This window comes from Aristolochia californica, unplaced genomic scaffold (genome assembly GCF_029961685.1).
Source record: "Aristolochia californica isolate CCGP_79_NKW_82.1479 unplaced genomic scaffold, dmAriCali1.0.hap1 SCAF_16, whole genome shotgun sequence".
Classification (NCBI taxonomy): domain Eukaryota; kingdom Viridiplantae; phylum Streptophyta; class Magnoliopsida; order Piperales; family Aristolochiaceae; genus Aristolochia; species Aristolochia californica.
The window spans coordinates 17,441,589-17,582,064 of NW_027181837.1; the positions used below are offsets into that span (position 1 = coordinate 17,441,589).

The 140,476-nt window shown below is 36.9% G+C and overlaps 15 protein-coding genes and 1 pseudogene across 22 annotated transcripts in view; 5 read left to right on the forward strand and 11 right to left on the reverse strand.

Moving 5' to 3' along the window:
* Positions 1-6,180: 6,180 nt before the first annotated feature.
* LOC137953397 (protein TOC75-3, chloroplastic-like) lies at positions 6,181-12,102 on the reverse strand. The gene is made up of 7 exons (XM_068800783.1): positions 10,916-12,102; positions 8,653-8,874; positions 8,441-8,548; positions 7,565-7,756; positions 7,186-7,434; positions 6,804-7,058; positions 6,181-6,626 (listed from the first exon to the last, which is right to left on the reverse strand). Exons 1-7 carry the CDS (start codon positions 12,059-12,061, stop codon positions 6,387-6,389), a joined length of 2,412 nt encoding a protein of 803 aa, XP_068656884.1. The 5' UTR covers positions 12,062-12,102; the 3' UTR covers positions 6,181-6,386.
* Positions 12,103-12,539: 437 nt separating this feature from the next.
* LOC137952986 (probable WRKY transcription factor 4) lies at positions 12,540-21,887 on the reverse strand. Its single transcript, XM_068800146.1, has 4 exons — positions 21,237-21,887; positions 15,182-15,906; positions 14,935-15,108; positions 12,540-13,140 (listed from the first exon to the last, which is right to left on the reverse strand). Exons 1-4 carry the CDS (start codon positions 21,642-21,644, stop codon positions 12,858-12,860), a joined length of 1,590 nt encoding a protein of 529 aa, XP_068656247.1. The 5' UTR covers positions 21,645-21,887; the 3' UTR covers positions 12,540-12,857.
* Positions 21,888-28,189: 6,302 nt separating this feature from the next.
* LOC137953828 (uncharacterized) lies at positions 28,190-31,028 on the forward strand. Of its 2 annotated transcripts, none has more exons than XM_068801341.1 (2): positions 28,190-28,320; positions 30,217-31,028. In XM_068801341.1, the coding sequence occupies exon 2, from the start codon at positions 30,288-30,290 to the stop codon at positions 30,753-30,755; it is 468 nt and encodes a 155-aa protein (XP_068657442.1). In that variant the 5' UTR covers positions 28,190-28,320; positions 30,217-30,287; the 3' UTR covers positions 30,756-31,028. The 2 variants fall into 2 exon arrangements, with proteins under 2 accessions (XP_068657442.1, XP_068657441.1); XM_068801340.1 differs by having other exon boundaries at positions 28,190-28,303.
* A 179-nt stretch (positions 31,029-31,207) lies between these two features.
* LOC137953837 (uncharacterized) lies at positions 31,208-35,870 on the reverse strand. 3 transcript variants are annotated; one of them, XM_068801353.1, is made up of 6 exons: positions 35,751-35,781; positions 35,486-35,664; positions 35,274-35,347; positions 34,975-35,092; positions 32,037-32,180; positions 31,208-31,888 (listed from the first exon to the last, which is right to left on the reverse strand). In XM_068801353.1, the coding sequence occupies exons 4-6, from the start codon at positions 34,999-35,001 to the stop codon at positions 31,709-31,711; spliced, it is 351 nt and encodes a 116-aa protein (XP_068657454.1). In that variant the 5' UTR covers positions 35,002-35,092; positions 35,274-35,347; positions 35,486-35,664; positions 35,751-35,781; the 3' UTR covers positions 31,208-31,708. The 3 variants fall into 3 exon arrangements, 2 of the variants coding, with proteins under 2 accessions (XP_068657454.1, XP_068657453.1); XR_011112435.1 differs by having other exon boundaries at positions 34,759-35,092; positions 35,486-35,870; XM_068801352.1 differs by having other exon boundaries at positions 35,486-35,870.
* Positions 35,871-36,286: 416 nt separating this feature from the next.
* Positions 36,287-50,000, forward strand: LOC137953183 (uncharacterized). The gene is made up of 6 exons (XM_068800442.1): positions 36,287-36,713; positions 37,446-37,522; positions 48,565-48,630; positions 48,835-48,909; positions 48,994-49,068; positions 49,341-50,000. Exons 1-6 carry the CDS (start codon positions 36,392-36,394, stop codon positions 49,797-49,799), a joined length of 1,074 nt encoding a protein of 357 aa, XP_068656543.1. The 5' UTR covers positions 36,287-36,391; the 3' UTR covers positions 49,800-50,000.
* A 5,797-nt stretch (positions 50,001-55,797) lies between these two features.
* Positions 55,798-57,401, forward strand: LOC137953972 (transcription termination factor MTERF9, chloroplastic-like). The gene has a single exon (XM_068801549.1). It carries the CDS (start codon positions 56,110-56,112, stop codon positions 57,232-57,234), a length of 1,125 nt encoding a protein of 374 aa, XP_068657650.1. The 5' UTR covers positions 55,798-56,109; the 3' UTR covers positions 57,235-57,401.
* Positions 57,402-58,652: 1,251 nt separating this feature from the next.
* On the reverse strand, positions 58,653-69,447 carry LOC137952502 (cell division topological specificity factor homolog, chloroplastic-like). Its single transcript, XM_068799569.1, has 2 exons — positions 69,188-69,447; positions 58,653-59,491 (listed from the first exon to the last, which is right to left on the reverse strand). The coding sequence occupies exons 1-2, from the start codon at positions 69,269-69,271 to the stop codon at positions 58,901-58,903; spliced, it is 675 nt and encodes a 224-aa protein (XP_068655670.1). The 5' UTR covers positions 69,272-69,447; the 3' UTR covers positions 58,653-58,900.
* A 1,424-nt stretch (positions 69,448-70,871) lies between these two features.
* On the reverse strand, positions 70,872-74,017 carry LOC137952500 (fasciclin-like arabinogalactan protein 19). Its single transcript, XM_068799568.1, has one exon. It carries the CDS (start codon positions 71,908-71,910, stop codon positions 71,071-71,073), a length of 840 nt encoding a protein of 279 aa, XP_068655669.1. The 5' UTR covers positions 71,911-74,017; the 3' UTR covers positions 70,872-71,070.
* A 94-nt stretch (positions 74,018-74,111) lies between these two features.
* LOC137952499 (chorismate mutase 1, chloroplastic-like) lies at positions 74,112-77,735 on the reverse strand. Its single transcript, XM_068799567.1, has 6 exons — positions 77,443-77,735; positions 76,468-76,687; positions 76,272-76,358; positions 75,604-75,747; positions 75,395-75,487; positions 74,112-74,531 (listed from the first exon to the last, which is right to left on the reverse strand). The coding sequence occupies exons 1-6, from the start codon at positions 77,628-77,630 to the stop codon at positions 74,295-74,297; spliced, it is 969 nt and encodes a 322-aa protein (XP_068655668.1). The 5' UTR covers positions 77,631-77,735; the 3' UTR covers positions 74,112-74,294.
* A 2,269-nt stretch (positions 77,736-80,004) lies between these two features.
* LOC137952498 (pentatricopeptide repeat-containing protein At3g29230) lies at positions 80,005-81,998 on the forward strand. The gene has a single exon (XM_068799566.1). It carries the CDS (start codon positions 80,012-80,014, stop codon positions 81,845-81,847), a length of 1,836 nt encoding a protein of 611 aa, XP_068655667.1. The 5' UTR covers positions 80,005-80,011; the 3' UTR covers positions 81,848-81,998.
* A 5,051-nt stretch (positions 81,999-87,049) lies between these two features.
* On the reverse strand, positions 87,050-96,671 carry LOC137952814 (probable serine/threonine protein kinase IRE4). Of its 2 annotated transcripts, XM_068799886.1 has the most exons (19): positions 96,299-96,671; positions 95,511-95,605; positions 95,182-95,400; positions 93,777-95,027; positions 93,242-93,414; positions 92,908-93,145; positions 92,494-92,586; positions 92,182-92,322; positions 92,008-92,100; positions 91,364-91,547; positions 91,193-91,278; positions 90,269-90,357; positions 89,590-89,641; positions 89,435-89,491; positions 88,843-88,995; positions 88,577-88,657; positions 88,274-88,495; positions 87,836-88,151; positions 87,050-87,486 (listed from the first exon to the last, which is right to left on the reverse strand). In XM_068799886.1, the coding sequence occupies exons 1-17, from the start codon at positions 96,525-96,527 to the stop codon at positions 88,397-88,399; spliced, it is 3,333 nt and encodes a 1,110-aa protein (XP_068655987.1). In that variant the 5' UTR covers positions 96,528-96,671; the 3' UTR covers positions 87,050-87,486; positions 87,836-88,151; positions 88,274-88,396. The 2 variants fall into 2 exon arrangements, with proteins under 2 accessions (XP_068655987.1, XP_068655985.1); XM_068799884.1 differs by having other exon boundaries at positions 87,836-88,495.
* Positions 96,672-105,257: 8,586 nt separating this feature from the next.
* On the reverse strand, positions 105,258-110,029 carry LOC137953360 (uncharacterized). Its single transcript, XM_068800725.1, has 12 exons — positions 109,359-110,029; positions 109,200-109,254; positions 108,840-108,939; positions 108,584-108,707; positions 108,389-108,460; positions 108,203-108,262; positions 107,906-108,096; positions 106,685-107,234; positions 106,358-106,472; positions 106,231-106,280; positions 105,949-106,092; positions 105,258-105,752 (listed from the first exon to the last, which is right to left on the reverse strand). The coding sequence occupies exons 1-12, from the start codon at positions 109,992-109,994 to the stop codon at positions 105,486-105,488; spliced, it is 2,364 nt and encodes a 787-aa protein (XP_068656826.1). The 5' UTR covers positions 109,995-110,029; the 3' UTR covers positions 105,258-105,485.
* A 9,902-nt stretch (positions 110,030-119,931) lies between these two features.
* LOC137953304 (indole-3-pyruvate monooxygenase YUCCA2-like) lies at positions 119,932-122,469 on the forward strand. The gene is made up of 4 exons (XM_068800638.1): positions 119,932-120,921; positions 121,540-121,788; positions 121,937-122,059; positions 122,230-122,469. Exons 1-4 carry the CDS (start codon positions 120,307-120,309, stop codon positions 122,416-122,418), a joined length of 1,176 nt encoding a protein of 391 aa, XP_068656739.1. The 5' UTR covers positions 119,932-120,306; the 3' UTR covers positions 122,419-122,469.
* A 226-nt stretch (positions 122,470-122,695) lies between these two features.
* LOC137953876 (outer envelope pore protein 24A, chloroplastic-like) lies at positions 122,696-126,206 on the reverse strand (annotated as a pseudogene).
* Positions 126,207-129,389: 3,183 nt separating this feature from the next.
* Positions 129,390-134,573, reverse strand: LOC137953333 (uncharacterized). Of its 4 annotated transcripts, none has more exons than XM_068800691.1 (7): positions 134,480-134,573; positions 132,925-132,977; positions 131,065-132,830; positions 130,907-130,985; positions 130,474-130,826; positions 129,949-130,047; positions 129,390-129,855 (listed from the first exon to the last, which is right to left on the reverse strand). In XM_068800691.1, the coding sequence occupies exons 3-7, from the start codon at positions 132,805-132,807 to the stop codon at positions 129,715-129,717; spliced, it is 2,415 nt and encodes an 804-aa protein (XP_068656792.1). In that variant the 5' UTR covers positions 132,808-132,830; positions 132,925-132,977; positions 134,480-134,573; the 3' UTR covers positions 129,390-129,714. The 4 variants fall into 4 exon arrangements, with proteins under 4 accessions (XP_068656792.1, XP_068656790.1, XP_068656791.1 ...); XM_068800689.1 differs by having other exon boundaries at positions 132,925-133,076; XM_068800690.1 differs by lacking the exon at positions 134,480-134,573 and adding an exon at positions 134,044-134,053.
* Positions 134,574-139,762: 5,189 nt separating this feature from the next.
* Positions 139,763-140,476, reverse strand: part of LOC137953831 (transcription repressor OFP7-like) — a 1,316-nt gene continuing 602 nt past the window's right edge. The window contains exon 1 of the mRNA XM_068801344.1: positions 139,763-140,476. This exon is cut by the window's right edge and continues 602 nt beyond it. Coding sequence (XP_068657445.1) covers positions 139,830-140,476 — 647 coding nt within the window. The 3' untranslated portion in view covers positions 139,763-139,829.

Here is a 140,476-nt window from a genome sequence, read left to right on the forward strand (position 1 = left end):
CCCACCCGTGCTTGTTGGGTAGGACCCATTATTGTCGTGCATCTCCCTCTCTCTCCGTTTTTTCTTGAGATAAATCCTTAACGTTGCATTTGTGGAATCTCAGCTTTAAAAAAGGTTCATGATTGACCTACACTTCTTTAATTGTTCATAATTGATTAGTGCGATTCAAGAATATGGTGTCTTGCAAATTACAGGAGTAACATTGCCTACTGGTTATCTCTAGTTTCTGATACATAAATGAGTAGTCCAGTTTTAATGGAGGGTAGCAGGACTGTGGGTTCCATTGGAGAAGAAATACAAGTTTCCTCCAGATCGTCTGTAGTAAACGGCAGGAAAAAGACGCAAATTGGGTCAGTTAACATAGCAGCCGCTACCCCCCACTTCTCTGTAATTTTAATTAATGCCCTGCCTCACTTCAAACCTGTCCTCTCCAAATTTCCTAACTACTTCTGTAGCTTCTGAAAAAGGACTAACGAAACGGAAGAAGGCAATTTTGAATGGAACTGTATCAAGCAGCAGACCTTTAATTGGAGGAGAAAAATCAAACCACAACGACACTACACTAATAAAGTTGATAAAGATAAATTAAAAAGGAAAAGTGATAAAGAATCCTCATTAGATAAATCAAATTCTCCATTTGACCTTGCCTGACAGCTTCCAGCTCTGCTATCGACCTTTTCTTTCTAGTTCACCAACGCTGCCTCAGATTTGGTGCATTAATTCTGCCATTGACGTCTCTTAATTCTCCCAAGTCTTTCAACCTGTTATACCCTTTTCTCTTCTCTTACAAATCTATCATTTTAACTCCCATATCTATCTCCTATCTTCCATCTTCCACCCACTTTATATCATCCATTTGTCTGCGTGATTGTGGAGGTAAGGCCAGAAAGCCGAGAGATAATTCTAGGTTTGTTATATATTCTGACCCTTGAGTGATCATTTTTCGGTCAATAATCTTTACATAACTCCACTTGCTTTTTTTTTGTTCAATTTTTTTACTAAATTTGAAGACTTTAGATGCTCAACAGTCAATGGCACTTTTGTATCATTCAAAGAAGAAGCTTCCTAAAATTTATGGAAGATCCTATTGCAAGTATTTGAAATATGGTCCAAAGATACAATTAAAGATGCTTAATACTTGGACAAAGTGGTTGGAGGGGTCAAAGGTTGCTTAGAGGATTTGGTGTACCTAATCCTTCAAAATCAAATTTCCTATGGACATGTCTCTAGCAAAACATAAGCCAAAGTGGGTATTTATGCCATTTCAGCTAGTTTCAGCCTATATAGTTCCAGTTTGTTGCCTTCTTTGCAGATGCTAGCCATGAAGAAATGTTGTTGGAAGATATGATGTAATTAGATCAATGACACTCTAGTTACATCGTATCTTCCAACACCAATAAATCGAAACTCAAATTGGCCCTCAAGTATGGTCACTGTGTCATTATAATTTTGCCTAATTAACTATCTACTTGAGGTGGAAACATCACAAAAATCTATAGTTAAGAATTCAAGTAATTTTATAAATTATTTTTCTTTAGAAATCTTCTCTTCAAGGCACTTACTGCCCCAAGCACAAACTCATTTGCATCTATAGTCCCCCCTATTTCAAAAAGTTCAAAATCATGCTTACTTTTTCAAAATGAAGAACTCCCCACAAATCTTTACTAGATGGATTGAAGTTCACATTTTGACATCAACATAGATACAATGCATGTTTTCATATAATACTTCTAAATCAAATTAACAACGAATAAATTTCACCCTCGGTTCACCTACATTATATGAAATCTCATACTTCCAACATCCATTAAAGTTGGCAAATTTCACAATTTAAGCACAATTAGACATGTATATTAATCTTAAGTACCTAACCAATATAATAACAGCTCAAAAGATCTACAAATGACTAAATTTCGAAAACATAAGTTCAATAAAATCAAATTAGTTTTCCAAAAAGCAAAAAATCATACAAGCAGCTCCATATAAGGAGTAATTTATGTTAGTTTATAGGGTTACATGTCTAAAAGAGGCTAGGGTAAGAGAGAAAGAACGAAGGAGACACTTAGTTTTTTTGCCTCTTACCCTTATATATATATATATTTGTGTGTGTATGTGTGTGTGTGTGTGTGTGTGGGTGGGTGGGTGGGTGGGTGTGAGGGTTAGCCACTAATGCTTCTTAACACTCGTCCTCAAACAGGTGCAAACACATTGAATATTCCAAACTTGGAGCAAATGGTAGAGAGAGGTCTTTGTGTAATAGACTTTGTGAAAATATCTACTAGTTGATTTTTTGAAGGAATGTACTACAACTCAGAATCACAAAAGGTTTCTTTCTAAAGAAACTAGACTCAAAGAACTTTAAATTGATACCAAATTTGACATAAAAATCTTTGTTGTTGAACTTTTATGACCTCTTGATTTGCTTCATTCTGTAGCATGACCCTTGCAGACTCTAATGCAAATATGTCCTTAAATATAGATCAGATTGACATGAATTTTCTCCTTATATAATTAGACTTCAGTACTTTTCATCCAAATTATTTTGAGAGAAATAATCTGATAGATTTTGACTCTTTAATCTAGCTGAACTGAATACTCTTTATTCTTTGGCCAACATGACCATTAACCCTTGCAAAATTGATATCTCCCTCTAGAATACTTGGATTGAGAATTGTTTGACAAGGTAGAAAATAGACTTATAGATATTTCTTCTAACATATATATATGTATGTATATATATATACACACACACACACACACACACACACACACACATATATATATATATATAAAGTCTCTTTCTAGATGACTTAAACAGTTAAAAAATTGAAGCTTTTTGTTATTGCTCGAACTTCTCATGCAGGCCGACCTTTGATGTTTCAAATAACGATTTCTCTTTGTAGAAAACTTTGATTTCAAAAAAAAAAATTGCATTGGAAAGTAGACTCGAAGATATTTTTGTAAATATATAAGTTAAAATATTAAAAGTTCAGCATGGAGGTGCGAACACCAAAAAAACCAACAGGTACTAGGACAAAAATGAAAAAAAAAATAGAATACGAACCTAAACTTCTAGAGATGATAGATTAGAAAAGGATCACATCGTGAATTCCCACAGAAAAAAGAATCCCTTGCTGATGTGATGTGTTTTACATCGCACCAACGCCATTGTGTTTGTGTGAAGCTCGAGAGTAAACAAATGCAGGAATAGCTCCTCGGATGACTCAAGCAGAGTGGTGTGGTGCAGTAAGGCGCGTTAGCGCAGCCATTTGATTGCTTTAAGCTTAAAAAAAAGCATTTGAAATAAAACAAAACATCATAATAAAAATTTATGAAAGAATTTCTTCTCTATGGGTTGACTGAGTCAACTCTTAGAACCCGTTTTGATACCATGTTGATTTTTTGAAAAAGAGAAAGACTTCACTAACTTAATGTAATTTGAGTACATGAACCTATATTTATAATAGTAGAAATAAGTAGAATCCAGTTATAAATAAACTACCCTTATCCCAGTTACACCCAAAGTTAAACACTAAAAAATAAGTCCTAAAACAATTGAACAACTAAACATAAATAGAATACTAACATAACTAAAACTCTTTGAATTGAAACTCTTCTATGAGACCTTCTCCTGTGAAACTCTTCTATGAGACCTTCTCTTGTGAAACTCCTTTAACACTCCACTATATTAATTTTAGCTATGTGAGACATTTTTAATGTAAGAGTCATGTAAAACTCTTCCATATCTGCTCTTCAAGAAAATATAACCATGTAACTCTCGTGTAATCATTCGCAAATATAAAAAAACACTTGGATTTTGAAATATTTGGGACATTAACAATTTTCCAAGCTCACAAAATACACATGGCAACTATGAAACCAAATGAAGGGAGGAAACTAAACTTTTTAAATTTGCTAATGAGGGATGGATGAGCCTTTTATGCCATTTTGAGGTTTGTTTTGCAGTGGTTGTTGCTATTGTTGTCAATGTGGTCGGATCGATATAGTAAAGCCCCCCTCCCCCCTCTCTCATGGCCGCCACCAATCATTTGTTTCGTCTTGATGTCCTAAAACAAACAATGAGAAGGGAAAAAAGGTAACATAACAATTTAGTTTTTTGGTTAATTGACTCACTAGCATAAAACTCAAAGGAAACTGAGGGAGAAATAAAATGTTAGAAAGTGAAAAGGATGATGAAATGGTGGATGTACCAATACCTTGAATCCTTCTTAGGACCCATCTACAATAGATACAAATTAGTCTGAAGTGCATGGTGTTGCATAAGACAAATTTTTAATTTTATGCATAAGGTGCTCGAAGTCTCGAGAGTCAATAATCCAAGGTAGAACATGAGAGAAAGGAATACGTACCACTAGTAGCAACTATGGTTGTAGTATTACTTTGAGGGGTGTTATCATACTCTTAAATTTATGAAACAATTCATGATCCTCTTCAAATAGGGTCAATCTTCGTTTTGAGGGATCTAAAGATGATTCATTAGTAATAGAAGTTGATGCTTGATTAACTTTGAAGTATAGTGGTTTACCATGTAGGTTCCGATAATTCTCAATCAAATGATTGTTGAGCCCACAAAAAGTATGCTACCTTTGTTGACCACTAATGTTATTTGAACTAGAGGTAGGAACATTCCCACCTCTACCTCTTCCTTTTCCATATATCTTTCCACCTCTTCTTTTACCTATACCATAACCATGTTCTCCCACCCACTTGGTTTGGCTGATTGTTGGACTTCTTAATCGGAATTTGTAGCATGGTAGCACATACATCATTGAAAGAGGGTTTTGTTGGAGAGATGAGTACCCAAGACTTGGCAACATCCAAGTAAGATGATAGATTTGCAAGACATATAGCTAAAACAAGGTACTCTCTTTGATTTTCCTATGTAGCAATATCAAGAGCATATGGTTGTACAACTTTTCATTCCTGTAGTAACACATTGAAATTAACAAAGTACTCATGAAGGTTGTCTTTACTCTTTGTTTTGCACATCTCCTAAAAAATTATCATAAATCCTTTGAAGAATAACTCAAAACATGTGTCCCATATTGTTTTTGTTGTTTCTAAGTGCACTACATTGTTTGCTACATGTTCTTCCATGCTATTTATCGGCCAATTGATAACTAGAGTGTCTTCCCTCAACCATTTATGAGAAAAGGGTTCATCTATATGCAATGATGGTTGAATTACGTGTCCAACAAGGTCTCTAGTAATCAAAAACCGTTTCACGCATTCGGACAAAAACAAATAATTACTCAACCCTTTTAGTGGAATTATAATAATTCTCAAAGGTCTCCTTATTGAAATCCGCATATGTAAAGGAGGAAGAAGAAGAGTTAGAAACATCAACATTTTGACTCCAAAAAAAAAAAAAAAAGGAAAAGCAACACTCTTGAATGAGTTTTAGCAAGAAGAGGACAAGAAATGAACAAATACTTGATGGAACGGAACTAAAAAACAACATTAACAACACATTAAATTCAGCAATCAAACAAGAGAATAAACTCAGCCTATAGGCATTCTGAGTATAGCTTCCATTTTTTTTTTTTCTTCTCCTTTTAAATTTTAAACCAGAATTCTAATTGGCCAACAATCACTTTTAATTAACCAAGGAAAAATAAAATAAATACTGGTATGAAAGTTGTCCTAAACACAATTGAACTATGGACTACTTTCTAAAATAACTCTTCAAACCCTAACTTAGAATTTCAATAGATTAATTGATTAATTACTTTTTCAACAAGACTAAACTCAAGGAAAACTTTTAGAGAAAATTTTGAAATATTATTGAAATTTTTTTTGCATACAAAACAAAACAAGATATGAACTACACAATCAACATATGCATGCAAGTTTCAGGTATTGAACTTTAAAAAAAAATGACTTTTGGGAAATTGATTCTCACAAACTGGGGCTTGATTTGTGGAGAAGATGTTGGCTGATCGTCCCCATTTGCACAGTCAAACTGCAGAGTTCTTCACTAGTCTCTTCCTCGATCGTTGCCTTCCTCTCCCCAACCCCACACCCCTTGGCTGATCTTTTCGATGTTAACTCAGCTCGTGGCAGTCATCGCCATAGATAAGTAATACATAAGATTACTCCATGGAATATAACTGTTGGGTCTATAATTGCACTCTGCAACAAAATTACCAGTATATATACTGAAGGGGGAAAAGGGAGGTTTCTATTACATCAAGTAGGAGTTCGGATTACACCAGAACAAGCCGAAGATTTAAGAAACAAAAAGGAAAAAACCCAATTTTGGGGCCTTCAAGGGAAAGCCAAACAGTGAATGATATCCCACTCAAGAAATAAAAGCATCCTACTAACACGACTCTGAACCATATATGCTACAAAAAAAATGCACCTTAGAATCTTTCACCAAACCTAAAGAATACAGCGCCTGTTCCTGCATTATGGTCCACAGCATACTCGGCTCTCACCAAACCTAACTTCATCCCAACCCCATAGGATGATCCATGGCCTACGCGCCGGAAAAACTCTGTAGGGTTTCCTTTAACATCTTTGGAGCTACCCAGGTCATTTCCATGCTCCGCAAATGCAAATATTTGTGTGTTTCTCACAGGTATTCTTAGCTCAGCAGCAAGCTTAGACAGAATAAAATCCACAATTAGCTCAAGTTGTATGAAGCATATAAATGCTAAAATAAATAGAACAGATTCTAAGTGAAACAAGGCAATAGCATTTTCAGATTAATGCATATAATTTGTAGCCCTTCAGATTCACATATATAATTTCTAAGACATTAAGATGATTCCTCTTACCTCGAGAATATTTCTGCACGCGCCGAGCTCTCCCATGTTATAGCCCCTGACAGAATATGGCCCACCAAGAGTGAAAGCATCGTAACTAGGAAGGTCTCCAACACAACCTCCATAATGCCCATGAAGGACTAGTACTGGGGGTGGTGGTTTAGCAGCACCTTCTTCCACACTCTTCAATTGAACAAAGTGGGTAACAGTTAACTGGTGTCGGTTGAAAAATGGAAACTTGCTTCCAATCCCTAGGCCTTGATCTAACTGCAATTGAAAAAAACATACTTCCACATGTTACTCAAATCATGAAAAAAACTTGATCATGGTTTTTAATAAAGTTTGATCATGCCAATAATTCAAAACATATAAAGATGCAGGCAAAAGTTTATGCCTGAAACACATTCCTCTCGCCAACAATTGTTCCATTAACAAACTTTGTGTTGTCACGGGTAATGTTTGCTTGCAAAAAAGCCATGCGGTCCACTCCAGTACCGCTAAGAGTTGTTGGAGGTCCATCCATGCTCAACCCACCACTAGGCAATGGCCGGGAACCATTAGTACAGATGCTGCTGGTTTCATCACGAGTTGTAATTTCTTCCATCACAAGCCCATAAGTGAACTTGCTTTGCCGTGTGAAACACTATCAAGAGATATTCAATCAGTATGAGAACGAATTCAGCAAACCGTGAGCACAAAAGTAACAGATTTTGAGTATATACAGTTCTGAGCAGTTCTAAACCAGAAAAAGATTGCAAAATCAAGTCACCTACCTCAGTAATGTTGGCCTTGAAGCCCACACGATCAATCCATATTGCTGGAACTTCATCTACTCCTGGGCCACCAGTGAATACAGGACTCAATTTACGGCTGTTGAAGCAGCTTGTACGGAAAGCGCGGTTGCGAGGATTTGTTACACCATCCAGATATGGGTGCACATATTCAAGCTTGAAAGCAAGATCATCCTGATAAAAGAATGCATAGATGCTGACGAAGATTTTCGAGAATAATACCTCACTAGAAAGAACCATATAGCTATTCAAAAAATTTTAAAAACAAATAAACCAACAAAACAAGACAAAAACCTAATAATACAACAACAACAACAACAACACTGAAAATAAACATCAACCACATTAGAACATCAAAATAATCAAGGCCATACAATTGCTTGGCTCTAGCACAAGGACATGAATTAACTATACAAAATTTGCATCCAAAAGAGATTCTATTACACACTCCAGTAAGCATGTTCTGTGCACATAGCTATTCGCCAACTTAATCCACTTGTAACTCCTGTACTTATAGTTACAACTTTTCGTATCTCATTGACAATCGGAATGACTTCAGATTTGGACATGGCAAGCAACTTGGCTCAATCAACCAGTCAGTAATACTCCCACCATTAGAAGTACCCAATGATTTCTACTAGTAGGTCCTTTCTTCAGAAAATCAGTGCAAATAACAGCTAACTAAGAAAATCTTCAGCTTTTTTTTATTTTTTTTATGATAGTTTTAAACAGTATTAACTTATCAGTTTAAGCAAGGAGCATAGGCACACATTGCATGTCATTCACTGTTCAACTGAAAACTGAGATAGGGCATCATGCAGCAAACAGGAGATAGAAGCCAATGATAGACCATAGTACCTGCGGATTTAGGAGATTGCTTGAAGTCACAGAACCTAGTATAGATCTATTCAGACCTTTGAGGTTTCTATGTTCAAATGAAACTGTTCCACCAGGCTGAATGGAGGCCTGTAAAAGAGCATTCAGAGATTAATGAGAACCAACAAGTAAATCAATGAGTATAATTAACAAAATCAATCTATAAGAGAAGTTTAAAAGAGAAACAAATCCACCAGAGTTGGCCGCCCTTGACGTCCTGGTACAATGCTCCATTCTGTGCTGACTTCTGCAGTTTTTTGTTCAAGTTCTTTTAGCTTTATTTCAACAATAATCCCTCCCTCATTCTTCTCATCAGGCCGTGGGTTGACTTCAATGTTGGAAAATAAGGCAAGTGAGTTTATATTCCTAAGTGCTTGTTTCCCAGCTTCTATATTGAAGACACGACCTTTTTGAAGCTGCAACAAGCATGAGGTGTTAAAAGCTCACACGCTATCAAAGGGATAGGGAAACTAAAAAATTTATAGACCACATTGCACTGATAGCAAGTTTTCAAAAAGGCAGTTAAAAAACACTAAAGAAAGGCAATACCATTAGATAAATATAGGTTCTTTATAGCTTCATTCAAACTGAAAACATGCCTTGCATGTCTGTTCTCTAAAATGGCAGTTAAAAAAAAAAACACTAAAGAAGAGCACTACCATTACATAAACATAGGCCTCAATTTTCTAACAGATAGGTGCAATCAAACTAAAAGACTACAGAAAAAATAAAAAACCAAAGGAAAAAAAATTATAGAAATTTGGATGGGAGGCTCAGATCCCTTCCAATTGTAGCTTTTTTTAAAGCCCAGCCCCCCCCCCCCCCCCCCAAACTGTAACTTGAGGCTTGAGGAAAAATAATTAAAAGAAAGACAAAATTTCACAGGAAAATAAACTAGAAGGAAATATAAATTCAGAACTGAAGTAAACTAGAACAAACAAAAAAAGAGGAAAAGAAAATAAAATCGAACAAATACTAACAGAAAACACACAATATTCACTGATCTACGTCAGGAACTGAGTAGACATGCTTTTGATACATTGCAGGAAAGGAGTTTAAAATCACAAAGGTACAGAACCTAAGACATTAATAAAACCCACCATAGGCATTCACCTAGTTAAATTATATGTTCTTTAACAGATAGCTTCATTCAAACTAAAACATGCCTTGCATGCCAGTTCTCTAAAGTGGCAGTTAAAAAGAAAAACACTGTACCTTTACACAGGCCTCAATTTTCTAACAGATAGCTTCAATCAAACTAAAAGACACGTTACAGCTAAAGTTAAAAAACCTGGAAAATAAAAATAAAAACAATTTGGATAGGAAGATCTGGTCCCCTTCTGATAACTTGAGGCTGGAGGAAAAATAAATAGAAAGAAGACAAAAGTTCCCAGAAAAATATACTAGAAGAAAATATAAATTCAGAAAGTGAAGTAAACTAGAACACACAAAAAAAGTGGAAAGGAAAATAAACGCGAACAAATATTAACAGAAAACACACAATATTCACTGATCTACGTACAGGAACTGAGTAGACATGCTTTTGATGCATTGCAGGAAAGGAGCTTATAACCACAAAAGGTACAGAATTCACCACAGGCAATCACCTAGTTAAATTATAGGTTCTTTAACAGACTGCTTCAGTCAACTGAAAACTTGCATCACATGCCTGTTCTCTAAAGTGGCAGTTAAAAAAAGACACTAAAGAAGAGCGCTACCATTACATAAAAACATGCCACAATTTTCAAACAGATAGCTTCAATCAAACTAAAAGACATGCTACTGAAAAAATAAAAATAAAAAACAATGGAAAAGAAAATAATAACAATTTGTGTAGGAAGTTCTGGTTCCCTTCCAATTGTAACTTTTTTAAAGGCCCCTCCAAATGGTAAATTGAGGCTTGAGGAAAAATAAATAGAACAAAGACAAAAGTTCACAGGGAAATAAACTAAAAGAAAATATAAATGCAGAAAGTGAAGTAAACTAGAAAAAACAAAAAAGTGGGGAGGAAAATAAACTCAAAAAAATACAAACAGAAAATGAACAATATTAACTGATCTATATGTATTCATGCTTTTGATACATTGCGGGAAAGGAATTTAAAACCACACAAGGTACAGAAGCTAAGACATTAATAAAACCCACCACAGGCATTCACCTAGTCAACGGGATCCTTATTAGTCAGAGGACAAAAAAGTCTGATTGATTTCACAGCATCAAGGGATCAGCAGAAAATATCATTCTGTTTCCTCCTTGGAAAGCATAAACAGCGTAGTTGGCCGTCCTTCCAAAAGAATATATCCAATAACATTTTAATTTGAATAGCATAAAACAACCAACATGACTCGACCATGATGTGTTCATGAAAAATAACAAGTATTAAACTCAACAGTTTCAAAAATAAAGAACCGGCTGACCAAATGGAGAAAACCATACATCCATGGAACTAATAAATACCTGTCTAGGTAACTCTCTCCATACTACTGGCAACTGCGTGTTTCCCTCGCAAACATTCCCAAGTTTATCTTGAAATTGCACCACCGTCTGAGTAATATCCCCCTCTACGACCTCACAGACCACTTCCCTGGTATTCAAATTCCCAAAATTGACCACTTGTGCACAAGCATACCCTTCGTCATGGTACCACTTTTGCACTCTATCTCGTATCCTCTGCAATAGCCTCGCACTTACCTTCCCTTGCTCCCTCATCATGTTCAAGACTTCCTTTTGCACCGGAATCGGAAGCAAACAGTCTCGTGCTCGCTCTATTCTCCTCCGATAGTCCTTCTCCTGACTACGGAAGTAGTCCATTTTCTCCCTGTCCGTCATGTCCGGGTCCATCTCGATTGCCTTAGATTGAGGCATCAAGCCGACATTGATGCACCGAAATGCATCAGCAGATTGCCATGTGCTCTCGGTGAAGGAAATTGTTACACCAATGGTGCCGTCAGGTTTGGTCTTACCTTCCAAGTCCACCTTTTCAAACATTCCACATGTGGCGAGGGTCTCGAGCTCTTGCTGTAGTTGAGACTTTGTGTAGACAGCTCCGGGCCTGATGGAGACCATTTCGAAGAAGGAATCTTCAGTGCCGACGGTAGTTCTACGTCGCAGGTCAAAGAAGAGAATTTCTGAGACCTTGTAGCGTTTGAAGGGCGAAAGCTTATTGAGTTGCACGATGATGTTGGCAGGAAGACCGTGGGAATCCCATTCAGGCGATTCATCCTCCTTGGCAATTGCGCGGGGAGAGAAAAACCTAGACCAGAAATTAGAGAAACCACCTCCTCCACCTCCCCTGTTGCCATTGCCACCACCGCCACCGCCACCGCCGCCTCCGCCTCCAGAAAAAAAACCACCGCGGCCAGTATCGTCACCTTGTGACAGTTGGAAAATGAGAGAGACGGCGGAAGAGGCAGCGAGGGTCTTGGAAAGAGTGGACAGGGTTTTGGAAGGGGTTTTGGTAGAATCAGATTCGGAAGAAGAAGAGGAGGAGATAAAGGAGCATTTGGGAGAAGAAGCGGTGGCGGAGACTATCCTGCGCCGGCGGGAGGAAGGGAGGGAGGGGAGGACGGGGTTGAGCAGGTAAGAGTGAGCGCACGACCCCATATCGGCGCAGCGCGAGGGCGGAGACCGAGAGAGCGAGAGAGAGAGAGGTAATACTACTACGCTCTGCAAATGATATATCGCGACACTAATATCGATTCAAAGTTGAGCATTAAAATTTTAAATTTTTCTCAAAGAAAAAATACCAGCATAAAATCAATGTCTAAATTGCAAAATTACTCTCCCCTCGATCGGTTTCAAAATAAATATTTACAAGCGGCTGCCCGTTTTAATGTCAAATTAAAATAAGCTTCTGTAGCAGAATCCACTTCTTTAAGCTACTGCAATTATGGCTAAGAATGGCGCCATTCTATGAAAGAATTTAGCCCAATCGGAGCAGCGAAGCTTTGCTTTGGTGAAAGTAAAAAAGCATTGCTGAGAGAACAAGAAACCTCCAGGGTACTTTCAACACCAAAAGGCTCATGGTCCTAAGACCTGTTGGCAGTCCTGTTGCTTAACATCAAAAGTGACCCGGGAGACCTAAATGAAGCATCTTACTTTCACATTTAGGCGGACAGGGAAGATAAATAACTTTGTTTGCACCCATTTACAGTCTGTAGGCATCAGACACTGATGGCTTTTAACAAAAAGTTGATAAAAAAAACCTTACCTAAATGATACACACGGAGGAATATACAGAAGAGGAACGAATCACTGGTACATAATTGAATCATGAATTACAACACAACATGACAAGGGTGATCTAATATACAGGTGATCTTCCTCTGAGACTCTGGATTTGGAGAAGCCATTTTGGCTCCCTACAAGCTTCTGCCAAAAGATTTAGTCAAAACTAATCCTACATTATATCATGTTCCTCCTTCGTCCAAACAAGTGATATGGCTTGTTGATGGCCATTAGTGGCATCGACTTTTGAAAGATTGATACTCTTATTTTCTGTAGAACCTTGCACTTTCGACTGCACAGAACTGTTGGCCATGTTATGGCTACTGTTTTTAGTAGCAGGAACTTCATGGTTATGTTTTCCTTCATATGTAGTTATGACAGACTTGGCATCATTGGAGGCCCTTTCTACATGTTTGCGGACATTGCACCCAGCAGTAGTACACTTGTAATAGCTCCTATAAAAATGAATCAAGATAGATCAGAAAAGGAAAAATTACAGAAAAAATCATATGTTTGAAAGTAACAAAATGTTAACTCTCATTTTTTGTCAGCATATTTTCCGTAATTGGCAGAGAAGGGGCTTAGGCTGCAGGGCAAGCCATCGGCAACAAGGAACATGCCAGAGAAAGGCAGGACACAGAAGAAATAAAAAACGTGAGGGGTTTCGGTTCATCTACTTCTTTTCACTATATAATACAAAAATTACAGTCACATGCAAAATACCTGCTTCTCAACTAATTAGGAAGTATCCTCATGTAAAGACCTACTGTTCCTACTTTTCATGCCCTAAACAAAAAAATGACAAACTTATCTGCAAGTAAATACCCCCATTGACAAATACCACCTTGACCCTTTTACACCCATAATCTTACCCCTTTCTAACTGTAAGACTCAGGCCTTCCTAACTGTAAGACTCAGGCAGAGGAAGTCATATTCGGTGCAAGGAAATGAAGCAGTATCGAATCGTGCAACAAGTATAGGACCGTTAGTTCTGGTAATTCCACTGGAAACAGAATAGCATAACAACCTTTTCTTTTTCGGGAGGGATAAGAACTAAATCTGTGAAACTCCAACTCCTAAGAGAAAACCAAGAACTTGTGCTTATCAGATGTTATAAATTGAGCTAGACATTAGGAGTTTCAAGTTTCAACAACTTTATGAGAGTATTTACTTGGAATTCTTCCATTTATTCCCTTTTGACAAAAAAATATTTTGTGAATATCAATTCATGAATTGTAAATTCACGTCATGTGTACTACAGAAACCATTTGAGATCTACAAAATACCAGGGACGATATTTTTTTCTTATCAATCAGACATTTTTTCAGTTTGATGGTTTTCCATGTCAACTAAAGGATTTTTGGACTGGTTGTTTAAGTCATAGGCATGTCTAACTACAGCCATTATCTTCTAAATCCCAATGCAAAGGGAGCATAGGCATCCGAAACCTCCTGTAAACTAAACAAATAAAACATAAAAATAGGCAAAACACTTCGACCTCCATTTGGGCCTGTGCTCTGCACCAGCAAAATCAAGTTTCGCGATAAAAAACACTTAGTTAAACTTTGTCATTTTTGGAACTCTTTTAAGAAGTGTCATATTTGGATATATAAACATATTAGTAGATCAATGATTAATGAAAAACAGTGCATTTTACAAGCAACAGCTTTTCCATCCAAAATAATCATGTATGCATACTTTTCATATGATAAAAGCAAAACATTAATGGACTGAAAATAAAGAAAACATAGTTCTTTATTTATTCAACCCAAAGACATTTTCAGATGAAAAAAAGATGGTTAGTAGTACATCCTTGAGAACCAACTCCTATTAATCTTAAATGAATGGAAGTCCCACCTGAATCCTTGCATCCAATTTCATTGATCCCAGCCTCAATCAAAACCAAAATTACATTGTGTACATAATAATGTATCATATAATGTATATATTTTGTTTCTTGAATATAAGTGTGCATATGAACATATAAACCATTAAATGTATATCGTATATTTAGATAGTTGAGTAGTAACCATAAAGGTTTGGAACCTAATAAGAACAAAATCAACATCCAACTATCAAATGCCTCCATTTCACCATACAAATTGAAAACAATTAATTGGCTTCCCAGAATATATTTGATTCTCTTCAGCTTGCAGACAGTCAGAAAGGTTTTATAGATACCCCGAAAGGTCTTAGAGGTGCAAGTTGAAGGAAAAGCCACATAGACAAGTTAAGAAGGATGTTATTACCTTGGATGTGGATTGCCTTTCACTACTTTCTGCCCATACTTGCGCCACCTGTAGCCATCATCCAAAAGATCAACTTCACTGGTAGTCTGCACTACAATCCGAGGCTCAGTGACTGTCTTGTGCAACCCAGCAGACTCAATTACTCTTGTCGCAACAACTGTTGTTTCTAACTTCCTGTTTCACAATCATCCTTTGTCAAATATCATAATTTTCAAAAAATCCCCAACACTAAGTCAAAACAATTTACCTTCTCTTGGGATCCAGTTCATCACTATTATCTCTCTCATCTGTCCTTCTTTCAATATCCCCGATTTCCCCATCACTTGAGCCGGATAACTGTTCAGTTGTTGCATGTCCAGATTCCTGGTCCCGCCTTGATATTGAACCGGTACCTGTACCTTCACTAGATAGACCCATGTTTCCAGGGTGACCAGCTGAGCCTAACTCGGGATTCACAAGTAACTCTACATTTCCATCCATTCCATTAACAACTGATGGCAAAACGGCACCTTCTTTGGCACGCATACTGGGTTGAGGTTTTTGGTGGTTGTGCTGACCCTTGTAAATGATTTGTGTCACATGGCCATCAACGGACCGCTCCACCTTTTTCTTGACAGGGCAATTTGGATGGGTACACTTATAGTAACTTCGAGGGTATTCACTTCCCTTCACTTGTTTTTGCCCATATTTTCGCCAATTGTAACCATCATCAGTTGGCTTGTCAACCGCAGGGCCAGTGGGTTGAGATCTTTGGTCTGACTGAGCCATCTGAAGTGATCCCGTTGTCAATGTTTTAGGATTCGATCCAACAGGTTGTATTTGTTGAAGTGGGATCGATTGGACAGGAAGGGCTGAAGTTATTGTTCCTGTTGGTAGAGAAGAAGCATAACCAACTTGGTTATGAGATTGGGATTGAACTGCTTGTGCAGTTACTTGAGCCAGGGCTTGCTGATGAGACATCCCAAAGTGACCCTGTAAGAAACCATTAAATCAGTTAAAAGTTGTGATTATACAGAGACAAGCAATTTCCCATATCTATTCTTTGCAGAATTTTAGAAGAATTTTGGAAAGGCAAATGGAAAAAGCTCTACACCTGCTCCAAAAATACAGGATGAAAAAGAAAAAAACACAAAGTGAGGGCGCAAAATAGTCTTAATTTTTGTCAACAATATGTTTCTATTTGACTGCCTTCAGACTACCAAATGAGAGTGATACAAACCTAAGTGACATCAACCTGAGTGGAACAGTAGTTTTTGCACGAATTTGAGAGAAAGAGAGAGCTGGGGAGTACTCTAGCAGCTAAAGAAATAACAAAAACAGAAGATAAACAAAGCTTGAAGCAACATCGCAAGCCCTAAGCATATTCTCGTTTAAGCAATAATTACAATGCATCTAGGACTTCAAAAACTAAATTAGGAAACTCTAATTCTACCAAAAGCTGAACTCTCCTTTTCAGCAACTTCCCTCACATGGGAAGTTTCCTACTTCAAAACATCTTCTAAACTTAGAGAAGCGAAATTAGAAGTCTCCTACTTCGAAACACTTTCTAAATTTGGAAAGACCAAGTTGGTGTCTCCGCTCAAATCTCTCTAATATATCCTTCTACGTATTAAAATAATTATAAAACATGCCCCTTATTACTCATGCGCTATCATTTGCCCTACCTACAGGAACTTTGTTAAAGAGGTTCAGCTACAACCAATTTGGTTTGTGTCATCCATTGTCCCATGGTCTCGGGCTTTTATAGAGGTCAGTTCCAAGGTAGGATCAACTGGTAGTCAAGCTATGGGCCACAAGGATTTGGAAGGAATTGATTGGGTGCATAAACCACCACCTTAGTTAATCATTTTCTAGTAAGAAAATCCCATCACAGCTGAAGCAGAAATGCCACAAAAAATGCTCATCCTTGGAGAATTAACTAAACATGATCGCCAGGAAAAGTAAAGAAGTCTTCGCGAGATGTTATTTTATGGTAACATCCACTAACTGAGAGCAGATTCAATCTGACAAAAAACCAATTGTATGCTTTTAGTCAACTTCCACACAAATAGTAAACAACAACAAAAAGAGAATGTAGGATTAAGTACAAAGTGCAACATTATAGCACACAGTAATAGGCACTTGTGTTCAAATAAAAAAAAAAAACAAGGTGCCTTTCATGAACTGTTACTGAATTTTATTTTATTTTTGAAATAGTGCTGAACTATTACTGAATTAGAAGAGCCAACATCTGATATGCTGGCAAAGAGGAAGCACAAAATGTATGTCACTGGCAACCTAGGACAGAAATATACTAGAAAATTTCCACTTATGACAAAGAAAACATGAATAAAGCATGCAACTTTAGACGAAAATGAAACAATGCAACTTGAGATAACCCAAAAGCGGCACATGAGATTCTTAAAGTGATGGCCATTATTACCCAACAAATTCTAAATCTGATGTATACTGCAGAGAAACAGCCAAAACACCAAATGCTAATAGACACATGTATGCTGATATGAAGTGTAGAGAATTGACATAGACTGGTATACAGCAGAGCCTAAAGTTTCCCCTAGTACTGAGAAGAGAGCACACAAAGCACCAAGTATAGTTAATCTCAAAGCTCCTTGCTCCCATTTTGCAGCTTCATCTAATCTTAAATAAAGAAAAACGAATGTAATAAAAAGATTTTCTCCCAGTTTGTTGTTACTTACTATTTCTTGCTCTACAGAAACAAGCACAAAATCACCAAGAAGTGCTAAAAGAATGGATTACAATTATCAAATTGGAATAAGAACGAGGATAAAAATAGTGTCTCACCTGAACAATGTAATCTAAGCTGAAAATGCTAGAGGGTGACACTTTAGGACCCAACACCTGAGCCTAATGACACTTTATAATAAACAATGAGAAACTACAGAAAACTATAGACAAGAATAAAAAATAAAAAATAAAAACCATTTACATAAATCAATAATAATATCATTTGTCAAGACAATTTTTTTTTAATGTTGATATCACCCCCCCCCCCCCCCCCCCTCTCTCTCTAACTGTGACCACAAAGCCAAAGGCCCCAAGTCACAAATGGAGACAAAATTGATAAAGCAATGTTGAAGATGTAAATAGAAATAGGTAAATAATTTTTTTTTAAAGCAGAAATATGCTAATGACTAAAACTAAACACAAGCCAAAACCATCCACGCAATCAAAAAACACTGAACATGCACCAATCATATAAATGTAACATCATCTGGTGCATTGAAAATCCATGAGAAATAATTATTTTCATTAGGTGATCAAACAATACCAAGATGCTAGAAATACCTGCTACAAGGACATCTAGCAAGTGATTCATCTCTTCTCAGTTTGCAATTGAAGGAAAAAATAAAGATGAACAAGATAAAGTGGAAATACGATGTTAAAGTTGGGTCCAGGTGTTTAAAAAAAAGGTCCAAGTCCATCCCAAAATGACTAGCCAAGTTAGCAGTCATTTTCTTGCTAATAACCATAGAAAATTTCTTAATACTTATTAATGCAGGGACTATTTCTATTGATACTCCCCATCACGTCCAAGTTTTCACAAATGGACAACAAGCCTAAGATGTGGACAACACAAATGAGGTACAAATTAAGTTGTGCGCAAACTGCGCCCGATAATGCAAATATCCTACTCTCATACCATGATAGAGTTGGGTCCAAGTCCACCCACACCAAAGTGACTAACCAAAGTTGGAGGTTTTTGCCAATAAACACATGAATTTTCCTAGTATTAACTCTTGAGGGTTATTCCTACTAGCAATCCTCACATCCAAACCTACTCAATTAGAGAACAAGCTTCAAACATGAATAACACAAATGGGGCCACAAACTTAGCCCAACAAGGCAGACATCTTGCTCTAATCTATACTAAAATTGGGGCCAAGTCTGCCCCAAAATGACTAGCCAAATTACTAGTTCATTCCCTAACTAATAACCATAAGATTTTTCCTGGCACTTACCTATGTGGAACTATTCCCACTAACACCCAAGTTAAGTACAAAAAAAGGGTTTATTATTCTCAGCCCCCAGGTTTTCAAAAAGCATTACTCTTACCCCTTTATCTTGATTTTTATATAAGATTAAGACTGTTAAATTGGATCAAAGCCCATCCCAAAAATGACTAGCCACCTTAGGAAGCCTTTTTCCCAACTAATAAACTCAAGATCTTTGTACTCACTAATCCATGTGGGACTATTCCTTAACACTCCCCCTCACGTGTAGACCCTCTTTTCGTGGCTCTACAAATGGATAATTTAGCAGTAGGCAATTTAGGTGTAGAGCCTCTTTTGTAGCTCTACAAGTGGATAGTTTAGGTGTAGACACTCTTATTGTGGCTCTACAAGTAGATAGTTTAGGTGCAGGCCCACATATGAGTACTTGCTCTGACTAGCCACCTTAGGAAGCCTCTTTCCCAACTAATAAACCCAAGATCTTTGTACTCACTAATCCATGTGGGACTATTCCTTAACAAAGACAAATTACCATTTTCTAAAGGTTTTATCATTTTTTAAGAGACCAACCCCTCCCCTCCTTTCCCTCCTAGTATTGAGAGAGAAGACAAGGAAGAGGCAAGACCATTAGGACAAAGGGGAAGACAATGGAAGAGGTTTCATCCTCCACAGCTAGACCATTGTGCGAGTGGAGGAGGAAGGCCCCACCTCCCTCTTGTTTCTTTCAATAAACAAGACGGCAGGCATCCCCCAACCTCCCCTCCCCCCCTCCCCCCCACTTAGTGATGAATCACCACACTGTCACCATGCAAGGCGAACTTCCTTTGATTCCGGGAGGGTGGAGACCCCTTACACATATGGAACACAAAGGTGCTGCCTGCCCTCTCCCTTCTCTCCCGAGTCGGGAAAGAAGAGAGGAGACAAGTGGACCTTCTCTTTTTAGGAAATATATTACTTAAAAAAAAAATAAAGGCAATTTAACATAGAAAAGGGGTGAGAAAAATGATCTTATAAATCAGGGTGTGAGGGTAATTAGTAATTTGTCTGAAGTGAGAGCAACTTTGTCTTTTTTTAGGGATTTAAGTATAATTAACCCAAACAAAACTAGCCTTAAAAAAAAATCCTATATTCTATAATCTTCAATGTCATGTACTTCTTCTGCTTATTATACAAACATAAGTTGCAATGTCCTCCAGGTAAAGAGCAGCATTATTTTCTACTGTTGAGGAATTTTTTAATAGAACTTTGTCATACCGGATTCTTATAGAAATCAGGCTGAACTTCTTATCCAATAAGGCAACAAGTTTTGCTAGAATTCTAGTTTTGGTAGCTCTGACACGTATACTTACTTTTCTTTATGCAAGTGGCTCATATTCTTACTCATGACAAGATATCAAGTGAGGCTAGACTTCAGCAACTAGTGTTTTTTCTGCAAAGAGAGTAAAACTGGGTGATTTAAAGATTGTATAAAATGAAACAAGGAACATCCATCATTTAAAAATTAAAGTCACTTTTATTGCAACATAAGTGACTATCTTTATAGAGAGACCAGCAACTTGTGGTATAAGGAACATAAGTCTAAATATATCAGTTAGTAATTGCAGGTGAAAAACACACCCATTTTTCTGGCATGCAGATTGCAAGCAGCATTTATCCTAGAAGGAAAGATAATGTCAGACACCTTCTGTGTCAGGCATGAAAAGACTACTGCCTTGAATAAAAATTCCATTTCAGTGACTTTCAATGATGTTCTGAGTCGTCTTGAAGGCTCAATCGATACACAATTAAGGAGCATCAAGAAACTGAGGAGCCTACAGTTAAGGTAGCATTCCTAAGAGGTTGGCCTGCAAGCATTTTCTATCATCTTTTGGCAACGTTTTCGTGCACACTGCTCTCACTATGTAAATTCACAAATTCCTGCTTTGATCAGCATCTAGCTCCTATATATTCTCTTGCTTACTAGTTAAATTTTCCCATGGTATTCAGAGAAAAATAAAGCCAAACAGACACTAGGAAGCGCGTACTACGGCATGTCCGACAAGATAACCTCTGAGCTGCTCATATCTGGACTGACGAAGTAGCTGATTAAAAAGATGCTCTCTCAACTTCCAATTACAGAACAATATAAATGAAACGAACTGCTGAAAACCAAGCCCCAAATTCCCTCTTAACATCAAAGCTTAAGAAAAGACCAAGTGCTGACCAATATACCAGAAGAAGATGAACATCTCAAATAGAAAAGAAAACTAACTTCTCCCACGGGACGGAAATGAATTGAACTAAACGAAATGCTACTCTATCATAAAAGAGAAGCTCCAGCAAAAAGAGTACCTGACCAGGCGAGAAGAAGCCAGGAGAATCCAACAAGCTAGCAGGACTCAGCCCCGAAGAAACCGTAAACATGGGCGACTGCGCAATTACCAAATTGAAAGGCCGGTTTTGCTTGAATCTCAAACCGCCGCCACCGCCGGCATCCCTCTCCCCCGCCGAATTCTCAGAAACATCGGCTCCAGAAGAAGGAACCGGCGAAGACATAGCCCCGGCGAGGAGCTGGGAAAAGGATCGGCACTCTGACTCGGGGTCGTTCTCGGAGAAGAAGCTGGAAACGAGTGTCATAGGTCCAGGGCTGGCGTCGGCATCGCGAGTAAAGATACTCTCCACGGCGGAGCGCGGCGGCAGGGAGATCGTCGGCCGAGGAGGCGACACTGTCTTGGAGACAGCACCGTCGTTCTCCGCCATGAGCCAGCAGAGAGGAGGTGTACAACTATGAAACTAAGAAGCAATCGCCATTTTTAGGGTTTGTAGAGCTCGTAAATTAAGTTCGAAAGAGCAAAAAACAGAGGAGAGAAAATCATCTTCGTTTTGCGCACTGGCTTTGTCCGTTGTTTTCATCTCCAATTCTTCCTTTTCCGCGCATCTGGAATCTGGAAATCAGCGAAGGAAAGTCCACGACGAGAAGAATATAAACAGTAGTCCCGCGAGACTACCTATTACAGTAGCGGACTGAGTCCGGAAGATGCGTGTTCAGAGAAGTGTCTATAAATATATTTTTAAAATTATAAATAAAAATTAACAAAGTATTAAATAATTTATAAATATGACTTTATTGAAATGGCATATTTTCAAATTTGACGGTTAAATACTGACCAAAAATGACAACCACGAATTTTAAGAGAAAAAGAATAGCTATCTCAGAAAAGCCTGAAAACCACTCTTTGCCTCCACTCTAGTTCCTACTTGGTTAACAATGGAAATAATGCAAATTGCACTACAATACCAATACAAAAAAGGTGTCTAGAAAATAGGACTCAAGGATGATATGCAAAGAAAATAGGGCATTTTGTCAATTCATAAAGAGATGTCAAAGAAATAAATCTTCCTTGTATAACCATTTGAATAGGAATTACCATATTACTTCCATACAATAGTTTTGTACCCGATCATGGAATTACTTTGGATATGTACAGTTGTAAATCTATATATATATGGCTTTGATATACAAGGTTGATCCAATACAAAAAGTCATTTGGTACGAAATGGCTATCTCAGCCACCCGATCATGATTGAACGGTTGAGATAGTTGTTTGATCGAATGGCCGAGGTAACATTTTACATGTTTCACACCAAATGGCTTTCATATTTGATTAGTCCTCCTCTCTCTCTCTCTCTCTCTCTCTTTATATATATATATATATATGCGAAAAGTTATTTGGTGTGAAACGGCTATCTTAGTTGTCCGATCATTGGAGGGGGGGGGGGTTTAAAATATGTAACATGTGAAAATGGTATTTGAGTCATTGGATTTGTGCATGAAAATAGATCAATAATTTGTATTTGATTGGACTACTAAGATAGTCGTTGATCATGATCAGAAGGCTGAGGGGGGAGGGGAGGAAGATTTGATTCAAAATAGCTTAAAATATGAAACATGTGAAAATGATATTTGAGTCATTGGATCTATACATGAAATAGATCAATAGTCCGTATTTCACTTTCCTTAACTTACAATTTGAAGCGATTTTTCATCTCTCTCTTCTACCTCCTACAATCCTACTTTTTAGATATGGTAAATAAGAAAAAAAATCATAAGATAATTACATCAATGACACCCCAACTTATTCATACCTTCCAACACTCCCCCTCAAGTTTGGAGGTAGTGACAATGATCCTAGCTTGAAACAAATAAAATAGATGTAGTAATAATCGTAATAATCTTCTTCATCATCGTGTCCGTAGACACATACCCTCAAAAAGTAAAAAAATGGGTGATAAAACATAAGTCCAAACTAACCTCAAAGGATTTCGAACGAAAATAGTGATAATAATCACTAAAGAGATGAATGTATGTCACTCAAAAGACTGTGATAAAAACCCAAAGGGTACCAATAAAAAAGTCTTAATGGACTTAAAATATATCAATATATATATAAAAAATACCAAACCAAAGCAACACACCAAGGGTTTGCCCTAAGAGGGTAAAGATAATCAAATAAAAGATCGTAGGAGAAAGGTTGACAAGCAAAAGGTTAATAGGGAATTAAAGGAAGATAATGTGAATAAATCAGGGCCATCATGTGTTCTATCTTATGAAATAATGCAAATTCCTCATGAGGGCAGACAACATCGTATGCTTTATCTTCCAAAGTAATTCAAACTCTTCTGTTAAAATGATTCTCTTGCCTTTGGTGTTCTTAAGAGCCATTGTAGAACTAAACTCTTTGAACCAACCAAATCCTTTAAGTTAAATCAATCTAACAATAATTAGCAAATAATGAACCCAAGGTAATGAACAAAGGATCCCTTCTTCAATAGTAATGTCTCAACCAAAGAGACAGTAGCAATTGTGGTAGTGAGCCAATGCCCAAAGAAACCATACCATATATGTTGTTATATAGCAGTGGATAACATGTAAATAATTAAAGTCATTAAGAGTAATAAAGACACATGAAATAATCATAAGTATAACTTCATAACTAAATACGTTCTGAGACCTCAAGCGGTGAAAGATCAAGTGAAGCTAGTATTTGAGGGACCATCAACGATCTTTTGGGTGGCAGTAATGGAGTGAACTACTGTCATCATCCCTCAATCACACCAAATTTATCATGGATCACCTTACCCAGGGGGATCAAGTCAATTGAAGTGTAACTAAATACTTTCAAGAAGGAAATTCCATAATCCAAAAACAGGTGTTGTAATTCTCAAGAACTCGCTTTGTTGAATAACAATAACGTGCAAGCTTCTTCCAATTAGAGAATTCAAAGGACTCCACATGTGTTGTTGTTAATGTTGTTGTTGGGAATTCAAACAACATCACTTGCTTACCAAGTGTAACCATGTACGTGACAAATGCCACCCAAAAATCCTACAAGTAGCATGAGGTGGGTGTTGTATTAAGCATCATGTATTAAGATGTATAAAGTAGCATTAAAAACACAAAAACTCAACAACACCAAAAACATGTACTGAGGTAGTAAATACTATTACACTAGGGCTTTTAGATGAAATGCACTAGTTACTACAACAACAAAAAATTGTGCCATGTATGGCTCAACTTTCAACTACCTTTTCCTTTGCATCTATGGTTTAGACTTCTACGCTTACAACCACTCTAGCAAGTTCAAATATGTTTACTCTTCATGTGCATCCGTCGTCCACCTGGGTGCTTGACTCAGGAGCTACTAATCACATGTCAAGTATGTCATTTTTATTTTTTTATTTGAAAGAATCTTCAAATATTAAACATGTTACCTTAGCTGGTGGTTTTGTCTCATATGTTCAAGGGATTGATATTGTCAATCCTTTGTCATTCCACTCTCCTTAGTCTATGTTAGTCCTTCTTAAATTCCCTCTTAGTCTGTTATCAGTTAGTCAATGTACTAAATTGATGAATTATTCATTAACCTTTTATCCTCCACATTGTGTGTTTTCATGATTTCAAGACGAAGAGGATGACCGATTCTGTGCCTGAGAGGGGCGGAATTTATTATCTGGAGAGCTACTTACTAGATAATATGTTACATGCTTTGTAGTATGTAGTCTCACCTCATCAATCTCCGAAAAAAACTAATTCAACTCTTTACTACGTTTCCTTCCAATCTTTCATTTTAGTGTGAATCATGTCAATTGGGCATGCATCATCGAAATACATTCATTGTCTCTCATGACAAGAATAGTTAGTTGTTTGAATTGTTCATTCAAATTTTTGGGGTCTTTGTCCTGTAACTAGTTTATTTGGTTTTAAGTATTTTCTTTCATTTATTGATGATTTCAATAGATGTACTTGCGTGTATCTCCTTTTGAAGTAAGCTGAAATTTTTTTATGTATTTCAATTTTTTTACAATAAAATAAAAAATCGGTTTGCCACATTTATTCAAGTTTTTCCTTGAATTCATGAACCAGAAATTTGATGTTTTTTTGTTGAAGTCAAGGGATTATTCATATAAGTCATCTTGTGTGTTTACTCCAAGGTAAAATGGAGTAGTTAAATGTAAAAAAATTGTCATATGTTGGAAGTGGCATGCATGATGTCGTTTCATATGAATGTACCCAAGTCGTATTGGGGTGATGTAGTTTTTACTTTTTGTTTTCTTATCAATAGGATGCCTTTTTTTTTTCCTAGGGGTCAAATTCCCATACAAGTTTTAATTTCTTCTGCTCCATTGTTTCATGTGTCCCCATGTGTTTTTGGTTGCATATGTATTTGTGCATGTGTTTGGTCCGTCTAGCGACATGTTGCCACCTCATGCAACCAAGTGCATTTTCTTAGGATGTTCTCACACATAGAAGAGGTACAACTATTTGTGTCCATATATGAAGAAAACATCTGTATCTACCGATGTTACTTTTTTCGAGGATACTCCTTTATTTGCGTCTTCTTTTTTAGATGTTGCTCTTTCTTCTCCTATAGGTACTGAGACTTTTATTCTTATACTTGTCGAGGATAGTCCAGGACCTTCACCAAGTGTTATTCTTGAGAAACTATTGATTTTCAGGACTCCATGAATTTAGCTCATGGAGAAAAAGGGAAAGAAACCCACTGGGAGAAAACTAGAGGAAGAAGGGTTATGGAATTTATGATCCCTTACCCTCCCCCTGAAGCTTTATTTATAGATTTATGAAACTGCTATATTACAATAATACCCCCTAAACTTAAGGTTTAGAGTTTAGGGTTTTAACCATGGAACTTTAACTTAATTACATCAACGCCATCTCTATGAGATGACCCTTTATTTACCATCCTGCCATCAATGTATATGGCCCTATGGACCTTCTCCTTGATATGTGGGCCTTGAGTTCATCTTCTATATCTCTTAGATGCATGGGTCTTCATTGGTCTTATGGGTTGGGGCCCATATTCTAATTCACTTTGATGTGTGGGCCTTCCTTGGTCTTGTGGGCTTGGGCCTTGTCTTCCAACAAAAACCACTGCAAGTATATATTGACGATGGGTGCCCTCATCTTAGTCTACAGTTCCTTCTCTCGCACCGGTTCATGATCCCAATCCATCTACATATCTTGAGTAAGCAATTTACATCTTCCCATTGATCTCTCGGAAAGGTATTGGGAAAGGGGTTCTTTAACCATTGTCCAACTTTATTTTTTTCAATTTGTTGTCTGAACAATTATAAAAAGTTTTCTTTGTCTTTCTCTACTTGCATTATTCTTTATTCAGTGCAGGCTACTCTTTCTTGTCTATAGTCGAAGCAAGCTATGGATGTTGAAATAGAGACATTATTAGATAGGGAGACGTGGTAGTTATGTTATCTTCCCCCTAGTGTTATTATTGTTGGCTGTCTATGGGTGTATCATGTGAAATATAAGGTCGATTGTTCTATTGAGAGGTTTAAGGATTGGTAGCCAAGGGCTACACACAAACTTATAGCCTTGATGTTTTTGAGACATTCTCTCTTGTTGCTATGTTGTCCTCTCTCCGGATTTTGGTTTCTATTGCAGTGAATTTGGGGTGGTCATCATACCAACTTGATATAAAAATTATTTTCTTGTATACTATTACAGAAGAAGAAGTCTATATGAAGCAACCTCCAGGGTATGTCGCTCAAGGGAAGATAAATTAAGTTTGCAGACTCAGGAAAACAATATGAGATTTAAACAGTCCACAATCGTGACTTTGAAAATTTTAGCTAAGTGGGGATGTCCATAGGTTTCTCCAATAGTCAATGTGACCACTCACTTTTTGTCCTAAAGTGGTCAACTAGAACTATGGTGGTGTTAATATACGTGGATGATATTATACTGTCTGACAACGAAGTGACTAGTATGAAAGAGGTCAAAACACACTTGGCCAAATATTTACATACTAAGGACCTTGGTTAGCTAAAATATGTTATAGGAATTGAAGTGGCAAGAAGTAATGAGGGTCTTGTATTAACACAAAGGAAATATGTAACAAATATGTTACAAGAGTATGGGTTGTTGGGAGCTAAACCGGTTGAAACACCAATGGAAGTTGGACATTATCTCCATGATGATCAAAATGTTGAAATCAATGATAAGATAGTATATTCATGGTTGGTTGGCTAACTCATATATACTACTGTTAATCGCCTAGATGTTTATATTGTTGTCAATATGGTTAGTCCATTCATGGAAATGCTCACAAAAAAATCCATTTGAAAGATGCACAAAGAATCTTGAGGTATTTGAAAGGGGCACCTGGAAAGGACTCTTCTTTTAGCTTCACGACCACCGCTAATGAATTGATGTGGGTAAGGTCCGTGATACAAGATTTGGGGCTTCATCAAGAGGAATCTATGACTATATACTGTGACAATCAAGTAGTAATATTTATTGTCAAAAATCTTGAGTTTCATGAGAGGACGAAATACATTGAAGTGGATTATTATTTTATTCGGGATATTGTAATAAAGAAAGAAGTAGTCATTCCTTATATTCATTATGGAGATTAGCTTGGAGATGTGTTCACTAAAGCTTTGAGAAAATGTGAGTTTGTGACATTCTGCAACAAGTTGGGCTTTATGGATTTATATATTCCAGCTTGCGGGAAGGTGTTAGAAAAGCTACTAAAGGGTATTTTGGTCTTTTTTCTCCAACAAGATGTTACAGTTTTTTATTTCATCTTATTCTACATGTTTCATTATGTCTCTAAACTTAATTTCATCTAACTTGGTTTTGTACAGTGGGAGATATAAGGATTTAAATGATTTAAATATTTGAGGGGCATTTTTTTAAATTACCTAATTCCATATATTAAATAGAAAGGGTGTCGAACTCAATCCCCATACAAAACTCATTTCTGATCTCTTTTCTCCCTCTTTCCTTCTCTTCTCAATTTCTAGAGCGGGGCAAAGGACTCTCTTTGCTGTCACAGAGGGCGACGGAGGTCCGCTCCTCTCTGCAAGAGAAAGGGATATGAGTAATTATACCCAACTTGTATTGATTCTTCCTAGTGTTAGATCAACTAAAATTCTACTTTATATTGCATAAAAGCTTAGTTTCGTGAATTTTTTTATCGTTTTCATTGAGTAGATTTTGGTCTTCTTCTCTCTGTTCGGTTTATCATTCCATGGTTGTATATTGCTCTCTGTGGTGGCTTTGGTTCTGTTTTGGGAAGAAAATAGAGCATGCACATCCTTGCTTAATTCTGATTATTTTTTATTCCTAAGGTGCTCTCTCGATATGCCATTGTGGTTTTCTTGTCGTACGGCGTCAGTTAAATTTTCATTTGTGTAAGAATATGACTTTTGAGACATGAAAACCTGTGTAAGCGTATATTTCTTTTACTTGTAGTTGTTGAGGGTTTAATAATAACAAGTCTATTAGATAATCCAAAGATATTGTACACTGGTCCAAGGGGTTTAGGGTTTATTTGCTGGGTCTTATTTTTATTCCATATGGGAGAGTGTCGATAGATCAATGAGGGAGCTCTTGTACCAAAGTTCAATATGTTACAAAGTTCCAGTAGTTCTTACTTTCAAGTTCATATTTTGCTAATAAGAGAAGTTCTTGAATACAGTTTAATCTCTCTAAAGATATCCTTTTAGTCCATATAGACTTTTACAGTCGAATCTGATTTAGCCCTCTTGTAAAGTTTTGAAACAAGGGGTTGCAAATGGACACTAAATGAGGAAACCCTTCCATACTACCTGGTTCTATTTTTAACTGCCTGGGACAGGGTTGTACTAATTAATCCCCACGGTCTTATTATCCCTTCACACCCTCATATTTTACAGGAAATAATGGAGTCAATTACAAGGTATTGATTGAATTCTTACATTAGTGAGGGATATCTATATAAAAACATCATGATATAAAAGCTCAATACTACCATGTGAAACCTTAAGTCTGGATTGTCTAGTCCCTTTTCCACCTTTTCCAACTTTATGCTCTTCTACCATGACAATAGTATTGAAGGTATAGATTACACTTGATCTGCATTCGTCTGGATTGAACACAGTCATTGCCCTTAGTCATTTCAGAGTTAGTTAACTAAGTTTTTTTTTTTTCTATTTGATTTCATGATTTTTTTTTTTTTTTTGTCAGTTTGTCTTGCTCCTCTCACATCCTCAGGTTCCTTCTTTGTGAAGCTTTCAAGGAGGGGTGTTCCTAATGTTTGTTTTTCCATAAATTTCTTGCTGAGTTTGGATGCACATCTTTTATTTCTTAGCTTGACTTGAAAATGTAGCCCAACTTGTTTCTGCTTTATGTCATGATTGTTCTTGCATTTGAATATTTGTGGCATCTGATTACATTGCTCTCGTTTCCTTCAGTGTCTATAGTAAACTAGTTTGTTCTTATTATCTCCATTTTCTGTGAGGCTATGAATTGACTACAGCTTCTGGAGATGTTTGCTGTTACAATCAAGACATAATTTCTTCACCGCTGCTGTTCTCTACTTTTTTTCTAAAAAAAATTTTATTTTTGAGAGCACAGGTCACTTATTTTGTCCATTAATTTATGTTTTACTTTGCTTTTCTGTTTTTTTTTTTTTTTTTTTTTTACCAATTTCTTCTTCTATCCCTAATGGGGTTGTAGATGGGATAAGCAGGATGTGGATGGCTTTGGATAATCAATTTCGTGGGATGATTTCTTAAATAAATAAATAAATAATTTAAAATTTCATTGGATGGTCTCACTTTTTCCAAAACTCTTACAATTCCTTCTTTTCAAAATGTTTAACTTGAATTTTTTTGTTGTATTTATTGGCAAATCCGAGAAAGGTGAAATAAGTTTACTTCCTCGAGAAAAAGTTGCTAGAATACTTTAGTACATGTCGGACTTTTGAGTTTTTTTCACACTGAAGAGTAGCCTTATAATCTTGTCTTGTAGATCTGAAGAAGCCCAAACTGAAAAGCTCTTGTTAGTGCAACTTGCTGGTTCTCTGCTTGGACTCTCTTGTAATGGCAACCTTGAAAGAAATTTTAACTCGCCGGCCAGTAGCCGCCACGATTCGACTCACTGTTTCTGCTGGTGGAGCGCGGCCTGCACCTCCAGTCGGACCTGCACTCGGGCAGTACCGACTAAACCTCATGGCTTTCTGCAAGGACTTCAATGCTCGGACCCAAAAGTACAAACCTGATACACCTATGGCTGTGACCATCACTGCCTTCAAAGATAACACCTTTGAATTTACCGTCAAGTCCCCCTCAGTCACCTGGTACCTCAAAAAAGCAGCTGGAATTGAGTCAGGCAGCAGCCGTCCTGGCCATGTTACTGCATCATCAGTCACTCTCAAGCACATCTATGAGATTGCTAAGATAAAGCAATCTGACCCTTACTGTCAGTACATGTCCTTGGATTCTATTAGCAAATCTATCATTGGGACTGCTAATAGTATGGGTCTCAAGGTTGTCAAGGAACTGGAGTGATCTATCAATGAAATCTCTGGTCTTTTCCTTAGCGCTTACATTTCTAAGTTTGTGTTGAAGTAGAATACATTGATGATATGGGTCCTTATATGTTTATGGATGTTTTTGTAAAGGTTTTTAGGGAATTGGTGTGTTCCACCAATAGCATCCTTGGTCTTGTTCTCTCTGCTAACATTTTTGGGTAACTAGTGGAGTGCAATGTACTGATCATTCACTAATCCATGAAGATGATACAACCAATCCGTCCTAAAAAAATGCATGATATGGAGGAAGAAAGAGTCAATCTTTTTATATATATCATCTCCAAACCATTTGATTTGCTTTCACATGTAGTTCTGTTAAAGTTTTTTTTTTTTTTTTTCAAAGTGAAATTCCGTCTTGAATGGCAGAAATGCATATTTTTTAGAGTGTTTAAGTTCATACAAAAAAATGAGAATTTCTGAGTGAGATTATGTAAGATCAGGGGAGAATAGAGCTGGTAGTCGACCCCCATCTATATGTTCTATTCAACTAATAATAATTGCATGTGAGGACTAGGATGGCCTTAACTTTAAGTCTACATTGAAATTACAAGATATAATGAAACAAATGTACTCTTCAGAACATAAACATAAGCCTCGGCTTCTTAAAAGAAATCATATACAGCACTATGACAAAAAAATATCCCAGGATTCAAAGCTCTTAGATCTCAACACCTAAGATGCTCTTCCCCATTCATTGAGTTTCATATTTTTGGTTTGCCTTGACAGGTCTTAATCCAACACCCCAATATCAGTCTCCAAACATTCTAAATCCTCAGCAAATGGTTAGATCATCAATTGATGTCATATCCAGTGTACAGAGATCCTATAGTTTTATCTCAAAAACATATGTTGAAGACACTGCCAAGCTTTCAACATCGAAAGTACATATAAGTCACTGCCTCTTCCCCCGTGACTCCATCCAACAGAACTCTAGATGAAACGACTGTGACTGAGCCACACTCTTGGCCACATTACAGGGCATCCCATGTGCATGACTCCAGGCAAAAAGGTCACCTGAAAGCCTCCATCAAAGATGAGCAAGTTGTCAGAAATGGTACCCTTCCTATGAACATTGGTAGTGATGCCTGTGCTACTCGTTGAGGTAATATCCTGGATAAGAAACCAAATCAGACAAGTACCATTTGCATCCAATTAAAGAGAATGGGATATATTAATTTGTTTTACAGAATCATTTTGAAGAACAATTTAGTGCTGTGCAAATGTTAAATGACCATTAAGAAGTTTGAACCATCCTCACCTGAATTAGCTGACCCTTTTCATTCATTTCAAGTAAGGTGACTGTATCAGCTTCAGCAATTGTAGCTCCATAAACACCAGTTCGTTTAGTAACAGAATGACCTTTCCATTTGCCAAGATGAGAGGCTATCCTGTCTTTATTATCCTGCAAATTTAGGTAGATGATAATCACATAAGCACGAGAAAGATATCGGAATAGCTCGTTTGTAAACAACGTGAGATTTGGAAAACTTGATTAACAGCTTGGTGGATAGCCATCCTAAGTGACTCAAAAACCATTTATCTAACAAGTAGAGATGTTCAAGAGAAGAAATTTGACTTCTTGTCTATCCAAGGGAGTAGGGGTGGCTTCGAACCGAGACGGCTCGTGAGCAGCTCGAGTTCGGCTCGGTTCGATTCAGTATCTCTCGAGCTCGAGATCCGAAATCGGCTCGTTTGAGTTAATGAGCCGAGCTCAATCGAATCAAGGTTTGGCTCGAAAGCTCGCGAGCTGGCTCGTTAACGGGCGAGTCGCAGGATCGGGATCGGGAGCGGGAGCAGGAGAGAGAGCGAGAGAGAGGAGGGGGGGGGGGGGGGGGGGGGGGGGGGGGGGGGCACACTGAGCCCCTCCCGTCCGCCGCTTTGGCTGCCATTGATAGCTCCTTGCCGGCGACTACATCCCCTCCGATTTCTTCGCCTCCTCTATTTCTGTCGCCGACGACAAGTGCTCGCCGGCACCGCGCCTTGCCTTCACTCCCCGTCGTCTCGGCGGAAAACCGGAGAATAGTTACCCCCTCACCGAAGTCGTTTTCGCACGTGCGAGATCATAAAACCGATTTCACGCGTGTGAAAGTCATACATGCGACATCATAAACAATGAAAAAAAAAACTTTTTGTCCCTTCCTCATGGCTCTTGAAGAAATTGAAAAGATATTTAAGTAGAAATACTTTTCTAGAGACTATTAGTGGTTTTTTCAATAAATGTTGAAAAAACATTTTTATAAATATAGGGACCATTAGTGCCTCATGTTTTTTGAAAATATTTTTCTACTTATAAGTTGTATAGAAAAATTTGGAATAAGTATTTAACAGTTGATGATATAATATTTTTAGCATGAGGCAATTTCATAGCAATTTTGTGTTTGATATTTTATTTGATTAAAAATTTATCGATAAGTATAGTAATATATTAGATTAATTATTAATTTTTATTTATTTCCTTAGAAGAGGCAAAAAGAGGTCCATTTAACTTTCCTAAGAAAAATTTAAAATATTTCTTGTAATTTTCTAGTAAGTCTCTAATAGTAATAGGATTTTATTTAAAGGATTTATAGTTTTTATTTGGGTGATTGTAAATTGATAGTGATATTTCATTTAATTTTGTTGTGTTTGATTATTTTATGGAGTATTTAGACTATTTTATGGAGTGTATAGAGTGTATAAACAATTTCATGGAGTGTTTATGGAATGTATAGACAATTTTATGGAGTGTTTATGGAGTGTTTATGCAGGTATTATGTATATAGATTATGCCTAATTTTAAGTAGAGGTCATACCGAATTTTATATAGGTATTATATACATAGATTATGCTCAATTTTAAATAAATAAAGGTCATGCCCAATTTTATGTAAAATGTATGCATAATTTTATATACAATTTATTTTATATATATATATTTTTAAAATTTTAAATGTATGTTGAAGCTCGAGCTAGGCTCGAAGCTCGGATGTAACTCGGTTAAAATTTTTGGGCTCGAGACGAGGTTCAGCTCGAAATATTTAAATCAAGCTCGGCTCGAACATAGGCAAGTTCGGGTTCGGCTCGGCTCGATGCCACCCCTACAGGGAGATCCAGTTTTTTATGCATAACCAGGTTTTACCCAAAGTGAGCTACAAGTACTAGTGTCAAGTTTTCAGTTTAAAATCATGAAAAGCGTCACCGGTTACCTGAGAACTGCCAAAAAAAGAGCTAGTAAGTGTTGATTCTCCTCTCTTCCATAAAAATGAGAAACATTTCAAGACCCCCCTCTTTGGATCCATGATATGGAAAACTCTTGCTCACATGTCTTTCTTAGGAAAGACAATTTTCACAGACTATTGAAGGCCGGAGAGATGGAAGCTTGAGGTTCCTAAGGGATGTGAAAATTGTAATAGTTAGTCAAATAAATTGTCCAAGGCCCATCCCAAAATAACAAGCCAACTTAGAAAACCTCTTTCCCAATTGATAAGCTTAAGATCTTTGTATTCATTAATCTATGTGGGACTATTCTTTAACACTCTCCCTCATGTGTGGCTCTTTTTTGTTGCTCTACATGTGGATAATTTGGGTGAAGGTCCACATATGACTACCTACTCTGATACCATGCTCAGTTCGATCCAAGACCCATCCAAAAATGACTAGCCAACTTAGAAAACCTTTTTCCTAACTAATAAACTCAAGATCTTTGTATTCACTAATTCATGTGGGACTATTCCTTAACAAATACTTGCCACTAACTACTTTTTACTTTTCAAAGCAGAAGATTCTGGAAATTATAATTCATTCCCCAAATCACTAACGTAGTGTCACCAGAAAAAGCCAATTGGTAGTGTAGAATATTCTGACATTTGTTGAAGCAAAGGAATCCTTCTAGCACTTGACAAGTTTCTAAAATTGACAATATTTAGTACTGGAACTCTGGAACTAGATTTGCAAAATTTTCTTAGAAAGTAGTGGAAATATCATTTAAAGAAAGGACCTGACTTGGGAGATTCTTCACCAGTGTCGTCTTCTCCAAGAACTCCTGTTCTGAGAACAGTTTCAATCATTCCAGCTGTTCGATACGTTAAAGCAAACGCCTTCTTGTGGGGAAAAAACCAATCTGCTAACTAACACATTGACAATAATCCAAATGGAAAAGAAGACATAAAATCAACCATTACAAGCTGTTCAATGGAATAGCAGTAAATTAAGCCATACCTGTTGATACTTGTCCACAGTGAACATGTTGGTTTCTTTAATTTTGTACTCTGCCCATTCAACCACAAGATCGTCATCTGAATATGAAGTTCTTGAAGGTGGCTGCTGTATGTATAATCTGCCCAATGTGAACAGCAAACCATGAATATCAGCAAACACGGACTCTAGAAAGAGAGAGAGAGAGAGAGAGAGAGAGAGAGAGTAAACAAACCCTGTAAACTACGTGATTCCGGCATTTCCCAGCTAAATGCACCGAAAAGATTAAATCTCATAATAAATGTTAAAAGCTAAAAGCCTACCAAATTTGCAAGAACCGGCGCATGAGCTTCAAAAGCTGCTCAGTTCATCTTCTCCATACGAGCTTACTGCCAGCCTGGTGGTGAAATTTTGCATCAAATTCCCGTGGGCGTCGAATTGTTTACAAATCGAAAACCAGATACAACTTCAACAAACCCATGAATCCAAAATAGCATAAAATGCCAAACGCGGAAAAAGATAAGCCACTACTCACAGAAAAAACAGCCATTCCAATTTCCCAAATTGAGCTGGATGAAACGGTGAAGAGCATCGATACTCGTTGATTCTTCCGGACCTTTCCCTTCCGGCAAGTGCTCCCATTTTTCTACGGCCGGAGACGACCAATTTGTTGCTAAAAGAGGTCCTCGGAGAAAAGGTGTAGGCCAAAATGAACTAGGTTTCGAGAGAAGGAGGTTAGTTTTTGGAATTCGGCATGACAGAATGGATTTAAGTATTGGGAAGGAGGTAATGGACGTAACTATAGCAGCAGCCAGCTCTGTGAAGTCTGACTCAGAACGCAATTACCCAACTTATCCTGATGGATATCAGCATGGAGGACAGGCTTTGCCTGAATCCATCCCAATAGTTTGGCGAATACAAAGAGCCAGGCTCGGGCAGTCGGCAGTCGGCAGTCGGCAGTCGAGCAAATGAGAATGGAGATTAGATTCTAGGATTTTGATGATGTCAAAAAGGACGAAATATAGTATAAAAATAATATAATGATTATATAAATTTTATTTTTTGACTTATTAAAATGTTAATAATTAGTTAATAATTTAAATAATGTTTGATTAATAATAAAGGAGGTTTTATCATAAAATAATAATTTTATTTATTTATTTATTTTAAAAAATACTATATATTTTAGAAAAAAAATATAATATGCATTTAAATAATATCCAAAATTTATATTATCTAATTCAAAAACTATTTTACAAATTGATAATATTTATTAGGTAATTTACCTGCTGGCCGCCCATCATCCCTCTTATATCTTCCCCAGTAAAACGGCAGAGGGAACGGGGCGGGAGATTACTGAGCAGAGCATTGAGTCGATTTCTGTCTCAATTAGGGCAGAGGTTCTTGCGCAGTCACAAAAGATAGTGGGAGAGAACGTACGATGGACCGAGACTGGGGTGCGAAGCCTGGGGGCGGAGGCGCAGCCTCCGCGCAGAATGAGGCGATTGACCGTAGGGAGAGGCTGCGGAGGCTCGCCTTGGAGACAATCGATCTTGCCAAAGATCCCTATTTCATGCGTAACCATCTCGGAAGCTATGAATGCAAGCTCTGTTTGACCCTCCACAACAATGAAGGTAACTACCTGGCCCACACTCAGGGCAAGCGCCATCAGACTAATTTGGCCAAGCGAGCTGCCCGTGAAGCCAAGGAAGCCCCCGCCCAGCCCCAACCCCACAAGCGAAAAGTTGCGCTCCGCAAATCAGGTAGGACATTCAAGTTATCTCTTTATCCTACTTATTGAGACAGATTAATATGGATTTTATGATTTTCCTGCATTTCAATTATTCAAGACCCGTTTACCAAGCAGGTATCCTGCTAACTTCATGTTCAATGATATTGTTGGTTTCTTGTATTATCAAGCATCATTTTTCTAGATTACTTTTGTCTGGCCAATAGGTAAAAAATAGTGAATGAGTTGAATAAAGTTAATTTATTCGTGCAATTCAAGGGAAGAAAGGCTATTCATTCATTTGGTCATACTCGCGATTTGTGTATAAGCTCTACACAGAAAATGATAAATGAGTTTACAGATTACTGAAGGTTCTTCAAATCGTAGCGTGTTTATTGTTCTTCTTCCATCTGGAAGAGGTCGGTGAGAGGTCTCCTGTAAGGAGTGCGATTCACTATATGTCAACTGTTACTAGTGGGTAATTTCAAACTGCCATTTAGCTAAACACTTCTCAAACAACAAAGAGTTTTGTGAAGTAGCTTCTAAAACTTATTGGGTATGCTGCCAACTCCCAAAGTTGTATTTCTTTCTGCCTCAAAAGGAGTATAAATGTGTGGCCTGTCTTGTTGGAATCACACTTATCTGCTTATCTGTTTATCCAAGAACAACAATGCAAGCTCTATGTGCTGCTGTCTTTAATACTTTCCTGACTAATGTACAATGATAAAAACAGCTTTTACTAAATCCATGTTTCATGTGCTGACAGTCAAGATTGGGAGGCCTGGATACAGAGTCACTAAGCAATTTGATGCTGAGACTAAACAGCGTTCTCTCCTGTTCCAGGTGCTTTTTCCATTCTTTGAAAAGCTCTCCCTTTGTTCTAGTTTCAATAGTGCTGTTTGGGCAAAGCTTGGCTGCTACATGCGTTCTTCTATGATGGAGTTTCTGACTATAGCTAATTTTCCATGTTTACCTTTTTATTTTCTTCCGTTGGATTGTATATAAGGACGATAAACCAAAGTATGGCTGTGGTATTTGGCTGCATGGACTTCGCAATGGATTTCATAATTAATAGCCTCTAAAATTTGTTCTAACTACCTCATGAACCTGGAGATTCCTTAAGGCTGTCAATGGACCACACCCAGAGCAAAAATAAAAAATAAATAAAATTTAAACTAAATACATAAAAAATTAACCTCTAAAATAAAGCACTCTCTTGAAATCAAATGCTGATGAAATGCCCCTTCACTAGCTAATGGATCAGCCATTGTGCTAGCAGATCTAGGAGCATGCCTGCATTGGACATGCATCAATCTGGTTATATCTAAATTCTCATAATGCACTCTCAATATGCTAAAAAGAAGAGAGCTTGCTAACCCAAAATTTCATATAATGAATAACAGAAGGCAGCAGTCAAGGGTGCGACTTTTTGTCAAAGGTTTTTTTGTTTCTTTGTTCTCACAAGGCACAAAGTGACTGCCAAATCAGCAATTCTCCAAAATTCTCTCCTAGGATTTGAAAGTGGCATTTTTAAATAATGCACCACAAAATCTGGGAATTGGCGAAACAACAACTATATCCAAATTTCCACTGCACAGCTCCCCCAAACACAGAAAAAGAAGGGCAGTATAAAAATTGTGGTCTTTTGACTTAGATGAAACATTACACAACCCACAACTTTATCCCTACAAATAAGCAGGTCAGTGGTTAGTTTTCCTTTTTAGATGCACACCACAGAAAATGTGAACTTTAGGCACTCCAGGAATTGACCAAACTAAAGACGTAGCTGGATGACTGACAATATTACTTTCTAAGAAATGAGAATAAAATGAAGAAATTGAGGATTCACCCGAATTATTGAACTTCTAAATTAGAGTATCCTTTTCTACATTGGAAATTTTACTTCATCTATTTTGTGATCTCAAATCCCTCCTTGAAAAAGTAAATTCCAATTCCCCTCAACAAAAAAACTTAGAAAAAGAGATTTTATTATCACCGCCAACACTCAAAATAAATGGAAATTTGGTTAATTGAAGACCATTATCTATCTATCCATCCATCTAGGGGTGGCATTGAGCTAAACTGACTCGCAAGTTGCTCGAGCTTGGCTTGAAAAAAGCTCAGCTCTACCCAGTTTTTACATGAGCTTGCCTTGAGTTCAAACTTGGAATAAAGCTCGTTAAGTATAACAAACTGAGCTCAAGATTTTCCAAGCTCGACTTGTTGGCTCATGAGCCACACGTTAGCATATATTTTCTTACAAAAATGCCCTTCACTCTAATTGCTTTCTGTAGTTTCCTTTTTAGTTGGTTGATGATTGCTCTTATTTACCACAAACCTCAAAGACAATCGTTGTTCAGCCCTTTCGGGTCCCTCAACATCCAATGTTGTTGCTTGTCAATGGAATAAATGCTATTGATGGAGAAGTTTGCTCTGTCTATTAGGTTTATTAAGTCGACTATTGCATATTAGTCTGCTTCATTACAAAGTCTTGAACTCCTCTGCAATAGTGTGCAATTCAATGGTACTAAGTTCATCACCAAATTCTCTGTATTCATTTTTTTTATTTTTTTAGTTTTAAATGTATGTTGAGTTTAAACTCGGCTCAAGCTCAAGCTTAAACTCATTTTAAATTTTTCGTGCTCAAGCTCGAGTTCAATTTAAGGCTCAATGTCTGTGCTTGAGCTCGAGCTTGAGCTTGAAGTCTTAAGGTTAAGCCAAACTCAAACCTGCACAAATTCGAGTTTGGCTTGACTCGATGCCACCCCTACATCCATCTCTCCAAAATCTAACACAAGAGTTATTGCAGATGTAAAACTTGAGACCCTGTAGAAGAAAGGTTTTAGACAATGAAAGGACTGTCTAAAGATTTGAGGCAATGCCAGGAGTTGGGTCTAGAGGGATCCAACTCTGAAGGAGTAATCGTATTTGACAGATTCCTTACTCTTGTAGGATGTATCCTTTTTTTTTTTTAAACTTTATAGCTACTTGGTTGGAAGAGCTTGGATCACGATCCTTTTGGATTAGATTCCCAACGTTCCTTTTACTTTAGGCAAGAACACTTCTTCCCACTTAACCAAATGATAATTAGATCTTTGGTCACGGGTATACAACCATGGCTGAGATGGGAGCCCTACTCCAGGGCCTGTGACTTTATATGGGAAGATCTTCAGACCCCCTTGTCATAGAAGGGGATTGAGCAGTTGTTATTCCTTGGGTAGTGGAAAGAAAGGTCCCCCTCTGGTTGTTTCTTAATGAGATTGAAGATCTTTTTAAAACTTGGATGCGTCTTGGCAGAACACCCTTGGAAGTGCAAACAACCCAGTGACTGATTAGGTAGGGAAGGGATCCACTCGGCAACACTTCGCTGTTGGTACATCTCTTCTCCATTGAACCCTCCCCCTCCCTCTCCGCTTCCATGTCCTTATTGACTCTTCCTTTTTTTATTTTTTTATTTTTTCAGTTTTGTCTTCTTTGCACTACTCACTCCCTTGGGAGCTCTTTCAATGGATACCTCCTTTCTCACTGTTGCAAAAAATACTTAAAAATCTTTCGGATGATCCTTTCTTACGATTTTTTTTTCATGATTCTTTATTTGTGAGGAGATATTAACTGAGCATGGGAGAAAGTAGTAATGTAGGATCTCTGTGAAAAGTGGCTTCAATTAATATTAATTTCCTGACAAGGTTTAAGTTGCTACCTTTCCTTGTCTTTAATCTTCTTTGAATTCTTTCCACAACTGAAATTCAAAAGTTTTTATGTGGCTAGGCCTAGATGTAAAATGAGAGGAGAAGATACTCTACACCCTAGAAGATCGTCAAATTGGCATCCTCAGGAAGGTTTACTCCCAGTATTGAAGACTTTGACCAGTTAACTTTTGGACCAGATATAGCTTTATATATACTTAGGAAAGCCTTCACACTTGAAACCTGATCTGAATGCAATTGCAAAAATATGGGGTCTCTTCAACAAACTGCAGCAAGGGAGTGCTAAACTGAATCAGAGAACCTGGATGGGGCTGAAGCCATCCAAGAGATTCAGTGGTGTTATAAATGACTGCCAGACCCTCACAAACAATGCTAAAAAGCATAGGTGGATGAGGACATCTCTATCTGAGACCAGGAGAGTTTTTGAACTAACCTTTGGGAACACCCATCAACAAGAACAGAAAAAGAAGCACTAGACAAAACCTCTTTTATCTGAGACCTCTGTTTGTGATCAAAACATATTTTCTCCAAAACTGAATCTAGGAAAGACCAACTAACCCTATCAAAGTTTTTTTTCCAAATCCAACTTAATGATGACTCCAGAACTACGAGACTTATGAGAATGGATTGAGAAAGTGGAATCAGGAATTTGGTAACCTTTGATAAAAGCACTTTGGTTAAGGCTAATTATTGAAGGGAGAACTTTCTTTAACCTTATTGGCAAGGATTTTAGTTATCAATTTGTAAGCACTGGAAATGAGATTGTCTAGAATCTGTGGAATTTTCTGTGCCTTCTTTCTTGGAAATAAGTGCTAAGAATGAAGCACTGATTGTTTTATAAAATTAATAAATAAAACCATCAGGGTCTGTGGACTAATCTATGGTCAAGGGAGGCACTACTGCTACTTCTATCACTTCTAGGCTGAAAGGATGCTCAGATGAGTCTGCCTCCACAGCTGAAAGCGTATAAATGAGAGATTGGTTGCCTTAGGCTGATTAAGAAGGGGTCATCCTTGCATGTATCTACATAAAAGTTCAAAGGAACATTAGCAGTGAGATTTCTTGAGTTTGAAAGTAAACTTGAAAGGTGTCTCTAAAACCCCAATGTCTCTCCACCAATTCTAGAGAATATCATGAAACCCTTCAGCCTCAGCCTCAAACTGGATCCTCTCAAAATGCAAAGGAGAAAAGGGCAATGGTTAGAAATCAGTCATGCTAGAATCAAATCATGCATATGAAGAAATGTATCGACCAATATAATTGTTGAAGAACAGATATGAAAGAGTCTTATGTGTCTCTCACAATAAGAAGTCTCACAGAGCTAGAATTAATATGGAGTTTTATAGGAGTCTCACGGGAGGAGGTCTCACAGAAGAGTCTAAGTTAAAGTTGTTTTAGTTATGTTAGTCTTCTATTTATGTTCAGTTGTTCAATTGTTCTAGGACATCTTTTAGTGTTTAACTCTAGTGTAATTGGGACAAAGGGTAGTTTAATTTTAATTGTGTTTTACTTGTTTCATCTATTATAAATAGAGGCTCATGTATTCAAATTACATCAAGTCAATGAAGTATTTTTTTTTCTCCAAAAATTCAACATGGTATCAGAGCGGGTTCAGTGAGTTGACTTAGTCAACCCAAAGAGATAATGTGATCATTTTTTTATCTATCATTTTTAGTAGTTTAGATCTTTGAGTCTACTTTCCAACGCAAAAAGAAGTTCAACAATCAGAGTTTTCTATAAAAAGAAATCTATATTTGAAGCAAACTGCAAGAGAGGTTCGAGCAACAGCAAAAAGCTTTGATTTTCTAGCCATTTTATACCATCAAGAATGAGACTTTATATAGAGAATTATATATCAAAAGAAAGATCTGTAAGTTTATTTTCTTACCTATCCAACCAATTTTCAATATGAGTTTTCAAAAAAGAGATAACAATCTCGGAAGAGTCAATGGTCATGCTGGCCAAAGAAGAAAGAGTACTCAGTTCAACTAGATTAAAGAGTCCGAAATCAATCAGATTCTTTATATCAAAAGAAGTATATTTTATGAAGAAAAGTTATATTTGTATGAAAGCTATCAAAGTGTAGTTTTAGAAGGAGAAAATTTCAAGTCAATCTAATCTATGTTTAAGAAGATATTCACATTGGAGTTGGCAAGGATCAAACTACAGAACGAAGCAAATCAAGAGGTCATAACAGATTCAAGAACGAAGATTTTTATGCCAAATTAAGTATCAATTTAAAGCTCTTTGAGTCTAGTTTCTTGAGCAACAAATCGTTTGTGATTTTGAGCTATATTTTTCGAGATATCGATATCAGAAGTACCAAATGTCAGTTCTGCCGAAATTTTTTTTTTTTTTCCTATTTTCTCTCCTGTTATCTCTCCATTCATTGATGTGAATTGAGTTTTCTTTTATCCTAGAATCCTAGTTTTTAGACAAATTTCTCTTCTAATCTGAGAGTTTTAGTCAGACTTAATCACTTCATGATGTGCTCATTCAAGGTATGCAATGTCTTGCTTCAATGCTGTTTTCAAGTTTTGCGCTTTTGTTACTTGCTTGTGTATCTTCCTCATAGTTAACTCCAAAAAATTGAGGTCACCCTAAAAAAAGTTATACTTGGTCAAGTTTATTAAGTTCTACTATTATAATCTCCCCTAGTTTTTTTTTTTTTTTTTTTTTTTTTTTTTTAAGGATCACTTTGGAAGTATGAGTGTTGCATAGTTGCCTCCTTCCCGTTAAAGTTGTTTTCTTCAATTATTTCTTTAGTTTATCATCTTGTGTTTTCATTATTTTAGAGCAATGCCTAGACCCACTACCTTAAAAGTATAGGAGTGTGTCCAACATCTAGTTTGAGTCAAGTCTTTTGTTCTGTACCCAAGAGGTGATTTGTGTTTGAGTTACCTTTAAAAAAAGTGAATAATCTCTTTGTTAAGCCCTAAAGTTGAGTCGTTTTTCCGCCTTTAAAATTGAGCGGAGTGTGTTTCAAACTATGACCGTTTTGAATGTGTATGGAGCTTTTTCGTATGGTTAGGAGTGATTTTCTTCTCCCACATAGTGTTTTGTTCGGGGGGGGGGGGGGGGGGGGGGGGGGGGAAGTAGAAGAATAAGTACAAGAAAAAGGTATTTTCTTCCACATGTTATGGTAATTTTTATGTGACCAAAATATTCAAGAAAAGGGGAGAATGGATGATGAAGATTCAACATCTACGAAAAAGTTTTAGGCGACAAAGATTGAAGATCAAGAATCTTTTTCATTGCAAACTGAAGTTATAAACTCCAGTTTGAGGGGGAGTGTTGAAAAGTAGATATGAACGAGTCTTACATGACTCTCACAGTAAGAAGTCTCATGAGCCAGAATTAATATGGCAGTCTTATAGGAGTCTCACAGGAGGAGGTCTCACAAAAGAGTCTCAGTTAAAGTTGTTTCAGCTATGTTAGTCTTCTATTTATGTTCAATTGTTCAATTGTTCTAGGACTTATTTTTAGTGTTTAACTTTGGGTGTAATTGGGACAAGGGTAGTTTAATTGTAATTGAATTCTACTTGTTTCCTCTATTATCAATAAAGGCTCATGTAATCAAATTACATCAAATCAATGGAGTATTTCTCTTTTTCAAAAATTTAATAATAACGAATCGAGAAACCCGTCCAACATTGAGTCTTGAGAGATTTGGAGGTATTTATCCACGTGTACTGCATTCCTAATAAATTCACCTCTATTAATACTAATATGGATGACATCTGCTTTGCCAACCCCCTCATTGCTGGGGTAATGCATGAACCTGAAGAACTTCACTCATGCCAATAAAAGGCTGTATTGAAGTCACTACCAAACACAATTGGATTACCCCGTTCATCTTGAGCATCTCCCAAGAAACAACTCTTCTACTTTTTGTCATTGGGCCATACACATTATATAGCACAAAAATTTTACCGTCCAATGTCTTTGAATTGAGTTGTTAATGTTAACTGCCCACATTGTTCCTCTAACTTTTGTTCCATAACGTGAGAAATCCCTTGGAGGTCCCAGTTGACAAAATATCTAAAAAATCTGAAGATTGAATGAGAAAGACAAGAAAAATTGACAAGAGAGAATAAAGAAGAGAGAGAGGGCCGAAGAAGAGATGTCAGAATCAGGCTCCTTTAGGGTCGTGCTCGACCCCCAATCTTTTATTAAATGAAAAATGTGATAATTACAAAAAATACCCTTTATACTTAATTTTTTTTTTTTTATGAAGATGTAATTTTATTAAAAAGAAGGAAGAGAAAAATACAAAACTACAAAAGCGGAGGGCGCAAATCCTTAACAACGAGAGATTGCAGGAAAGCTCCCTCCTTGGCAAGCACATCTGCTGCCGAATTAGCAGATCTCGGAATGTGAGACCAAATACAAGAAAAGGAAGAGACAATATCCAAAATCTCTTGGAATACATCCCAATGCCTCCATGGGGGAGAAGAATTGCGCTGGCACCAACCAATCACCACCTTGGAATCTCCTTCGATGTGAATAGGCCCACTACATTTGTCTTTGAACACCCGCAATCCATTAAGAAGGCCATGTAGTTCCGCTGACATTGAGTCGAATATGCCTAAAGGACCAGCATAGGAAAAACATTGATTCCCAGTTGAGTCTGAAATGACGCCCCCAAATCCCGCTATCCCGGGATTTCCAAGAGAAGATCCATCAAAGTTTAGTTTTAGGTAGCCAGTATCCGGAGGGGTCCATTCTTGCATAGCTGGGATTTTAGCTCCGATGTGCATCCTCGCCAAATTGCTCCAGTTGTCTCGAATGTCAGTGCCTTTGAAAGAGGAGAAGGGTTTTTTTTGTCAATAACCAGGTCTTTATACTTAAAATTCACCTAACACCTTATATCTCCTTCAATACATACTCAATCTACATGAAAATTAAACCATAGATACATTTCAATGTGTTGAACAAGTTGAAGTAAAGATGTGGTACCTGTGAGACCTCCAACAATGTGTAATTACCAAAATATCTTATGCTTGTCGTAGAAGACTCCAAATTCTCTTTTACCAAGTGCTTTAGTAAAGCCATCTCCAATTTGCTCCCCAAACCAAACATAAGGTGTACGCACTTCTTTCTTCATGTTGGCATCTGGAATGAAGTGATAGTCACTTCAATATGTTTAGTCCACTCATGGAATACATGATTCCCTACAATGAAAATGGCTACCTGATTATTGTAGTACATAGTCATGAGCTCATCCCTATGCAACCCTAGTTCTTTTACCACAAATATTACCCACATCAACTCGTTGACAGTACGAGCCATGACTCGATACTTAGCCTCAACATTAGATCTAGCTACAACATTCTGCATGTTGCTTTTCGAGCTAATCAAATTTCCTTTGTGTCAATATAAGACCCGTCTTGCTTTTAGCTACTTCAATACCCATAAAATATCTTAAAGATCCAATGTCTTTTACTTTGAAAATGTTTTCGCAAATATATCTTTACCTCCTCAATACCAGTAGCATCATTACCGGATAGGATGATGTTGTCAACATACACAAGTAGCACCACAATACCAGAAGATCTTTTCCATACAAAAAAAGAGTGATCATAGTGACTTCTAGAAAAACCAATAGACATGACTATCTGGCTAAACTTCTCAAACCATGCTGAAGGCTTTATTTGAGACCATATATAGCTTCTTGAGTATGCATACCTTGCCAGTCTCCCCCCTGAGGATTATGCTTAGGAGATTGCTCCATATACACCTCATCAAAATTGCCATATAGGAAAACATTTTTAATATTCAGTCGACACAATTTCCACCATTGATTAATTGCTATGGAAATCAAAATCCGAACAGATGACAATCAAGCTACAGGGGAGAACATTTCGAAGACATCAACACCATAAGTTTGAGTGTAGCCCTTGGCTACAAGCCTAGCTTTGTAGCATTCAACTGACCCATCTGCCTTATATTTCATCGTGTAGACCCATCTACACCCAACAACTGTAGTGCCTAGAGGTGAATCACTTAATTGTCATGTTCCTCTGTCTAACATTGTTTTCATCTCTGCATCCATAGCCTGCTTCCATAGGGGAGGCAAAAGGGCATCCTGCACAGAAGAAGGAATAGTGCACGAAGACAGTGACAAGGTAAATTTATTTTTACTTGTCAGATAGAGAATGAAAGGACACAGTTTGATAGAGGATGTCGAGTACCTTTACGAACTCCACGAAGAGCAATAGGGAGGTGAAAATCACTTTCCCCTGGATTGCAAGATGAAGAAGGGTCATGGTCTGGTGTGAGTGAAGGAGTGGATTGTGTCAGTGTTACTTGTCACCTCTGATATACCTGCAATAAAAACACCAAAAGATGGGTTGGGATATCCTCAATAGGAGTAGGAAAAACTACTATAGGACTTGTGGTAGGGGGAACATACTCAACAGAGGATGGGGTAAAGAATGGTGTATCTTCAAAAAAGGTCACAATTGCTGATATAAATGTCTTCTTAGTGGATGGACAAAAGCACTTGTACCCTTTTTGTGTACGAGAATACGTCATAAACACACATTTAATTGCCCATGGTGACAACTTGTCTCTAGAAAGACCAAATACATGGGAAAAACAGGCACAACCAAAGACACGAAGAAACAATGGAAATAGTGGAGTAGAAGCATGTACTTCGGCATTGTAATTATGCGCACTTCGGTATGGACAAATCTCATCAACAAAATTGGCTTGCACTATTGCTCATCCCAAAATCTCGTTTCTATAATCCACACGATTACAAAGGTTAATCTCCCTAAAATTGGAAAAGGTATTAATCTCCTACAGCGTCGGTCACATTATCTGGGGCTTTTGAAAAAAACGGAATAACAGAAGGTTTAATAACAAATCCCTTCCTGACTACATTCTCTGCAATCAGATTGTGGGGCAAGTCACCTCTTGGATTCGGATGAGAAAAGAATTCAAAAGTCTTGGAGGGATCATTCTTCGTGAGAATTGGGATCTTGTTGCAAAATTGTCCTATCCCCCCCCCCCCCCCCCCCCCCCCCCCCCCCCCGCCCTCCGCCTCGACTATGGAGACTTGGTCTCTTCCTCCGGCTGGATTTTTTAAACTAAGCTTTGATGGAAGTGCGTTAGGTTGTCGGGGGGTTAGATGGATAGGGGGGGGGGGGGGGGGGGGGGGGTAGTTACTCCCTCTTGCTTCCCTCTCTTCTCTTTGTAACAGAGGAGAGGTGTGCACAGAAGTCCAGCCTCCCTCCTTCCCTACCCTCTGGAATGGGGGGAGGGAGGTCAATTTCTTTCTATTTGCATCTCCCCTTGTCACAAAGAGAGTGGAAGAGAGGGAGGCGACCACTTCTCTCTCTCCATCGAGAGCAGAGGGGACAAGGCGGAGGGAGGCTAATACCCTTGACTGAGGTGTCTGTGTGCTGGGGCTCCTTTTTTCCACCCTGTGCCTTCCCATCAGATTTTGAGGGAGTGGGGTGAGGTGCACGTGAGAAAGTGAGGCTGCTCACTTTCTTGCTTGCTCTCTAGTTTATTCTATAACTCCAATTGAGCAAGATTTTGTGCTCTTTTTTTTGCCATGAACTCCTTGGGACCACATCCCAATTTGTTCTCTGTACTACACCTTAGTACCTGATCAAATACTCTGATATGAGTGATGAAATCTGTATGTTTTGATGATTTCTTTCCATGATGAAGAGGCAAATGGAGGGGCAGCTGCTGGGGTATTAAGAGTATTTTTTGGAATGTGGTATTGAGCATGGACAATCTATATAGAAACATATGCACGTTCTTCTACATAAACCCTTATGAATTGATCGACAAGCCCAAACGAATAGGTGGATAATCCATCATGGATTTTCAAGAACCTATTTTCTGTTGGGTTGCAGTTTGATAAATGTTGTTCCAGTTTAAATTCTCACGAGTCATAAGAACAGGGCATAAAAGGAATAGGAAAATAAAGAAAAAAATACATCAGGAAATGCGGCTCAGAAAAGTAACATCAGGTTACTCAGTCCTGTATCTGCCTCATGTGAACATTGACCCGCACAAGAAGATAATTATTGACTCCAAAAATTAAACAGTTTTTGTTATGCAAAATTCATTTCCATACCTTCTGTTTGTAACAGGAGGAAGTATGCACGATTTGACTAATTTTCTTTTCTAATATAGCGGTGTAATGTTTAAATGCAGATTGAGTATCCTGAAATTGAAGACAACTGCAAGCCACGACACCGGTTCATGTCTTCCTTTGAGCAGGTATAACCTGGCACTGAACTTGTCCTTTCATGATTGTCTAATCAAATGGAAAGATGGGCTCCATTTCTTGAGAACTTCTGTGTTGTTTCTCTTGCATCAACTTAACTCGGGGGATGGATTTAAAAATAAAAAAATAAAAAATAAAAAACGTTTCACCATATTGAAATAGCTATTAGCTCATTTCTCATTGGTTTTTCATTACAGAGGGTTCAACCTTTTGATAAAAGGTACCAGTTCCTTCTATTTGCAGCTGAGCCTTATGAGATCATTAGTTTCAAGGTACATTATTTTCTGATATGTCTGAAGTCTAGAGGTGTTCAAAGAAAATAAATCTGAAGTTGTGGGCTTATTGTTTCCTTATAGGTTCCCAGCACGGAGATTGACAAATCAACCCCCAAATTCTTTTCTCACTGGGACCCTGATTCAAAGATGTTCACGGTTTGTGGATGGATTCAATGCTTTTAGTAATTTTTATTTTCCTTTCAGTATACTAAGCAGTATCAGAAATTGCACCATATTTTCACTTGACAATTGAATGATTCCCCCATACTATAAATTCTTTGATTTTCTATTGGCGGGGAGTAGCATTCTTTGAACACTGAAGAATACAACTCTGCGCCCTTTTGGACTAAAGATCAGTAAATTGTTTAGGATAAATCACAATTACATTGATTTCTGACATGCATTAGCTGGGTATGATCAATATGCAGCTGCAATTATATTTCAAGACCAAACCACCAGAAGCAAATAAACCGCCAGCACCACCTGCGCCAGCAGCCAATGGTACAACAGCTCCAGGTGTGGCTCCAAGGCCATTGCCTCCAACTCAAGCACCCCCGCCACCACCTCCACCTCAGGGACCTCCACCAAGCGCAAATCCTCCAAGAGGCCCACCACCTCCAGCACCACCTGTTATGGGGGCTCAACCACCACCTCCTCCTTCAGCTGTAAATGGTCCCCCTCGACCCATGCCTCCCGGTGGAAATGTACCTGCCCCACCTCCCCCATCAGTTGGTTCCATGGCGAATTTCACTCCTGGTTCACAGATGGGTCGTCCTCCATCAATGCTGCCACCTCAAGGTTTTCCAGGCCATCAGGTTCATAACCAAGGTGTTCGCCCGCCACCCCCTCCCCCAAATATGCAGATTCCCAGGCCTTCTGCCCCTTAGGAAAAACATCATTTCGATTTTCCAGATGTCATTGGGTGCCCAACTGCGTCAATCTTTCTAAGACTTTTTTCTTCAGTTAACGAAGATAGACAGACGGGCCTTTTATCTTCAAGGTATGTAATTTTGTTAAAGTACCAAGTTTGCCTGTCAAATTTGCTATTCCATTAAAGTTTCAGACATCTCAGCATCAGATTCTGGCCACTGCTTGAAGTCATTGCACCAGAGTTACTTGTGAAATCATTACTTTGGGTCTGCATCTTTTTTTTTTTTTTTTACTGCTTAGAAGAATTAAAGTTTTGAAGAGTGTCATGTCTACAAGTTTGGGGTCAGTTCATTCGACTAGGAACAACGGCTTGTGGATTTTTGAAAATGGGAGAAAAATATATTTTTTATTGTTTTACAGCAAAGAATCATTTAAAGAAAAAAAATGAGACAAAAAATCACTTTCTTACTTAGTTAATAAATTTTTTTTCACAAAATTATGGATTATGGGGAGAAAATAAAAGAAATAGAAACTTGAGAGAAAATTTAAAATATTATTAATTTTTTTTCTATGTTTATCTAAATAAGAGAAATTATATTTCTCTTACATTTTCTTTTTTATTTTCCATGGGCATCCAAATAAGGAAAAAAACTCTTTTCTTTTATTTTCTTTTTCTTTTCTCTCCACTTTCTACTTTCTGTGTTCCAAGCACAGTATTTAAGGCTTATATATTTTTAGATTTGTTAGTAAGACTAAGTAATTAAAAAAATAAAAAAAAATTGAGTTAGTGAAATATACGAAATATAATTTTTATATGAACTTATAAAATATTTGAGAAATAAAAAGTAAAGAGAAAAGGGAGAATGAGCTCTTTCGACTCCTCTCCCTTTTTCAGCTGTTTGTACAAATGCCATTTCCTTTGCTCATGCTCATGCTCTTCCCTTTTTCAGTCATCAGTTGTGTTTTGTTTTTCTTTAAGTTGAACGTTAACTATGGGAAGTAATGGATTGAAAAAAGGTAAGTTTGGTTATTCTTATCAAAGGTCTAAATCATCGACATCAATCAACGGTCAAGAGTAGAAGAATTTGATTGTCAATTGATCGATAATCAAAGTCAAAGTTCTTGACAATCATAGTATAGAGGTTTAGTCAACTAATCAATCAATGGTCAAAATTGAAGTTTTAATCAAATTGAGATCAAGGCCACATAAGCAAAAGAGGTGACATATGAGCGACACATGACATCTTAGAAAAGTCTCACTCAAGCACATGACATCTTAGAAAAGTCTCACTCAAGCAAATATGGTGATACATGGGTGACACATGGCATCATAGGAAAACTACACATGAAGAATAAAAAGTGGAAAAAGGATGAAATGATGTGTCATATTCTCATGTAAAGAAGAAAATGTGTTGCCAATATCTTCTCCCCTTGTATGTTTACCTAACCAAGAGGAGAAGGGGTAGATAAGGGAGAGAAAAAGGTGGGGTGGTTCACCATCCTATAAATATGAACATGGTAGATGTTTATGTTTGATTGGAATCTTGAGCTTTTGATTCTTCTTTGCCCGAAACTCGATACATTGCAGTACATACATCATTAAAGGATGGCCTGGCTGTGGGATTGAGAATATGAGATTTTGTCACCTGAAGATACAGTTTTATATTTGTCAAAACAATTGCTCCAACCAACTCCTCTCATTACTTTTCTTGGCAAGCAACATCAATGGAGTATGGTTGTGCCAATTTTCAATCTTGTAAAAAACTTTTGAATTTTGTAAAAACTTCTTTGAGATTTCCTTGTTGCTTGGTATTGTATATATCCTAGAAAATATCATAAAGTCTTTGAAGACTATCAATAGTAGAGTATATTTTAGCACATGTATCACAAATAATTTTGGCCGTATCTAGATGCACAACATTATTAGCCACTTTTTTTTTCTCTGTCATTAGTCAACCAATTTATTGCCATCGTATCTTTTTTGAGTCATCTTTTATAGCCAACATCTTTCTGGTGGAAGAGATTTGACAAATCGTTAGTCAACCAGTTTATTGCCATTGTATCTTCTTTGAGTAATCTTTTATAGCTGGCATCTTCCTCATTAATAGGTAGAATAAATTCAACAAGGTGATCAACAAGATATTTTGTTAAAAATCATTTTTTAACTGATTGAGCCTAAGAGAGGTAGTTTGACACCCCTTTTAGAGAAACAATAATTATTTTAAGGAAATGTATTTTTCCAAGAAAAGAAGGAAAACAAATATCCTTAGACATATTAACAACCAATGGATCTTGACTTTAAGAGACTCAGTTAAGGATTTTAAAAAGGGATGATGAAGATCTTAAGATATCAAACTTAGAAAGTTACACAAAAAAAAAAGGTTTTCCTTGCTAATTCAAGCATAGGAATCCAAAGGTAGAATTTTTTTCTCTTTTTAAAAAAAAACTTAATGCTAAAAGAATACTTTCAATACAAGAATATCTTATAGGATTTTCTTTTATGTACAAGGAACTCAAAAAGGAAACACCTCAATTTAAGATTTCAAAGAAGAAATTCCAGCCATTTTTTGAGATAATTACCGACTGCAAAAATTCCTAATTAAAGAAAACGACTGAAAGAGAGACAAAGAAAGCTTGAATCTTTCCTAAGTTCAAAATTTTACTTAAGCATACAAAAAAGTACTTTCACATGCATGCAAAAAACAAGAATTTGAACATGAATAATGAAACAATGGAAGAACTAACGAGAGCATATCAACCTTTATAACAAAAAATTAATCAACCAAGGATTCAAAGAGAATAGAAACTTATCTTTAAGAGGAAGACGCCAACGATGTTTAATCTTCCATGATCGCCATAAATTTTCTTCTACATGCTCTTCTTTCAACGAAGAAATTGTTTTTGAACAACTTTCAAACAAGGCCCTAGAATGTCTACTCTAATACCACCTTAATTTCTAGGGCCATCTCTCATGATAACAAAAGTTTAAGAAGAAGACTAGGAAAAAGGAAAAGAGAGAAGAAGAAGAAGAAAAAGAGAGTTCTAGTTCGTGGGAGAGAAGAAAAAGGAGAGAGAGAAAACTCAAGAGAGGAATTGGAGCCAAGAAGGCTAGAGTTGGATGCTCTAACTCACGCCTTTGGGCTCTATTTGTAGTTTTAGGAAGATGTTTATAGTGATCATAATGTCCTTAGAGCTACACACTCTTAAAGAAAAAGACATATATAGATATACATGAACTTGTATAATTATAAGTACATGCCACCTCTTGTTGGAAATCTATCTATTTACTACTTATGCCATCCCCTACATGGGGGTCTCATTTTAACACTCATTATGCTTCCTTTGACTTCGTGTTTCCTACATTCAGATCATTTGCTTTGTCCATGCCTTGTACCATCAGTCCTAACAAAGTGTAGCATGCTTTGAACTCACCAAATTGGAGAAAGACAATGATGAGGAAATGGAGGTTTTGGTTACATGAGGGAGATGTACATTGTGAGACCCACTCTAAGGGGTGACTATTGTTGATTGTAGGTGGGTTTGCACAATTAAGTGTAATGTCGATGGTATAACTTTAGAGTCATAAAGATAGGTTGATAGCTAAAGGATATACCCAAACATGTAGCATTGATGTATGTGACACCAGACCGGTTGCTTGGCTTAGTTCAATTCGTATTAATCTCAATGGACATGATAGAAGATAACATTTGTATCAATTGGTATGAAAATTGTCCTCCTCTATGGTGATTTACATAAAGATATGTACATGGAGTAACCTACTAGGTATATTACTCAAGGGGAGACATGGAAAATATGCAAATTGGGAAGGCAATCTATGTGTCGAAACCTAGACCTAGAGCATGGTTCAATAAATTCAGCAGAGTGGTAGTCTTTTGGTTTTCTTGAGAAATCATTATGATCGTTGTCTATTTTTTTCTATACCGATAGTCAAGAATTATAATATCAATTGTTTATATAGAAGGCCGTAAACCACTAATATATCTTGATATAAGCCAATCAAGACACTCAACAATTTTGTTTCTTTGAACTAGATTTAAACTTTATTATCTAAATCTAATATGTGGAGCCCCTTATAGAGGGTTTGCTTGTATTTAGAAGGCAAGAACTCTTCCTTAAGGGTATTAACAAGATCAATCCATGTTATGGTAGGTGGGAAGTTCACGTTAGTTTCTCATAAATTTTAGTGACAACCACTATGCACTAGGTCGACCATTGAACTTCAAGGCAACCAAAGGTACTACTCTCTTGTTGTTAGGAACTTCTTTGTAATCAAAATATACTTCAATATGTGCCATGAAAATCAAGGAGCTTGATTTTTATACCCAAATCCCATTGATTGTCTGTGTTTCAAGCTTGGCTGTAGGGTTGTTGAGTTACTGCTTCTCTCAACATCTTCTCTTTCAATTCAAGTTGTATGATTCTAAATTTATTTCCTGCCTTTATTTTTTAACTCAAAACAAGACAATCTTTTTTCCACATCCGAGAGTGGTTTATATAGGTTTACATAGTTAAATACTTTGATTCCTATCCTAACTTGGACTTTAGAAACCTAAAAAGACTAAAGTAGGGAACCAAAATTTAATTGTAACTAAAACTACTCTTAAGGCTATAAGGGTCGGTCAAAATCTCAGATTTGTGCACATTACTAGTTGGTATTTGAGTAATTTAACAAGCAAAAAAATGTTTCAATTTATTTGAATTGTTAATGAGGGAACTATGGTCTCTAGGAAACTTCCTAGCCACTTGGGGAAATTGAAGCTTCAAATGACTTTTCTTACCAGCAAATCATGTCAAACTTCTTATGGACATCCAAGAGATACACCTTGATGTTTGAGGAAAGTAATAATACTTAAGCAATAGGGCTTTCTGCTTCATCTTAGCTCAAATAGACTTTCTTGATTTTCCAAGTCCTTGTGAGCAATTACCTTGTTTTGAAGTCTTTCATATCTTTTGAGCCTCTTTGGTGTTTGTTGAAACCAGTGCGCTAAAAGGCTCAAACCTTTTAGGAAAGCAACCCCACGGATCTTATACAAGGACTGGCCCGGTCGATACAAACACAAATTCCAACACTCCCCCGCACGGGAAAACCCGTGGACAAATTCACCGGAAAAACCCGGGACAAACTCCTGGAAAAACCCAGGACAAATTCACCAAATATACCTGGGACAAAATTCAGTGGGAGCGGGACTCGAACTCGGGACCAACCTGCTCTGATACCATGTTGAAACCAGTGCGCTAAAAGGCTCGAACCTATTAGCACACTGGTTTCAACAGTGTTCCATCTTCTTTAAATAGTTTTCTTCAATTGATTTAGTAGTGTCTAAGGAATTTTGTTCTTCCTCTTCTTCATCATATAGGAAGTCTATGATTAGCTATTGTATTTTTGTTAGAAGAAATTCTCTAAGCTGGAAGAGTAGGAAACACATTAGAGTATCACAATCTGTTGCTAAGGCAAAACACCATGCTATGGCACATGATATTTGGGGGCTCACATAGATTAAGTCAATGTTAAAGGAGCTTTGCTTGATGTCAGATGATCCTATTATTCTAAAGTGTGACAACCAAGCTATCATTTTATCGTTAGTCACCCAATTTTTCACGAGAGAACAAAACATATAAAGAAGTCAATTGTCACTTTGTTCAGGATGTTGTGATGATGAAACCATTATTGATCTTTACGAGAAAAATTGTTGACCAGATTGATGACGTTTTTACGAAAGCTCTTAAGAGGTGTGCGTTTTCAATTTTTTTTTTTTTTCACAAGCTAGGGTTTTCTCTTTGCATATATGGTCAAAGTTGAAGGGGACTATTAGAAAATATATGGAATATTTATCATTTTTTTCCAAGGTATTTATGTTATGATATGCTCTTAGTTTAACTTATGCCCTTGAAGGGTATTATTTGTAATTTGTCGTATAAGTCATGCAAAAGTCATGAGAACCAATTTTAACCATGGGACAAAACCCTAAACCCAGATAAAAAGAAGAGGGCTTTCTCAGTTGGCGCGGAGATTTTGAACCGTCCAGCAATACCCAGTTCTTCCTTTTGCAGTTCGCTAGCACGAACTATTACTGGATTTTTTAGCTAATAGCTGCATGGTTTCCTGGAGTTCGGGCTGATAAGGCAACGCTGCAGGAGTTAGTTGCCTACTGGATGAGAAATTTTGTCCAAGGCGTGAAACCCAAACGCTTCTCTAATCGGTTTCAACTTTTGATTTCTAATTTTAATCCGACATACAACTCCAGTCGAATGTTCCCGGAGGTAAGCATTCGATCATCATTCCTAGCTTTCTTTTAATACGCTTAAATGCATCGCTTTTACTGCAAAAGGTTATGGTCCTCCCATCTTTTGCAACACTCGTTCCCCAAATTCCTTGCAACATCTTCCTCGAAACCTCCATCTCCTCTTATAATCCGATATCTCATAAATGTATGTGAACTCCCTCCCAAAACTGCTCCAGCCGTTGCCCAAAAGCTCCATCTCCAAAGAGCAGACATGAAACAGTTTGATGCAGTTCTCGATTTGTTGAGCTCAGTTGGTTTCTCTAAGGACCAGATCAAGACTCTCATTACAAGACAACCTAAACTTCTCTTAATGCGAGCCGAAACCAATATCAAACCAAAAGTACAATTTTTGCGTGAAATGGGTTATTCAACTTCAGATATCTCAGATATTATCGTGTCATGTCCATCGATTATGAGCAGAAGCTTGGACAATTACTTGATGCCATTATTCGAAGTCCTTAAAGAATTTCTTGGGAACAACGCAGAGGTTAAGCTGGCAATTAGGCGTGGGGGGCGGTTCCTGCAATATGATTTGAAGCAGACGTTGCTCCCCAATGCCGCTCTTTTGTTGGATGAGGGGATACCTACTAAATGTGTTCCAAAATTGGTTGTGAACTACCCAAAAGTGATACTGCAAAAACATAGTGACTTTGTGAAACTTGTCCAGTGGGGAAAAGGGATGGGGATTCCCCCACTTTCGTCGACATTCACTTTAGCTATTGTAGCTAAGTTTGTAACCAGCAATGAGACTTGGAATAGAAAAGTGAAGATGTTTATGTGTCTGGGGTGGTCGGAAGAAGAAGTTATGACAACTTTTAGGAAAGCACCATTTTTTTTTTTACGCTCAGAGGAAAAGGTGTCAAAGGTGGCAGAGTTTGTAGTTAACAAAATGAAGTTGGATTCTAAAGAGTTATGTAAATATCCAGTGCTTTTTATGTATGGGTTGGAGAAAAGGATTATTCCGAGGTTTACCATTATAGAGGTACTGAAATCGAAAGAGCTGATAACAAGAGATAAGAAATTCCTTTCAGCTTTTTGTCTTCCTGAGAAGAATTTCCTGGATAGGTTTGTGACGAAGTATGTGGACAGAATTCCAGATTTGATGGAGTTGTATCAGCAGCAGGTCAGTCTTGGTAGTAAGAGTTGATGGTGGTGGGAGTGTGGAACTGGAGGATATTTTGAAGAGTCTCTATGTGTGTACCTGGCTGTGTATGCAGGCCTTTCTTGTCACACTCCTCATTTTTGTGTAAAGATGTTCTTGCTAGATCCATAGTAATTCTTTTTGTCTCATTATCTCTTTGAGCTCTATGCAATTATGCGAAATTTAAAATTGAATTGAAATATATCATTTTGCATCAAGCTTCTTGTTCTCTTAAAGTACTGATTCGGTGTTTTAAGCTGTTAATGTAAAATATTTGCTTTATTGATTGCTTAGTAAGTGGGTTTTTTATTGTATTCCTTGCTGTGTTCAACGTTCATTATCCACTCTAATGCTGGTTTGAGTTTCCAATTAATTGATGTCATGAAGTTACATATGGATCTTATCTTCTCCCTCACTATGACAACCTTGCAAAACGAAACACTTTGTACAAAGGCAGATTTCTTCGTGTCAATGTTTATTATCCATTCTGATGTTCATTTTGATGACCATTTTATGGTGACAAGGGTTTTCACCGGAAACTGCTTCATGTCGTAAGTCGTTTAAGCAGCCCAACATGTCCTGGTTCCTTCTCACATAAGTGCCTGCAGAGAGTGTTTTTTTGTTGCCTCCCCTGCTTCAGTAGTACTTGTGTTCCTCATGAGGCAACTTGGAACTTCTCTTCTTCTTTAGCTGGGGTAAATGTGTCTAGTATTTCTGAGTTCACTGAAAATGTAGAGAAATCAAGAGAGGCCTGAAAGGTTTTCCTTCACATTGTTGGGCAACTCTTTCCATTACTGAGGACTTCATTGTTGCTCATTACAATTTGTTAGGGTTGGGTGGACTATCGGCCAATAAGTTGTTGAAGACAGACCCTTCATGTAACATCAGTGGACTCTGGCAAAGATTGTACTTGCCGGCCTTAAAATCAACCACTGGTGGACTGTGTTCCACTCAAAGTTGTTGGACTTGCTGGCCTTAGAATCAAACACTTCGAGGATCATGAGGATGGAACGTCTTGATGTGCACGTCTAACCATTTTCCTGTCAAAATTCTTGGTTTCTGATCAGTTTTGTATGTTTGGGAGCAAAATGAAGTAGAGGCGACTGGAGATTGAAGATGATTGAGGTATAAATCATATAAGCTCAAACCAATTGAGAGAGAACTTTCTTGATTGTTATTAACCCACCAGACCACAATTAGTTTAAACTCTCAACATTTGAAACGTTAAACAAGCTCTGATGGAGCCATGATCTTTAATTTTTCTAAATGAATGGCGATCTTTAGAATTGGCCCTTTTTATTTGAGAATTTTCTCAGAAAACCATCTATTCTAAGTATTCTTGGCCACCCATTCACAGAGAGTATTCCTCATATAAAACTAAAAATGAAAGAGATAAATATGAGAAAATTCTGCTATTTGCAGACTCGAGAGGAGAAAAATAAGACTTAGGAGTGTTAGAGACGATAAAAGTGGTAAGAAGCCTAATCTCCGTCCAGGAATTTCACTGTAGAGAGGACTTCAGTCAGTTCAACAAAAATCAACTGCATGGCACCTCAAACACCTCAGTACAAATTCTAGATATGTACAGGAAAGCCCGTTTTCCACTGGCCAAGGGTCTACAAAAGCCAAACAATTAAACAGATGATCCCTCCCTGTCCCTGCCTGCACACATCTATTGTGCTTTGTCATTAGGTAGGAAGAAATCAAACCTAACATCAACAGAGCCTGAAGTCTCTCCTGTATCCTTGTACTCAATACCTGTAATACCACGAAAATCTTCATCATTATCTTGATACTCAGGTTTCACCCGCCTAACTGGTACAGTTACAGAGTATACAGTCCCAAGGTCTGGATCTGTTGAGAGACTCAGCTGAACTTTGTCCTGTGAATCGATCTCAACAAAATCGGATAAAGCACCAACGATATTGCTAACGATCTTTCGCTTGGCTTCATCACTAACTGCACATCTGTCGGAGAAGAGAATCATCTTCAGCCTCTGCTTAGCAATTTTTGCATTTGAACTTCTCCTTGCTATTGTGGATGGGAACAAAATTTTCCAAGCCAAGTTTAAACGTTCCAAGAAGCTCATATTTACTGCATCAAGGAGAAAGCCTTCAGCATCTGAGCTTGTGACCCCTGGGAAAAGCTTTTCTCTTGCAATTGCTTGACATTGATGGGACTGGCTGGGCACATTCTTATCGGCTGGGAATTTGGGTGAAAGCTCAAGAATACTTGATCCTCCCGATGATCTATTAAAGCTTACCTGTGGTATAAAGAAAGCATGAATGGTGAAAGAGAGTTAGCGAGAGCAGACAGAAACGATTGCTCTGGCTCATATAAAGCAATAGCATATACGATGACAGCCACATTCTTAAAAGACGAAGGGGAAGTATACGTGAAACTGTAGACAGATCATCTCCTAAATGTTTTACACAAACTCAAAAAATAACTCAACTTTTCAAAACCTTTTCCTTTTCTGCAATCCCCATTATCTAGCTTCATTAGATTACACAAGGAGACAAAATAAAGAAATGTGGAGGGTCAGATTTCCCACAAGAAAACCATGATTTAGCGGGTTCAGGACATCATAAAAGGGGCTGGGTACCAAGAATCCAGAATCCTAATATCAGCCTTCCGTAAAAAGAGGAGCAACCCTATGAACATCATTTTAATATGCTTAACTTGAAACAGAAGTACATATATGACAGATATCAGAGCCTACTGCTTAAGGTGTTGAACTCCTGCATGCCATCTCCAATTCATAAAACCCCATTTTAGAAATGACAGCCAAGTCGGACATATGACCACTTCCTAAAAGACATTGCACGCATTGCAGGAAGTAGGCCCAATAAACATCATCAAGAAATTAATTCTTAACCATTCGTGAAAGGAATTGATTGAGTCGAGATTCCTCATTCTCGCTGTACGTATTTGAAAGATAGATACCAGCCAAAAATACTTAGAAGATAATACTTAGCTACATTAAAAACTCATGTACTTATTTTAGAGAAATGTTACCTGTAGTTGATGATTGTGTACATGCTAACCATAAAAAAACAGACACTGACAATGTAAATCAACACAAAGCCTTCTCATAGTTCACAGAGTAGTTGTTTTATTGCCGTTCAAAAGATATAGTTGTCCTTTGAAACCAGTTGCGCTAAAACCTCGAGGCTTTAGTGAAGGCGCAACATGAATATAAGAGGGATCGGCCCGGTCGATATTAAATTCTCAACACTCCCCCACACGTTGCCATTTGTGGCTCGTGGAAACAGGTGGGAGCGAGACTCGAACTCGAGACCTACCTTGCTCTGATACCATATTGAAACCAGTTGCACTAAAACCTCGAGGCTTTAGTGAAGGCGCAACATGAATATAAGAGGGCTCGGCCCGGTCGATATTAAATTCTCAACATGTTCCATTTGAGGAAATACAAAGAGCAGGGTATTTTAGTCACTGTGCTGATCTATCATTCAAGTCAGTCATTGGATGTTTTTCATATTTATGTCCTCAAGCGTATGATAGATTTAAGTAACTTGAATATAAACAGTGGGGGTCATGCCTAGCCCCCATTCTCTATCTTTTCCTTTTTAACACAAATGTTCTTGGCTATTTCTCCTCAATTTGCTTCAATCCTTCAACCTACCTTTAATTTTACATGCAATTGGAGCAGTTTCAGCACATCCAGGCAAGATGTTTCAAACTTTTTCTCGTTTTCTTTCTCTGTCTATATCTGCGCTGGACTCTATATTTATGCAAAGATTTAACTTTAAGCATCTGTATGGTTCCTAAAAAGTCACTTCTTTCTTCTTCTTTTGTGCCATCAACCTTTGGTTGATGCAAGTGCATAGTCATAGCCTACGGGTGAAACTGTTGTGTCCCTTGTAGGGTTGATCTGGAGGTGCTGATTGTGCTCTCAATCTGAGCCTGCAAAGACCACATCGAGAGCATATTTTGTTAAACTGGTGCTGTTACGTGCTGTCCACAGTACATTATGGCGTTGTTGTTGTATCGAACAGACATCTGCGCCAGGTATAAGTGTCTGTGACTACTATTTGGTTGCTGATTTTGTGTTTTTTGTTGCTTGAATTTGAGAGATAAGGTATTTGTTGTGTGATTTGGTCATAACATGGCAGGCCCTGGTGAGATAACCACTCCCTCCATGAGGTCAGAGAAAAATGAGAAGGAAAACACCATCAATTAAATTAAGAGAACAAATTTAAATGGAAAGAATAATTTGTTGTGGGCTAGGGCAATCAGAATTTACCTTAGTGAGGAGGAAAAACTTCACTGAGAACCTCTTTCTTCACTCCAAAAGAAGTGGCATGTTTTGGTGATATCATGGCCACTAACTAATATGGGACCTCACGTAAGCAGTCAAGTTATGTTCCATGACTCTACATGGGACATCTGGACATCTTTAAGGAAAGTGATTTTCTCTTGAACACAATTGTTTAGGGTTTATTATTTGTATGCTAACCTATTTTCTATGCAAAGAGGAGATAGATAGACAATTACAAGAAGTTTTAGTGAGATGGATGGAGTGCGGCCAGTACAAGGAAACTGTCGTTTGAAACACCTTTGCTAGTGGAAAATGCGGTAATTTTGGTCTCTTATGCGTGCAGTAAAACCGACGCCTCTGCTACAAATACTAAATCTAGACAAAATGTAGAGAGAATACTAGAGATCAAGATAGTAGTCAGAAAGGCTGTGTTGGACAGCAAAGAGGAAGATTTGGTAATAGATAATAATAGAGAGATCCAATGTTAGATCAGAATATAGAGCTGCAGGTCGTATAGCTTGAGAATTTGATGCGGAACAAGTCATTACTGACTGAATTTTGATTTCCAACCAATCACCCAATGGTGAAGGATGTGACAACCTATCTCCTATTTTCATTGCGAGCAATCATTGCTACTCCAAGCCCACAAAGGTACAACCTGTTAATCTAGGTATCTCATCATCAAGAGCTCCCACCCAATCAGTATCTCCAAAACTCTCTCTAAAAGTATGACCATAAGAAATAGCAATCTTTTTTCAAATGCCTTAATTGTCTTTCTAATGTTGTCCAATGGAATCCCTTTCAAAAGAGTTCTTTCTAATGTTTCAAGAAGAATGCGCATACAGGCTAAAAACATCCATCAGAAGAAAAAAAAATTGGTTCAATTGGATTATGAAACTCTCTCTAATGTTTTGAGCCGTAACATCATAATTTCTAATAATTTAATTGGATTATCTTACATACAATAGAAAGCAATAAAGAGGAAAAGAATAAATAATTATCCACTGTTTCCTGCATGAAAAGGGAATTTGTCATAGTCATGAAACCCTCTTCTCTAACCTTCATTTCCTTGCTCCTGTCTTGTATGTTTTACTAATATTGTATGCATGAACTATGTTTGGAGCTTACCTTGTGGCAAAGAGTTTGTAGAGGTGAATGTTTTATTTAATATGCTACCACCTAGACATTGAGAGGAGTCTTAATCTGTAAGAAAATAGAGTAGTTAGTAGTTATTTATATCTCTTTTATGTACACCTCCTCCAGTGAGGGTAAAGTTGTCATTTTCATTTTTGAGAGATGTAACCCTAATTGATGATTATAACTGAGAGTTTAATCTGTGGGAGAATAACTTCTCTTGTTCTCCATCCCACGTACTTTACTTCTTTCTCTCAAACCCTCATCTTTAAACTTTTTCCTCTCCTTCCCTTTTTCTTTCTCTTGTTTATCCAAGGAAGTAATAATTAGATGATTTAAACCTCTCGGTCTTCATAATCAATGTTATCAAATCCACATCGGACCGGCCGATTGGACTTGGTTCAATAAGACCCAATCCATCCTGGCCAGAACACTACAACACATGGAAATGGGTCAAAACCCTGTTGAGCAGGACAGGTATGCATGTTAAACCAACTGACCTAGCCCAATTAGCTTGGTCATGGTTGCACAAGAAGTTCTTCCCATACAACAAAGAAACAAGGATGGGGTGATGGGGGCACTCCTACCTTATCAGTGCCAAAAAAAAGGGGAAGGAGAAGGTCTATGGCCCCCCCTCCCTCTCTTTGTATGTACAGGACGAGGGCAGATTCAATCCCTCTCCCACCTAAGATGGGAGAAGATAGCTCTCGCCGAAATTTAAAAATCAAGTTTTTTCAAATTTTATGATGTTGGACGATGTCATACCAAGTCAACTGGACTCGGTCACCTCACCAGATTGGTAATAACATTGATCTTAGCTATCTCCTTCTTGGATATTACTTCAAAACATTAAATGTTTACATGCAAGTGATATCCAAAAATAAGTCCAATAAAAAAATTTGAATGTGGACATTCCATAAACAATAGTATCCAACATATTAAAACCCACTCAGACATGAAAACAACAAGATCCGATAAATTTTTGAAGTTTCATGTGTTAAGAGTAGGGGGAGCCCAGCGGGAGAATCCTAACTGTGGAGCAGCTTGATCAGCGACATTGAGATCAAATTATCAAATCTCGTGCTTCTTGTGGGAAGACTATGAATCACATCTTCACTTCCTACCTGTTTTCTTTTAAGATCTGGGGTGCTACTCCTAAGTTTGGCTTTCACCTTTGCCTTCCGAATGTTGTTCATAACCTTTTTTCTCTTTATGTTTGGATTGGTCCACACCGAAGAGAGGTAAAATTGTGTGGTTTCCATCCACACCATCTTTTTTATGAACATGGGAACAGGAACAATCATGGTTTTGCTAATCAAATTTGGTCTATTGATGGTGTCATTAGAAAAAAGCATCAATTATAGTCTTAATTGCCAAACAAATTTCTGTGAGTCATAACTCTAGCCTGCCACTGTTATTCATGATAATTTAAGCCAAGCTCATCATCCTCAAGATCAAGGTAGGACTCCACCCCCTATTAATTGTCAAGCTTAAACTCTACAGCAGCTTTTAAGGGGAAACCTGGTCCAGCAAGAGAAAACTATGTTATTTGTGGAAATGATGGAAGGATCATACTTGTTTATTATGCTCCTGTTGCGCAATTTGATTGGATGGAGGCCAAGTTGATGGCTCTTCTTCATGGGTTGAGATTGTATAATAATCCTTTCTCTGAGCCACTAATGGTAGAGGGTGACTCCATATGTATTATCAGGTAGCCCTCTCATAGATCGCCCCCTCCTAGATGCGTCTTTCAATACTTTTGATGAGATTTTCAAGGTGCTAACAAGATCATGGAGACTTGGAAACACTTTCAAAGGGAAGCCAACTCATTGTTGGAGACTCTCTTGTTGATTGAATTTCTGTATATTTCTTTGTGTATTTTGGCTGCACTTGTACTTTGGTTGTTTAGATGTTGTTTTCTTGGTTTCCTTTTTCATGTATTCATTGTTTTCACCTTTTAATCCTATGGGACCTCTCTCTAAATAGAATTTCTGAATTTCATCCAAAAAAAGGAGGAGCCAACAAGTCTCTAGAACCTTATTTTGGGCTTTTAGCTCAATGGACACATGAGAAGGTTTCTAGTGTAAGGTCTTGAGTTCTAAGTTTCACCAAGGAGAAGGGTTTCAACATTTTAAAAAAAAAAAGGTATTTGATTTTCTAATTCATGCAGAATAGGATACCTACCCATTGAGATTCTACAGAGAGTTTTTTTTTCACCCTCTCTTTTTGAATTTGCATTTCAACTTCAAACACTTATATTATTTCTCCCCCACAAGCTTGGGAGTAGATTGGAATGATCCCATCTAGAACATAAAAAAACTGCAACAATCATCTTCCTTCATCTCCCCCATAATAACAGACCATCTCAAGATGTCCTAAGAATAAGTACTAAGCGGACACAGACTCTCACAAGCCAAACTATAGGGCAAAACCCAATACAAAAGTAAAAGTATATAGGTGACACAAATAAAAAACTTAGAAACCAACACAGAATTTCGAGCACAAATTAGTCACAACAATCAAAAAGTAAGAAAAGTCGGTCACTAAAAGATGACAATAGAAAACACACTTAAGGGCAATAATGAAAGTCATTGAGGACTAAAATTCACCCATACATACCCCAATAAAACTACCAGCCTAAGGAACTCAAACAAAGGGATTGACACAAGCAACTCCCCTGTCAAAGTTTGAACTAAAAAATTTTAAAAATCGGAACTGAATAAAGAGTCCCAAAACAAAATATGAGAAATTGTTCTAATGAAAGAGTTCATACAATATGAGACAGAATGGGAAACGAGTAGAATCAAATATTCAATAAATATAAAGAATTTATGAGGGGATATACTGACATAAATGCAAAGAAACATTATTGATTAAAAGTGCACAATAATAAGAAAAAGCAACGATATAGAACTATCAACATCAATTGACCACAAAACTCACCATAGGATAGACCCATCTGCACCTATATTGGCAAAAAGCAACTTTTAGGCACACTCCGCAACTTTAGAAACTTCTCTTAGTCAGCAACTTCTTTGACACAATAGAAACAGAGTCCTATGCTATTGTAGTGAACTTTCCAAAACAAAAATCTCATTGTTTCCCAAAACTCAAATAGAGTTGCAATTATAGCAAACTTGTTACCCATATGCACCTATATTTGGTGGAAAGCAACTTTCAGGCACACTCCACAACTTTTGAAACTTTTCTTAGTATGGAACTTCTTTGACACAATATAAATAAAATCCTATGCAATGGTAGTGAACTTTCCAAAAACAAAACTTACTTGTTTCCCCAAAAGATCAAATCTGTGGGAAAATAAGGTTTTCCTGTATAAGGAAACTGACTACAGCATGTGCAGCATGTGGGAAAATACAGTCCATGTACAGCATGTGGGAAAACACAGTACATGTACAACTGTAAATATTTGACTTTCTCTAGTGATTGTAATTCCTAACTCGTCGGGAAGCTTTTTTATTTGATTCTGATTTGTATCTCCAGGATTAGGTAGTTCCCTAATATAGTGACACTCTGCTGTACATATAAATCATTGTAATCCGTTTTTCATTTAGTTTTCAATACAATTACCAAGTTCGACATATTTTGTCAAAATTCAATATTGAGTGTGTAAAATCCAGTAGCATACATGTATAGCCCTGTTAGTTTCAGCTTAGTTTTCTGATTAGGCCAGAGCAGTCCTACCTGAAAGTATCTGGTTTTGGTGAACCATGACTCATCATGAGGAACACAGGGCAAGAAACTCTTTTGACAGAAATCATATGAACTTCTCGGGAGTCAAAAATTAGCTAAGCTACCAAATCAAATGCAAGGTACAAACTGAAGCAGGAAGACTATAAGGGTTTACTAACACTAGTTTCTAAGGCCACAGACTCCTCAACCAGTAAACAAACACCTGAGCAGGCATGCATGTTCCAGCAGAAAACACCTGGTTGCTTCATTGAAGACACCTGTCATCAATGGGTTATGCAAAACAGTAACTCAACATCTCCTTGCTCTAAGCCACTGAATTGACCTTCCAGGATGCACACACTCCGCCATGCCGGTACATCAAAATTGACATCCAAGAACTTAGTCAAACAGCAGCAATTCCATCACTCAAGTTTCCTAAGACAGAGATGGAGATGATGGAGAGAAGATAAGAGGCAATCTGTTTAGAGAAGGAACTCTAGCTACTCTGCCTGCTTACCAACTCAAGAAATGGATGAAGGGAAACAGAACAGAGCACAAATGCGGAAATCAAATCTGGGATCAATCTGGAAAGAACCATGTAATCTATCTGGAAATCAGATCTGCAGAATTGAGGTGCTGCTGCGCACGGTTTTGGCTTAGGCAAACGATGAGAGTTAATATGGATCCGGTCTTTGTGTGATTTGATGGAGAGCAAAACTCACTCTTTCATTCCTGCACAAGAAGGCATTCTTTGTGCTTCAGATGATGGCGGAATGTAATAAGCTATTAATCATGGTGGTGGATGGATCAATAGACTGCAACTGTAACTCTGTGGTGAAAACGGATTATCCATGGTGCTGCCAAATCGCAGCCTTCCGGTTCATGAATTTTTCTGATATGAGATTCTTGGAAGTGTTGAACAATCATTGCATCTCCTAAGTCAAACTCATCAATAAACCTCTATCTCGCTTTCCTCTGCTTCTATGGACCAGATCCCTCTGCTGCTAAGGACAAGATTCCTTTAATTCAACTTTCTTCCATCTCAAAATCACAAACCTAAAACAGTAGAAGGGGCCTGATTTTTCTTTCTGGCTAGAGCATAAAACCCTCTACGTGACTTCAAATTAGAGGCAATACATAGAGGCTGTCCCGACAAATCAAAAAATTAGAGGCAATACAATTCCATGCAAAGACACGAAGAAGGAACAAAGAGCGTGAGAGAGAAGTCCATACTTGACCGAAGTAGAGATGATTCAAAAGCTCAAAGACTAATTTTTTATAGACTAAATTGATAAAAGAATTAAAAGAAAGAATCGGAAACAAGAGATTGATTGTCCCCGTCAAGAAGGAAGACAGTTGAAGAAGAAAACATTGTTTATGCGGGTGGACGACTAGTCCACTCACAAACCTAGACGAACCTACTCTGATACCATGCAGATATTTGCAAGAAGGAAGCGATGAGAAAGTTAGGGTTTACAGACCCCTCTTTATAATTTAAACAATATGAAAAACTACATATTTGTATTTGCAATCCATAAACCCTAGGAATCTCCTTTCTAAAGGGAACAAGTTTCCTAAAAAATAAACTGCATATAATCTAATTATATCTTCCAACACATATTTCATGGTTACATGGTCATTAAGTCTACTAGCTCTAGCAATGGAATTAGCAAGTCTTTTATTTTTTATTTTTTGGTTTGTAAACAAGCAAATCTAGTCTTTTGTTTTCATAAGGATAATCATAGAATGAGAAGAACAGATGCTGCTTATTCCATCAGCAAAGTCACTTACTTTCCACTCTTGACTTCATCTTTGAGGTTAGTGGAAAAGACTTAGCAAGACATTTTCCACCAAAACTTTCTATGCCGAATATAAAATCACACAGTCTGAAACATCCCAACAACAATGACATGTTATGGCCTTTCAATAAAGCACAACCAGTGAACATACACAACATTGATGATTTGACACTTTGAAATTCATGATTAGTGGGAGGCTGTAAAGCATCACAACAAAGCTTACAAACATGGTTAAATTAAGTATCAACATGCCAAAATTCCCTAAAAAAGGATCAATATTTATCAAACAAAAACTAAGAAAATAATAACAGAAAAAAAACCACATTTAAGATGGCTGCAGTAAGTGGATTGGACCAGGCCACGTAAGGGGCTTCTAGAGTGAGTTTTTGAATTCAATTCTCACCAGGGGCACCGGTTGTAGTGTGCACGTGTAATCAATATTAGAAAAAAGAAAAGGATGGGTGCGGTATAGTGATATTGTGAATCCGCAACAGCCTTATGGGAAGAGATGTGGTTTCCACGAAGACATGCAAGAAATTAAAATAAGAAAACAACCGTGCAAAGTAGCTGCACAATCGAAAGCTACCAAAATAAACCCAAGTAGGACGTTATTAATCTATTTGGCGGAGGTGCAAAAACATAAAAATAAAAAAATAAAATACAACTGTCATCATTCGAACGGTGAAATAAAACTAGTAAAGGTGGCAAAGAAGCAAATACTTGGGATCAAGATTACTCTGATTCTCGAATGTTTCTAAGGGTTCATAAATGATAAACACCTCAAGAGTAACTATTACTATTTCTAAAAGTGAAAAAAAAAAAAAAAAGAGTCCGATTTATGTCATCGTCAGATAACTGCGAGAAAAAAAATACAACAATTATCAGGAAAATCAGAAGAGACCCTGAATCAAGATATGTAAGTATCAGTCTCAGATACCGTGACACTTAACGAGCTCCAAGAGTCGTCAAAGAGGACAAACAAAAAAAGTACAGAATCTCCAGCAGAAGAATACTCCACTAACTCGCTGAGCACAATGAAAAGAGAGAATTAAACCTTAGAAGAAGCAAGGCCCCGAAAGGAATGCGCAGGGGACGAAATAAATGTCGCAGAAACCCTTAAACCACCCGAAATAGCCATTAAATCAGTACTGCTGGCTCAAACGAGTATTTCCATCTCTTTCAGACACTCGTTTTGTCCCCAAACCGAATAATCTCCGTGACACCGTCGCAGGTCGGAGGCTTGGAGCTAGACTTCGAGTTACAGAAATCAAATCAGAACAATGGTTGCTTATGCCGTAGCCCTGAAAACTTGTCGAACTCGATCTAGTCATCGACCCAGAGTGGTCCGGTCGGTTCAACTAGTTTCAACTAGCTAGGTTGACAATTGAAACTTGACTTCTTTGTCATGGTCCAATTGGACTACTAATGCTTCTCGGTTCTAATTAGTCTCTTCTCTAATACCTCAAGTACCTAGTGGATGTATTACATGAAAAAAATTATGCAAGTTTTTATGTGAAATTTTATCAAAGAAGTTTAGCTCGCAATGCATGAAGCATTACGGTTCTTGTGTTCTCACGCTTATAGAATAAAGATGAAAAATGGGAGAGGAAGACACAGTTTGTTAGTTAAGAGAGTTGGGAATCAAATGGTATAGGCTTAATGGGGATTAGAGAGGCTAAAGGTAGAGAGATAAGCATTTTCCAATTAGTGCTTAGGATAGACTATGATGGATAGATTTAGGGTTTTAGCGTTTATGGAACTCAAGGACGTGGAAGAGAGGATTTACATAGACTCTTTGGACTCTAGGGTCATGGAGGGAGACTTCAACATAGGGATTGGAATTTCTCTTGGAAAAAAAAAAGAGAATTGATTGGTAAAGTAGGCTTTGCTATAGTTGGCACCAATTAGAGGAACCAAAATAGATAGTCTTAGTTGGAATGAGTGGGAATGATTTTGGGAGCAAGATTAGGATTCTTTAGAGGGAAGGACTCTCTTCTTAAGGTCCGTTTGGAACCCTATGGAAAAGAAAAGAAATTGAAAATTTTGACCATTATTATTCTAAACAATAATGAGTTAAAAGGAGCTATCTAAAGCTCCAAGATCACCAAAATTCTTGTTTTGAAATGAATAAACTTGTGATTTATAGTATTTTCTAGAACTTGAAGTTCACTTCTACCTCAAGATCTATTGGCCTTTGCAGGTTTCACAAATTACCCTATTTTTTACACTCATCTAGAGTTAAATGACAAGATGCACTCGACTAATGGTAGAACTCCTCATGACAACCCTATATTATATTGCCAACGAGTTGGAAGTTGTAATTGGGTGAAAGAAGAGGAAAAAATTGAGAGAGAAACGAGAAAGGAGAAGAAGAAATTTCTGAAAAACCTAAAAGGCTTTGTTGAGAACTGTGCACTAATTCCCAGACTTCTTAAATAGTTGTTTCATGGTTATGTTTATTTGATTATATTATTACTAATCTTTTCACTATAGATTGCACCACAAACACTTTAACTTTTTAATTTTTTTAATTTTGTACTCAATCTATTAATTATACTTGGTGAAGCATACCTGATTTTAAGTGCACTAACATTGAAATCAAGTTACCTGTTTAAATGATTGTTTGTTGATATTGTTTTAAAGAAATTCAAGTGCTTATAAGATGTTTACACTTTGAAATCATCAAAGTTATTCACATTATTACTTGTTGGACTTGAATCGTAAAATCTACATTTTTATTGAAGGAATTTCCTGATTCAATCAAACGATCTTGGATCCAGTTTCTTTGTTTACATCTTTCATATTTTGCCAAAACCAAAGAGAAATCAAGGAACCTGCAACAAGTGCAGGATGGAATCGTCACCGGGCTGCTCTTGAGTCCTGGGGAAGGAAGAGAAGACGTCAAAACAAATGCAACAGCTCAGTTCTCTCAAGGTATTATAGTCGGAGAATCGTCAGACTAGGACGATAAGGATCGCGTAATAGATCCTCGAAACAATGCCCCATTGCTTCTCCGTTGTGCCAATCATCGGAAATCACTGGGGCCTTCCCTACGGGCGCTGGCGCTGGCGCTGCTTCTCCTGCTGTGGAATGACGTATCTCTAATTCGTAACTTCCCGCAGGGAGAGGTGAGGGTGACGTATCTCTTGGGTCGTACCCGTCGATGAAATCTTCAGCTGGATCTTGAGTCGATGATTGTGAGCGTACGGGAGGAGATGTTGGCGATGGAGGGTCAGCCATGGGAGAGACGCTCCCCCACTCCACCTGATGAATCTCCGGCGAAGACGAACTCAGATTGATCATGATGTCTTGTAATCCGTGAACCTCGACGGCGTTGCCTTGAAAGATTTCAGGATCGACGATCTGGACACCGTCGACAGTCAAGAAGCTAGTAACTGGGTGGACGGAAATGAGAATGTTCCGGTCGGGGAGAAGCGTGGGGAGGAAAGATCCCGGAGGAAGAGCCTGGAGGTCGGGATAGGAGAGGATAGTCGGCACCACGTGGCTGCGGAGCGTCCGGAGGTAATCGAAGGCGGCGGAGGACATTCGGAGGGCAAAGAGGGCGGTGTCGGTGGGGACGAAGAGAGTGAAGGCGGCGCCCTGGAGGATCTGCAGCCGTAGAGCAGAGATTGCCATGATGGCATCCGGAAAGATATTGTAACCCTTCGATCGGAGCGCCCACGCCAAGGAGTCGAGGTCCTGCTCTGAAATGCCGTTGGCGACGTTGATGAGAGGGAAGAGAACGAAGAAGAAGAGAGACAGGAAGAGTTTCACCATTGGCGATCGACGTCAAGAAAATCAGAAGCGATCGGTCCTTCAAAAGTGGGTAGTGGGTTCTTGGTTCTTGGAGGGGACTGGTTTGTTTATCATACTCAATCAAAATAATGATCCTTGAAAAGATATTTAATTCATATTTTCTGAATTAGTAATTGGTTAATTAGATACAGAATAACTCTGGAAATTTTCAGGAATTTCCAGGATTTTTGAGAATTGTTTTGAATACTTCTGGAAATTTTCAAGAAACTTGGGACATTTGCTCAGAAAAGTTGGAAAGAGATTCCAAATAGAGGGAAAACAGAGAACACAGTAACATTTCTGAAAAAAAACTTAAATTTTTAGTGAAATTAAAGAGTTTCACTCTTCTAAAAAAAATTAAACAACACAGTAAGAGTAAAAGCAAGTTTTCTTCTAATTGTTCTTTCTGTTCTCCTCTTTCTCTTCTGCTTTCTTCGTCTGTCTATCCTCTTCCATTAAACTCTCTTGGTTAAGATTTTTTTGAAAACTCCAGGTGTAGCTCATGAACCAGAAATTCAATAAGGCATTTTTGTGGTGACAACAGAAATATCCCTATTTCTTCCTCATTTATTATCCTTTAGCTGAAAGTCTGTAAATCTTCATACAGTATTCGAGAGATTGATTGAAAAGCGCAACTATATAATGAAAAGAAAATGTAAAAGAATTGAAACAGATCAATTCTAGTTAAAAACAATCACTCGAAGAAAAAACCAGACGAAACCATTTAATTTGGACACGATCATCCTTCATATCCGATGAAAAATATTTCATGATCGTGCAATAAGAGTCGTCTCAAAAGAAGCGAGATCAACCAAATAAAAATGCAACATCAGAGAAGCAGAAATATGATCCAAATAGAAGGAACGATTAAATTCAGAAAGAAAAAGAAAAAAGGATACGGTCCGAAGAGAGGAAACTGTCCACTCACAGTGAGGTTTTCGCCGATGTCAGAAATCTCTTCTTTGGCTCTTCGAGATCCAGAAGCTTCCGACTTTCGTCAATGCCACCTCCATTGTCCGCCACGTGTGCGGAGAAAGAGAGAGCGGAGTCTCCCTCTGAATCTCTCCAAATGCCAGTAAGAAATAGACAAACGTCACAGAAGAAATGCGGCACTACACCCTCTGTTTGCCCCCTCTTTCCCTGTATCCTCTATTCAAAAATAGTGAGGGAAGAAGATGCACAAACAACCTCCTCGCCCTTGGTTTTTTCCCTCCAGGGGTGACATGGAACTTGGAGTCTATGCTGAGTCTCATGGGGTAAGTAGTCTTGCAAGTGAATCAAACTCAAAAAAGAAGCTAGAATGAAGAGTATGTTTACAAGTAGTTTGTAGTTGCATTTTATGTTTACAAGTCGGTTCAATTCTATTTTTACTTAAATTCGGCTTAAACTCAAGCTTGAAATAAAGCTCGTTAAGTATAACAAGTTAAACTTGAGATTTTTTAAACTCGACTTATTAATTCATGAGACGACACGTTAGTATAGATTTTTTAATAAAAATACCTTTTACTCTAATTGCTCTATTGCTCTTATTTACTTCAAACCTCAAAGCCGAATGATTATTCAACCCTTTTGAGTCCCTCAACATCTAATGTTGTTGTTTCCTAATAAAATAAACATTATTAATGGTAGGGTATGATATTTCTACCAAGTCTATTAAGTTAGCTATTGTATGTTAGTATACTCTGTTGTAAAGTCTTAAACATGCAATCCAAGGGTACTTAGCCTATTAAAAAAAAAAATTATATAATTTTTTTATTTTTTATAGTTTAGAACGAAGGTTGAATCTCAGACCCTGCTCGAATTCGAGTTCAAAGTATTCAGATCAAGCCAAACTCGAACATATATTAGCTTAAACTCGATGCCACCCCAAGTTACCCATCTTGCCAGTTGACCAAACTATGACCTTACCCTACATCTTATGACTCCAAAACCCCACCAAGGACTAGATCCTATTAAATCTAGTTTAAGGGGCAGGTCTAGTTTGAGTTTAATAACACTTGTAAAGAATACTCTATTGGCTAGGATGATGTTTTGCTCCCGTTGACTTTTGCCCCAAACAGTCGGCTGTTGCTTAGACTAAAAATTTGGGTATTCAAATAAAACGCAAGCTATGCAACATGTTCAAGATCGAATACAAATTGATAACCTACACCCCAAATTTCATACCCAAAATCCAGAGAACAAGACCCTTGAAAAATAATCCTTAAAGCCTGTAACATACAAATACAAGAAGTAACAAAAAAACCAGGTGCTTCATTTTCATTTTTCTCTTTTCCATTTTTTAATAGGCACAACTATTTGATCAATAATGAAAAGATAAAATTTTACCTTGAAACTGGGTAACTGGCTAGCACAAACACAACCTTTCAGTCCAACCTTCTCAATAAGTAGGCAATCTGAACCTCCTTTGTCAATGGCATGATCCAGTCTCCATACAGATCTGCTACCAAGCTTGGTTGGATTTTCAAAACAGGAGCACCTGCATTGGCTTGGTGACTGACATTTAGGTCCTGACCATATACTCTAGCTTTGGTTTCTACTCTCTGCTTAATTGCAGCCTCAACTGCCTCATATGTTAGCAGATTCATCAACTGGTCACTATCCTGAATAATTCAGAAACAGAAAAGAATGTGAACTCTAAGTAGCAGAGCTGTTAATTCAGTCAAAACCACACTTTATTGTAGCACTCAGATACATAATTAAGGTAAAACAGTTCATGGCAGACTGACTTTAGTCAACTAGTTACACCTATCCTCACTTTGCAAAAGCAGATTTTAAGAATTCGACAAATTTCCCATCTGTTATCAGTATTGCAATTTTTTATCAGTATCTTGATATATCTTACTTTGCAAAAGCAGGCCAACCTACCTCCTCAGGTTGAATTTGATGGATATGTTGTTTAAGTTAGTTAACCAATTAAATAACCAGATCTTAAGAATTTGACAAATATCCCATCTATTATCAGTATTTTCAGTTTTTTTATCAGTTTCTTGATATCTGGACATTCAAATTAACATGGTTTAAGAGGTATATTATTAAAGCTAATATAGTTAAATAGTTAAACATTTTTAGTTTCAAATTTCCAAGATAATATTTTAAGAAAAGTCATACAATATAACAAAACTAAGAAACTTAATAAATCACTTGCAAGAACAAGTCATGAGTAAAACTGCATTAAATTGGTGTGTGTTTGTCGTGTAGCAGAAAGGGGATGGATAAGTTCTCTGAAGTCAGACTAATAAGTTTCCTTATTGATGCTTATTTCTATCGAATCTGACTTTTTGTGTCATATTTAGCTTATCAGTTGAGGCAACTCCCATTTATGGGTCAGGATACAGATTACCAAGAGAGGTGTTTCTCAGTCTTACAGATGCAATGAGTTAAAATGTGATAAAAATAAGCCAGGCACAGCCAAAGACTTCAGAGATGAAAACAGTTAAGGTCTGACATGAGAAAAGATTCATACTTGTGCTTTGATAGCTGCTTCATAGACATCAGGAGAGGCTTGATACTTAGCCTCTGCAACAAATTTACCGTAGTGGATTCTCTTTGAAAGAGCCTGAAAGAGAAAAAAGGATTTACAATATGGAGAGAGAGAAAGAGAAAGAGAGTTTATCCTTTCACTTGGTGATTGACGGTAAAACATTGTAAATTTTCAGGCAGAGGAAGGTATACCTGTAGGCAAATTGTGTCACAAACAGCAGCTGATCCACAATTTCCATCATCACCTTCTTTAACTAGCCTTGGAAGCAGATCAGTGAAGTACATATCCCATATTTTTTTGTTCAAATTGATAGAATCAGCAATAGAATGCAAAACCTAGTTATGGGGAAAAAGAAACATCAACTCATTAGAATCAATAAGCTAGCACTAACAAAGATAACAAATTGATAAGAAGAACAAGCAGAAAAAATAAATTAAAAAACAAAAAAAAAACACCGGAGCTTAAGAGCAATAAGCAGAGGAAAGAAATAAAAAACTGGAGCTTAGGCTAACAAAAGAACCTATCATGCCCAGTGACCTAGAAATTCCAAGAGCGAGATGGAATCAACACGAAGTTACTACTGAAAAAGAAAATCTAGAAATAAAAATCAGAAGATCTTTTTAAGAAGACCGGTGAGCAGATGAAAACCAAATATACCCCATTGCCAAATGAGTTATATTCACAAATTAAAAATTTTCAACAAAAGTCGGAGATTAAATATCTGAGACAAACTTCCACCAATGCAACTGTCAAAACATGGCACTAAAAGGAAGCACCACATGCAATAGGCAATAGGCATTCACACAACAACAGGATATATCTCTGATACTGATACTTATTCCAGTAACATTTTTACTACCTGTGGGTATTGCAGAGGAGGGAGCCTGGGCTCAGGCAAATCTTCTGGAAAGAAAGGATGCTCATCTGGGCTATTGTATCTACCAACCTGACTCACAACAAAAAAACAACTGTTAGTTCTAGATAATAAACATAATTTCAAAATGGGGATTCTTCTTATCTTTTTCCCTTTTTGAATGCAGTTTTAATCAATTTACCTGTGCATGAAGCTTTTCTGTTTCCCTAAGCATAAACTCCACCAGAGAGCAGTTGAATCCATCCAGAGTAAATAAACTACGATCATATGTATTGGAATTGTAACAATATTGTGCCCTCTCTAAAATGCCAAAGATAATGCTGTCTTCTTGCCTTATTAATGAGTTCCTAATACCATCTAAGGTCAAGCTTTCACTTTCATCCACCCTTTTTTTGTCCACTCTATTTATGATTGTACAAAGAAAAAGCTATATTAGAAATCCAGTAAAAGACGTGTGTGAAATGAACAATACAAAATGTTCAAATCTCCCAAAATATTTGAAACAAATGTAGTTCCAATCAATTAATATACAAATTTAGTTCTAATCAAATAATATTAATACTGCTGAAACACAAGAACTCAACATAGGATCAAGATCAGTAGCAAATTACATGTCTCTATGTTTACGCACTACATACATGAAATTTTTTCAAATGATAACCTGTATTCCTGCGTTGGTAGACAAAGAACTCCATGCGTTCTCAATTCTTGATCTGTAAAACTACTATTCCGAATTCATATCAGCTAATTTTTAAAGTAGTTCTTCGGGATATCTTATATCAGGTGATGATGGATCTAATAAGCTCCCAGGACAAGAAGTTTTAAGAACAATCTTGCAACCTGAAGGATGCTTTACAAGGGCGCCAGCATCGAACAAGTACACAGCAAAAATACCGAAAATTACTAATAGATGCTATTTTTTTATTGTGAAGCAGGTGTTATGACCATGACCAGCAGGTCCTGGTAAATATTATTAGTATAAGGAAGAGGGGTAATGGTGGAGACTTTAAAATCTACAAATGAAACCAAATTTTCCAACAAGGAGAGGAAAAGTTTCAGCAGAGGTTAGCAAAACAAATCCAACAGCCCATGTCGGATCTCACTTTTGTAAAGCTAACACATTGAGAGAAGAAAAGGAGGAAGGAAAAATCTGTACCTGACTGGCGAAATCTTAGAGTCTCCTACTGATTTAAGGATTTTACCCGCTGAAGCAGCTAAAATACATCTAGAAGTGGAGGGTTTTTGCCTTGTCCATGCAGGAAAGGGAGTGTAGTAGGTTTTTGACAAACGAGGAGCAGACACGGGCGGAGAAGCAGACGACGCTTTTAGCATCTTTAGCTCCATGAATAAAATGAGAAACAGAGAGAAGATTCAGAACGAATGGAGAAACCAACTCACGGAAGTGAAAGCAGATTGCAGACTGAAAAAGAAAACAGGGGAGGTAGGTAGAAAAACTAACCCACGGAACGCAATACACGTTGGCTGATTTTTTCTATTTGACAAGTTACATGAGAGAGCGCGGCAGGTGGAGTCAGGGCGTGGCTACAGTAGAAAACTCGCCTCCCCTGCCCCCCTCGTGTTGCCTGTCGCATCTGAATAGGGATTGGGGAACAGACAGTGGTTGAAGCTACTAATTTTGACTTCTATACGGTTTCTGATCAGTTTTCAGGGCCTGACCATGTTGAGAACGAATTAGTTCATTTGAGAGGGAGGTGACTATTGTGTAATTAGTTTAATTATTTAATATCTATATAATTGTATAAAATATTTATTTTAAATTATTACAAATATCAAATAAAAATGAACATAAAATGCTAGAAAATTATTATATTAATTTCATAAATAAAATAATTAATTATTTAGTAACAATGTTATTAAACCAATCCAGTCTAAAATGACTCTGTTTAGGTTAAAATCGATTTAACTGCAATTAATATAGGTCGAATTAGTGATTTTTATTAAAAATTAATAGATTTATCAAATTTTATAGTTAATTTTAGATTTGTTACCTAAATGCAACCAAAATTCGGTCTAATTACAACACCCGCTTACTTCTAGGGAATTATGGCTTGCAACGACTAGGTATATATGTCTAGACCCACACACGAATTTTCAATTACCAATCAACTTATCCAAACTTAATTGATTGATTTACAAATGGAAAGAGTATCTGTTTTACAACTATAACACATCGAAACCTCTTTAGAGACAAATGTTATAATAATTAAAAGTACAAAAAGGGTCCAATTGATTCTATGTGACTTAACACAATAATAGCAGCTGAATTCAATCTAAAAAATGGATTTCATAGTATAAGTACATGTTTTTGAAAAGCTATCACATGTTTTTTGAAAAAAAAATAGCCACTTCTAGTGAATGACCCTTGTCCTTTAGCAAAAAAATTACCAAATTGACTTGTGAAAATTATGAAAAAATGAATAAAATTAACAATTTGAATTGTTAATCACAATGGAAGCTCAACTACAAAATTTGGTAACCTACAATGGCCGAATTGAAGCTTTGAAATTTCCCCCTCAACTTTGCTAGAACAAGCCCTTTATAACTTTGATCATAGTAATAAATGGGTCAGGTTCAAGTTTATCTATGTGACCCCATTAACTCAATCAGGTGTGATCAAGAACCTATGGCTTCTGGTTTTATTGCTAAAAAAAAAAGAATAATTTAATTTATTTTAAATAAAATTACACTTTTTTTCTTAATATTTTTACTATTTAAATTAATTAAATTAAGTGTATTTTTCTTCTTAAATGCAACCAAAAAAATTAGCCACTTCTAGTCATTTTCACAAAAGAATGACCCTTTTCCTTTAGCAAAAAAATTACCAAATTGACTTGTGAAAATTATGAAAAAATGAATAAAATTAACAATTTGAGTTGTTAATCACAATGGAAGCTCAAGTACAAAATTTAGTAACCTACAATGGCTGAATTGAAGCTAACTTTGCTAGAACAAGCCCTTTATAACTTTGATCATTCTAATAAATGGGTCAGGTTCAACTTTATCTATGTGACCCCATTAATTGTGATCAAGAACCCTATGGCTTCTGATTTTATTGCTAAAAAAAAAGAATTATTTGATTTATTTTTTAAAAAATTACGCATTTTTTTCTTAATATTTTTACTATTTAAAATAATTTAATTAAGTGTATTTTTCTTCTTAAATTTTTAGTTTAATTTTTAAATTTTAATATATTTTAATTATAATTAATATATTTTAAGGGTAATTTTCGAATACAACCTTCTTAAATGACACATTTTTTTCTTAATATTTTTACTATTTAAAATAATTTAATTAAGTGTATTTTTCTTCTTAAATTTTTAGTTTAATTTTTAAATTTTAATATATTTTAATTATAATTAATATATTTTAAGGGTAATTTTCGAATACAACCTTCTTAAATGACACATTTTTTTCTTAATATTTTTACTATTTAAAATAATTTAATTAAGTGTATTTTTCTTCTTAAATTTTTAGTTTAATTTTTAAATTTTAATATATTTTAATTATAATTAATATATTTTAAGGGTAATTTTCGAATACAACCTTCTTAAATGCTATATTTCCAACACCGGATGATGCTTATCTGAGGACGTGCAACACTGCCACCATTCAGTTGTCATGCTTTCTGCTATTATCCCTTTTCCGTTCCCTAATGCTTCACGAAGCTCTCTCTCAACAATGCGCGAATTTTGAAAAGATTTCTCATGTCTCAAGTCTCATCCTCAGTTCGACCGCCCACCTTCTTCTCGCATCGCAGACTCTTCGAGCAGAAAGTTGCCGAACTTAGCAAGTGTTCCGACCTCAATCAGGTTAAACAAATTCAAGCTCGACTCATTAAGGCCAATCTTCACCAGGATCCCTTCGTTGCCCCTAAACTCATTTCGGCTCTCTCACTCTGCCGTCAAACGCCTTCTTTCATTAATGTGTTTAACCAAGTCCATGAACCTAATGTCCACCTTTACAACACCCTCATCAGAGCATTCACCTATAACTCCATGCCTCTCCAAGCCTTCTCTGCTTTCTTTCATATGCAAAGGAATGGCATACTTCCCGATAATTTTACATACCCTTTTCTCCTAAAAGCCTGCGCCGACCAATTCGCTCTCCGGCGGATCCAAATGATTCACACCCATATCTTAAAATTTGGTTTCTACTATGATATTTTTGTTCCCAATGCTCTGATTGATTCGTACTCAAAATGTGGAGTTGATGGACTCCAAGAGGCGAAGAAACTGTTTGATGGAATGGAGGACCGTGACACTGTGTCTTGGAATTCTATGATTGCAGGGTTGGTAAAAGCAAGAGAATTGGGTGAAGCGCGCTTATTGTTTGATGAGATGCCTGAGAGAGATACAGTGACTTGGAACACGCTTCTAGATGGTTATGCGAAGGCTGGGGATATGAATGTGGCATTCGAATTGTTCGAGAAGATGCCTGAGAGGACTATCGTTTCTTGGTCAACCATGATCTGGGGTTACTGTAAAGTGGGCGAGATGGATATGGCCAGGTTTCTTTTTGATAAAATACCGGTGAAGAATCTGGTACCATGGACTATAATTATATCAGGATATGCTGAGAAAGGACTAGGTAAGGAAGCTTCTTCTTTATATGATGAGATGCAGGCGGCCAAGTTGAAGCCCGATGTAGCCACTGTTGTCAGTATTTTAACTGCCTGTGGAGAATCAGGACTGCTGACACTGGGAAAGAGAATTCATCTTTATATAGATGGGACTAAATTGAGATATAACACTCAAGTTTGCAACTCATTGCTTGATATGTATTCAAAATGTGGGGTTGTAAACAGGGCATTGAGGGTTTTCCATGGAATCGTTGAGAAGGATTTGGTTTCTTGGAATGCCATGCTTCAAGGACTTGCCGTGCATGGCCATTGCAAGGAGGCCCTTCAGCTATTCTCCAGGATGAAACAAGAAGGATTCAAGCCTAACGAGATCACATTTGTTGGTGTATTATGCGCTTGCACTCATGCAGGCCTGGTTAAGGAAGCTCGCCATTATTTCTCTGTTATGGAGAGGGATTACAGGGTGGTGCCTCAAATCGAGCATTATGGTTGCATGATTGATCTTCTCGGACGTGGAGGGTATTTGCAAGAGGCTTTCGATCTTATGAAGAGGATGCCTATGAAGCCAAATGCTATAATTCTGGGGACACTCCTTGGAGCTTGTCGAGTTCATAATGCTCTGGAGCTCGCAGAGGAGGTGATTGATCAGTTAATCGAGCTCGAGATCTCTGATGCAGGGAATTATGCTGTCATATCAAATATCTATGCGGCTGCTGGTCGTTGGGATGATGTAGCTAGGGTGAGAAGGCAGATGAAGGGCACAGGGACCCTGAAGCCTTCAGGTTCAAGTTTGATCGAGGTTGATAATGTTCTTCATCAGTTCACAGTGGAAGATAGATCACATCCAGACGCATATAGGATATATAAGATGATTGACAGATTGGGAGAACATCTCAGACAAGCTGGTTATGTCCCCAAAACGGATCCTTTAAGTTTACCCAAAAGAAGGGTATCTATCTGATTTTTAAGAGATCAGAGGAATATTTGCTCATTTATCTTACTCTCTGATAGGCAGCTTCGTGGTTTCACCCACAACAACCGATCCCCTCAGCAGAAGAATCAACATTTGTAGTCTTCGATCCCAGCATCCGTCAATTGTTAAGAAATTAAAAAGGATTTGATGAAAACAGCAATCCTGATGTATATCATCTGGCACAGTTGATCCAGTGCAAAAAGCCATTTGGTGAGAAATATATGAAACAGTTATCTTAGCCATCCGATCATGATCGATAGCTGAGATAGCCATTGATCGGTTGATCGGACGGCTAAGATAGTCGTTGATCATTATCGGATGGTTGAGGTAGTGTTTCACATGTTTCACGCCAAAAAGGTTTTTGTATTAGATCAGGCCTCCGGCCTAGAAGATTAAAAGGATTCTATGCCTTAGTGTTGCGGGAAGAATGCAACTTTGTAGAAAAACCTTCAAACCCAGGCTAACTTGAAACAAGTGGAGCAAGGTTAGATCTTGTTATGAGAACAATGAGAATCTAATAGGAGCATAATAGGACCACAATATGAAAATAACATATAACCTAATGTGAACATAACATAATATGAACACAATTAAACATAACAAGAGCACACTTCAAGCATAATATGAACATAACATGAAACTCATTTGAGTATAATATGAAAATAATGTTGAGTATAACATGCATGTTAATTTAATAAAAATTAATGATGATTTATGTATATGCATGAAAATTTAAACGCTCGATCAACCTTTAGCTTAAGGTCTTGATAGTGTGGGGAGGGTTGGAAAGTCTTTTTGGTTTGAAGTTACAGGGTTGATTGATCTCGACCTTAATCTCACCAAAGCAACATGGATAGGGTTAGTTGAAGTTGAAACTCCATGACATGATTCCATTAGGTTGTAACATGTACTATTTTATGAAATTGAAACTCTATGAGATGAGTTGATTTGTCATTTGAACTTCATTCCAAGTTTTACATAGATTTTAACATAACACATTGTGGTATTTACTTTTTGATTATAATAATTTATAGCATATTATGTACTTTAATATGTTAATGGTAAGTAATTATAGTCGGGTTAATGTTAATATTCTTGAACCAAATTGTAGTATTTCATGGCAGATTGTGGTATTTTAGGCCCTAGGTGGATAAAAAATTATTTTCTAATAGGATTTAGGTTAATTTTGCACAACTAAATAAGAGAACTCTATCGGGCCAAAATGGGCATAGAATTTTTAAATCCATCGAGACGCAAGGTCAAAGAAATTTGTGGTATTTAAGTTTAATTTGTCATATTTTTTGGAATATTATGGTATTTTAGACCTTTGGCGGGGTAAAATTATGGTCGAGTTATGGGGTTAGTCAACTTGATATAGTAGATGAATTTCAGCCGCATTACTCAGTTTATCTCCTGACGTCGTAAGTGGAGCACTAGCGTTCAAGTCATATAGATGAATCCAAAAATCATCTCCATAGTTTAATTTTGGGAATTTGGTGTCCGCAGTATATTGCAAATCATCGAGATGAAGCAGGCGTCGCGCTTCGAACCCTCGTCAATTTTTTTTTTTTTAGGGTCTCTCTCCTGCACCATCCCTCTCTCAGTCTCCTCCTCTCATCACTTCTCTTCGATTTTTTTCCTCTGTCTCTCTGTCTCTCTGCTCCCTCTCGTTTCTCCCTTCTCCCTCTCAGCCTCCCTGTCCCTTCTCCCTCTCGGCCTCCCTTTCCCTTCTCCCTTTCGCTATGAACGTCCTCTCGGCCTCCCTCTCTTATCACTCTCGGCCTCCCACTCTCTTCTCCCTGTCGCTACTCTCTTTTCCCCCAAAATGTCTCCCGATTTTGTTCAATTTTATTTCAATTTTTGACATTTCGGTATCGATTTCTTCTATTCTACTTTGATTCGAGTTCAATTTCACCCTTTGGCTTCGGTTTTCCCCAACTTTCAAAAGGTAAGCCTAAATCCTAAATTTTTTTCTGATTAATTTAGTGATGTATTTGATTTAATTTTAATTTTTGTGCATAATTTGTATTGATTGTATTTGATTAATTTAATGTTATATTTGATTTAATTTTAATTCTGGTTTACAGATCTATGAGGTGTTCCAAGCTTTTTGGTTTAAGAAATGGGTGCATGCTGGAGAAACTGGCTTTCAACCAACCTATTTATGACACCACAGAAATGCTGGGAAAAGTCTTGTCACAGCATCAAGAGGTATTGCTTGTTTCATCTCTTGAGCCTTTCTGAAGAAATGGTTGAGGGTTTCCTTGTGGTATGGGTAGTCGGTACAAATGGATGGTTAGTTTGATTAGATACTCTTTCCATGTTCGTAATGGTCTAGATATGTAATTAGATTGGGTATCTTAGAAGTTGAAGGTTGTATATTTCAATTTTACTATATATTTTCATACCTCAGGTGGAAACATGGTTGGAGCTAAGCATGGTCGTTTCATGGTGAACATTGGTGACGAAAATGTCTGTCATGGTGACAGTGTTTGGTTACAAAATTCCACTATTGAGGCATTGTACAAAGCTTTTCTTGGAAAAGTATGTCTATCGTTCTCCTCTCCTTATGGATGTACTATTTGATAACTTTTAAGCATCATCTTTGATGAGGAAATGAGGAAAGTCTGAGGATTTTAAGTCGTTCAACTTTGTCAATAACTTTGTAGGATTGAACTTTGGTTTGTTGCTCAATTGCAGTTAAACTAAGAATAATATTGTCGTCATTATTATTGATCAAGTGTAATCTATTTATAGAATTACAGAGAGAGATTGTAGGTGATTCGGGCTCTATAATTTGAGTTTATATCTAATTCAAATACTAATTATCTTTATATATATTATTATATTTATATCTATCATTATATTTATCTCTATCTCTATCATGCTCCTGCAAGATGGAGCTCCGAAAGGAGAGTCCAATCTTGATCTTCAAAAAGAATGTTCTTGGAAATGGTTTGGAGAGAGCAGCAGCACTCGAGGCGGCTGGTGTGGACGAAATTTCATCGTCAAGTAGCAGAGCAGCGGCACTGGAGGCGGCTCCAGTGCGACTGGGGTGGACGGAATCACATCGTCTGGTGGAAGAGCAGTTGCATTAGAGGTAGCTGGTGCAGACGGAATTTCATCGTCTGGTGGAAGAGCAGTTGCATTGGAGGTAGCTGGTGCGGACGGAATTTCATCATCAGGTTGCAGAACAGCGGCACTGGAGGCGGCTAGTGCGGACGAAATTTTATTGTCAGGTAGCAGAGGCGGACGGAATTGCATCATCCGAAGGAAGGGCAGCAGCTAGGGCGGATGGAATCACATCGTCCAGAAAGGAGAAAGGTTTTTTTAAAAAAAATAAAAAAATTCCCGCACGTATAAAACTCACACGTGTGAAAATCCCACGTGCGAGTTCGCACACTGCGCATGTACGTGCGCGGGACAACGCCTCAAGAGCCCCCCACCGGTCTAGGTAGCACCGCACCAAAACGGGAGGGCCAGGGGGGGGGGGGGGGGGGGGGGGTCTACTGATTTCGGTAGGAAATCGGAGACGAGAGAAGAGAGGGCTCTTTGCGGCACTGGCTGGATGGTTGCCAGCGGAGGCGACGGCGAGCGGTAAGCGGCAGGTTGCAGGCAGCAGCGGGGTCGACCGATTTCGGCAGAAAATCGGCGACGAGATAAGAGAGGGCTTTGCCGGCAGAGCAGACGTTGGCGGCGTCAAGCGGTAGCGGGGCGACGAAGAGTGACTTCCGGAGTGTCGGGAGAGATAGACTTGGAGAGACGAGAGGTTCGGCACGGCGGGGGGAACAGAGTGTTGCGGCAGACAGGTTCTGATTAATCGATAAGAAAGTCCATATAGAATATAGGAATTAAGAATAATATTTTCATCATTATTATTGATAATATATAATCTATTTATAAAATTACAAAGAGAGATAGTAGGTGATTAGTAATCTATAATTTAAGTTTATATCTAATTCAAATATTAATTATTTTTATCTCTATCATTATTTTTATATCTATCATTATATTTATCTCTATCTATCTTTACCAAAATGCAACCCCTCCTCCCATATCAACTAGGCTCCGATCTGGGTCAATAGAAGCATCGCAAATTTGGGTGAGTTTTTATTGGGGATATCATCATTATTTGATTGAATTGGAACGTTGCTGAGTTCTGGTCTTATTTTAGAGAGCAGCAAATGCTTTGAGGTGACTTCAGAAAACGGCTCCACATTGATGATTGATGTAGAAGACCTTCAACAGAGCCACATTTCTTCAAATCCATTGTTCTGGATTAAAACCTTTATTGATATACATTTTAATGTACATCAAATAAGAGCAAAAATTATATAGGAGGGCGGATTGAAATCTACGGAGCAAACTGAAAACATTTCTTTTTGGGCAGAGAAAGTGATCGTTAAAAATAGATCTTTGAAAACATTTTTTATTGCTCCAATAGCTAATATGATTTTTGTCTGTACTTCTAAATTTTATATAAATAGATCGTTAAAAATATCTTAGTTAAATCATGTACACAGTTAATTGGTCGTAATTATTGTATTAATATATAATAAATTGTAATTATTAAATAATATAATATTTAATTTAATATATTTTAATTATACATTAAATTACTTATCCATGTAATAATCATATTTGTTTTACCTAATTTGGGGTTTAGGTATTATATTTTACTTAAGTATATTATTACAAGTTATTCATTCTCTTATTTTTTAATATTTTTCTCGTTATGGGGTACTAACTAGAAACTGTTTTCCAATGCACATGAACTCGTCCACACTAACACCAAGTTTGAAGTTAAAATTCATGTAGATGAATGAAATAAATTTGAAACAAGAAATAAGGATAAAAGTTCAAATTTTAAATTTGTTAATTAACCCCCCCCCCCCCCCCCCTTAAGGTTAATTTATCGGAATTGTAGAAGACAATCCAAAATCACCTAGCAAATGTTAAAATGGGCATATGGCCCTTAAATTTTAAATTTTAAATATATAAATAAGAGTATGGTAAATAGAAGTCTATTACTAATATTTTAATACAGATATTTTAGTTCTTAAGCTTGTATATAATTTTAATCATTAAAAATTTTATAATATTAATCTTTTTTCTTTTCTATTTTCCATGTGCATCCACAAAAGAGAAACTATATTTACATTTCATTTTCTCTCTTATTTTTCATGGGCATCTGAGCAAAAGCAAAAAAACTTTCTGTGCTACAAATACAACCTTAATCTTTGAGGGGTTTTCTGAGCAGATTGTGGGATTGTGTCAAACCCTCCATGACGTACTGTACAGTATGGCAAAGAAAGGCTTCTCCGTTCCTGTCTGAATTCGCTTAGGTTCCATGGAAGGGACTGGACTCTGTTGCCGTATCCATTAGCAAAAACTCTTGAGAGGGGACCTTCTGGATGCAGTATCCACTGAATTAATAACTATGACAAAGATGGTGGCAGGCGGAGGATAAAAGAAGCTAATATTTCAAACATGGTTGTATGATTGGAACTGTGAATGGATTCGATCACTCTTAAGCCCAAGGCTGGAGTTCGGTGATAATTTTATCGGATTACTTGACTATCCGTTTTTCCATTACGGAAGAGAAGTTTTTACAAATTATCTGTCACCTGTATGGTAAGAGAAACAGAACTCAGCATGAAAAGATAAAAGAATTAAGAAAAACACATCAATGAGTTGGCTGCTACTATAAGAAAAGACATTTTTTAAGTACTGCATGAAATTGTTCTCAACAAATTAAAAACAAAAACCAGTACAAAGAAATGGAAAAGACAGCCTAAAATGAGAAAGTAAGGGAGAACGATAGATGAGTGAAGCTGCAAAAAGAAAAACATGTTCCAAATGCTTGTGAAACACATTCTTCTTTTGAATATTTAGAGATTTTCATGCAAACCCTAATTTTTTTGTAATAATTACTCAAAAAGCAAAATGCAATAGGTCTCCAACAACTTATATCACCTCCACTTCACTTTCAAATGGTAGAAGGTCACTTCAAACTACTCAATTTATACTGTGTATAATCCCTTTCATTGTTCCTGTGCAAGATCCGCCATGTACAATTACCACTTTTGCTAAAACTTCAGAAATTTAGACTAAAAAAAAACACAAACATTTCAGATATGAGAGTCAAACCAATAAAACAATAGGTAGTAATTCAAAGCTGATTGGACAGATTCTCCATTTTTCACCCTTTCGCTAATTATCTGTGGATCGATCAGTGTCTTGATCAATATTACTTTGATTCACTGTGGATACGGTTAACTACGTCATTTTCCTGTCAGTTCAATGATAGTGAGCAATTGAGATGCAGTAGCAAAGCGGCAGTAACCTTGACAAAGATGCTGGGAAGCAGAGGATTAAAAAGGAGAGCTTGCATTTCCAGATATTTTAACTCACATTTGCCGGAAATTTGAAAACTGTGACAGGTCATGTGGATTATGGACAAGAAGAAATGTAGTAGGACATTTTGAGGTAGTGCAAATATACATTTGACGGTAAAATTCTGAAGCTTCCTGATACCTATGGATGTGTTTCTCTTAGAGAGGATGGACTTTTTGACAAGGCCTTTCCGCTTTGTAAGAGCACATCATAGTTAATAGAGGCTAGCTGTGACAAATTCTGCAAAAAGACACCAACATGGAATAATGGAAAATGTGACTAATTCAATTTGAAGAGAGAGGTGGATGAGAAATTGATTACCTTGAATGAGAAATTGATTAGAGAGAGATTTAAAGAAGAAGAAGAACCATCAAACATGGACAGAGCTCTGCATTCATCCGGCTAAGCATCAAAGAAATAGTAAGTCAAGGTCATTACTCAAACATCTTGTTAAGCATGTCTCTGACATGCAAACTAAATCAAGAGGTTTGCAAGAATTTGGGATGACTGTTTTGCTTCCATAATGAACTTGTACTTTGGATTACTTACTAAAATTATAAGAGGCTATTGTAATAATGACAGCTTACATTACTCTCAAGACCAGTATCTGAGCCACAATCACTGTCAGAATTGGTAGCACTAGAGACCCGATCTTCAGGTACACCATCAAAACTTTGTGAATACCGTGATAGGAAGTAGCTTGTATCATCTGCAGTCTCAGGGCTCGGTACAAAGACAGCCTAGAGTCAAATATGATTGAGTTAGATGATTTATGCTTAGAAAGGACAACATAACAAAATGAGTCGAAAAGACTATCAGCATCACCTGGAAAGAGTGTTTTTCTGGCCTACCTAAATAGTCTCCAAAACAAACCCAAAAGCAGTAACGGTGGAAGGTTCAACTAGGGAGAAATATGATTGAACTTTTAAAAGGATCTATTTGATGATATTCGCAACATACACTAGAGCAATCAAAAACTATCTACTATATGCAAAAAAATAATCACCTAAATAACTAAATACAGTATGTAATGAAACACTAGAAAGGCACCCAATTGCTGTACTAAAAAGCATTAGTGTATGCAGTGTCAACAAGGTGAGAGCACTCGAACAAGAAGAGCTTAAAACTATGCGGATGGCAGCTATGCCTAACAAGTTTCACAGAACAAGATGAGCTTACCTTTTGCAAGGCAACAGTGTCCCAGTTGATACCTTTGAAGAATGGATGAATTTTGACCTGTGATGTTATTAGAATGTGAGTGGCATCCTCAATCTTATTACTGGTTACACTAATTTGCTGAAAAATGATGACAATGAGACAAAAGTGTAAGCAACCTCTGAAGCACCATTTACTCCTAAACGATGATCAGGGTTGTGAATAAGAAGCCTGCAAGAAATAAATCTTAGGTGGACTGAGTAATAATTCAAATACCTTAATTCAAGTTAATGGATCAATGGTTTGTCATAGTCAACTTTGATGAAATACTTGCAATTAAAAGATGTACTTTCGAATTGTGGGATTCATTATAATAAGAAAAAAATTATAAAATTTGGGGATCAAGGGTACTGATAAATTTAATAAAACTAAAGTCTGCAAATGAGGCTAATTAGTAGTTAATGAACAGATCTGACTTTTTTGGATACCTGGGTGACCTTTATTTACTGGTATTATGAATTGAGAAACCATGACAATATCCTTTTAGGGGAAAAAAGAAGGAAAAGAACGCAAAAGGCTGCAATGGCTAAGGAAAATAGTGAAAAACTCACTCTACGTCACCTAAGGGGTTAGGCATGCCAGCCAATTGCCAAACTTTGATCTGATTGATAAATGCAAGAAGATACTTAATTTAAGGTCAATACACATCATTGTACTTGAGAAAAAAAGAAAAGAAAAAGAAAAAAAAGACATTGACCCTCTTCTGTTATTATTGTGACATTTACAATTATAAGTGAAGAACTGAAACAAGTAATTCTGCAGACAAAACAATTAGCAAAGCTTAGATGGCCAACAAACCGTTTAATAAAGTCTTGGGCCTCATATGATATGTCCATAGGAACTTCTGGCCAGGGAATTTCTTGGTTCAGGATGTTGTCAAATATTATCTGCAATCAATAAAAGATACTATCAAAGAATTTTCAAAAATATTTTAAAAAATCCAATGCTCTAAAAGAATAAGTACATATGCCAAAAAAGAAGTGAGGGAAGACAAAAGGCAATGCCTCGAAAAATCGAAATATATTATGATGGGCAAACAATTTTCAATTGCAAAGAGATAACACAAGAGACACATTCATTTCTTTGCAGAACATCCATTTCCTTCAATCAAGGTAACATCAGAAGACAAATGCTATTTGTCTTTTTTTTTTTTTTGAAAAAGATGTATTTATATTAACAAGAGAAAAATTAAAAGGGAGCAAATCCCTAACAACAAGAGATTACAAGGTCGCTCCCTGCTTGGCTAGCACAGTGAAGAGAAATCATAGCATGTGATGAGAAATCACACATAATGTAAAACATATTATTTATTTCTTCATCTGAGATCAATTATGTCATTAGATAAACCACAACATCTGTAAAATCTGAACCCAATACCTGATATTAACAAGTAAAAAAGAGAGAATAAAGTTTCCCTGATGCAAAGCTTTCTCCTAGATTGGTCATAGTAATGCTTTGCCTCTTTATTGATGTCATTTAATCATAAGAAGTCCAAAAGATGCAACAGTGGAATGCAAATCAAGTAACAGGTGTTTGCCAAAGGTAGGAGTTTCACACAAAATGCCCATTCAGTGGCAGTAATACTATGGACAGAACAATATGTCAGGCACTACCAGCATTACTTTAGTGGAAGACACCAATCCCACAATCCTAAGGAACAACATCATGCAGGGAAACAGTGGAAATCAAATCAAAAAGACAATCCAGTATATATTGGTCTACCTCTGGAATTCGAGCTGTGAAGGGAGGAATTCCTGTTATTAACTCAAATAAGATAATTCCAACTGACCACCAGTCCGCAGCAGAACCTGAAGGAATATGGATTGGAAATAGCTTCAACTGTCTATCACAAATGGGAAAGACTTCATAGACAGAGTTGATTTTGTTCCAAACCATGCTCAGTGCCAAGAAGGATCTCTGGGGCCAAATAGTCAGGCGTCCCCACAGCTGATTTATTACTTCTCCTATCACTTTGGTCAGTATGCTCTATAGAAACGTCTAGCTTGTCAGGCCCACAACTAGATAAATCAACAGTGCTGTTGATAAGGCCGAATTTTGATAACCCAAAGTCTGTAAGCTGGAATATAGCAACCAATTAGCAGTTTCAACAATAAAATAAAAAATTTTAACTCATAAAGAAGTCGACATGGCAGTAGTATTCCAATTGGAAACAAGTTCTCAGTTTAGTATGAAGACCAACTTCAGTACAAAGCTTGCTGAGGTATTTTGTCACATATGATTAAGTGTTTTAGCTTTAAGGGAACTTTTGTCATTTGATGATCACAACAAACTTAATAAAAGGAGGTTAAGCATCCCTAAGTCTTGTTCTGTTTGGGTGCCTTCTCAATCTCCTTCTTCATGATCCTCTTTAACTCTATATCTGTTTCCCTTTTTTGCTTTATTGATAGACAAGGTTTCACACCATTAAATAACTGACTCTCTTGCAGATTCTGAAGTAAATATAAGGCTAACCTCGCAGTTAAGGGAGGGATAAGAACCAAACTTGACATAACAAATAGTTTCAACATCAAACAGACCTTGATATGTCCATCATGTCCAATCAATATATTGTCCGGTTTCAGATCTCGATGCACAATTCCCAGAGAAAGGAGATACTCCAAAGCAAGAACCTGGACATGATATCACATCCCTAAGTTGGGCTACACAAGATTAGAAGAAAAAAAGATTAGATGCAAAAGCTCAGAACATACCAGTTCTGCAATATAAATTCGAGCCACATCTTCTTCCAAGCAACCTACTTTTTGAAGTAAGGAGAACAAATCACCTCCATTAAGATATTCCATTACCAAATAAAGATTTTCTCTACAGGTAAACGAATAAAAAAACCGGACCTGCAACAAAAGAAGAAGAAGAAGAAGAAAGTTGACATTGTTTATTCATTTTTTTATTTTTTTTTGAATGAACATTTATTCATTTTTTTTAAATGAACATTGTTTATTCATGATCCCTAGGACTGAAAAAAATCATCATATGGGACAGCCCACAGCAAGTGTGCAAAGTACCACAAATGGGTTTCTAACTGTTATCAATATGTTGCGCTCCGCCAATATACGTTCAATGTCGTTTTTCCTTATCATGTCCATTTTCTTCAGCACCTGTAACAACCATTTAATGTCTTCAGGATCAGGGTGAAATTAGGACTGCATACTAGAAACACAAAATATTCAACTTATGATCAAAACATCGTTATTGAGGCCTACAAACAGAATATGCCAATAGCAAACTATGATTTTTGTGGCCTAAGAATTGATGTCAAGATGTCTACGTAACTTTGACTTAGATCAAAATTCAAACGAACCTTGACTTAGAAAAGTAGATTGTAAACTCTTTGACCATCAAAATTCTGGCAGGTAATTTAATTCCCCATGTAGATCAAATAAAAAGAAAACCATCAATGACCAGTGTTGGCAGCGCACCTTTATTGCAAACAGATCTCCAGTAGTTCGCTTGCGTGCAAGAAAAACTTTGCCAAAGGCACCTCTACTAATTGGTTTAATAATGTCAAAGTCATTAATACTTGTCCGCTCCTTATGTATTGGATGTAAGGGAGTTGACATCGAACTTTGAGGGGTACAATCCACCATCAAGTCTTTGCCATCTTTGTTTCTTCTTGTGTTTTCACCCGTCAGGTCACAAGTGAGCAAATATTTCTCTCTGAAAGAAGAATTGCGTCTCTTTTGAGAACAAAGAAATGCTCTCTTCACAGAGACATGAAAGATTCAGGATGATATTGAAATCTCTAAAGTCTACCTGATCAAACTTTCTATCCGGCCTCCAAATGTCTCTATCACAAGGGCTTTGACCTTGCTATACTGTAAAATGTCCAGTAAATCATGCATGCATGCCAACAAATACTCGGAAGACCCTTCCTTTGTAAGGTCTGTATTTGCCACACAATGGGCTATATAAGCAAGATCAGTCATCTGTGTAATGAATGACCAGCAAAAGAGATCATTTTCATATTGCTTAAGCATAAGCATTTAAAAGAAACATGACAAGTCAGTGCACAAACTATAGACAACAGTAACGACAAAAATGTCAAGGGACATATAACCTTTTTCACTGATCACTTCTTTTTGTTAAGAAAAGAAAATTTAAATGTCTCATACAATTCAAGTAAATTGGAACTATGAATATAGTATGGAACATGCATCTTGATTCCTATGTAACCAGAAATTCTGTTGCTACAATTGCAAATCAATCACATAGAATAATGTAAAAAGTGTAACCTCAACCAACAAGCACAACCATTATTGGAAAAAAAAAATAACCTGACATTACTCACCTGACTCACATCTTCTGGTTCAGATGGATTGTTGTGCTCCAGCCAAAACAGATCGAAGTTGCCTGCTCTTGGGGTATTTGTTGAGGAGACAGAGGTAAAGCTACCCACAGAGGACGGTGCAACAAGCTTTGTACTGAAGTTGGTCTTCATATTACTGTTAGTTGTAAGGTGAGAGTCCTCAATGAAAGCTGCATCCATCTCATGAAGATCTTCAAACATTCCTTCTGTACCCTTAGAGTGCCAATCATTTATTTTAGGCGATTGACATTCTGATCCAACAGCTGAGTTTGAGGTTGTCATTCTTTGAACTTCAGGGCTGCTATATGAGGTATAGAAACTTGGACCATAAGAATCTACAATTTGTTCCAATATTTCAGCCATTCTGGTCAGGCATCCATCTACATTCATACTCTTCAAATCACACTTATCTGCATAAGCACATATATATGAATGTGATTCCAGGTGGGTAGCAGGAACAAGTTCCTCACATATCCTGCATATTACAGAATCGACATCTTCAAAATGTTGTTCTGGTTCCTGTAGTGAACTTGAACTATATTTGGTTAACAGATTAGGCAAAGAATGATCAAGCTGATGACATTGTGGAGCAGCATCGGAGATTGCTTTTGCGCTTTGGGATAGACTTAACATGTGAGCATCATATTCAGATAAGCAGCTCCCAGTTGAGTCCTTCCTAGAAGCCTTATTGTTCACATCTATATGATGATCTGAGCCTAGCTGAGGTTCCTCAGGAGGAGAAAACAATTTCTTTTCTCCAAGTACCAGTTTTTTGTCATCCTTTAATCTATTCTTCTTATCAGAAGACTTTTGGGACTTGAGAGGCCAATTCATCTCAACAGCCGGTATGCTCTCTAAACATTGGTTAAATTTGTGAAATGAATTCTCATCCATGTGTCCATTATCTTTCTGAAACTGAAGAAGCCTTGTACATCGGGTCAAAATAAAAAGCATGCGAGTAAAGAGCTGCTTCAGATGCCCTGCTTCACACTGCTGCCTCTTCCCAGCAAGATCCTGCACAATCCCTTCACATTTTTCACGAAAGTCAGAGGGATTCATCTTTGTGCACTGCCAAGCAAGAATGAGAAGACCCTCTGCAATTGTGCAAGATTTTGAAGAGGGATCTTCTTCCTTCTCAAGAAAATCTAAAATGTCTCCAGCAAAAGCAGTCAATTCAGCATTTGCCACCTCCTTTGCATCATCAAATCTAGAATGCAGTGACCTCAAAAGCTCCTAGAAGTCATTTCAAACAAGAAACAGACTAAGTACAACGAATTCAAGGACAGAATAAGAGCCACATCTCTACATATTATCATCCACTGACTGCAATCAGACCAATAGGAACAGAAAGTTAGAAAGAACACCATAATGAGTAGCAAGAAGGTACCTTCAAGTTGTTATAGCTGTGGGGACGAGGATGGACAGGTTGAATACCACCCTTTGGTCCCAATTCATGTGAGAAACTTTTAATACCATTTGATGTTTTTCTTGTATGAGTTCCTTCTCGAAAAGGAGGCTGTTCCTCAGCTTTCTGTTCCATTTCATGTTTAGTTCCTGTATAAGTGTTCTTGTCAAGTGACTTACTCTTAACATCTGAACTCTCAATCTGTCACAGCAATAAAAAAAAAAAAAAAAAAAAAACTGAAGTCATTAAATCCATATGATATTATTAAACATATGCCCACTTCCAAGTGATTTGCCAAAACCAAAGTCAACCTCAATGTTTGTAGGAGCATCACTATATGATCTGTTAGAATATTTTGTGAGATGTGATGCGAGCCAGCGAGCAATCTTCTTTCCCTTGCGAAGTCCTGAATAAATTTTGAAAACAATTTAACCATTGATGAATATTAGTTGCTACATGCATAGTTGTGGATTGAGCTTTTGGCTGAATGGTCCACATGGGAGGTTTTAGTGTGAGGTAGTTCGGGTCTTACAAGGGTAAGGAATACAACATTGAAAAACAAAAAAACAAAAAAGCTAGTTAAAGCTCCGAGACAAAATATGCTAACAGAGTTCATGTTAACAATTTTCCTCTGTGTTGCCTTTAAGGAAAAAATATTTCTTCCAGAAAATAATATTTCCCTTCACCATTTTCAGCTCTCACTCATCCGATTTATTATTTACTCTTATCCTTTTGAATAATACGAACATAATTTGGTGTTACAAGTATATAAAACACACAAAAGAACACCACTAGTTCATATAAGTCGATGAAATACCAGAACGAACTCTGGGAAATCGCAATAAAACTTTCCCAGCAGTAAAAGGGAAAAAAAAAAGACAAATAGAACACACACACGAAAAAAAAAATCCTAATCTTACAAAACACGGAACATCAAACTTCTTCAAACAAGTTACAATACCCAAGGGAACGACTCCACTCATTTCAGCTGTAATAAATTAAACAAAAAAAAAATCAAATCGTCGCCAAAATCACCTCACAGAAAACAGAAAAAACAGAACAAAAAAAACAAAAACGAAGAGAATAATTCAAAACTGACTGTTTTTGCCTCCAAAGGTTTCTCCATGCCCATCTCCGACCGCCTTCTGCTTGAACGGAGGCCGGGGAGCTCCATGCCCAGGTACCAACCCATCAGCTTGTGCATCAGAAGGCGAATCTTCACCACACGAACTTAACCTATCAAACGAAGGATGCCGCCGAGTCTTTATCCGATTCAACCCTGACGGAATCCCTCCCGTTTCCGCACAATTCCGATCAGTTCCCTCCATCGAATCAAAACTCCAAAATCCTCACCAATTCTCCTCAAAATCTTCACAACGACCGCTCAAAACTGAAAAAGAACACACAGGAAAAAGACCACCTTCCTGGAGCTGCTTCGGAGTCGGTTTGGTCCTTCGTGCCTTCCATCCGTTACCATTTCTTTATTATAGTTTGAACTTCAAACTTGGAAACTGTTTTTTTTCCGGTTTTGAGAGCGAAAGCGGGAAGTGGTCTCCTCCCAGGCTGCGAAAAGTCGAAATCACGAATCGCAAACACTGTTAACAAATGATTTAAAAAAACAAAAGGCAAAGGAAATGTGAAAGTAAGAAGTAAGAAGTAGGGCGAGGACAGTAACGAACCCGCGCGAATATGAAGTCTATAGATAATGATGATAGGCGGTGACGCCACGTCGTGACGCGTGTGGCCAGAGGCGAGCGGTTGGGTCGGTCATTGGTTGCGTGGGGCGCAACAGAAAAGAAATGCGGTTTGGTTAACCATGAGGTCAACCGAAATATTCCCTTTTTTGACGCTTTCCTGTTTCTGAGCTCGCTCGCGCGTGACCTTAACGTCGACCCTCGGCCCAAACAAATTTCAGTACGTTACAAACCGTTTTCCCTTCTGTTCCAACGTATTTTGGACCCAATTTCACATATGCATGGGAGTGGCAATCAACATCTTAGTGCCTTGATCAAAGCGTGTTGGACCAGGATTGAACTTTTTCGCACTAAGGATGGATATGAAGAGATCAAACAACCTCGACCACCCAATCTAAAGAGGACTGGAGAGATAAACCACAATATAAGGCCATGAAGTAAAGAGAAAGAACGAACAGAACCTCACCAAATACTTTTCAGCATCACTTTTCATGGAGGTCGATTCTCCAAAACTAATGGTTCAAGGATCCATCTGCTACTTGCCTCAGGAACCATTAATAATGAAGGCAACCTCTTTTGAGAAGTTGCTTGGCATCATCTGCAAACCAGTTCTGTATTTTTCATCAACCCAGTGCAAAATATTGTTTTCAAACGTAAATGAAAAGATCGTTTAATGATAAAGATCGATGCAATGAAACAGTAATTATATTTTGTAATCCTTTTAAAAAGCAGAACTCATGCTGGCCATTTGTTGGATTTACCACCTATTAAACAAATTGGAAACTCCACTTCACCACAGTGCTTTTAGAAACTCTACACCAGATGGAATTGGTGGAAGCCCCAAGCAAACCACTGGTTTTAGGGACTTGCAGCCTGTCCAAGATGAACACAGTTTTCACAAAATTTTGTAGATGTATGTTTTAAAACCTTAAGCTACCACGATTTACAAAACTTTTGTATAGTGGTTGTTCTAATTTTCTCTTTATATTTGGGGGCGCCGCTATTAGGGTTATCATTGGAGGAGCATCATTAGTTGTGGCTGAGAGAGGTTAGAGAAAAACACGAATGTGTACGATTTCTCTTGGATATTGTCTCACCTTGAATGACCTGTATAAATCTTGTGTTTTTTTCATATTTGATTATTTCTTCCTTTGCGATTATTTTTACTATGGTTAGTATTGAATTAGGACATCTAATTTTTAACATTCTCGACAGAAAAGTGTTTCTTTATAATCCCTACCTGTTTGAACCTTTCAGCACAAACAAATTGGGTAGCTTCAGCTTTCAACAAAACGCAAGGAAATTTCAAACGTACCGGAGAAAATCTTTTCAAGTACATAGATGAAAGATTCAGTTAAGAAGAAGAAAAGGTAGCGCTACCTTGCCAGGCATAGTGGTTCCAGATTTTGCCGGAGTAAAAGGCTTCGCATGAATATCAAACACCATACCTGCAATGACAACTGGAGCCGAAGAGACGGATTTCAGTTGCAATGAACCGAAGGCACTCTAAGAAATGGAAGATTCGAAAAGAACAAATGAAATTTTTATATGAAGTCGGAAATAGTAACTAAACTCGATCTGATTCTGCACAATTCAAATGATTTTGTCGAACGTAGGTGCAGAAACAATTTGCTCAAGGCCAGAAGACTGAAAAAAGAAAAGCTACATGACAACAAAGAGAATTCAAGGAAAGGTAATAATAACTCAATTAGAGAAAAACAAAGAGTGCAGTGTATACATCATTCTATCGCATTACATATAATCCATGCCAAAGAAAAACAGTGTAAAAACTAGTAGAAAGTGGAGACAGTAGAGAGCAATCACTCGTACTCACAATTGAAACAGAAATCAACACTGAGCACTGCACGAAAAAGTTAACAATCAGCATAATTCTTAGAGTAACCAAAGAGGAGAAAACAGCTACAATCGATTCTCTCAAAGAAAAGAAAAAGAAAAAAAAAAACGATCTGAACAGTTAGAGAACGAAATCAATCGACTATGAGCGCTGGATTGAGCTGAGTATGGGATGTATGATAGACGAGATGGCAGGAAATTCAATCCAAGCTCCTCCGTACAGTTTCCTCCGTTAATGCTGCAGCAGGTAGTATGGATTACGAAGTCCTACCCTACATGCTTCTACAGACGACAGCTGTTATTGTTCCTGCAGTCGGGAAGCGAGAAATAATTAATAAAATTTTCAAAATGATGCTTCACATTCATATGAATTTCAACAGATTTTGGAGCCCATCTCCTAAATTTTTATATAGAAGGTAGCCCTTACAGAACGGAGAATAATATTTGCAATTCTTCAGAGTTTGAGTTTGAGTATATCTTGAACTTATATGTCAATTATTATCCGTATTTCTATCATGCACTCTTAAGATTGAACTCTAAGAGGAAAGTCAAAACTTGATCTTCAAGAAGAGGAAGCTAGGGCAAACGGAATCGCATCGTCCGGTGGAAAAGTAGTAGCACTAGTAGTGGCTGGGGCAGAGGGAATCACATCGTCCGGTGAAGAGATGTGGAAGGGCAGCGACACTGGTAAAGGTTGGGGCGAATGAAATTGCATTGTCCGATAAAGAGAGGTGGAAGAGCAGCGGCATTGGTAGCGGTTGGGCGGACAAAATCACATCGTCCAATGAAAAGAGGTGGAAGGATAGTGACACTGGTAGTGGCTAGGGCAGACGGCATTACTTCATCCAGTGAAGAAAGGTGGAAGAGTAGCAACATTGGTAGTGGCTGGGGTGGACATAATCACCTTGTTCCGTGAAGAGATGTGAAGGGCATCAACACTAGTAGCAATCGGGGTGGACGGAATCGCATCGTCTAATGAAGAGATGTGAAAGACCAGTTGCTAGTAACGGTTGGGGCAGACGAAATTGCATTGTTCAGGTAAGAGATATGGAAGAGTAACAGTTGGAGTGAACGGAATCGCATCGTTTGGTGAAAAGATGTGGATGAACAGCGGCTCGACTGGGGCAGACGGAATCACATCATACTGATTGGGAGAAGAGGTTTTTGTTTCGCATGTGCAAAACTCACATGCTATGCAGGACAGGGCGTCAAGGGGGGAAAATTATTTTCCCCCTTGACTTAGGTCCTCTATGAGACAACGTAGGGGAGTTTGGTACGGCGTCGGCATCGGTAGTTGTCGACAAAGCGGATGGTGGAGGCTCTGGCAGATGGTGGTGACGGATGCGATGGCACCAGCAAGGGGGCGGCACATAACAGCAGGGTGGTGGGAATTCTATGGGAAATCAGCAACGGGCGGAGTCTCTGGCAAATGGGAATAATGGCTTGAGCAAACGTTGAAATAGAGGGAGAAGTTGTCTGGGCTGGTGTCGGCGAGATGGAAGGTGGTGGCGATGTCTAGACATGACACATGAGAGGAGTTGGAGAGACTGCTGAGAGAAAATCACGTACGATGTGACACAAGTGTGCGGCCCCGGGTGACTGGAACGGGATAGCAGTGATGGCGACAAGAACAATGAAGGAAGAAGAAGGGTTTTGGGTTGGTTCCCGCACGCTGGTGAAACGGAGCGCTTGAGGGTTTTGAGGAGAGGTGTTATGGAGGTCGGGCCCAGGGTTCAACTTTGGTGGTTTTCAGCGATAGGGAGAAATGACGTTGGGTCTTCATCGGCAACGGCGACGACAATAGATGGTAATTTTCAGCGACGTCAAGTTGGTTCTAATAATCGATCGAAGCTCTGATACCATATTGAATTTAAGAGTGGAGAATAATATTTGTCGTAATTATCATTTATTTGGTGTACACTATTTATAAACAACAGAGACTGTAGATGACTACAACACTTCAGAGTTTGATTCTATCTTGAACTAATATGTGGATTCTTATCATTATCTATATCAGCCCTGCCACACCACTCACAACCTGTTTGGAACCCACATAAAAGAAAAAAGGGGAGAGAAAGGTATTTTCTGTTGTTTGACATCAAAAAATCATTGAAAGAAAAGAAAATAAGTGAGAAAATCACTCTCCTAATTAATAATTTTTTTGTCACAAAATAATGGAATTTGGGGATAAAATAAAAGAAATATAAACTTGAAAAAAAAAACTTAATCACCAAGATTTTAAAATATTTTTTTTCACATGTATCCAGACATGAGAAACTGTATTTCTCTTCAATTTCCCCTTTGATTTTCCATTAACATTCAAATAAGAAAAAAAGAAACCTATGTTTTTTCCTTTTTTTTTCTCTTTATCTTTCTCTTCTCTTCATTTGCTCCATTTTTCATGTTCCAAACACAACCTCATGCCCTGAAGACGGATGCGAAGGCACTAACGATACGGGCGGCAGGCAACAGCGGGATGTTGGGATTTATGTGGGAAATCAGCGATGGGAGAAGAGCGATGGGCGGAGGCTCTGGCTGACAAGTATGATGGCTCGGGCAAAGATTGAAATAGAGGGAGAAGTTGTATGGGTTGGCGTCACCGAGACGGAAGGTGGTGGCGATGTCTCGGCATGACACATGAGAAGAGTTGAAGAGACGGCTAAGAGAAAATCATGTGCGATGCGGCACAGGTGTGCGGCCCCGAGTGACTGGAACAACTTAGCGGTGATAGCTCAGCAGTGATGGCGACGAGAACAATGAAGGAAGAAGAAGGGCTTTGGGTTGGCGCCAGCGCACTGGCGAAACGGAGCAGTAGAGGGTTTCAAGGAGAGGTGTTGTGCCCAAGGTTCAGTTTTGGCGATTTTCAGTGACAGGGAGAAATGAGTTGGGTCTTCGTCGACGACGACGACGACAACAAATGGCAATTTCCAACGACGTCAAGTTGGTTCTAATATTCGATCGAAGCTTTCGTACCATATTGAATTTAAAGGGAGAATAATATTTGCCGTGATTATCATTTAGACAACACTCTGCACGTGACTACAATTCTTCGGAGTTTGAGTCTATATCAGCCATGCCACACCACTCACGGCCCGTTTGGAACCCACATAAAAGAAAAAAGGGGAGAGAAAGGTATTTTCTGTTGTTGTTTGGCAGCAAAATATCATTGAAAGAAAAAAAAATAAGTGAGAAAATCACTCTCTTAATTAATAAAAATTTTAACTCAAAATAATGGAATTTTGGGAGAAAATAAAAAAAAATATAAACTTGAGAAAAAATTTTAATCACCAACATTTTAAAATACTTTTTTCCACATGTATCCAGACAAGAGAAACAATATTTCTCTTCAATTTTCCCTTTGATTTTTCATGAACATTCAAATAAGAAAAAATAATCCTATTTTTTCTCTCTTTCTCTTCCTCTTCTCTTCATTTTATTTTCTCTCCATTTTCCGTGTTCCACATGAGTTCTTATTTTCTTCAGACTCAATGTTAAAGTTCACAGTTTCACCTGATTATTTCTTTCACTTTTTTTATTTGTCTATTTTAAAAACCATCTAAAATAAAATAAAAAATTACACAAAGTTTTATTTGATCATTTTTATAATATTTTTAAAATAAAATAGATATTAAAGTCTATTTCTTATCCAAGTACCAAGACTACAAATGGATGAGATTGATCCAAAACCCACGTCCCTCCATCTATAAAACTCAATACAATCTACAAATAAATGAATTGAATTAGAATGTGAATTGAAAATGGTGATTCACATTTAAGAAGATTCCACAACTGAAATTTTTTTACATATTTATCTAACTTAGTGACTTATCTAATTTGAGTACATTAGACATCTATTTATAATACAAGAAATACATAGAATCATAATGAAATTAAACTACCAAGTCTTTGTTGTACTTAGAATAGTATTCTTAATTATGATGAAACTAAATAACAATTAAACATAACTAAAACACCTTTTTAATTGAGACACTCTTGTAAGACTTCCTCTCATGAGACTCTTATTAAACTCACCATATTAATTTTCCTTCTTTGAGACTTATTCCTATGAGAATCATATAAGACTCTTCCATAATTACACCCCCTCCTAAGAACCGAAGTTAGTAACTTTAGCATGTAAGGAAAAAAATTCTTCATAGATACAAAATCTTTATTTTTTGTTCTCCCTCTTACTTGACTATTCTCGACATATAAAATAAATTTAGTTTTTTTTTGTACTTCTCCTTCTACTTTTTTTCCTAACTTGGACAAAACAAATATAATAAAAAAAAGCACTCGTAGCTACAGAACCAAGCTCCATATACTAGTCAAAATGATCATTGTATGAAAATTAAAAAATTAATTTAAAAGGCAAAAAAAATCATCACTTGTGTGAATAAAAATATTTGACTCACACTAGATGTTGGATGCACTCTTATACTCTATAGGTAGTAGATTTATAGGCAGTTACTCAAAAAAAATGATAAATTGAATAAATACTAGAGGAAAACAAAGATAACAATACCTATACTTCAAATGAAACGAAGCAAAAATACAACACACATACTTCCAAAAAAGAAGTTGCTCATCAAATCAATAGATTAAAGAGAATGACCATTATCAATATAAAAATATAGATAAAACAAATTAGGATACTAGATTTCTTTCACTTCTTTTAATTTTTTTTCTTAAAGGAATGGAGTAACATTAAATTGGAGCAAAACAAATACCACAATTAACCAAAAAATAAAAAAAAATTTGAGAATCTCAATGACAGATGAGGGCAATAAAGGAACTTGAATAAGAGAACTTGCTTAGGTAAGAGTCTATGGTAGTAAGTTATTAAAATAAAACAGAAAAATCCAATAAATAAATAATAAATAAGCCCTTCTTCTCCCTTGTTTCTCTTTTGGAACAACCTTCAACCCTTCTATAGGGTTTCATGTGGGAGACAAGTTAATGTTGTCCAACAAAAAGGTTTATTAAAGATGAAACTTTGAAAGATATTCTATCAATATAAGAGTAAATATATGGCATAAGAAATAAAGGTAATAACTGGAGAAAAAGAGAAACTTTAGCATGCATGGCTACTACATGTTACATGAAAAACAAGAGATAAAGAAGTATTAGGAGGCATGCAATTAAAAAACATAAACTTTGGAACCTAGAATTGATGTACATGAATCTAAAATCAATCAGAATTGAAACACAGACTTATCTTTGAAGAAAGAGCTTAAAAATCAAATTTCCACAAGCAACATACTTCCAACATAACCTTTGAATCTTCTAATAATGATATCTCTCTTAAAACATTAGATTGAAAAATGGTATAATGGGTAAAAAAATAGACTTACATAACTTTCTTTTGAAATAGAAATTTTCATATAAAGTCTCATTCTTCATACATAAAATGTCTCAAAAAATAAAAAAAATTGTTATCACTCAAACCTTTCATGTTGCCTCACCTTTGTTACTCTAGATGTCAATCCTCTTTGTAGAAAACTCAGATTGACAAAAATTCTTTTTTTGTTGGAAAATAAAATCAAATATTTTTCCATCAATATATTATCTATAATATGAAAAGTGTATTATGAATGTGCAAACTCCAAAGAAAATAAGTGTTAAGATATGAAAAACAACAATGACAAAGAAAAAAAAGGTAAAATACAAACCTAAAACTAATAAAGATAATTTATAAAAAATGATCACATTATCGTTGTGAGTTGACCGAGTCAACTCACAAAACATACTCTAAACAACAAAATAATAACTTATCTAAATAATAATTAAATAAAACTAAAATAACTAAAACACATTTTAACAAAGACAATCCTATGAGACTTGCTCTCATGTGACTCATGTTAGACTTCACTATATTAGTTCCACTTATTTGTTACTTCTTTGTATGAGAGTCGCAAAAAACTCTTTCATAACTACTCAACATTAATTTATGTATTACAAACATAACAACTTGAACTTATAAAGTCCACAACTTAAAACAAATATAATACATTAACAACTAATGTTATAGATTTAAGTAACTAAAGATATCCTATATAGGAATTTTGTTTTTTAAATTTAAATTATTCAATCATTTTTTTAACCGATTGGGCAACTCTCACTATCATTTCAAAGTCTATGCCATCATCAAGTCAATATGTGACACTAAGCTTACAACCAGCCCCATTAAATACAAAATTCGTAACACCACAAGTTACTTATATTGCTAGTTAAAAAATGTTTAAAAGTTTAGAAACATTTCATCACAAAATGTTTCTTGTATTTGCAAGTATTGTAATAGTGTTTACTCTTGTAAACTGAAGAGATACACAAGTCATTTGAGTAATCAAATTAAAAAGTGAAAAAAAGAGTGAAATGAAAGTGGACAATCCATGATTATGTAAACAATAACCAAGATTAATGGAATAAATATGGATCTAGCTATCACCCCATCCTATCTAACAAATGAGCAAAAAAAAAAAAAAAATTAACCGAATCAAACTCTATCCACAAAAAAGTATATGGCTCAAATTTGTTAAATTGAAACAAATGGGTCATATGTAGATCATGAGGTCTCCTCAACACAACCCATTTTTAGCTTCGGAAAATGGATAATTTTGTAATTTTTAACTCTTACCTCAAGCACTTTTATCATTAGAAAATATGAACAAATATCATTGAGACAGGGAGGGCAGCTAAAGAAACCGAAAAATTGACTAGCATCAAAACTACCATCAGGTTCTACATTTCGACCTTCGTTGTTTTCCTTGACGATTTGAATGCAGTAAAGTGATACTCAGCTTGAGTTTGTCCAACCACACTTGTGCTGCTGCGCTTTTCACTGTAAACACTCCCGCTCGACTCTAAGGATGATGCTCGAAGAATTTCAAAGAGGGATGGACCAGAAGCTGTCCGAGTTTCATTTTTTGCCTCCTGGGTAGAGATTTTGGACTGGGTAGTGCTGTGCTTGGCAAAAAATTTCCTTGCTGGCTGTTTTTCTTTGTGATTCTAGAGGAAGAAATGACCAGAAATAAACAATGTCAGTCAGAGAACATTACATCAAATTTGAAACCATTGAAGTGCTCTATGTTGACTGGAAAAGAAGAAAGAACAATGCTTTTCAAAATAGATTACAAGACCTTTTTGCCACTAAGTGGTAAAAAAAGCGCTTGATGTCAATATATTTGTTCATAAAAGCTCTTACCAAATCGGAAGAGTCCTCTGATGATGCGATCCCACTCCTGCTATTGCTGTCATCACGACCAAAGATGAATGACCGGACTGTCGACACTCCTGGCTTGCGGGCTGATGGCAAAGTATTGCTGTGACCTCGGCCTAAAAAAGACGACTGCAGTTTGACCAATCAAGAGAAACAATCAGAACAGGATGTCTCAGCATTTTTCCAGAAATACAGTGACCCTTTTTGGTTACAAAAAACCACTTAGACTAGAATTATTGGCACAAAAGGGATTGAAGGTCAAATCACCTTAGAAGAACCACTGCTGTTAGATCCTTTCACCAGTGTCTCTAGAAAAGCTGCAAAAGCAACTTAACAATGTTAGAATTTTTCACATAAATTATGAAGACTTGGACAGAGCAAGGAAGAGTAGTACATGATGTTTTTGCCCTCTTCTTGTTTTCTGGAGCAATATTTAGTTTTTTTATGAGACCAAAAACTTCTCTCGAACTCTCATCCTCTACAGGAGACAAGAAAGAAGCGGCATCATCCTGGTTCAGATTATTGAATGCAGTTATAAATAGTTACATAACAAAACATGAGTATAACGAATACTTTCTTTTAAAGATGTGCTGAATTGTAAAAATATCACCACCAATGTTCTAGAAAGTAAAGTTTCTTTAAGATCTTGGTAAGCCCTGATCTTAAATTGTCAGTAAAATTATCTATTCCTGGCAATACGAGGAAACCAAACAAAACTTACAGATTTATTGTGATAGAACTGACGAGCTAGCCTAGTCTCATTCTCCTCCTCATCAGATAGAAAGGAGTCCTCACAATCAGTAAACATTTTTGTAATCATTTGCTTTAACTCCCTTGTTTTGATGCGGGTTCCACTTATTGGAGGCAAATCCAATGTTTCTTCTTCCAAGGGACCCACATCACATTGTTCATATCCCTCTTCATCACACAACAAGCTTTCCTCTCTTTTTTGTTGCACTCCACCATTGAGTCTCTGCAAAATATTTTCAGTTTCAGCAGCATCTTGTTGTTGAAGCCACTTCTGATGGAGTTCATCACGCCTCTCAGTATCTATAGCCTTCTCTTGATATCCAGATGCAATTAGATCCTTGAACTCTTCATATTCTCCACTTTCCTTTTCTTCATCTTCCTCACTACTTCCTTGATCAGCCATCGGCTCATTGTCACTGTCATCTTCTTCTTCGGCTTCATCATCTACAAAAGCTTTAACAGGATCCCCTCCTGGATGAGGGTCAATATTTTCCTTATCGTTGTCTTCTTCCTCGGATAAGCTGAAAAGAAAGGTAGAAAAAACAATTTTTCATCTCAGTAAAAGGGAAAGAAGAACAAAAATAATATATGGGGAAGGCAGGACATGTTAAATACATGTAAGAGAAAAAAGAAAGAAAAAAAAGCATACTTATACTCTATCATAAGCATAAAGAAAAACATGTCCAATAATGTGACATGATACGCAAGAGCTCATTAAACATGGACAAATCTCTTACAAAATCTTAGCAATATAGAATTCCGTCATGTACAATGTTCCTTCTGAAGCAGAAAACTGTGCACCTAGCAACAGTGTGGATTTAAGACAAAGACGCTTTGAATCTAAATCTCTAACTGAATCAAACTTGTTCCCACCTAGTCTTTTGTCATGAAGGCTCATATCAAATCTACTGTGACAGAGCTAATGTATGATATTTTCAGGTTTGCTCCACGTCAAGATAAACTAAAGGTCAGCTATATTTAAAGTTGATGGGAAAACATGCAAATTTACTTGCATTCAATGGTCAGGATCATATAACATTTGAAGAATGCAACATATGAACTGAAATAATTAATAGGTATGTTATATATTTAACCAATACTCATGGTCTTAAGTTATCTCCACGAGCTGCAGTATAGATAATAAGTAAACAGCAGACTGTGGATCACATTCTGAGAGTATACATGCACTTACTCGTTTTTAGAAAGAGTAGACTCCTCCTTCAACTTCTCTGCAAGAACTGAAGGGCTAAAATACTCCCCTTCACAAAGCTTATCTGAAGCATCCTCCAGCTCATCATCTTTTGAATCTTCTTCAAGATGATCAGAAGAACCATCTTCAAGCTGATTATCTTCCGAATCACTTCGTGAATGAATAGAATGTTCCTAAAGCAAATCCAGAAAATGCAACCCATTATTCCCTTTCATATTATGTTGCTCAGACAAACAGGTAAAACTAAAGACAGTTATATCAGAATGGTTCAGTATAGACCTCAACGAATGCAATGTTGATGGGATCTTGATATTCAACGTCAACCTTACTGGCTAAAACCTGAACTCACAATGTGAACCAATCATTGATCAATGAATATCAAAAGAAAAGTACAATAAAAGCCATGATCGAAAATATGGATTCCAATGGATCAATACCAAGGCACAGAGAAATAGTGTTACTCACTGTTTTAGACAGAATATTTTCTGGAGTAGTACTAAAACCATCCTCAGCATTTATTGTTGGAAGACCACCATCCTGAATCAAAATAATCGCAACACTTTCTCTTATAATATATATACATATATATCGGTTTAACTAAACCTGGAGAATAAGACCTTTAATTTTCGTATTAATTCAAAAAAAGAAGAAAGGACACACTATATCATCATTTCCACCGTCTTGTTGACAGTCTCTTTTTGCACACTGCAATTCAAACTGAACGTTGTCCCCCAATGAAGCGTCGTTATTCATAAAACTATCAGAAGAATCAGAGTTATAAGACCTAACACACAAACAAATCAAAAACATAGGTTTCCATATTAGTTAACAGAAGAAGCAAAAAAGTAGATTTTTTTAACTGTTAAACTAGAAGTAGATAAATAACAACTTTGAACTCCGTAAACGTGAGTCTTACTTTTTCAAAACTTCCAGTTTCCTTTGTCGGATCTTCTCCAGAACAGATGAAATAGGTTTCTGGACAACAGGCGAAGGCTTAAATGACGCGTCTCTCGTTTCTGACAAATCAAATGTGCACTTTAGCTATTTAGGATATTCTCCATTGTTTTGGGGAGGCAAAATAAATAAAAATACTAAAGCCCTAAATTTTACTGTTATAACGAATAAAATAGGAACCCGCAAAAAGACCCACTTCGTGGAAGGCGCCCCTGAATAAACATTACCTTCATGCAACTGAAATAAAAATAACTGAATCATGTACTCTAGTGAGGCTCACTCTTTCATAACCATGACAGAATTTTTTTAAATGACTTCATACCTCGTAACAATCTCTGAGATTCGGCATGTATCATGTCAAGATAACACTTCTTTTCCTGGGAAGGAATACACAAATGTATAATATCAAAAGACTGAAGAATTCGCCAAGAGACATTGTCGTGTATATAAGCATTGGAAGAAAACTGAGGTAGTAAACTACCTTTGCAAGTTTTCGTTTTGTTCTATCGGATGCTCCGGGTTTGGCATCATCGTCCTTACTCCTTATCCTTTTCTTTTTTGTACCTTTACCTTCAACACCATCCGTGCTACCTCGTTTCTTCGCTGGCCTCATCTCGAGGCCATCGGCATTTTCCCCCGACACAGCGCTTCCAGCATTACTTTCTTCCCGCGTTACTTGTAGACACTCATCGGAGCTACCTAATTTCTCCTTCGATTGTTGACTCAACGCTTTCGACTCTTCAGAAAATCCAGCGTTTTCATGTATTTCTGCTTGGATCTCAAAATTCCCGGATCCAGAAAATGAGCGAAATGGACTAACTGAGTTCTCTTCGAGGAGATTCGTTCCAGCAATAGGAAGAGAATGGTTCACGGCCGAATCAGAGGCATTTAGAGTCTCAACTACTGGAGACGGTGAACCAGTCGGGCTTACCGGTGTTTCCTCGAGAAGATCTTCTCCGCCGCTGACAGTGAATGATTTGATGGAAAACGGGGTTCGGAAGTTTGGAGTTTCCGAAACCTTCGATGCCTTCTTGAGGCGCTTGAACCTCGCTTGCTGGATGGGAGACTGGGCTGGTTCCGCCGGGGACGAGAAGATCAGATCGTCGTCGCTCTCCATCTGCTGATGGTCTTCCGGGGAAATGCAGAGCTTAGGGTTGGGACCTGGGAGTAGTTTCGATTTGATTTCAGACTCCCAGGGCATAATATCCAATGAAGGACGAAAGGGGCGGCTAAAATAAAAATGGCGCCAACGGTTTAAAAAATTGCCTCGAAAATTTATCGAGTTCCAACAGAAACGCGCCATTTGACCGGGTTCATTCCCTCGACTAGCCGATCCCCCAGCGATTGGACGGGCAGCCTCGGTGGGTTGGAAGAATGCCTCAGCGAGTTGACTCGCTTACCCCTTCTACTTTGTGCAAATCTCTCCAAATCTCCCAGAGTCTGGTCTTTGGCGAGTCAACCCAACTCGAGGTGTTCTAGGAAATGGAGAACTTTATGTAACCCAATAGAAGATATTGATTAAACTAAGGGAATCACTTTTAACCAAGTTGTTACTTGGATTTATGAGGCTCATTACTCGGTAGTTTTGTATTAATCCTAACTCCTAACTTCGTTTATCTAACTTTATCTAACTCCAAGTAGATATACATAGAGGACTAATCTAATACGAACAACCATTTAGTGTGAAACATGTGAAACGACATCTCAGTAGTTCGTTCATGGTCAATAGCTATCACAGTCATCCGATCGACGACCATCTCAACCGTTTGATCAATTGTTATCTCAGTAGTCTGATCATGATTGGACGACTGAGATAGCAGTTTCTCACCAAATGATTTTTCGCATTTGATCAATCACTAACACAACAAAAAGTGAGCACCCATTATTAGAATTTAAGTGAGAGAAAATATTTTTAATAAATATTAAACTTCTGCTCTCACCAATAAGTTAAAAAACAAGTGTAATTTTTATAAAATAAAAAGAAAAGAGGTTGGACTCAAATCAGCAACACCTAACTATGTTTGTCTCTATAAAAAATTACTTGATTTACAAAAATAGTATGTCTTTAATTACATATGCAATAATACCATTATCTCTATTTTATTAAAATAATAAAAATATAAAAATCAAATAAACACAAGTATTGGATAATGACTAAAAATTAAAATTTTATTTTTTAAATCATTCAATTAAAAATTAATTATTAAAACTATTCATGTTATTAACTTTTTATATCTGAAAACACACCAAATGTTTTATTTTCCACTTTTTCATATTATTTTAATTGGTTAATACAAATGAAACTTTGCAGTTAATGTTTATGTGCCAAAAGATAAGAGTAGCAAACCTCCATCAAGGATATGGTTTTGTAGAGTTTTGTAGTGAAGATGATATTGATTATGTAAGTTAATACACAATTAAGTACTTTAAATATGGTGTTGGCATTTGAAAAATTCATCTATAGTATCTGCTGTTCAGCACTTATTTGTGATAATTTTTTTCTTTTTCTTTTTCTGTTCAAATATGGTGCATTCCAAAAGAGCAGTTAAGAGTTGTTTTCTTTAGTTAAAAAAACCATTTCTTAATACTTGTACAAAAGACAATTTCGGTGTTTTAGTTTTGCAGCTCGATAGTTTTTTAATTTTACTTGCTTTGTGAATGGTGCATTCCAAATAGCATATGACCTTCATGACTAATTTCCTTCTGATAGATGTATTATGTTGATCATTTGTTTATGAGAGTCGATAATTTATGTGTCCATTTTTTTCTTCTGTAATCTATATTTTGTTAGACACGTTTAGAGGTTTGATCCTTTATTTTAGAAGCTTTTACATTTCCACTAGCGGACAGTTGTAACTGCTCATCAGTTGTAACCTCTCATCTTTTAATAGGAGAAGAAAAGTTTAAGGGTTACGAATCTGGTCTACTAGAGCACCTGTGACTTTTCATCGAGGAGCCTCTGAATAGACGACTCGATCTCCACTTTTCTGGAATTTAATCGCCATGACTAGTGGTAAGTGACCATTCACATTACCATTTACATATTATGAATTTCAAGAAATATTATAAATTCATTTATGCTAACATATTTCTCGTATATGTACTAAAAATTGAAATGGATCAAAAGAAAAAAGAAAAACTCCCTAGTGTTCTTTCTTAGACTCTAAAACTCTTTCATGTCTCACACACCACAAGAACTCTTTCAACTAAAATTTGATTCACCAACAATGAGATTTGGTAAGATTGAAGTCCATGATTCCAACCATCCTCATTAAAGAGGAGCCCCAGAGTTATCATCATCTTCAAGACTTCAACTCCCCCCCAACCATGGACCACACCACTATTCTCTGCAAAACCAAATTCAGAAACGTTAAAAAGAATAAATGTCTTTAGATATGAAAGCTATATGCACATAAATTCATTCTTATGCATAAATTTTTATCTTATGCTTGATTTGAAATCCATGAAAGTAATCCATTTGACTCATTGCTTCATGCCACCATCAAAATTAATAATTGAAAGAGAATAAATGCTTCCATTATTTTATTTATCTAATACATGATTGTTTTACTTATTTTAAATTAGTGCCGACATAAAGCTAAATTCGAAACATGTAAAAACATATTATTTAGTTATCTTTAACTAAATATTCTTTAAGTTAAACTATCTGCTATAATTTTTTTATTTTTTACGATTACATACGGTGGGGTTGAAAATCACCAAGGGAATTTCTAATTTTATTAAAATAACCAATACAAAAATCTATGTTATGCAATAAATGAATATGATTAATTGTATAAAGAGCTTCGTTCGATATCACATTTAAAAAAAAAGTTGATAAAATAGTAAAACTAAAAATCAAGTAAAATTGTCACCCCTACGTCTCTATTGAGTCGGTTCCACATTACTCGCATGGGACAATATTAAATAACTCATAAACTCATAGAATGCTACTTTTATGATGGTATGTACCAAAATGGTGAAATTTAACAAACCTTTGTTGGGTGGCAATCAAAGAGAATATGTTGGACTTAAAGCATTCAAATATTGTAAAAGTGACAGGAGTCCTTAGAGGTCACTGATAGAGAAGAAATTGATACCACAATCTCCTCATTTATGTTGCTCAATCAAAGGGAGAATTTAGGGTTTAGGGAGAATTCAAACCATTTGAGACAAGGACACTATTAAATGTGTTTGGATCATATGGACTTCACTTCTCTCAAAATCACAATCTAATCCTATGCCATAAAAAAAATTCCTTGAGTAATTTATCCAATGCCAATTAATAATGCAGTTAATTAAACAATTGATAGTAGATACTAGGCACCCAAAATTATAATTTTCCTCATTTAAGAATCATTTGCTGATTAAGATAAATAAATAATAAAAAAAAAGCAATCAATCAATCAATCTATCTATCTATCTATCTATTTAAATTATTTTGATATTTTTATCATGGTTTTAAAATCCTTTTCTAAGAATATCAGTAGACAACTCTTTTTCGAGTAATACTAATTATATTTTGTAGCTAGAATGAGAAAATTTTGAGGCGTAATGAACTCCAAATGATAAATATTGGCAAGAATCATTATCTCATTCTAGCTAGAATTGAGAGGAGTAAAGGAAGAAAGAAGAAAAGAGGGACGACTGAATTGAGAGGAGAGGAGTGAGATGACTAAATTGAGAGGAGAGGAGTGGACATTGGGAAAAGAGAGGATTAAGCTTGAATATAATGATCCCTAATCCTCCTCCTTAACCTTTATTTATACACGTACAAAATTAAAAACTACATCCATGTCACTCACCCTAAAAGGTGAGGAAAACACCAAGAATCTTGGAACTTTTACATGAATGCCACTAATGATATATTATGTACTCTAACAATATTTTTTGGAGATGAGAATTTGGAAGATACACAACCAAGTAACAAAAACAAAAAAAATGAAAACATTATCCAAGCAAGATATCTCTAGTTAGAAGAATGTGAAGTTTGGTCCAAGGCTCATATCAGAATGACTAATCAACTTATGAAGTCTTTTTCCCTACTAATAAACTCAAGATTTTTGTACTCATTAATCCATGTGGGATTATTCCTTAACATTCCCCTTCATGTGTAAGCCCTCTTATGTGGCTCTACATGTGGATAATTTGGGTGGAAGCTCACATGTGAGTGTCTGCTCTGATACTATGTAAAATTGGGTCCAAGGCCCATCCTACAATAACTAGCCAACTTAAGAAACCTCTTTCCCAAGTAATAAACTCAAGATATTTGTACTCACTAATCTATGTGGGACTATTCCTTAACAAAGATAAATTTGCCTTAAACACTAGGACACTTGGAGAAAAAGAAACCAATTCACGTCAATGCATGAAGGGGTAATAGAAAATATGGAAAGGAGAGTTTTCAACAAAATTGACCTTTGGTATTTTTTATATTAATATCTCCCAAAATATAACTTAGAATTACAAATGGTTTATTTCTAAAGAAAGCAGACTAGAGCTTTAATTTGATACCAAATTTAACATAAAAATATTTATTTCTTGAATCTATTATAATCACTTAATTTACTTCATTCTATACATGACCCTTGCTGACTCCAATGAGAATACCTCCTTACATATAGATCAATTGACATTAAAAAAATGCTCTTTCTGAAACTAGACTTAGATGTATTTCATTCAAGCATAATATTATTCATTAAATATAATTATTTTGGGATAAATAATCTGATATATTTTGGACTCAACAATCTGGACGAATAGAGTTCTCTTTCTTCTTTGGCCAACATGACCATTGACACTTCCGATATTGATCTCCCTCTAGAAAACCCAGATTGATAATTGGTTTGATTTTTAAAAAATGGACTTATAGATATTTATTTAATATATAATTTTTCATATGAAGTGTCACTCTTGATGCCATAAAATGCCTTCAAAATTGAAGTTTTTTGCTATTGCCCGAACCTCTCTAGCTATTTGACTTTTGCTGCTTCAAATATCTACTTCTATTTGTAGAAAAATTTGATTGCTAAAATTCATTTTGAGTCAAAAAATTAGACATAAAGATATTTCCTTCAATACATAATATGTAATATGAGAAGTTCAATATGGAGGTGCAAACGCCAAGAAATCAACAAGTACTGGGACATGAATGGAAGGGATACATAGAATACGAACATAAACTACTACATATGATAAATAAATAAAAGATCACATTATCTTTATGGGTTGATTGAGTCAACTCACATAGCCCGCTTTGATACCAGGTTGAATTTTTAGAAAAGAAAAATACTTCACTAACTTAATATAATTTGAGTACAATAAGCCTTTACATATAATAAAATAAACTAGTATAATCCAGTTACAATTAAAATACCCTTGTCTCAATTAGACCCAAAGTCTAATACTTAAAGATAAGTCATGCCATAATTAAATAACAGAAACATAAATAGAAGAGTGAAATAACTAAAACACATTTTACCTCAAACACTTCAGTGAAACATCTTCCCACGAGACTCTTGTAAAATTATGGCATATTAATTACCGCTCTGTGAGACTTATTTCTTTAAGAGTCGTATAAGACTCTCCCATACATGCTCTTCAAAAATTTTGAAAATATACACCATTGCCAATATCCCTCATATGTGGTTGTCTTTACTTTGTTAATAATTTTCTCCTATTCGTAATAAATTCAGTCCCCGAGGCATGAAATATATCTCCCTTGGTTATTCAAAAGATCAAAAAGAGTATTTTTATTCTCAATCACTTTATAAAACATTTATGCTAGCAAATGTTACAATATTTGAAGACCAATGATTTTATTCAAGTAAGGCACCTCTTGGTTTCTAGACTCCTATAGGGATGCCTAGATTGGTGACTACATGGGACCAACCATTGTTTCAGCCACATGAAGACCAATTGTCAAAACTAGATCAAGACATCCTCTTGACTTTTGTTAATCAATCACCTGTGCAATTCATGATGCTCCTGAGAGAAGAACTTTGCCATCTTCTCCTGTTTTTTTTTTCGGACTACCTTATGACACTCGACTTATTGTTGTTTGCAAATAAATCAGATCTTGTACTTCCAAACAACCTTCTACCTCTCATCCTATTGCCAATTTTATTTCCACTCATAGATTATTTTGAGTTGTTGCTTGTTTTTCTCAGCCTTATCTTCAATTTTTATTCCAAATACTTACGAAGAGGCTTTCAGAGATCTTAGGAGGAGAGTTGATATGGAAGTGGAGATGAGTGCCATTTATCATAACAACACATGGGAGTTAACATTATTTCCTCCTCAGAAGAAACCCGTGGAATATCAATGGTGTTTACTTTGTAACACAATCTTGATGGTTTTATTGCTTGATGTAAAACTCGATTGGTAGCAAAATGTTACACTCAATCTTATGGTAGTGATTATGAAGAGACTTTTTCCTCCACTAGTAAAACTTAATTTTGTACGTGTTCTTCTCTCTATTGTTGGTAAGTTTAAGCAATCTATTTACCAATTAGATTCCAAAAAATATTCTTTTATGATAATTTATTGGAGGAAGTTTATATGCGACAACCACTTGGATATGTCGCTGAGGGGGAGAACATATGCAAACTCAACAGGGTATCTATGGGTTGAAGAAGTCACCTCATGCTTGGTTTGAAAAGTTCAACAAAGTAGTTAATCAATTTGGTTTTAAAAGATGTGAAAGTGGTCATTCTATTTTCACCAAATAAACTAATCAAGGCATGATTGTCATGGTTGTTTATGTAGATTTGGGCAAAGTTTTCTATACAAAAGATCTTGATTTACTTAAATACTTTCTTGAGATAGAAGTTTTTTCATCCTGTGATAGTATAGTTCTATCTCAAATAAAGTATGTTTTGGATCTCTTGAATGAAACCGATATGCTTGGATATAAGCCAATAAATACTCCTATGGTTCGAAATATGAAATTATTTGCTAAATTTGGAAATAATGTTGATGTAGGCAGATTTTAATATTTAATTATCAAACTCATTATCTCATTGTTGTTGGACCTGATACTTCATATTCTCTAAGTGTTTTTAGCTAATTCATGTTGAATTTATGGAAAAGACAAAAAACTTCATTGACATTATGTAATCAGAGTACATGAACCCCTATTTATAATTGAGGAAAGTAGTAGAGTCCAATTACAATTAAACTACCCTTATCCCAATTACACCCAAACTCTAACACTTAAAGATAAGTCCTAGCATAATTAAATTACTCAATATAAATAGAAGACTAACATAACTAAAACACCTTTAAACCGAAACTCTTCTGAGATACCTGCTTGCATAATAATTTTGGCTCTGTAAGACTTCTTATTGTGAGAGTCATGTAAGACTCTTCCATATTTTCTCTTCAACACATGCATCAACCAAAAAAGTCTCACTAAGAAGTATTGAAAAATGTCTTACCATGCTTAAAGAAAAATCCAAGACAAACTATTATATAAAAGTCATGAACATACTAATGTTGAAGGATTTGTAGATGTAGATTGGGTTGGTTTACCTAATGTCAAGAAGTCTACATCTGGTTATTACACAACGGTAGGTGGAAATTTAGTCACATGGAAAAGCAAAGACAAAGCGTTGTGACAAGGTCAAGTACTAAAGTTGATTATTGTGTCATGTTCACATGCATAATTGAATTATTGTGGTTGAAATCTTTGATGTTTGGAATTGTCTTTTTTATAAATGGACCCACGCAACTCCATCGTGATAACCATGCAATTATTCGTATTGTAACTAATCTAATCCTTCATGAACGAATCAAGCACATTGAAATTGATTATCCTTTTGTTTAAAAAAAACTACAAGTTGGTGTCATATCAAGGTATTACATTCCATCAAAAAATCAATTAACAAATTTCTTTATCAAAGCTATAACAAGTGTTTCTCTTGCCTGTACATGTTCCAAAGCCTGGGATAACTAATATTTTTGCACCAATTTGAGGAGTGTTAAAAGAGATGGTCAATCTTATGTAACGGAGTAGCTCATAAAATTTGGTTTTCTTACAACCCTTGATTATACATTGAGTATGAGGGGATTCTAGTCCTTACGTAATAATTTGTTATACTATGAATAAAAGATGGAGGGATAGAAAAAGAGGGATAGAAAGGGCGAGTAAATTTAGATAACGATGAAGAAATACAACTAACTTCAATCAATTACGATAACCCCATGTACCCATAATCTGGATCACCCTTTTGATGAACTAGTTGTAAATTCGTGTCTTTATATAAAAAAGAGTTAAATTACTTGTATACCCTAGCATATGTTATAGATGTCTATATATGTCTAAGCTTTAAATGGATGCTAGTGTTATAATATCATAAAAATTACTTATAGGCTTCATGTTGAATTACTCATATAGACTATTTTTTTATGTATTACAAGTGTGAGTTATGTAATGTGAGCCGATTTGAGTCATATAGGACCTACCCAACTATTGTAGAGGTGACTTTGAAATCACATTTTTGGTAGGCTCACATTAATTAAGTTGGTACAACATTGCCACACAATTTGAATAGTTCAAGGGCCACTATAGCAAGGATAATTTCCAATACTCTTCTCTTACACCTTATACTTCAAATTTTAATGGGTTTCTTACCATCTACCACACAAACATGGTCTCACTCTTACTAGCACTCTCCCTTTTGTATTTTTTATCTTATTCTCAAGTAAAAAACAAGAGAAAGTTTGGAGTATGGGACCACTTTCAGATTTCCATTCTGGGGTAGGGGCTCCTCCGCCACCTTTGTATACATAATTGGAGACAGGTAGCATCCTTCCCCTCTGGTACACAAGAAGATGTGAGAAAAGATGCCTCTACCCTACGGTGAAACCCCGAGAGAAGTGGAAACAATTAAATTGACCCAAAAAAACAGTGAGAGTGGGTAAACAACTACTTATTTATGTAGCTTAAACTGAGTGTGTTCATGTTGGGATTAAGAGGAAGGGGATTTGATGCATGCTTCAGTGCCAACTTTCTGTATAAGGAATACCCACCCAATTCCACTTTACTAGGAACTTGTAAAAGACCCACATCAACACCTTTCAAGATTCCTGTTTGGTATTGGCAACCACCAAACTGGTGCCTAGATCTTATTCCTTCAATCTCTCCTCCCATCTCTCTGCATTGGATCCAAATCTGCTTAGAGCAGGCACCATCAATGAACATTAGAGAGAGAAATCTCTACTTGGAAATAAAAACACAAGGGGATGAGTATCTCCTTCTCCTAGTCTTTTTCCCCATTGTTATCAGTTTAGAATCATGGAGTCCATGCTCCCCTAGCATCATGACAAGTGCTTCTCAATTAATGTGTTCTTCACCAAAAAATTGTACCTGATAGCAAAGATCATGGTTCATTTAAAACACCGAAAATCGACACTGACCCGCCATGAGAATCTAGGGTTTTGGTCTCTCCTATTTTGTCTGGGTGATCATGATATTTTCTTGGTCATGAAGGCATTATAGTGTGCGTTATTAACTGAGATTGACCCAGATGCCATGGGTTCATTGGGGTCTCCATGGCTGGTTTAGTTCTTAAAACATTTTACTTGGATGGTAGGCAACTGACAGAGGAATGGATGATCCTAAACCACATAGCCTTTGGTCTTGTAAGGAGAAGAGAGAACCATGTGGAAGACCAAGATGTGTACGAAGAAAATGCATTGTTAGGGTGAATTAAAGCTGGGGGACCATGTATCCCTGCTCAGAGTTTGTTGTATGATTATTACAACTCGTGCCTGGACCATTTCTTTGTACAAATTTCACGTACCCTGAAGGCCATTTCTGGCTGATTCTCTCTTCCCAAACCGTATAATTCTTTGGCCCTTGCCCTTTTTCTCTGTTGATTAGTTGTTTTCCTCCACTATCTGCAAGGACAATTCGTAGAAAGCTCCAATTCATGAACGGCAAGATTTTTTTTTAGTCCTCCTTCGTTATTGTCTTCATTTCATCTCCTCGATTAATTTTTAAGGATTCAAATCCTGTTAAGATACTCCTTTTTCTTCTTAGTCTCCTACAGACTACTGTTGGTTTCAAAGAAGTTCACAGGAAGGCAGGGAGTAAGACGAAGACAGACGTAATGCCAGAAGTTCTTTTTGTTGCTGTTGCAGAAACTCTTCAACCCATTTGAAGATTTTGAAGGGAGAAAAATAAAAGAACGTTTTGATTTTCATTAGCGTGACAGTTTGTCCTCTAACGAGTTAGAAACATTTGCTTCTTCATAACCTCTCGGGAGACTTATAAGTAGTCGCAGAAGCTACTCTGTTCTTTGTCATAGATCCATTTCTTCCTGTTTAGGGAGCTCTGCATCTGACTCTGTTCTGGATTTGATGTTGATCATGACTTGGAGAACTTGCATCTTTTGGTTTCCTACGGTTTTTTACTCTCCAGGACGATGAGCTCAAAACGAGTTCATGTCTTTCTGCCAGGACCTGTGATCATAGGAGCTGGACCTTCCGGTCTAGCCACGGCAGCGTGCCTCAAACAGAGAGGTGTTCCTTCACTGATTCTTGAGAGAGAAAACTGCATAGCCTCCCTGTGGAAACTCAAAGCTTATGACAGGCTAAAGCTTCATCTTCCCAAGAAGTTCTGTGAGCTTCCCTTGATGTCCTTCCCGGCAAAGTTTCCAACATACCCAACAAAAGATCAGTTCACAGACTACTTAGAAGCCTATGCGAAGAAATTTTCCATCAAGCCTTTGTTTGGAGAGGAGGTTCTAGAGGCCGATTTTGATCCTGCTATTGGGTTCTGGCGAGTAGGAACAGAAGAAAAGGAGTTCGTATGCAGGTGGCTCATAGTAGCTACAGGAGAGAATGCAGAGGCGGTTTCACCGGATATACCAGGAATTCATAACTTTCAGGGACGGCTTTTGCATACTAGCTCGTATAAAAATGGAGCTGATTTCAAAGGAGAGAAGGTTTTGGTTGTAGGCTGTGGGAATTCAGGCATGGAGATATGCTTGGATCTGTGTAATAACGATGCTGAGGCTTCATTAGTTGTGAGAGATAAGGTAAGAAAATGTATTCCTTTACCTAGTTTTTGTAGCTTATTTGTTCTTCTTTACATGTTACTCTCAAGCAAATGTCTGTGTATTTGCATATCTTTACTGTGCTCCCTCTCGATTTGGGTTTCCCTTTAAAAATTCCTTTTCTGCTTTCCTGATGCTCATGTTTTGCACTTCTTATGATCATTTCATCACCTTCCCTGGTTCTTGAGATTTCATTTCAAAATGTGGCTTCACTGATTCAAATTTTTTATCTCTTTGCTTATGTTTGATTGCTGTGTTCCCTTCCACTTTCAATTCTCTGCTTGTTTGGCACAAGAACCCATCATGTGAAATATGCCAACCATGTGGATAATTGCATTCTTTTGTGGCTATGTTTGGCTGCCTATTTCCTTGCCAGATCAAATTTGGCATTACCATTGAAAATAGACTGTAATGGTACACAAATTCTCAAAATACCATAAATTTGGTGGCATCTGAGAGAAAATGCTCTTAGTCTGCATCAATACATGCAATAGCCTCCCTGTTTACAGTGAATCCCTCAGCAACCCAAACCATTGTTCATGAACAGGCTCTCATTTTAGATATGGAATTTCTGATTGATAGTTTTATGTGATGTCTCAGCTACACATTTTGCCAAGGGATATGCTAGGGGTGTCGACATTCAGTCTTGCGATGTGGTTGCTAAAATGGTTTCCATTACAAATAGTCGATAGTTTCCTCGTTCTCTGTTCACAGTTGTTTCTGGGGAAAATGAGCCAATTTGGCCTCAAGAAACCTGAAGATGGACCCCTGAAACTGAAGAACTCAGAAGGGAAAACCCCAGTGCTAGATGTTGGAACTCTTGCCAAAATAAGGACTGGTCAAATCAAGGTTTTCCACTGCGCCTTTACTTTCAAATATATATTTTGCAGTTAGTTACTGGTAGGTTTAATGAATGAAATTCTCTGAGGAACCCAGTAAATAGTGTAAATGAAGCTTTACCATATAGATTGCTTGAAATTTTTCTTCCCACCATCAGGTGGTACCTGGAATACGAAAATTCCTGGTTAATGGAGCTGAGTTTGTAGATGAGAGAGTGGAAGAATTCAACTCGGTGATCCTAGCAACTGGATACAGAAGCAATGTACCCTCATGGCTCAAGGTAACTTGAACTCCTCAGGAATTTTTATTTTTATTTTTAAATGATGAGAGACTACATCAGTTAAAAGATATATCTGGACAGTTTCTCCATTAATCATCTCGTATCTTTAACAATGGATGACTCCCATTCTCTGGTCTGACCTAAACTTTTGTTTTCATGATTTCTATCAGGGAGATTTATTTAACAAGCAAGATGGTTTTCCAAAGAAAGCTTTTCCAAACAGTTGGAAAGGGGATCAAGGACTGTACACTGTGGGTTTTACCAGGAGAGGATTGCTTGGAGCCTCCATGGATGCACAAAGAGTTGCAGAAGATATCTCATGTCAGTGGAATTCCAGAACCAAACATTTGTACTTGTAGCTAGATATACCATATGTACTGCATTTTTTTCCTAAAAATCATAATAAAGAAGAGTTGAGTATAATTGCTGCTATAATCAGTTAGTGATAACAAATGTTACCTGAGTTAGAAATAGGTCCATGAAAGAGACTTGAACCATTAAGTATCCAAACAGTTTCCTCATTTAATGCTTGAATTGACTACTCTTCCCAACCTCAGATTGGATGGCTTATGAGTCACTTGATCTATAATGGGCTCTGGACTCATCAAGTAAACGACTTTTGTGAGTCACATCCATTCTTGCTGGCAAAGAAGGCAGTCTCCCTCTCAGTTATCTCAACAATCTTCTCGTATGAACTACAACAGAAGTCTACAGAACTATTTAACAACTCATAAAAGTTCTCACTAACCAACCTGTAACACACGAAAAGAAGAGAAAAATCCCAAGATTCATGTGGGCACCATAACTAGCAGTTGTGGGCTGCAACCTACCTCCAAGTGGTCTGGTCCCTGGTTTTCTTAAAAGGATCCGAATGAAACCAAAACCATTCCTAAGCAGCAATAAACCAGTTCAAGGAAGAAGTGACCATGTACCGGGTATACTTTCTCCCACTGAACTCCAGAGAAGTTTCATGGTAAGAAAGTAAAAGAAAAAGTTAAATTCTCCCTTGCATCCAGCCCTTGTTGAAACATAAAAATGCAAAACAACACCATTTTTAGTAACCTGAACCTGCAGTGATTTCTGATCCCTTCAAAAGCTGCAATCCCAAAACAGAGACATTACTAACTGAACGATCAACTGATTCTTTTCCTGTTGGGTTCATTACAGACAACATCATGGGTAAAAGAGAAGTATCAAGTATACCTTAAGCCTGGAACAATTTTTATTCTTTTGTACTTTATTAAAAGGATAGTTCAAACTTGAGACAGATGAACTTTTCTCTTTAATCTTTATTCAGATAGAGTAAACTCGTGATGAATCTCCTTTGGGTACTGGAAGAAAAGAGATTGGGCCAGGGGATTGTTGTGGACAGATGAAGTCATCAATGGGAAAAGGACAGCGTCAGATAATTATATGATGGTGATGATGATGAAGTGGATTCCATCCCTCAAATGTGAGCAGACAAAAGAAAAAATGATGGCACAGTAACCAAAGTGCCACTATGTTGTTCTTGTCACCCAAAAGGTTTATTCTTCCTCCCTCCAAAAGCCAAAAGCACAATTCGCAATCAATAACTGCTTCAAACACTCCTCCATTTTATGTCCTCAATCTTTAGGATTCCGCTTGGGAACTCTGATGCATCACTGGAAATTCATCATTCAAATTGAAAGACGCCGATATCTGGAAAGAGTTAGAAACTTTCATTGTGGTGTCAATAATGATAGTAAATATACAAACAGGTTACAGATGCAGACACAGGCATAGATGCCATCAAGAAATTTGATGAAATCTCCTAAAATTTACTCGATTGTGATCACATTGAAGCAATCCTGTAAACAGATTTCCAACAATTGAAACAGCATGAAATGATCATATTGTGACCGTGTCAATTGAACAGAGAAACCATAAAGAAGAAACATACTATTTAACTTTATATTTACAAAAACAAACCCACATGATTTCAGAACTATACAAAGACAAAACTCAATAAATGCCACCAGCCGAACTCTCTCCCACTTATGGTTTCTAAAGTTCGTTTCAAAATATAGATGTTTTGCCTCGGTATACCGATGTTAGGAGGTTTCTCAATATGTCGTCTTGGGTTCAAGTTCAATGAGTGCCTTGGATACCTAGACCTTGTATGTGACTAATAATCAAATGAAATGAAAGCATTTCAATCTCATAGATGCTAAATGATTTGAGATTAATTTTTCAGCAACAGTGCATCTTCAAAATTCTCTGGGAGGATATTAATTTTGAGAGGTACATAGTGTAATCCTTTCTTGAAAAAATTCTTCTTACTAAGCTCCACAGAATTTGTGAATCATATAGAGAAACTTAAAAATCTTTTCATATATTACCTTCCTAAGCACACTTTCAGAATATGCAGCCCAAGAAAAAGGAGTTCTCTAATGGATAAATCTAACAATAGAGAGTTATCCCCACCCTCCAAAATGACAGCTTGTGTTGGATACGAATGAGAATATTACCTTTATAGTGATGGGATTCTATCATTTTCAGGTTGCATATAAAGTACATAAAAAAAAAAAATGAAAGCCAGATACATGCATTATGAATGAAGAGAAAAAGAATCTAGAAACCTTTCAAGATAAAATTTCCAGGTAAGAAAAGATATACTTGGTCAAGATGACAAATGGCTAGGTCAATCATAGAAAGGTCAATTTATCATGTTTCTGAGAAAAAATTCTAAACTATTCAATAGAGCTTTACTGGATAAGCTACAGAAACTTAAAAAATCTGACCAGATTTTGTTTGATTGAATTAAGACACATCTGCCATTGCTGCATTGAGATCATCATGCAAGGTGTAACACCTCTCACTCGTTTCAAGTTGCCCACTCAGCTAAGCTCCGTACAATCAAAGGTCATCAAAATCTAAACCTTTACACCACACAGATCATTGTATATTTTTCATCTTGTTGTGTGGAACAATATACTTTCTCTCTAAACTAGTTTGTGATGTAATTACTCTTCCATTTGTTCCTAAAATCCACAAACTAGAGCTTAGTTACAAACTCGCCACTGTCTACAAAGCAGCCTATGGCCCTACTTGTATTATCAGGCCTCAGTTCCGTGAGTTACAATGAGATTCTTCCGTTTGGGTGAGTTTCCATATTTAAGGAACTGCAGTCCCCTCACAAAAGGCCTGGTTAAAAAATTCTCATTTATAAAGACATACCGAACGATGGTTATTTCCACCTATTCGCATAAAATCCCAGGACCATGCTCTCTTCTATGTTCTGATATATTTCGGGAAGTTAAATAAAAAAAAATGGCTCTCATTTTGGATGTCATGAACTACGAAATGAGAAAAAAATACTTACTTAAAAGCGTTCGGTAAACTCCACGGAAACAAACAAACAACTGCCATTTAAATCAACATTATGAGTAAAATAAACGATTGGAGAATGTACCACAACAGGGGAATATTTTTCTACCTTGAACGAACCAGAATTCTTCGAACTCCTCGTCCAATCTAATCCAAGAATCTAGTTCGAAGTATGGTAAGACGCCTTAACTACATCGTCTTCAAACACACGCTACGAAAATGCAAAATCCCATGCATTCTTCGAGAAATCATAGAACGGTTCAAACGTCCTCCTCGACTCCTGCCCCTGCACGTAAGTGTACTTCACCTTGCAATTCCCGGACCCAAATATGTAATTGGCCGAAACCTTGTTCGCGGGATTCAAAACCAATGAGGCATCGATCTTGATGCGGTTATCCCCAATCTCGTGGACGTAAGTCAAATTAAGAGGTTTGTCCACAACCTTAATCGTGTTCATGAACTGGAACCGAACGTCTTGTAGAGGAAAACGAAATCCCACCCCTGAGCACTAGAAATAACAACTGCACAAAACTCAGGAGCCCTAAAGATCAACTTGAACTTTTTAGGGACATTGTAGTCCATCATGAAAGCGCCGGGTTTCTCCAGCGAGAGAGAGCCCGTTCAAGGAAGGTTCGTCATGGAAGCCCGGAGCTTGACATCGCCACCCCTAACGGTGAAAGATGCAGCCGCGCCGCTTTTGTCAGCGTTATACGTGCCTTTGACTGAAGCCCTCATCATCTTAGTGGAGAAGGAGGGTGCACCAGCGGCGAGAAGCTTGAATTGACCGTACGATACTGTACTTGAGGTGGTCTCGGCGAGCGGAGTCGCAGGAGGCGCGCTCTATGAGTCGGTTTTTGTAAATAATTGGATAGATTTAGTGGGGGGTTACTGCACTGTGTAAGAGCCGGGGGAAAGTGGAATTAAAAATGAATTACTTTATACAGGGAGAGTAAGATAGAATGTAAAATACTTAGTTCATGTCAGTGTGCGCAATGGAAAGTGTACCATAAAATACTTATTTGTGTTAGTATGTACAATGTAAAGTGTCAAATATAACTCAAATAGGGTTGGGAGGCGCAAGGAAACTGCACTCGCTCCCTTACGCTGCACGTGGGAATATCTAAGCTGTTAATGTTTACATAATATAATAGTTATTTATTAATTTTTAACTACTCAAATAATTTATTAACTATTTAAGTATTAATCAGTAAATATATTTTAATAATTTATATTACAACTATTATGTTTTATTTTTTATTACCATAAATTCAACATTAATTATAATACACATTTCACTATTATACCAATATTTGATTAATGAGTTATTTAAGTGTCTACTATCAACCACTAATTAGTTATTGATTACTTTATAAACTACTTCAATTACTTACTAGAAATTAAATATTAATTAACCTTTCGTTGTTAATTACTATAACAATGGTAATGTTAGATTTCTCCGAAAATTCCACCTAGTTGCCTTGAAAATAATACCAATAAATCAGACAAGGAAACATCTGAATGTGTGGGAAATGAGGAAAATCATAAGTTATGCAAAGAAGGGGTCTGTTTCGTCTGTTGATGTCTGAGGACTACGGCGACAGAGACCCAACTACTGCCATGCCGGAAAATTGTTTGAGCACCAAGGAATGAAAGAAAAATTGAGAGAAATGCGGGAGAATGAGAGGAAACAACAAGCACGGGAAAAGACATTATAGAGAGACTATTAAGCGCCAAAATCAAACACGGAAATTACACAGGATGGTCAAAAAAGGAGGAAGAAGATGAAACCTAGAGAGGAAGAGGGGGGATGGGGACTAAGAAGCGTCGCGATTACCTCCTAAGCTGTGAAAGACATAGGATGGATATAAAAGAGGAAACAAAAAAGGTCATTGGTGTTGGGGACGATGAGAGGAAGAGAATCGAGCGCCGGAGATAGGTTGCACAGAGGACAATTGAAATTGCCGAAGGTCGATTGCGAGCGAGAGAAAAAAAAATTCTCTGAAACCCTCGTTCGAAAGAGCCCTCCCGACAACCCCAGCCCAAGCGCCCGATGTAATTGAGGGATGGAAAGTGAATTCAGAGGGGTCGATGCCTAAAACGGGGGAAAGTAAAATACAATTGTATTTTACTTTCCCCCTGCACTTACGTTGGGCACTAACGACTTTTAGCTCCTTTTACCTAACGTAAGTGAAATACATTTACTAACAGGGCCTTACTTTATAACTTTTACTTTAATCATCTCGTAATTTGTACCCTTGATGAAGGTGTATTCGACCTAGCAAAAGTAGTACAAAAAAGGTAGTACCAAAGAACTGATTTAACTCTACATAAGTGGAATCATTTTCTACAAAGAGGAAAAAACATGGGTTTTATAAGAGATTAAAGATAACTGAATCAAAAGCGAGAGAAAGAGAAACGGAGACAAATTGGAAGAAGTGATCACTTCCGTAAGGAGGAGAGGTAGTACCTAGAAAGAAAGCCCCCAACCAAATCATGGTTGTCATCCAAGGTGATGCCTTTCTAAGTTCCAACGGTAAGCAATTCGATGATCATCGAACAACTCTTTTAACTTGAGAAAAATAGTTGGATTGTTTACTTGTTTACATTGACAAAAACATCGGTTGCCGAATTTGTAAATGCAGTACTACAAAGGAGAAAACATACTTGTGGAGTTCATTGGCCCAGTAAAATTGTGTTGAAAAGGGAAATCGTGGTAAAGGACCTCTATACAATGGTGTCAGATAGGTCGAATTAAAACAAAAACAAGGATGAGAAATAACAAGATAAGCAGGAAGATGAAAGAGTAAAAGAATAATTTTCTAGTTTCTATGTTTCATGTTTTAACGTCGAGCATCAAGTGAAAGTGAATTCACTGGTCTCATAGACCCAATTAATTAGGAATGGCATCTAGTCGAACCAAGACTTAAAAAAATCTCAGATGTATTAGCCCAAACTTCGAGCTTGGCTTACCTTAAAACTTTAAGCTTGAAATCGGGCTTGAGCTTAGCGTCGAGCTTAAATTGAATTTGAGTTTGAACTCTAGCCATATTCAAGTTCGGTAGACTTTACAACAAAGTATACTAATGTACAATAACTAATTTCATAAACCTAATAAAAAGTGTAAACTTCTCCATCAATACTGTTTATTCTATTGGCAAACAAACCCAAAAGGGTCGATTAACCGGTTGTTTTTTATGTTTGAGGCAAATAAAAATAATCATCAACCAACTAAAGAGAGAACTAAAAAAGGAAATTAGGGTAAAAAGTATTTTGTAAGAAAAACTATGCTAACAAGCAAATCTGAGCTCCAACAGCTTAAGTGTCACCCCCATGTCTAAGGTATAAAGTCCCATTGACATTTTATTATGCGACAAGTTTAAAGAAAGAATTTAATTTCCTTTGTTCATGTAGATGGAATGAAGAGCTGGTTTCACAGAATTGGAGGCGGCCAAATGAAAGGTTCAATCCATCTTCCTTGAGATTTGGAGTGGCAAGTTCTGGGCCATCACGACACAAATGACAGAGTGATGAAATAAAATTTTAAAAGGGTAATTACACAAATTTCACTTTTATATTAAGATATGCTGAAGTCAAGTTCAATATTCTTAGAGGACGATCCATTTTGCTGCCTCTAGAATTGCAATAAAGGCACAAAATACTTCAAAATGGATGAAAAATGGTAGACTCACCCATGGATCAAATTTGGCTGGTCCTTTCCAATCATACTTGTAGGTGGGTAGAGGGGAGACAAATTGAGCTAATCTCCTCCCTCTGCCCGTTACCATTAAAACAAAGCATCCCCAAGGTTAATCCATGTCCTAGCTGATCTTGGATAAACTTTGCCAAGGAGACCGATGCCCTTGCAGTGTCACAATTTCATGTTTTAGATTGATTTATCTCAGGTAGTGTTTCAAAATGTGCTTGACATCTTAAGCAAACTAATCAAAACCTGAGGAAGCTGCAATTAGAAAACCAGCTGCCTACAAACTTGCCAAGAAATCAAGTCTTCTTTAAAAGCTATTTCAATTTTGACAAATTTCAAATAGGAAACAAGTATCCCAAAGAGGAATATAAATCAAAATCCTCGGCATGACCTCCCTATTGGTGTAATAGTACATCAGCCATGGTGTGGAATATCTGATTTTGGTCTTTTGGCCATTGTGGCACCATGCTTTCAATAATTTTATGATGTCTCTTTATCATTTTTGAATTGTCAAACGAATGCAACCTCCTCAGCTATAACATTCTAATGTACAGCTATGAAATAGAAATACAATAAAATATATTCATTACCACCAGTCAGCCCCCTATTCTTCGGAGACTAGTTGAGGACTCTTTGTGAGAGTCATCACATGACAAAGACTAAGACCAACTTCATCTGCAAAAGTTATCTTCTTCGGCTCTTTGGGAGCAGCATTAGAACAAGCATCTTTTTCTTCTGACAAGTTCTGTAAAACATAGTAAATAATAAGAAAAGAGATATACTCGTCAGGAAGATCAGTGTGAACCAAAGAACTAATAGCTGGAGTAGGTGAGCAAACCATTATTTTACAGAAGCGGTTACAATCTCTTGACATCATAGCCAGCCATCTTTTTGTAGTTGCTTCAAGTTCAACTGCATTATCAGCTGCTTCTTTTTTCTGAGCACAAAAAGATTATTTTTTAGTAAAAAAATAAACAAGTGCATTGATTAAAAGAGACACAAGGTTAAAAGTCTTAATGACACAAGCTTCAGGTACAATGAGAAAGATGATTGAATGTACCCATTAACCCTTAAAGACACTCAAGCAAAAGGATTTTCTTATATTACCCAGTATGATGTGAGTTTTTCAAATTATTTGTATTGTATGATTCTTTTTGACAAATATATGATATGACAAAACGTTCAAATATTTACTTTTTGCTCCGCCTTGTACTTAAAGCTACTGAAAATAGACTAATAACTGAAGAGAGGGAATCATGAGCAAAGAGAATTAAAATGTAATTATCTACACAATGGCCATGTTGACTAAATAGAGATATCTGCAGCATACTCATACCAAGAATATTAGAGCAAATACTCATACCATATCTGCAGTATATTTTGATGGTGAAGAAGGGAATGCCTCAGAATGCAAAGTGTTCACAACAATATCTTCCATGGATTGCAAACACTTCAATAAATTAGCTGCAATAGATTCAAAATTTCGCATCTGCATTTGGGAGAACATTACAGCTTGCCGTGCATTTTTCTGAGATGACAAACACTCACTATGAGTCTTCAGAATCCCCTTAATAACTGATGGAGGAGATCCATTTTTCAAATTTGGTCTTGATTTCTTGCTTCTTTCTTGACGACACTCCATGCTACCAGGATCTGGTCTGGCTGAAAATGACTCATTTTTATTCCAATACCGAAAGCATAGTCTCTTCTTGCCCTCTAAAACAATATTTAAACAAACCATTTAGTTGGGAAGAAGATCAATAAATCAAACTGTTTCCAGGAATATAATGACTTACTGGAGTACAGCATGTTTGGTTGTAGTTCTTCAGCATCCACCGCATGAAGAAGCTTTTCTTGAGATAGAGGAGAAATGGCCTGCAAGTGCATAAATGCAAAAAATGCATGAGAAAATCTAAATGAGATAAAATGTAGACAAAAAAGGGAGGATCCACACCTTTCTAGTTGACAAAAGCCTTGTCGGAGAAATCCCAAGCTTTAAACCATCAAAGCCATCAGGTGCTTCTGCCACTGTGTCTCTAGTAGCACAGGAACTCAATTCTTGTGCACCCACAACATTATCCATCACAAAGCATGAATTGTTGTCAGAAAAATGAGAACTTCCAGAAGAGGAGAAACATGAAGTGAAGTACTGAGGTGTACTCTCGAGTAAGATTATGTTGTTTATAGAATTATTGTCATGATCAATTGATGTGCTCTCCTTGTCATTGATTGTTTGACTTTCTACCACCGGAAGTGTATCATTGGTGAAACTCTCAAAACCACCATTTCCAAAATTGGACTGAGGCTCAATGGTGCAGTTCTGATCTGAGACTGCAACAGACCCTCCGGTAGAAAGAGAATGAGTCAAGGCATCCTTTGCTTCGGCTGCTTCAGGAAATACCATAGCTACTGAGGAGCTCAACGTGAGAGAACCTTCATCTTCCTTCATGAGAAAATCTGGAAAATTATTAGAAGGCAAACATGGAAGGAAGTTCTGAGATGCTATATGGAGTTTATTCATGTCACCAACAGAGTGATCTCCATGATCTGATATTATTGTTGGCTGAACATTCTTTTGAGTTTCTAGCATCAGAAACCCTTCATCACTGAAATCACAAGCACAACTACTTTCCAAATTTGAAACATGATCAACAGCTAAATTCTCATCTGAGACTGTACAATGACTTCCTCCAGAAAGAGAACAGGTTGCCTCATCATCCATCTTGAGCTCAGATATCAACAGAGGAGAACCATCAAGAATTGTTTCTGAATAACTCATAACAGTGGCTCCTTGGCAACTCTCTTCAGCATTTCCACAAACAGCTTCAGGCAGCTCAGATTTCATATAATCTTTTGACACTTCATTGAGCGTGCATTGTACAGGGCAGTCTGTTAAAGGAGCTGAGCTTGTAGTATTTCCAGAATCACTACTGCCTTCCACCTCGGGTAGTGGAATTGATGACTTCCCACTCAAATTTACTTCTTCAATGAAAGAAGATTGTTCAGTATCAGTTCCACCTCCATCCACTACTTTATGCAAGTCATTGCCAGGAGCACAGGATATATTCAAATCCAGGGAGCAAGTAGCGGCTGAACATTTGTCAACAACCGCTATAGTTTCAGTCACATAAGAATCCATATCTACCATTTCAATTTTAATTCTATTCAAAGCACATTTCCCAGCAATATCCTGCTCGGCTGATACCTTAACTGAACCAGTAGCTTCTGACAAAGGATGTGGCTTTTTTAGCAGCTTATTCCTTCTCTTAGGTTTTGTATTTGAGAGTTTCAATTTCAAACAACTGAGTGTTTCCTCCATCTCAGGATCTTCTTCAATTTTAACAGTTATGCCGTGATGTTGGCTAAAGCTATTGACATCAGATTGTTGGGAGTCAACAGATTTTTTAACTTTCTTTTTTCTCAGTTTACATATAGATCTCAAATCCTTTAAAGTCACCTCGTTAAAGCTGAAGTCGTCTGCGTCATTGGGGCTCTCAGCATCATTCATCTGAAAGTTTCTTTGTCCATGGGTTATCACTCTTCTTTCCATGGATGACACCTCAACTTTGACCTCACTATTGCAACCAAATCCTGAACTGTCCTCCACACTATCTCCCACTTCGCAAACTTTGGAGCCTAAATATCTGTGGCAAGTTGTCTCTTCAGACTTGCATAAAGTTTCAATTCCCTTAAGCATCTTGGTTGGTCTTCCATGTAAATCTGTATTAAGGAGTTTCACCACCATCATCCCTTTAATAGTATGAATAAAATGCACAGAGCTGAAACTCATGGAATTGGTGCAAAGAAAAGATACCTGTATTGTCAATTTCTTCAGTTTGTAGGGAAGTCTACAATATGAAACTGAACCTGCACCAAACAAAGCAGTCCCTCCAGTGAGCTCATGATTGTTGGGCAATGCGGCTAGATAGAATCTTGGGAAGCTTCTTCTGAATTAGGGGCAATTAACTATAAATAAATAAATAAAGCAAGTATGAGTATTCTTAGCATAAAATAACTAGTAGCCTTCAAACAATCAAGCACTCCATAGTTATCCCCTCAACAATTTTGCATTAGCCCATCCACAGGACAAGTAAAGAGATGACTCTCTTTCTTAAATGAAATAGAGAGGGAAAATAGCAAACATGAGAAGATCTTCTTCACAACAAATAACTTTCTTAGGGAACTAAATTTCTATACAGTTTCAAGAAAAGCTAATCAGTAAAAAAAAAAATGCCTTGCAGATAGTATGAAAAGTAACACATAACATGAACTTTGTGGAGCAATATCTCGATAGCTAAAGAAGAACGGTTGTTCTCTTTTTAGTCATATGCATCCTTCAGATAGTAAGGTTACTGATGTAAATATTAGATGGTAGATCCATATCAACCTCTTGCTGTCTTTAAATAGTGAGAAATTCACAGAGACATCAATAATGCTGGAGCACATGGCCTTTTTGTGACTGCAGAAAATCTAAAAGCAGTAATATACTGACAATAAAACTGAAGCTGATCCTTAAAAGTAGAGGTACACCATTGGACACCACTCCTAGGATGTTAAAAGCCCAAGATATGAAAAAGGCCATGGAAGAGATGTCAGATATTAGCTCATAAAGTCACCACACGTGCTAAGAGTGAAAAAACGAATGTTATGTGTACAGCTTTTGTGGTGATACAATGTTAACAATAAGATATATGATCCAGGACCCGAATTATTATTTTCATATAAGCAGCATCTGCAAATGTTTTTAATCGGTTACTTCTTTAAACGTGAAAAGACAACCTTGAATGAGATGGTGATGAACAACGCTCTGAAATAAATGAACCGAAGCCGGATACGATGTACATTCAAACAATAATTGTTAACATGACGCACCACTCCCTATCTTCCGAAACTAACTTCTTCAACCTAATCCTAATATGCACTATCCAAATACCTCGCTTTAAAGAAATCCCACAAATCTGTTGGTTACACAATACAATGGTGCAGAACTCATCCTTCTGATTGACTGGAAACATGGTAAAAGAAAAACTCAAATCCACAGTACAGTGAACGAGGTAAGCAGAGATAACATAACAAAATGTACTCTCCAAGCTGACATAGAAAAATAATAAAATGACATACTCCTACAACAGCAAACACAATAAGAAGAAACCCTACCACCCTTTCGATATGCACGAAGAGGGAAGCAAGGTCATCAGGAAAAAAAACATATAACATAAAACAGAAGCTCAGACCAATTTTAATCAACAAAGCACCAGAACAGATCGGAGAGAGAACCATGCCGGGTTTCACCCGAAGGAACAAAATGGGATATGATAAGATTTTAATTCCTTATGAGCGCAGAGATTTGCAGAGAAAAGATGGCTCACATAGGATTCAAAGGTTCTTCACTGTCTGCAGTTCGCAAATTAGAGCGTGAGATCTCCCGCGGAAGAAAAACATGTTGTAAGAGGAAATGAGAGGGGAAAAGTAACAGGTGAAAGCAACGGGATCGGGCGCCAAAAATTTGGCGGGAGGAGCTACGGGTAGCTCAGTCGGATAATAATGGAAAGGAATCTCGGATCCGAACTTCCACTTTTCGTCAAGGCTAGAGTTTCTAATGATTAGTAATTTAGTTTAATTTATAGAAAACTTAATTCATTTTTCTCTAATTTATGAATTTATTATTTAAAAAATAATAATTTATAATATAAAATTATCTAGGAGAAATAATTAGAGCCAAAAGTGAAGTTAGGTTCAAATCCACTATGTCCACCTATACATCCCTACAATATTCTACTTATCTTCCCCCTATACGCCCCGTCGTGCGCACTCATAAGTGCGATTTTTTTATAAACAAAAAAAATATAAATCCTATTATCAACTGTTGCTTTTCCTTTGGACGATGAAATTTCATCCAGTAATAATACGTAAAAATATAGTGTGTTAAAGTTAGCATTTGATCAATTTTTCTTGTTTATTTATTTATTCATTATGATTAATCATGTGCACAGTCACGTAATTACTGTATTAATGTACAATAAACTATAATTATTAAATAATATAATATCTAATTTAATTAATTAATATATTTTAATTATACATTAAATTACTTATTTGTGTAGTCATCATGTTTGTTTTACCTAATTTGGGGTTAAGTATTATGTTTTAATTAAGTATATTATTACAAGTTACTCATTATTTTTTTTTCTCATTTTGGGGCACTAACACTAAAAACTGTTTTCCAGTACACATATGAACTCGTCCACACTAAGTTCAAATTTTAACTTTGTTAACTAACTCCCCCAACAAGTAATCTTACACGTGTCCCAACCAAAAAAGTTTTATGTATATGAGCCAGAAAGAAGGCCTATGCATGAGCATGAATGTTAAGAAGTATCCCACATAGATCGAAAGATTATACATAGTGGGTATTTATTACGTAGTAAGAAGGCTCCTAATATAGATTAGTAATTTTTTACTAAGGTATAATAGGGCTATCCATTTCAAGCTAGCCCAACCGGTCGAAGATTATTTACATGAACGTTTTTTGTGACTTAAATTGTTGATGTTTAAAACTAGACTAAAAGATCTTTACAGACTTTAACGAAAACAAGTTAAGACAAAAGAGGTATTGGGAAATTATTTAAGGTGGAGAAAATAATGCTTATATATGTCAAGTGTGTGTTTATAATGTCACTTTTGTGATATGTGTCAATTGTCTCTAATGTGGCATTAACAAAAACTACAAATGTTTGATCACGTTGCCTAAATAGAAGATATTGTCACTGTCATGATGGGATAACATGTAAACATGAGAACTTTTGATCAAAGTACATAGGTAGGGAACATTTGACCATTCTCTAAAGACATTAAGTTTTACAGATACAATTATCGATGTTTCTTTTAATAGAATTGTGGTAATTTTTTAAAAAAATTAAGTTTTCCAAAGCCAATGAAGGGATAAGAACTTTCAACCATATTTTACATCAGAAATTCGAATAAAAACCAATGACAAATTAAATTCCAAGAAATATAAGTTATAGAAGGACAAAATTCAAAAGAAAGTTTGGGGCACTTATGAAATTATAACAACTTGAAAGAATTTCTCGAAAAAATTGACAAAAAGAGGGGAAAAAAAACGTAGTCTATATACGTCAATGGAGGCAATGAGAAAAATTACAAGTTTATGAGTTGTAATCCCTAAAGAATGGAGAAAACAAGTTATAAAAAAATTTCTTTACCGACGTAGAAGGCAAAAACAATATTTAACTTCAATGCACTTTGAATTATAGAATTTAGCACCTTCAAACCCTAGATTAGGTTTTCAATTTAAGAAAAAAAAACTACTAAAAGACTCCATATCAAGGCTTGAAACTCAATAAGAGTGATAAAAATCACTAGGAATGGTAAAGAATGACCTCAACAATGCGATAGATTGCATAGTTTGAAGAAAAAAAAAGAGAAGTTAGCATGTATGAAAGATGTGCCTTGCTAGTTGCATAGGAAAATAAAGACCACTTGATAGAAAAAAATGTTTTAAAGTTAGTGAAAACTTATCTCACTCAAAGATGATGATCTCTCTTGATTTTGGTAGCTACAATCAACTTGAGTTCTTCACTTATTCGGCCATCAAATTTTGTTTTCCCATGCAATAAGAAAAACAATTTGAGTAGTAAAATTTAGGTCCTAGAACCCTGATCTAATACTATGTTAAATTTTAGAACCTTTGAATATTGTAAACTCGGTTAAGTAAAGAAAGAGGGAAGAAAAAGAGAAAAGAAGACGGGAAAAAGGAACAAGAGGTTGAAGGGAAGACTCAGGTGATTAGGGTTCATATGAGATGAGATGAGTGATAGAGAGAGAACTCTTCCTTAAGGCATACCAATAGAAATAACCAAGATTTAGTAATTAAGACTAATTATATGACTACTTTTAATAGGCATCGATTGGATTACATGGCTTCATGCTTGCACTATTAGAGGTCGAGCTGGTGGCATTAACTCCCTTTCCTTTAAAATTACCAAATGACACCATTGAGTTAAGAATGAAAGTGGAGACGGAAAAGAAAAATAGATTGTCCCATTAGGTATGCCAAAAATATTTATGTACGAAAGGGTCTGGTTCGTGAAACGACACAACTATGAGTACAACAACAACAAAAATACAAAGTTTCAAGTGATATAAAGTTTGACCTCCTATTTAATCATTTTATTCAATCTCCATGCACAAACTTAGTGCGAGCCTCACTTAATCTGATGGATGTACTAAAACCTCCTTGGTTGACTAGACTCGATTTGTTACTAGCCTCCACTCGATGCTTAATGAAAAGATGATTTCATATTACCTGTGGTGGCTTCAATGATGGCAACAAAGTAGTGACATATAAAATTGCTTGTTGCTATGAATTTGATGGTCAAGCTTATATAATATTTCTGGTCTCGTAAGCACTAGGTAGGACTAGATGTTTGATGAAAAGATTTGATTTTGTATACGTGTAATGGCTTAAAAGATGGTAACAAAGTAATAACACATAAAATTGCTTGTAGCTATGAATTTGATTAGGCTTCAAACTGATTTAATATTTTTGGTCTTGAAAGCACTATATGAGCCTTTCTTTTCTACCAAATGGAATTTCAATGTACTTAAAACTTAGGAAAACAATTTCAATAATTTTCTCTCCAAAGTTCTTTTAAAAGTTCTCTAAGTCCTATCCTTAAGCTCCAAGGGAAACCTCTGTCAAATGTATGATTCCAAACGAGTTGTTGTTGATTTCTAGGGCCAATATATAAACACAAGAGATCTTAAGGGAACGAGAGAAAATATGAATTTTACCTTTTGGAAGAGAGGAGAAAAGAAACCAAGTGAGAGAAAGAGAGAAGTGTATGGACGAATTTGAGCAAAGAGGAAGGGCTTAAATGCTTTACCCAATACCTCGAGACTGTATTTATAGTTGTGTGAAAGTCTTTACAATGACTATATTACCCTTAGAGTTACATGCCTCAATAGGAAAAAGATATAAGAGGACATACACTAACTTGTATAATTACAATTATATGTCATCTCTATAAAAGTTTTCCTTATTTACTAGTCATGCCGCTCCTACACGCGTGGATATCTTTTAACACCCTATGTTGCCTATGTGTCACTTCATTTGCTCGTGGGGAATTTAGGTAGCAGTTAGGTGACGGTCACCTTTGATTTGATCTAAGTCATGTCCCATGAAATCCGTTTTATTTAATCATTGATTGAACTTTGATCTTAACAATCAAGTCCAATTTTGACTAAAATTTATTTTTTTACCATTGATCAACTATGTGCCTAAGCCTCTATGTTTTGCACCATTGAGAGCATTGACTTTGATCATGGATCGAAGATTTGGCCTTTTCAATCTTGACCATCCATTAATGTCCATAATTTGGATTGTAGCGCAAAAAGGTCCTAAATTTGGTGATTGAATTTTTATGTCTACAATATCCCACATTAATTAGGCATGATTCCACCTTATTTGAGCTTCCAATGGCCCCCTCAATATTCTTATTTATCGCTTTAGAGAAATACAATGTTTTATTTCCCTTAGTCATGCCCCTCTGCAAACCAACCGACACTTTACTGGAAATATAGCGAAGCTGCTGCAGAAAAAAAAAACCTTCTCTAATGGTGAAAGAGTTCAGCAAGCAAGCTCTGACTTCGTCTGGCCAGTGATGGCGTGTCGTGTGCGGAAAAACTCCGAAATTAAGATAAAGTGGAAGAGAAGATCATCCCTAAACCCTAATCATCCCTCTTTAGCCCCTCTGTTGCGCCGTCGATTTCACTTACCTTCCTCAGTTTGATGCCATTGCCTACCCAAATCCCTAAACTTGAACTTCTGCTTCTGGGTTGCGTGTCTGTCGGATAAACAACAGACAGAGAAAAAGAGTAAAGCAAAAGAAATCTATGAACTGGACGTGTCTCCTCCCCGTACGCACGTCGATTCGACACAAGGAACCAACCAGTACGAAATTGCTTCTGCAATGCGAGTCGGCACTCAAACAGAACAGAGTAGGACGGTAGATCAGCAGCAGCCTGAAGACGAGCTTCTTTTATGAGTTGTGTAGGCTTCTCAGTGGTCAAATTTAATCAATATTAACTGTCTTTCCTGTTGCTTTTTCTCGGAAACAGCTGATATGTTTACAGATGACCAAGTTTTTATCCGAATTCCAAGTCGCAGGATTGTCAAAACGTATTTGTCATTATGTCATGTCAATCCCGGGACCGAGTTGCATGCCAAAATCACTTCCGTGGATTGCGGACAATCGAAAGCGCCTGCTTCAGCTGCTCGATGCTGTTCTGGACATTTTTCTCTTTCAGCTACTAAGTTTGCTGAACTTTAATAATGAGAGTTGAGTACGGCGACCAAGAGCTGATATCGAAAGATTCCAATGAAATTTTTTGTTCTGGATAACGATCCAATGTTTGAACTTTTACATCCCAAGTGCAGTTTGCGATCGGCGGTTCCTCGCGCTGAGATCTGCTTCGGCACCTCCTCCAGTTTGATGCCGAAGAAGAGATGGGTTTAACTAAACAGGAAGAATAAAAAACCAGATGGATAATTCGATTTCTCCTATTATATTTTCACTATAGCTATGACGAACAGAAGAGCTCCAGAATCGATGAGTGACCCAAGATCAGAATTGAGAGGATTAAATTAAATTTATTTTAATTTAAAAAATAAAAAGATAATTTTTCTCTTGTTGTCGTTCATAAATCGTCAACAAGCGTTGAAACGGAAAGTTTGGAAGATTTGCAGAACAAAATCTCCCAAATCTCAGAGAACGCTTCGACGATAACCCCATGATGGGCCTCGGCATTCAACGATAGAAAGCAATGGAGGAGCTGCTCCAGATCGTTGGCATTGAACATCTGCTTTTCCATTATCATCTCCAGCATCGACCTGCGGAAATCCTCGTACGGATCCTCCGACCTTTTCACGACCGCGAAGCTCTCCTTCACCTTCCCGTCCACGCTGCATGGGATCAAACGCCGGAAAACCGAGACTCTAGCTGGCGCGTCCATCTCGGGGGAAGCTGGCCGCGTGGGGGTCGCGAATTTCGATCTCCCGCCGCCATTTCGCCTTCCCATCTTCACTCGCCTAATGGGTTTTCGCTTCCGAACGAGCTGGGCCTCGCGGATCGGCTTCAACGTGGGGTTGTAATCCTGAGACGAATCAGTGGTGAAGCTCCAGGGAGAAAACAAAGTCTCCGTCTCGTCATCGTCGTCGTTGGGATAACGTCTATCCCCACCGGCGGCGTCTATCTCCTCGCTGCTAAACCACTCACTATCAGCCGAAGAAGTACTGAACCGGATCCTGATCAGTCGGGAAGACTTCTTCCTCCTCTGCCTTGTCT

Excerpts from the sequence above, each read along its gene's own strand:
- LOC137953397 (XM_068800783.1), bottom strand. The coding sequence starts at position 12,061 with ATGGGGTCGTGCGCTCACTCTTACCTGCTCAACCCCGTCCTCCCCTCC. Across the intron at positions 8,875-10,915 it reads GGAGAGAGTTACCTAGACAG|CTTCAAAAAGGTCGTGTCTT; the intron begins GTATTTATTAGT and ends TGCTTGTTGCAG. Across the intron at positions 8,549-8,652 it reads GTCAAGGGCGGCCAACTCTG|GCCTCCATTCAGCCTGGTGG; the intron begins GTGGATTTGTTT and ends GCTCTTTTACAG.
- LOC137952986 (XM_068800146.1), bottom strand. The coding sequence starts at position 21,644 with ATGGCGGAGAACGACGGTGCTGTCTCCAAGACAGTGTCGCCTCCTCGG. Across the intron at positions 15,907-21,236 it reads GCTTCTTCTCGCCTGGTCAG|GGTCACTTTGGGATGTCTCA; the intron begins GTACTCTTTTTG and ends GGTTTCTTACAG. Across the intron at positions 15,109-15,181 it reads GAACTGGATCCCAAGAGAAG|GAAGTTAGAAACAACAGTTG; the intron begins GTAAATTGTTTT and ends ATTGTGAAACAG.
- LOC137953828 (XM_068801341.1), top strand. The coding sequence starts at position 30,288 with ATGGCAACCTTGAAAGAAATTTTAACTCGCCGGCCAGTAGCCGCCACG.
- LOC137953837 (XM_068801352.1), bottom strand. The coding sequence starts at position 35,001 with ATGTTCACTGTGGACAAGTATCAACAG. Across the intron at positions 32,181-34,974 it reads CTGTGGACAAGTATCAACAG|GATAATAAAGACAGGATAGC; the intron begins GTATGGCTTAAT and ends CTAAATTTGCAG. Across the intron at positions 31,889-32,036 it reads AAAAGGGTCAGCTAATTCAG|GATATTACCTCAACGAGTAG; the intron begins GTGAGGATGGTT and ends TTTCTTATCCAG.
- LOC137953183 (XM_068800442.1), top strand. The coding sequence starts at position 36,392 with ATGGACCGAGACTGGGGTGCGAAGCCTGGGGGCGGAGGCGCAGCCTCC. Across the intron at positions 37,523-48,564 it reads AGCGTTCTCTCCTGTTCCAG|ATTGAGTATCCTGAAATTGA; the intron begins GTGCTTTTTCCA and ends GTTTAAATGCAG. Across the intron at positions 48,631-48,834 it reads TCATGTCTTCCTTTGAGCAG|AGGGTTCAACCTTTTGATAA; the intron begins GTATAACCTGGC and ends TTTTCATTACAG.
- LOC137953972 (XM_068801549.1), top strand. The coding sequence starts at position 56,110 with ATGCATCGCTTTTACTGCAAAAGGTTATGGTCCTCCCATCTTTTGCAA.
- LOC137952502 (XM_068799569.1), bottom strand. The coding sequence starts at position 69,271 with ATGGCTATTTCGGGTGGTTTAAGGGTTTCTGCGACATTTATTTCGTCC. Across the intron at positions 59,492-69,187 it reads GGGGCCTTGCTTCTTCTAAG|GTAAGCTTTAATAGATCATC; the intron begins GTTTAATTCTCT and ends TTTATACCACAG.
- LOC137952500 (XM_068799568.1), bottom strand. The coding sequence starts at position 71,910 with ATGGTGAAACTCTTCCTGTCTCTCTTCTTCTTCGTTCTCTTCCCTCTC.
- LOC137952499 (XM_068799567.1), bottom strand. The coding sequence starts at position 77,630 with ATGGAGCTAAAGATGCTAAAAGCGTCGTCTGCTTCTCCGCCCGTGTCT. Across the intron at positions 76,359-76,467 it reads CAGAAAAGCTTCATGCACAG|GTTGGTAGATACAATAGCCC; the intron begins GTAAATTGATTA and ends GTTGTGAGTCAG. Across the intron at positions 75,748-76,271 it reads CTCCTCTGCAATACCCACAG|GTTTTGCATTCTATTGCTGA; the intron begins GTAGTAAAAATG and ends CCCCATAACTAG.
- LOC137952498 (XM_068799566.1), top strand. The coding sequence starts at position 80,012 with ATGTCTCAAGTCTCATCCTCAGTTCGACCGCCCACCTTCTTCTCGCAT.
- LOC137952814 (XM_068799886.1), bottom strand. The coding sequence starts at position 96,527 with ATGGAGGGAACTGATCGGAATTGTGCGGAAACGGGAGGGATTCCGTCA. Across the intron at positions 92,323-92,493 it reads CAGTTAGAAACCCATTTGTG|GTCCGGTTTTTTTATTCGTT; the intron begins GTACTTTGCACA and ends CTTTTGTTGCAG. Across the intron at positions 88,996-89,434 it reads ACACTGTTGCCTTGCAAAAG|GCTGTCTTTGTACCGAGCCC; the intron begins GTAAGCTCATCT and ends ATTTGACTCTAG.
- LOC137953360 (XM_068800725.1), bottom strand. The coding sequence starts at position 109,994 with ATGGAGAGCGACGACGATCTGATCTTCTCGTCCCCGGCGGAACCAGCC. Across the intron at positions 108,940-109,199 it reads ATCTCAGAGATTGTTACGAG|AAACGAGAGACGCGTCATTT; the intron begins GTATGAAGTCAT and ends TTGATTTGTCAG. Across the intron at positions 108,097-108,202 it reads TCAACATTGCATTCGTTGAG|GAACATTCTATTCATTCACG; the intron begins GTCTATACTGAA and ends GATTTGCTTTAG.
- LOC137953304 (XM_068800638.1), top strand. The coding sequence starts at position 120,307 with ATGAGCTCAAAACGAGTTCATGTCTTTCTGCCAGGACCTGTGATCATA. Across the intron at positions 121,789-121,936 it reads TAAGGACTGGTCAAATCAAG|GTGGTACCTGGAATACGAAA; the intron begins GTTTTCCACTGC and ends TCCCACCATCAG. Across the intron at positions 122,060-122,229 it reads ATGTACCCTCATGGCTCAAG|GGAGATTTATTTAACAAGCA; the intron begins GTAACTTGAACT and ends GATTTCTATCAG.
- LOC137953333 (XM_068800691.1), bottom strand. The coding sequence starts at position 132,807 with ATGCTTAAGGGAATTGAAACTTTATGCAAGTCTGAAGAGACAACTTGC. Across the intron at positions 130,827-130,906 it reads ACCAAACATGCTGTACTCCA|AGGGCAAGAAGAGACTATGC; the intron begins GTAAGTCATTAT and ends ATATTGTTTTAG. Across the intron at positions 130,048-130,473 it reads CAAAATATACTGCAGATATG|AAAAAAGAAGCAGCTGATAA; the intron begins GTATGAGTATTT and ends TTTTGTGCTCAG.